Raw genomic sequence first — 144,179 nt, 5'->3', positions numbered from 1 at the left:
CCTCTGCTGTCAATGTTTACATCTCCTTTCAGACATTATGGAACGAAGTATGGGAAGGGAATAAATTTTCACTTTACTGTCGATAATTCAGTCTTCTACGTTTAAATCTGTATTTGTATTGTGTTTTATTTATTATTGATATTTAATTCGTACTGCAAACTACAAATAGACGCAAGTTGGTATTAACCTTAACTGTAAAACCATGACAACAGTATATTCCTGTTGTTTGCATTGTTTTTTTTTGTCCTTACGGTGACAGCATGATCTAGACCTTGAGTCGGGTTCGATCCTCGGTCAGGCCTCGAATTTTTTTTATTGAAAAAATCCGTAGTTACAGTTGCGGCCTAAAAGGCTGGGGACTTTGTAGAAGTTATCCAGTTTCCTCACGCCAAGCATCATCATTATGTCACATCTTCATCCCATTATTAAATAGCGTTTTCCGAGTCGCCAGTAGGGACGAGCTGGATTGATTGATCGAAATATGTAAACACAGAGAAGTGTAGCGTGGTAAGTGTGTATGGTTTGGGAATGCGCCTAGCTGAGGGTTAGCACATTATATAATCAATGGTGGCAGTGCCTGGACATTGTGATTCCCCAATCATGTAACATAATTATTAACATACTATGGTCTGTTCATTGAGGAGTAAATATGAGTTGACAACTGTGGGTTCCTGCTCCGCATAAAAATATAGTTCAGATGATCCCCTTGTGTTAAGAACTCAGCAGTTGTTCCACACACTCCTAAGCTCTGACTCCGAGATTGGAGTAGCGTGGATTCCTGGCCATGTCGGAATTCCTGGGAATGAGGCCGCAGATGCTGCAGCCAAAGATGGTGCTACGAATGGCATTCTGGTATATTGGCGCGAGAGGTGGCAAGACTTACAAAATTATTTGAAATATAGAATATGGTGGCAATGGGAAGGAGAATGGTCTGCACAAGAGGAAAACAAATTACGAAGAATAAAGAATACTGTTCGAGTTTGGGATTCGTCCACAAGAGCGTCACGACACGAAGAAGTTTTACTCACCCGATTGATTGGCCATTGTCATCTCTTGGAAATGATTTTAATTGTACAAATGCAGTTCTGAGATTTTTATCGAATACAGGACTTGACATGGTGATTTAGTTTTTTATTGACCCATTTTCTTGTCCTCCGGACCCTTTACATCCGGAGGTTACATTTGTTATTTAGTATATAAGCTTTTTAACAAACTTGACATTCGGACCTTTTACATCCGAGTATTTTAGAATTACGCCAGATAAATTATTTATGGTAGCATTTGTTTTATTATTTTATTGTGTCTTTTTAAATACTACTGAGATTTTGATAATGTTTTATACATCACCCTGTTGAAACTGCATTTGTGAACCTCGTTTTAATCGTGGCAACGTTTTTTAGTCCTTTTTAGCATTCTGATTATTGTATTATGTCTCTGTTCTGAAAAGAATTTTAGATAAGGGCGCAAATAGTCATAATCGCTGACGCGCCCTTTTTAAACCCCACTAACTAACTAACTAAAAATATAGGAGATGGAAAACTCTCTTGCTTTACACACAGTGTTTTTTCGAGCCGTGGCTGCTCATTTCCACTACACAGCAATCCTGGTTTGGGTTTGGTATGTAGGCCTAGTTTATTTTCTTGAACTAAAACTATTAAAATACATTATTATTATTATTATTATTATTATTATTATTATTATTATTATTAATAGTAATAGTGGTGGTGGCGGTGGTGGTGGTGGTGGCAGTATTGTGTTAGTATTACTGGCAGTGCAGTATTAGTATTAGTGGCAGTAATATAGTATTAGTAGCAGTGTAGTATTAGTATTAGTGGCAGAAGAGTAGCATTAGTGTTAGTTGTAGTATAGTAGCATTAGTAATAGTGGCAGTATAGTATCATTAGTGTTAGTGGCAGAATAGTAGCATTAGTGTTAGTGGCAGAATAGTAGCATTAGTGTTAGTGGCAGCATAGTAGCATTAGTGTTAGTGGCAGAAGAGTTGCATTAGTGTTAGTGGCAGAATAGTAGCATTAGTGTTAGTGGCAGTATAGTAGCATTAGTGTTAGTGGCAGTATAGTAGCATTAGTATTAGTGGCAGTACTAATGTAGTATTAATACTAGTATTACAATCAGTAGCATATTAATATTAGTGGCAGTATTAGTATTAGTGACAGTATTACAATCAGTAGCATATTAATATTAGTGGCAGTATTAGTATTAGTGACAGTAGCAGTATTGTTATTAGTGGCAATTAATATTAATAGCTCTGTTGGTACTAGTAATTTTAGTATTATTTTTAGTGGCTGTATGAGTATTATTACCAGTATTAGTATTACTGGTATTAGTATTATTATCAATATTAGTGTTAGTGTTGATATAGCCCGTGGTTGGTGATTTGGCAATATAACGTCACTGCATTCTTGTCTAAAAGTTTGAGATTATTCTTTAATTACCTAAGAGGAGGAATCTAGGACTTTCCAGTGGTCTCATCTCTTCAGGAGTTTCTTCAAATGCCATTTTAATTGTTCCTTCAAGATCTCTTAAAAATGTCCAGACTATCACCGTTTTCTTGATTTAAGGCATATCTGAGTAAAATAATCTAATTTGAGCAAAATTGAAATTTAGAATTGAATTTGTAACATGACTAGCAACAAACGAACAAACAACTGTAGTTTTGTGAAAATAGTACTTAAATTGGCAACTTGTATTACTGAAGAAAATACAAATAATGGAGCTGTTGTTAAACACATTGCATTTGCCGAAATTAGAACAAACACTTGATATGGCGCGCATTACGGATTAACCAATAGCGATATGCGACGGAAACAACTTTTGGTTTAGTTATATTTAGTTAACTGATAATCTTAAAACATACCAATCCCAAAATTTGAAGATCACAATACCTGAGAGTGTTAAAGAGGACGCGCTGTTATTAAATAATATTTTTAAAAGAAAGCCATACTTCAATATATTCATCCCTCTTTAGAAAAAACTGAAGGCATTAATTTTCATTACAACATACAAATTTTCTGCTTGCATTTAAGATGAAACAGTACCGTGACAACGGACATGAATGTTTCACCACAATTATAAACGAGTCGGTGATTTCGTCATCTGCACACCGTTGCGAAGTTCCTTATACATTTAGTGTATGCGAGACAAAAAGAAACGGAAGGGGAAGAGGGACATACCACATTCGTGAGGAAAGAGAAATTTAAAGACAACGTCCTTCTTCCACTACACACCCTTCCCCCACTCAGCTTTGTGTATATAAACTAATTCTGTACAGAGGATTACATTCAGTTGTCAACTGGCTTTTTTCTATAGCAACGAATAAAGTACAATTATTACACAACATGAAGATTCTGGTAAGTTCTGATGCATACAGTTACGTGTTTATGTTTACATACATTGATTAAAATTTCGTAAATAGATTAATAAGTGAAATATTTAGTTTTGAAATTAGGGTTTTGTTAACCCTTTAGTGCCAGCCATATTTAGAGTTTCTACCAAAAGTTCGACATCCTTTCAATAGTGATGTTTCATTTCTGTTCTTATACTTGTATTTATTCACACTGCAATGGGTATATACCCGGTGGCAGTGGTAACTAATTACATTCAATAATGACAATAATAAACTCATTAATTAAAAATACAATTAATAATAATACTAATAATTATTACTACTAATAATAATAATAACAACAGGGAATATCCTAAATTAAATGAAACGATCACCTAAAATAACATTTGAAATAAATCTAATTTGTATCTTAAACCTAAGATCGAACTAAAACCCACGAGTATGATATGTTCATATCTGAACAAGTACCTTTCAACATTACACTCATTTCGCTGTCAACTCACTCACTGCACTGGAACTACGATACATTTCACTGATTCTATCCTGATTTCACTAACACTTCAAAAACATTTCACTGTTCAAATACTTTGCACTGCCACTATAAACTATAAAGCTTCACTGACAGGAACACGTTTCACTTACACAGCACACTTCACTGACACGACATACTTCTTCACTGATACAACACACTTCATTGACACAACATAATTCTTCACTGATACAACACTTCAATAACAACATATCGTTTACACCCTTTAAATACTATGTATAATTACCGTCTATTAGTAAAGCCCTTAAGCCTATTTTTAAATACATTTTTGGTTGTTGGTAAAGCCTTTAGTAAGTCTGCAGGTAAAGCATTCCGGTCCCTGATAGTACGATTGGGAAAAGAAAACTTTCCAGTGTCCGTCCTCTGCCTTCTTTCCCTCAATTTATATGAGTGGTCGTTCCTTGAAGAGTAATTTGGCGGCTGCAACCTATTTTTTATTTCTCTCCAGGCAGGCTCACCTCTGTATGTAACTTATCATAACAGAAAAAAATTGTTACATAATGTACAGTTTGAAAGATAGAACAACTGGGTTTGCAGTAAGAAACTTCATTTTTCTCAGGCATTTGGTCTCTTTATCAGGGGATTTCACATAAGTATGACAGAAGTGAAATATATCTTTTGAAGGGATGTTCTTAAACTTCTGGTATAACCTGTATATAGAAACTTCTAGAATTGTCGTGCACAATTTCTAAAAATCTAGGCTAGGTCTTCTTTCACTCACTACAGTTCTGATCTACGTAAAGATTAATTTTTGGTCCTACAGAATTAATCTATGGTACCGTAACAAATAACAATTCTGATGCTAAAGCTGCGAAATTTGTTCGTGTTAAACTTATCCGTAGAAAAAAAATTCGTATACACTTTTTATATCTTCCACTTCACAATTATTCAAGAAGAAATTTCGTTTCAGATACCATTTTTTTTTTTTCAGAATTCGAATTTCACAAATTTTTAAATATTATTTTCTCCTTCAGCCGAAGTCATAAATTTTAATAACATATTTTATGTCATTCTAATGTACTACGTTCACGAAAATTTGATTTGAATTATAGTCTGTACAAAAGTTTATTTTATTTTGCTGAATACCTTTCCCGAAGAAGGAATGCATTTCCTCAAGTTCGAGGTTCTCAGAGACAAAATTAAATCGCCTTATTTTTTTCGTTGCATAAGTAACTTGTAGTTGTTCTTCAGTGTGATTCATCATCCACTTTGGGACGAGACAGACTTGTAATATTCGCAAATGTGTGCTGTGTAATATATTTTCTAGACTCAAGTTTAGCATATCGATGGTGTTGAACAGTAACTTCATAAATATGTAAAAAAAAAAAGAACAAATTGAGATATCACTTTATCCCTATAAAAAAAAGTCTTTCTTTCCGAATCCTCTGAAAACACATCGTTGCTCAAGGCATGGTTACAAACTTTAGAAGTAGATATTTAAATAACCTCTTGTCAGATATTTGTTCGTTATCAAGATATTAAAATGTTTTTTTTTGCTCCTGTAAAATTGAGTATTTTGATATACGAGGTTACTGTTCAACATCATCGATATGCAAAATAATGATTCTCTGTTCTGCAGTTTCATACACGATGCACATTAACAATGAGAAACTCACTAATTTATTAATATAATACAAGCACAACAGTATGAAAAACTCTGTACGTGCAGGTCTGTATCATTTATTGAACAATATTGTATCAAAATGTATTGGCAAAGTGCGTAACATTCTATAAAGTTTTAAAGATCAAAGTGTTTTTTCCCCTGGCAACCCGGAATATACAGAGAAGATAGATGATTATTTTGTAATGGGTAAAAAAAAACTCGTCCACTGTAGGTTATAGGCCTACGAGTAGAACAGATATAAACTACAAAGTTCAACTTAGTTATAGCGTCACAGAAGGGACTGAAGAAATTATATCGCAGTAAACGTCTATCACTAAAAGAACCAGAAGAAAAAGTACAATATATACAGTAAATACAATTATTAAAAGAGGAAATACATTCTAAATAGATAGTTACTGGTTTCTCCCTAAAAGAGTACTTACGGGTAAAGTATCTTAAAACATGAAATAAAGTATGGAATACGATATGTGAATATAAAAATTGATGATAACTACGATTTTATTCTCTCCACAGGTTTGTCTCTTCGTTTTCGTCATTGTCGTTTTCGCCGAAGAACAATCAGCAAAGAAGGACAAACGAGGATTGGTGGCGCATGGTTACCGATACGGTTCCGGAGGACTGAAACGCTTCGGGAGTGCACGGGGCGGAGGCAGTTCCGGAGGAATTGAATACTTCGGGGGCGCAAATGACGGAGGCAGCTCCGGTGGAATTGAATACTTTGGGGGCGCAAATGACGGAGGCAGTTCCGGAGGAATTGAATACTTTGGGGGCGCAAATGACGGAGGCAGTTCCGGAGGAATTGAATACTTTGGGGGCGCAAATGGCGGAGGCAGCTCCGGAGGAATTGAATACTTTGGGGGCGCAAATGACGGAGGCAGTTCCGGAGGAATTGAATACTTCGGTGGCGCAAATGACGGAGGCAGTTCCGGAGGAATTGAATACTTCGGGGGCGCAAATGACGGAGGCAGTTCCGGGGGAATTGAATACTTCGGGGGCGCAAATGACGGAGGCAGCTCCGGAGGAATTGAATACTTTGGGGGCGCAAATGACGGAGGCAGGTCCGGCGCACATAAGAAGCTTGCCGTGTCCTACGCAAAGGTAAGACTGCGACAGAAGCGAGCAATGTTGCGGTATCAACAGTATAGAGTCAGTTAAGTCCAGAAAAATATCTTTGGAGTAGGCCCTAAATGCGAAAACAAAATTGGACTTACTTGGTTTTTGCATCAAAAATTTAAAATCTGATATACCGTATATATTAACTAGCAAAACATCAATCAGGGCGAAATATCCAATCTAGATCTCTTGTTTACAACGCACAATTGTTTCCTATCTCTGTTAGATCAACCCTATATCTTGTTCATGCATCCATTTTACTAACAAGGAACAGATGTTACAATTCGTCGGCTTAGAGTGTAAACCTGCTAACCGCCAAAGAGAAAATTTTACAAGGGAAGCAAAAAAGTAAGTTTAAATTAACTCTGAATCTTTAGGATCAAATCCAAAGTACAGGTGGCATTTGTATCTGTACTTTGGATTTGGTCCTGAAGTTTCAGAGTTAATTTAAACTCAGTTTTTTGCTTCCCTTGTAAAATTTTCTTTTTGGCGGTTAGCAGGTTTACATTCTAAGTCAGTAGTGTCAGAGTTGTAAGCTCCAAAAGCAGTTGTGGAGCTAGAGTCGGAGCTTGAACTTGCTTATGTTGTGGAAGCACCGGAGCTCGGAACAGGCATAGTGGAGCGCTCCGCTCCGTTTAGGCTGTGTCTGACAACGCTGTTCTAAGCCGACGAATTGCCATCTAGTGGTGCAAGAACCAGGCAGGTCCAGGACTAGTCTGATTCTTGCTCCAAATACAACCAAGGTCTCTGTTGGCAACTAAGCATGTCTCATTCAGGTAAGTCCACACAACTTCGGTTCTTTTACCGAAAGATGGGCACTGTCGTATTGTACAGTGCGATCCAAAAGTCCCTCCGCAGCTCCGTTAGTTATAGTAATCCTGTAGACAGCTGGTACGTAATCTTGTAGAAAGTTGACACTTCCCCATTAATTCCGGTTTAACAACCTCACATCCCCAGTCAATCATATGCTTAGCGGCCAATGCTGCCACTTGAATTCTCTGCCTAGTGGATTCTCGGCTACAGAAGCACTGCGGAGAAACTTCTCGCTCGCACTGTATATTATGCATACTTTAACTCATTTTTCACCAAAAGTGGACTTATCCGGTTTTTTTCACTAAAACCATCAATTGATGTGTTAACATTTTCATTTCGTGACTGACTTTTCTAGAATATTTCTGTTTACTCTGTCAATATTCAATAATAATAATAATAATAATAATAATAATAATAATAATAATAATCATCATCATCATCATCATCACGTTAGTATAATGAAGATCCACTGTACGGGATTCTACGTGACGCTCTTGGAAATGATTTTAATTGTACAAATGCAGTTCTGAGATTTTTATAGAATACAGGACTTGACGGGGTGATTTAGTTTTTTTATGACCCGTTCTTACTTATCCTCCGGACCCTTTACATCCGGAGGTTACATTTGTTTAGTACATGTTTTTAACAAACTTGACATTCGGACCTTTTATATCCGAGCATTTTAGAAATGCGTCAGATAATTTATTTCTGGTAGCATTTGTTTTATTATTTTATTATTTATTTTTAAATACCAGCTAGGGTCTGAGAACTGCTTACTTTTATGATTTTTATGATCACCTTGTTGAAACTGCATTTGTGAACCTCGTTTTAATCGCGACAACGCTTTTTTTTTTTTAGTTATTTTAAGCATTCTGGTTATTGTATTGTGTTTCTGTTTTGTGAAGGATTTTAGATAAGGGCGCAAATAGCCATAGTAGCTGACACACTCTTTTTTAAAACCCCACTAACTAACTAACCTTACGGAATGCAACCAGGAAAAAATATTATTGAACATAATGTGGGTACAATTGCGGCGCATGTCGAAAGAGAACAGAATCCTATATCAAGTTCTGCGGAAGAAGAAACTGGTGATTCATGATGATATAATATCTTGTCTTTATTTAATTCTAAGAACTTCCTTCTGCATAATATTCAATGTATTTTTACAATAGTTGATAGTATATTTTGGTTGTAGGCCTATACGTCCTCAATTTATTTTTGAAAAAGGTTCAAAGATTTACGGATCTGACATGTTTTCCATCCCACACAGGTATCACTTGGCCATGGTTTGGGATACGGGCACGGTCACCACGGCTATGGACACGGCGTAGGTTACAAGACTGTTCACTACGCTCCCTCATATTCCTACTAAGGCGATGTGGACGGATACTACGGACTGGATACGGACATTATGGTTGCTACTGAGTCTAACGACAGCGAAGTTATTCAACCGCCATTACTGTGATAGAGCAATTAATGTTGATACGTTTCAGCTGTAGTATATTCCCTTACAAATTCAACACTAATCTGAGAAGTAAGAAAGTTTTACTATCTTGTAAAAGAATGATCGATCTCTCCCAGGTCCTTATGTTAATGTAGTAGCTCTTTATGTAGTGTAATCATGCTAATCATAAATGCCATTTGATATTGAGGTTCTATTATTGTTTTTGATTTAAACTTACTTTAAGACTGTGTTTTGGATAATTAAAATTTTTGCGATAGCGATGTAATGACAAATGTAAAAAAAAAAAAAACCGCTCTCAGACAGTACACTTTAAGCAAAAAAAAAAAAAAAAAAACAAAACAAAACAAAATAAAAAAAACGAAAAACAAAAAAGAAAAAAAAAAACACTGTCAGGCAATACACTCTAAGCAATTCGAAAAAAATCAGAAAGTAGGTTTCAGATTTCATAACTGGAGAAAACGCTATTGTAGCATTGACATTTTGTGAAAAGATTCATTGTGACCATGATGATGGATATCTGTAAATGTATCTAAAATGCAGTTGATGTAGTTATTTTACCGTTTGGGCTTCGTATATGTGACGTCACATATCTGCTTAGTGAAAGTGTAAAATAAATGTGTAATGATAATATTTATTAAACAAGAATGTATAAAACTTTTAACCATGTTTTATTTATTCTGAAGGCCTGGCTTGGAACCTTACAACATCGAAAAAAAACCCTCGCACCCGCTTTGTATATCACAAATTCCTTCATAACCCAAACGGGTATCAAACTAGCGTCGCCTGGGTGGAAGGTAGAGAGGCTAGCCACTCAGTCATGGGCGATATGAAATGGAGCAAAAGAAAGGAAATGTAATTCTACAGGCATTGTTTTACCGCAAACCTAAAATAAATTATAAATGGTTAAAATGAATTCTCTCTACAATACTACATTCGTCATGAAAAATCACTTCGATGTATGAGCTTATAATCGGAAATGCGGTATCCATTTGAATGTACAGAGTGTGTCCGAGGTGGTGTTACAAACTTTCAGGGATGATAGCGAAGGGCACATGTATCAATTTGAGATAAAAAAAAACCATGGTCCGGAAATGACTGAGTCGAAAGTTATAAACAAAAATAGTTTTGTGGAAATAGAATTGTAATTTGGCACCACGTGCCCATCTTCCCTTAACTTTTGGAACAGTCGTGGAAAGATGGTGTGGGCCGGATGTCTCCTACGTGGGTACTTGTCCCGATACAATCTGTGAGCTTGTCTATTGTTCCCATTGGCTCATCCGTATTCGAAAATCAGGTCTGCTTATTCTGCTCTCGTATACTCCTCCATTTCACTAGGACTGATCGACTGGACACTGCAACTTGTACACATACACTGCTGTCTACAGACGTGCATATCAGGACCGACCATGTCCGTTACATATTACGCTATCTGCATTGCTTTAGTGTAGTTTCTTGTCCCCATCCCTCAGACAGCGCACTGAATGGAATACTGTAAGTAGACAACGTAAACAACGTCAGATGAATACAGTATGTGTAAGATGTACAGATAAATACACATAAATAAGGTGTACAGAGGAATAAAATTATTTCATTTCCACACAACTATTTTTGCTTGTAACTTTCGACTCGGTCATTTCCGGACCAGGGTTCCTTATGATACATGTGCCCTTCGCCATCATCCCTGAAAGTTTGTAACACCACTCAGAAACACCCTGTATAATTTAATTGTATTTATTCTTTAAAGTTTATTCCATTTTCTTTTATGACCTTACGCGCATTCTTTACTGGGATAATTCGCATCGCTGGATTGGAAGGAGACGTCCCTTAACTTGGTCACGGCGATCTCCGGACCTGAACTCACTTGATTTCTCTGAGAGGCTTCTCCTGAGACTTTTGTATCGGACAACATTACATATTCAGGACTTTTTAGAGTGATATTACTTTGCACTTCAGATGAGAAGAATCCGGGGTTTCGTATTTAGGCAAAACTCAGTCTGTCGTTTCAGTGTTTATTGTGATTGTATCTGTATAATTAGGAGTCAAAAATAATAATAAATAGACAATCATATTCATGTTCTTCCATTCAAATATAAGGCGCAATGATCTGTTATGGCCTAAGTGTTGTATTTTCAGCTTGCCTCTTTTTGAACGGCTAAAGAATCTCTTCCCATGTAGACGTTTGTGTTGATGTGGATTCATATATGAAGGGTTCAGAGCCATAGTGGGCCAAGCGCCATATATATTAAATTCGGTGAAAACAAAGGTTAAAATTAAGTGATCATCATAATTTAATGATACACAGCAAGTAATATAAAGTATGCACATTAAAATTAAATGATATGTCAATCTTCATTAAACTATGGTATTCATTTAACTTTAACCCTTGCTTTCCCCGTTTTTAATAAATGGCGCTTGGCCCACTATGACTCTGAACCCTTCACGATTTTTACATTGGAACTGGTAATTATACACAAAACATATAACCAATTGTAACGGAACTTCCTGCATTACATGTTTGTTTCTTTTATGATCCCAGAGAGCACATCTCGCTGTTACCAAGTAAAGACAAAACAATTTTACAAATTAACGAAAATAGCAAAATTAAATAAAATCTCCGAACTGTCTATTTGAATGGGTGTACGTTGTAAGGTGGCGTGTCCGAGAATGGATTCTCGATATCAAATTAATTGTATTTATATCCTAAAGGATTTTGTATGGACTACTCATTTACGTCCTGTATGATCATCAATGTTGCATTTTTTCAATACAGAGTTTCATAAATGTGTCGTACAGTAGTCGTGAGAAGATTCTGATTTACTTTGGGGCTCCAAGTGCACAAACTATCTCGTCTTCGATCGTCCTATACTTTCTACCATCTTTGAATAATTATAATTATTAGAATTGTCTTGAACGTCGCTGTGAATGATTTTATAGATTTTTAACATTAATTACTGTTCATTATAAAGTGGAGATAGAATCGTCTTCTATCATATGCGACACAATAACATGATTGTAAAAATAAATATCTCTGAAATGTTTGATAATAAAAATTCAATTGTTTATTGTTAAGTCAGTAACTGGAATGTTTAAGAACAGAAATAAATTCAATCTGAAATTTTATAATAGTTGAATAAGAAAATAACAGACCTGTTTCAATGTTTGAGTTGTGCTTGTATTTCATACATTTCTTTTTGACAAAGTAGAGTACAGTGAAACCTCCGCTTACGGACACCCCTAAGATACGGACACTCCTCAAATACGGACAGATTTTTTATGTCCCAACTGAAATAATATATAAATAATGATAAATTTAACTCTCGATTACGGACACACTCAGACACGGACACGGACAGCTGTTTCACAGTCCTAAAGCTTGCTTTACCTCCTGATTGCGGACAGAACTTTGTTTTAAAGACCTAATGTGTTACAAAAATAGAAAATTTAGTTTTGTGAACTGTACAGAAATTCCTTAACATGAAAGAAGACAATAAGGGTCTTGTAGGCTACCACTAGCCCAGCCAGCAACCCCTTCTGGAAGCGGGTGGAAGAATTCTTCACCACAGATGCAGTGACCAACTATGACTGGAAGGGACCAAACTTCGAGCTCCGCAATCTAGTGACGAGACTAGCGGTACACGGCTTCCACAACAAGATCTGCACCAACAATCGATACTACGACCCCAGCGACAACTGTGTGTGTTCGTTATGTGCAAAAATGTGTGAACGATACCATATCCTTCGATGTGAGAAAAGGAAGAAGACTTTGACACAATATAGCAAAGACTAAATAACTAAATACCCATTGGGTGCTCTTTCTCTTTATTATTATTAAACAGAGTCATAAAATTTAACCTGTCTGAGGGTCCAACGCTTCCGCAATCGTGAAATTGTATTCGACACATGATAGGGTTAGTAGGATTATTCTCTTCACTTCAATCAGTTGTTCTGTTTCGAGAGACATGACACCTGAACGTAAAGGTTAAGTTGAAAACTGTAAATTACATTACTGCATAACTGTAGACCTAGAATAAAATTGCATGGCACAGTACTGTATTTTCCTTTTTCAGTCTTATCTACTGTAGTTCAAAATTGCAAAGAATTTACTGTAGTATACTGTATTTAGAATTAAACTACAGTAATATATTTCATTTAAAGCGTGAAGGGATACATAATGCATATTGTAAATTTACTGTTAGATTGGGGAGCCTCCCTCCCAATAAAGGACACCTCCCAGATGCGGACAGATTGTTACGTCCCTTCGATGTCCGTAAATGGGAGGTTTCACTGTATGTGTTTGTCTTTTTTTTTCGAGCTCTGTTTATCGGATATATTTTTACTTTCTTGTCAGATAAGACTAGACAAGTGTTGCTAGAGACATGTCTTAGTGCGACCAGGGATATTTTATTACATGGTTCATGTCCGGCGGCCCTACACTAGATTTTAGCAAAACACTGCACATGACATAATTTTAATATACATTTTATCAGCTGCCATAAACAGTGATTTCAATTCAAAACGGTGTCAAACTTAACAGCTTAATTTTTCTCTCTGTTACAATTCACCATCTATAAGATATTGATTTGTTCGGGTAAAGGGGGTTAAGTCATTTTTGTGCAAATGGAATTACGTTCCCCAGAGGAATACTTACTTACTTACAAATGGCTTTTAAGGAACCCGAAGGTTCATTGCCGCCCTCACATAAGCCCGCCATCGGTCCCTATCCTGTGCAAGATTAATCCAGTCTCTATCATCATACCCCACCTCCCTCAAATCCATTTTAATATTATCCTCCCATCTACGTCTCGGCCTCTCTAAAGGTCTTTTTCCCTCCGGTCTCCCAACTAACACTCTATATGCATTTCTGGATTCGCCCATACGTGCTACATGCCCTGCCCATCTCAAACGTCTGGATTTAATGTTCCTAATTATGTCAGGTGAAGAATACAATGCGTGCAGTTCTGCGTTGTGCAACTTTCTCCATCCTCCCGTAACTTCATCCCGCTTAGCCCCAAATATTTTCCTAAGCACCTTATTCTCAAACACCCTTAACCTATGTTCCTCTCTCAGAGTGAGAGTCCAAGTTTCACAACCATATAGAACAACCAGAGGAATACACAGTTAAATTCTACAAGTGGGTGTGCAAAAAACCAAAGAATGCTGTTATTTTATATGTTTTATTTGTGTAGAAAATTATTTTCCATAAGGGTCCGATGTTTAATTTTCATTTAACTCAAAACTCATTTTTATGACTTGTCTGATGGTGTATGAGACAGAGTATCTAGACACAATAAGCCACCGGCATACTGAGTAACTATTTTTTTCTTTTAAATTAGTTCCTTATAATTAATTGTATGACATATGCACATAGGTGGAACCTAATTGGATATTACTGATTTATGAGACATTCGATGCCTTTACAAGACATTGAGAGTTCTGTTATTTCCAATTATAATGTTGATTTTGTAAATGAATTGAATGTACCGTACAATACACTAGCGTTTATTAGAAATCCTTGTAAAGTTTTATCTTTTGATAGGGACTTCAGTAAGTAACCAAAAGGACGTATTGTGAACCCTGCTGTTGCCTTTTATATCATTAAAAATTCAGCATATTTCTGTAAGCTTTGTATAACATATTTGGCGAACCTCAGCCGGAGTGTGATATGTGCCGTGTTCCACTTACGGTGGAACATTTTTTATTGCATTGTAGAAAATATGACCGTGTCCGTCGGCAATATGGAATTCGGCCGACACTACGTGACGCTCTTGGAAATGATTTTAATTGTACAAATGCAGTTCTGAGATTTTTATCGAATACAGGTTTGGATAAAGTGATTTAGTTTTTTATTGACCCGTTTTACTTATCCTCCGGACCCTTTACATCCGGAGGTTACATTTGTTGTTTTATATTTGATTTTACATTGTTGACATTTCGGACTTTATACATCCGAATATTTTATAAAATTTTATTGTTTTTAAAATATGATACACAATTTATCTCTGGTGGCCTTAGTTTTATTGTTTTATTTGTTCGTTTTGAATACCACCTAGGGTCGTAGGATTGCTCACTTTTATGATTCTGTAGAAATCACCTTATGTATACTGCATTTATGTGCCTCGTTTTACCGTGACAACGCTTTTAAGTTCTTTTAGCACTCGGATTATTATATTATTTATGTCTTTGTTATATTAAGAATTTTAGATAAGGGCGCAAATAGTCATAGTAGCTGACGCGCCCTTTTTAAACCATACTACTACTAATACTACTACTGTATAACATATTAAATGATAGACTAAAGTCATTTTACAAAGTATTTTATTACATTTTAGTGAATATTTTTTATTTCGCTCATGCGATTATAATTTGTTAAATAAAAAATTGAAAGTGACGTTTCAGTGTTATTGTTGTTTTCTTGATTTTAGTTGACGTGTCTTCTTTTATTTGCATATTTTTTTATTCGACGCTACGACAATGATATTACAAATACATCTTAATTGTCACGAAATAATTTGTGCTTAAATGCGACAGGCTCATGTCAGTAGATTTACTAGAATGTAAAAGAACTGCGAGACAAAATTCCGGCACACCGGCGACGCTGATATAACCTCTGCAGTTGCTAGCTTCGTTAAATAAACCATAATTTAATTTTTCCACCAGATATGAGACATATGCCATACTGTACAATTAACTTTTGTATCCCTGTGTCGTAAAAGTCTGCCGTCTGAGACAGCGTGTGACAGCCGTCTGCACACCTCTGTTGATCCCACGGTATGACAAATGTCCCAATTCGGGTGGGGAATATTTTGAAAAATATCTCAATTTCTGCATCTGTTCCAATAAATCTTTCCACAAAATTGTGTTTTCTTTCTGTGTTTGACATTATTAATATAGTGGAATAAAAGAATGAACTTTATCTGTCCCCATGAGAATGTTTACTTGTAAGAGGAAAGCAGAAAATAGGAAAGATTGGAGAATACTGGGTTTACAGTGAAAGATCTGTCTTCGGGCAGAAAAGACAAGAAAATTCATAATAAATTTTAAATAGGAATGTAATAAAACACATGTAAGGTAATACATCAGAATTTATTAATTCATTTTGGCTACGCCATGTTTCCTGGAGTTCTCCGAAAAATATATAAAAATTTATTGGATTTTCTGATGAACATCAGTGTACTAATATCTGAACGTATTTGATCTCATCCATTGTACAAAATACATGGTAGCTGAGATAATTAATTGATGTCGGGAGACTTAGTAGTAACCGTAATGGCCGTATCCATGGCCGTAGTATCCGTTCAGACCTCCGTAGTAGGAGTATGTGGGAGCATAATGTACAGTCTTGTAACCTACGCCGTATCCCAGTCCATGTCCGTATCCAAGGCCGTAGGCCCCGTAGCCAAGACTGTGGTCGTAGCCATAGCCGTAGGGACCGTATCCATATCCCGAACCAGGACCAAGTGATACCTGTGTGAAAGAAACACATGTTTTATTCTTTAAGATGTTCTACGTATTTCGAAATGTATCCATAGAATCATAATATGTTATAAACTTTTGTAAACATCAACTGTTCATTTTTATGCATAAGGAATGAGAACTTAATAGGAATTTCCTGTTGATTGACACTCCAACACTGCTTGATACTATAACAGACTTACCTTTGCATATGACACGGCAGGCGCCTTAAGTACGGGCCCGAAGTATTCGAGACCTGAGCTGTAACCAAGCCCCAACAACCCTCGTTTGTCTTTCTTTGCTGATTGTTCTTCAGCGAAAACAACCACGACGACAAAGATGAGGACACAGGCCTGTAGACAGGTTAAATTAATCGTCTTCATCATCCACGAATGCTGCACCTTTATTACACATTTTATTATACCTGATCATAAGCATTCCTTGAATAAGGTAATAATTAACAAGCTGGACTGAGATTCATAGGTTAGCCACTTAAAAGAGTGACGAGGGATTCATAAAATTTCTACATTTGCGTGAAATGTTTATGCTGTTCCTGGTTGTTACTGTGAGGATGGTTGAAATTGTAAGGATGTTTGGGAATTCGAATAAAATTTTGACTTTATTTCACCCTTTATACTCCCTGCATTTAAAATGTAACAAGGCACAGTCTTCCCTTTAATTACTCCATAATTTTTCCTGGTTTATTGTTTATTGTTAGTAAAATAACATGTACAAAAATACAATCTTAATTCCTCCCTGAAGGAGTAAAAACTCGTGCTCAGGGAGTTATCTAAACACATACTTAACACATACAAAGACAATTATTTGACACAAAATGCGTCAAGAAAAAACATTATAAGAATAAATTAACTTTAAAAATAAAATTTCAATTTTAACAATTTAAATCATACAAATATATACACATATTAAATCAACATATATTTTTTAACAATTAAATTCCTAACGCTATTTTTGAAATTTCTGATACTAAAATTTTCCAAATTTGGGTATTTTTCAATTATTTTATTATATAACCTTGCACCAAAGTAGGTATCATGGCTAAGAGCTGTGCTTGTGAAACACTTTGGTTCCTCTAGTCGTATAAAATCTGATCTTTTAGTTCCATATTTATGATGGTACAATTTGAATTTATTAAGATTTTTATGTATGAAGTTTAATAAGGCAATATAATAACTCTGTTTAATTTTGAAAACATTAAAATCAGTGAACAAAAGGTCGGATGAGTAATCATTATATGAGAAAACAATGCAATTGATAGTCGAATCGATTCACACCATTGAGATGTTTAAAATTACTGTAATGAATAATATGCCACTATAATTGTATCCATTTGAAAATTAATACCACAGTTAGTTAATTGCTTTAGAATTAAACTATGGTAAATTAACTATCTCTGTGTTCACAATCCCCGCATTTTCATTTATCGCTAGAATGCATTTTCAGCAGTCTCAGAGGTCAAGTTTTAAATTAATAGAACGTCAACGGCAGTACAAGATGCACGTGTTCATGCGCGAACAAGACGTCAAGCCAATTTAGTCTATGAAAACTAACCTTATCTCCATACAATCTGGGACAGAGTGCGATCTCTAATAATGACATTAAGTCTTTAATAGTCTTCCACTTACAATGCAAATAATTTGATCCTAGGCTCGTGGGTTCAGACCCTGACGAGAGCGATAAAATCCTTATCATTGCTTCTTTCTAATGGTATGTAAAGCTAGATCGGTGTACGGCACCTAATTAGAATTCTTTTGCTGATAATATTTCTTTAGATCATTTTCCTTAGATATTGCTTTTCGATACTAAATAACCCCTGCACTTAAAATCAAACTGTCGTCAAGTAATTAGCCATTACGAGTACAATAAAGGGTTAGGAACAGCTTAAGAATTTCAGAAATCGATTTTTAAAAACACCTTTTTCTTTTTTACACAAAATATTTTGCGCGAGATCGTGCATATTTGCTTGTTTTCCGCACAGAACCAATACGCGGTAAGTGTGAAATACCACATTCAGTATTCCCAACGTAACACACATAACAATTTCCCTCTTCTTACCGCTTAAGCGCGACATTCATTTTACTGCTTTAGGCTTTTAACATATTATTTTTAGAGACGTTTAACATAGTAATAATTATAAATTGGAAACTTACCACTGCAATTTCACCTAAATTGCAATGTTAATTATTGCTTTTAAATATTTGCAAAAATTAAGTAAAGTCTACTACTCCACGAAACTTATTGCAGTCCTGATACAAGTAACATTAAGGAAGCCGTGAAAAAATCAACAAGATTCCAGATGCCGATGTTATTACTGCAATATGTTATATAAATAATATTGTTAAAATATTAAAATGAAAAATAAATCATTACATAACCTTACCGTTTGTTTTAAGTTCGCATTTATAGAGTGGGGGAAAAAAAAGACAGACGTATATCACGGCCTGCTGGAGTATAGTAAACACAGAAAACATTTTATAGCAACAATGTTGAAGATAGATATTTTGGTGTTCCGAAGTTGGCGTCATTAAACAGAAACCAACATGGAGATTTCATTGCAACTAATTAGAAATTCGTCTTTCAGGTATGTAATAAACGATCTTCGCAGAAAATAATGTACGATACACGAGCGGTATGTTTGTTTTCATGTTCTCGGAAATTAAAAAAGCTCAACTACGTTTCACTTTTTCAGTCTTTTCCTCGACCATGAAAACGTCAACATACCGCTCTTGTAACGTATATTATTATTATAATATTTTGCAGAAAATGTTTCATCAAAATCTGCAATAAGTAGTTATGAAGTAAGAATTAAAAAACAAGGCGTTCCAATTTTGGTTAAGCCTGGCAGTGGGAAGTTTATTGTTTATTTTCCCGCACAAATTAGACCGTAATATCTTGCAGAAAAATATTCGTCAATATCTTCAATGGTTTTGGAGTAATATTTAAAAGGCAAGACGTTGCAATCTTGGTTAAACCTGACAGTGAGAAGTTTATAGCTTATTTCCCGCAATCATACTTTAATTATCCGTTTTCCTGATAGCTAAAAAACTATCTAACATATGCTTATATTTTTTAGTGAGTTTGTGCATATCTTAGCTATAGTGTTGTGGAAAATCACTTCAGTCTCTTGAATACTTCTTCTGATAAAAAAAATAAAAACACTTAACAATTCTCTAAAAATAGATGTATTTTCTTAACCCAAAGTTAAAATATTATTTATTATGCAATGGATTTGAAAGGACGTGGTATTGTAAACATGAAATCCAGCAATAAAATAAGAAAAAGAGAACATACATAGTTTTAAAAAATAGCTGAATTATTAGGGAAAACCTACATACCTGCACGAAAAGAGCCTCAATTTTGAATGTTGGAAAAATATAAATAAATCATTTGATACTATAAAGCATTGTTTATTGGATAGAAGAAATACAGTGTTGTACATCTATAAATTTTAATTTTCCTTAACATTATAGTGAGAGAAGGAAAGTTGAATATTTCCAAAATTTTACTTCTGTTAGTCCCTTAAAGTTTCGCATATTATGTATCTTTTACTAGTTTTAAGAAGGAATCTTAATTATGAAGTTTTTAAATTCGTAATTTAGGCAGAAAATATGACTCATAGTAAATACATATAAGCGTGGTTATAATCTCATTACGGTAGGTTTCGTAACTTACCAGAGTCTTCATGTTGTTTTATTGTTCGTAGTTTGTTCTTTGCTAAACAATGAAAAGTGAGTTGACAACTGAACATTAGCCATGTGTTTATATACACAGAATTTCGACAGAGCTGGGCAGGGGGGAAGCATTTGGTAGGAGAGGAAGGAAGTTCCCTTTTTAAATTTCTCTTTCCTTGAGAATTTACTGTGTTCTTCTTCCTTTTTAGTCTGCTCGTTTTTGTGTAACGAAATAACTCCACTTAAAAATTTATACGATTTTACTAATGACGTTACTACAGCGGTGACCAAAACTCGAACTGCAGTGATTACATGCGACAGACAGCCTATGAAGTAAGGAGACGGAGGAAAAGTACTTGGCATGAAAACTTCAACCAGTGGTGGTTCCTGTACTAACATCTTGATCAATCCTGCGGATAAAAATCTCAAGATTTGCTGTATCAGTAATGTCACTGCTGTCATTAAGAGCCAGTGAATAACATACGATTTTTCTTGCTTCTTTTTTTTTTAACCTTCCTCTTGAATATGATCAGGAATTTTCTAAATTTTTCTCTCGATACTTTGTCGAGAAATTCGTAGTTTTTCAAAATTAAAAACTTCTTATGGACAAGTTAATAAGCTATTTTAATCATTACTCTTTTGAGAAATTCTGTTCTATTAAAAGGCTTTAGAGCACGAGATATTTCAAACCCCATTAGGTAGCTGACTTTCTTACATTTATTTATCTCATCTTTCTCTTCCTGGCTGTGATTTAAGACATGCCAATTCCTGGCGTTTAACAGTTCGTTGGCACATAATATTGAATCAGTTTTTCTATAATATTACTATTAAATGAATAACTAATATATAGTTACCCTCATCTAAAGATTAAGAAGATTAAAATTTAGATAAATCCTAATAATTTTATCCTTCTATGGAGAAGATCTAAAAATATCAATATTCATGCACATACAGAAGAATTATAGAAACACATACTTAGTAGGCAGTAATAATAATAATAATAATAATAATAATAATAATAATAATAATGATAATAATAATATAATAATAATAATAAATTATTCAGCGTGGCAATTAATGTTTCTATATACTCCTACTTGAACCATTGAGCAAAGTAAACATATTACATTTTGTCCGACAGAACAACAAAGAAGTTCTCCTTCTCAATCTTTACGAAACCTCCTCTTACTGCTTGTAGAGACAGAGTTTGTAGAGCGACATGATACCGTCACTGCTTGCCTTCAGTACGTGAATGAAACATACAGCAATGTACAGGAAACTCCTCGTACCCGTTTGAATGTCTGTGATTACACGATGTAATCACGATACCCGCTTTGGTCACCACTGCGTTACAAGAAGGTAACTTTGCTATGGTGTACAACAGCTATATACGGAGGAAATATTTATTTAACAGACCATTTAAAATATATACAATTTACAAAAATTCAAGATAAAAATTGAAAATATAATATGGTACGATTATAAAATAACATGCAAATTATATATAAAGATATTGGTTCCTGTTCAGAAAGAATTGAAATTAAAATTTAAAATCTGTTTTATAAACAATGTTTATCTTAATACTGCACAAAACACCATACCGACAACGTAATGAATGTGAATGGGTCAATGATTTCTTCATCTGCATCCTTTCTCTCAACATCTTAATTAGTGTAATCTATGTATTTAACTTGTCTTAACGGAAAGCAACAGACGAAAGAAAAAGGGACAAAGTGTAGTCTTGAGAGAAGAGAAACTTAAAGAAAAACTTTGCTTTTCTCCTCCACGCCCTTCCCTGCTTAGCCTTGTCCCTGTTGTTGGAAGCCAATGTCACCGTTATACGTACATTTTTTAACATTCTCATGGGTTATAGAAATATTTTTATGCTCGACCCTGCCGAAATGTAGTAATTATACACCTGGTAGCAGCCCTTTAATGGACCTCATTAAGGTACACCTATTCATTAAAGTTCAGGTGTTCCACCAATCAGAAAATACCATTGTAGCAATATGAAAGCGCAAGTATCGATTATTCTCGGATATGCAATCGAAAGACAACTAGCGCGAGATTAGACAATATTAAACTCAGTCGAAAAAAAAACACACAAATTAACATCAATTCACCGTCATCTTCCAGCCTTTCACAAAGCACATTCCCGCAAATTCATTTCACCAATTGCCGGAAAAAATCAATATGGTCGAGCATAAAAAGTCGTATGAAACTTGACTATAATGGTAATTAAGACGCTCGTATGAAAATTATGAAACTCGCTTGCGCTCGTTTCATAAACGTACTCGCGTCTTAATTACTACCATTATAGGCTCGTTGCATAATGTACTATTTCAGTCTCAAAATGTGATTAAAATTAATATTCAGTTCGAAATTTAAGTTTGAAAGATAGAGTTGTCCATCACTGAAACTAAGTCATGGAGTGTCCACACCTGTGGAGTAACGGTCAGCGCGTCTGACTGCGAAACCAGGTGGCCCAGGTTCGAATCCCGGTCGGGGCAAGTTACCTGGTTGAGGTTTTTTCCGGGGTTTTCCCTCAATCCAATACGAGCAAATGCTGGGTAACTTTCGGTGCTGGACCCCGGACTCATTTCACCGGCATTATCACCTTCATATCATTCAGACGCTAAAGTTGCTATTCATAGACATTTCGCTAGCCCGGGCTACGAGCGTGCTAAACAGAATTCATATCATATCATATCGCTGACACTGGTTTATGAATACGAAAAACCTTAGTTCGCTGATCATCCACCGAAAGCCCGCTCTAAGAATGTCTATGAATACGGCCCTAAGTAACCTAGATGTTGATACAGCGTCGTAAAATAACCCAATAAAATAAAAAAAGTCATGGAGTTGTCTGTTTTGGAAACCAGACGAAGCCATATTTAAAGTGAAATTGTCTACTTTTGAATCTAAGTCTCTTCTAACTCGGTTTCAAAGCGAATTTACGTAAAACAGTACTTATTAATCCACAAACCGATTAATATATAAACAATCAGCCATGTTGGATTCGCGATGCGTGGTGGAAAGAGGTGGTACGAATGTGGGCTTTTCATTGGCTACTGAAAGAATTGTCCTAATTTGAAACCAAGTCACAGTGGAGTTGTCTACTTTATGATTCTAAAGCGCACAATTAAGTGCTATTTTCGCTCTGTTATGTCCGTTTTTGAACGTAAACAGTTCCAGAATCGCATTCAGCACACAAAATTCTATGAGAAACAATCAATATCTCGAAATCGCAAAAAAAATGGAGTTATCTAACTTTGATACTGCTCCTCATATTCTCAGTACACAATTAAATTTCAGAACAAACACACTTTGACTCCACACTACCGAACACAAACGCACACACCATCAAAGCAACTTCGAAAAAAAAAACGTAAACAAGCAAGTACCTCACTAGTTCTGAAGATTCCTAACAGTGAAGCCGAAACTACATTAATTTTCATGCGACTTTTGCCGTTTTAGCCGCTCAGTAACAACACGAGCCATTCGCGCTTAAGCAGTGTTGCATAGATGTAATGTTAAAACTCAGTCGTTGTTAGTTATGGTAAGTTAAATATTACAAGCGCCCAGACAAAATATTGTAGCCACGAAGAAGAGGAGACGTATGAACTAAGTCGCTTGAAAAGCATTACAGTCAACTAAGATACATTTCCAATCTAGTTTCAATTTAATACAAGAAAGTTATTTCCTTACTAAATCTTAAGTATTAATATTAATTATTTTAACTGTTCAATTAATAGTAATTACTATACCATAACAGATACTACTAATGCTACTACTACCATTATCACAGTAAATTTATTTTAAACTCATATTTCATTTAAAAAAAATGAAATATAGGCCTAATTTTTTAAATCCCAATATGCTCAATCAGTTTAAGAGAGCACTGTATTATGGTAATAAATTACTGAAAGGATTTTAGTTTTTTCCTTTAAATGTCTAGGCAGTTGATCCTAACAAATGTAACATTTTAAAATTCTTTTGCAGAACGAAAAGTTACATTTGATCAAATTTCTGCACATTTATAGGACACAATTAAATTATTTTAATAATTTATTATCGTATTACTTTGCTCTCTTAAATTCACAGCATACTCGGAATTAAATCAATGGTTTTCCCAAAAAACGCCATGAAACGTTTCATATACTTATAACAATTTTTATTTCGAAATGGAAGCAAAAACGAGCAAAATTGTATTTAACTTCTTTGTTTGAAATATCTCATAGAATAATCCCCTGAAATTAATGACTCTACTTATGGTTCACCCTGTATATAGCTCCAGGAGCTGCCACCTATTTGCAGCGAAACGTCTGTGAGCTCAGCTCCAATTTCACTGTAACGTACTACCAAATGCTCGAAATCACTCCGTTCTTACACTAAAAGTTCGGCCATATTTTTTAACAAATGAAACAAGCAAATCATTAATTTGGAACGAGCCCTTCAATTAGTTTCAATATATTAGAAAGAATGTCCAATACAGGATCCCAAACAAAATAATTCCAAGCCAATATCCAGAGCACGCCCGAAGATGCGTTGGAAGGACCAAGCTATGCTTCCAAAGTGTTGCGAATTCAATGATTTTCCCGCTAGATCTGGAGTTTTTCTGTGTTAGTTTAGCGGGTATAATTTATGGAATTGGTATTTATGATATTTGGATTTAGCAGGTATTTTTAGCACTTACAGCGGGAAAATAATTGTATTTTACATTGATAGTATAGCGGGCATAATTTATGGAATTAGTATTTATGATATTTGGATTTAGCAGGTATTTTTAGCACTTACAGCGGGAAAATCATTTTATTTTACATTGACAGTATAGCGGGTATAATTTATGGAATTAGTATTTATGATATTTGGATTTAGCAGGTATTTTTAGTACTTAAGCGGGAAAATCATTTTATTTTACATTGACAGTATAGCGGGTATAATTTATGGAATTAGTATTTGTGATATTTGGATTTAGCAGGTATTTTTAGCACTTACAGCGGGAAAATCATTTTATTTTACATTGACAGTATAGCGGGTATAATTTATGGAATTAGTATTTATGATATTTGGATTTAGCAGGTATTTTTAGCACTTACAGCGGGAAAATAATTTTATTTCACATTGACAGTATAGCTATTTAGCAAGTTTTAAAGAATCGAGTTGGCAGCACTGGATTCCAACTACCGAAGACGGAACAGGCCAACTGATCTAATACGTAGACAAATTGATTAACGAAAATATTACAGTTCCGATCAGATTAAATTGAATTTCACATGCTACATAAATATTAACTTTGATTCGTACAAGCCAACTGATCTAATACGTAGACAAATTGATTAACGAAAATATCACAGTTCCGATCAGATTACATTGAATTTCATATGCTACATAAATATTAACTTTGATTCGTAATATCGTTCGTAGAAGACTACAGTTATCGGAATCATTTCACAAAGATTTCCTAAACGAACTGCATTCTGAGACAATCATGTCCGTAAAATAATTATTTTACAGCAAACAAACGTGTGCGAACATAATTCGCCCACAAGCTCTAAGTGGCATCATTTCACGTTATAAAACAAAAACAAAATATAATAAAACTCACATATTTTGACGTCTCTGGTTTTCGAATTGTCAAAGAGGAGAATTATTAATCTATCATTGTGAGGTTACAAGATGTGTTCAAACCGTCCACCATCCATTTCAAGACACTTGTCATTACGTCGCATTGATCTATCTTGAACGCTGAGTAAAATATTCGTATCAGTCATTGTTAAGAGTACTGTAGCTTGAAGATTTTCCACCAGATCTTCGATGGTATTACGTGATATCCCTCAGGCGTGCTCCTTGAAGTACATTTAGTCTATACCAGTCTATACACATTTCAGAACTTCACGTCGTAAATAATTTTAGATGTGCAGGGGACACGATTTTCAGAAAAAAAAAACACGTCGATTTAGCCATCATCATCATCATCATCATCATCATCATCATCATCATCATCATCATCATCATCATCATCATCATCGTCCTTGCAGGTATTAGGCCTAGTGGCCTGTTACGATCTCCGTCCATCTTTTCAGGGGGCGTCCAAAAGATCGTCTTCCATGTGGTATATAGCGGAGAATTTGTCTTGGGAGTCTGGAACAGTCCATCCTATTGACATGGTTAAGCCATTTTTGTCTATAGTGGTTGAGATGTTCATAAATAGGTGTTCCATCTATGACCCTACAATTCAATACTTTAGAGATTATTATCATATACAAGGACAGATTGAAGTATTTGGCCTATTGTTCGGAGCAAGGGGAACAATTCCAAAATTCTCCGTTGAATGTTTTAAGTCTTTTGGAATTCCTTTAAATATTTTGAAAATTATTGCTATAGACGTAATGAAATATTCTGTTCAGATTTTACGTAATCACCTGTACACCTACATTTCCTTATATTCTATTTGATTACTAATCATTATTGAATAAAAGTACTTTCCCAAGGGTAGCTTCCATTTGAAAATAAAAATCGTAAATAGTGATAACGCAAATGTTTATTTTTATTTTATTTGTTTAATATGCTGTGTCTTTTGGCAACCCTTACTGAAGGGCAGCTACCTTTGTGGGATTTATATATCAATTCTTTTGTAATTAGTTCATTCCTTTTGTGGCCAAGCAAGCTGTAGCCGGCAGTCCTCCTTAGAAATCTCATTTCTGCAGTTGTTAGGCGTTGAACATCTGAGTTTCGGGCAGTCCAGGCCTCACTACCATTCATGAGGACAGGTCTTGCTAGAACTTTATATGCTTTTAACCTGGTATGTTTTTGGGTTTTCGTGGTTATGAAAACCTGATTGATGGTTCTTAAGGCTCTATTAAAATGTTGAATATTTTCAGATATATCAGTAACAGGTAAATATGTCAAATTATAACCTAAATATTTAAATAAGTTTACCTGTTCTAACGTATGGGTTCCAATGCAATTTGACTCCTAACTGGCTGTTTACCTTGGAACGCCATAATGTTTGTTTTGTTTGGGGAAATTTTCATATTGAAATTTTGTGCTATTATATTCAAATGATATATTGAGTATTGCAGCTCGTCTTCATTTGTAGCAAAAAGAACCTGATCGTCTGCATATAATAATGTATCTAGAGTACAATTTCGGAAGAGCGGGATGTTTCCATGAATTGTTAGTCGCCAATGTCTGATGATGGAGTTGATGTATATATTGAATAAAAGTGGTGAGAGGGGGCATCCTTGACGAACTCCACAGTTTATCGTTTCCATTCGGTATGTTCTGATCCGATAGTAATTTTGATAATATTGTGGTTATATAATTCTTAAATTGTTCTTATAATTGCGTTCGGAACTGAATCATCTGTTAAAATTTGAAAGAGCTTATTTCTGTCAACACGGTCAAAAGCTTTTAGTTTAGTTTCTACCTTATTTCTTGATTTGATTATGAGGTGGGATGGGTGGAGAGTTGTTTATAAAATTTGTACGATTAACTTTGTCTTGCGGTCGACAGCTTCGATCAGTCTAAGAATCAGTGACAGCATAAACCAGTGATGTCAAAGCAAGCGCATTTTTCTGACCTTGACGTCGTGCGCGGGCATCAAGCGCTAGGTATGGAAAAAGGAAGGGTTGTGTGTATGAATAAGCAGCCTGTTGGATTAAGAAAACAGTGGTGCACAAACTTCAAACGGAACGTGAAATTTTGTATCGTTATTTTTAAATGGCTTCTTTCTGTTTGATATTACCTGTATTGTCTGTAAAACAAAAGTACTAATACCAATTTATTAATATTGCTGTTGTGTTTTAAACGTTAATAACATAACAAACAGTTAAGAAGGAATATTCACATCAATTCCATAGTAGTACAACTATACTGTACTAAATGGATGAAACACATCATTCATAAAGAAAGTGATATCCCAAAAAAAGGGATTGAGTGTGACATGATAAGTTGGAATTGATATTGCTTGTATTTTTACGGGCGTATTTTGCGGGCTACCGGGGCTACCGGCGGTAGCCCAAGGAAATTACAAAAGAAAAAGTTTATAATATAACATAATGTAATAATTTTGTATTATTAGTTTTACTATAGTAATTAAAATTAAAGTAATTGTTAGATATATTTTGTGTAATAATAGGGTCAGCGGTAGCCCAAACCCTTTAACTAGTATACGCCCCTAATTTTTAGCCTTATAAAAGTAATCAATAAATCAATCAAAACAATATTACAGTACAAAGAAAAGTTACCTAGGTGCTGTATATGTCTTAATGTAACTAATATTCCATAACAAAACTCTTATCGCATTATAATTTTAAGGTGATATTGGTGAGCAACTTCCTATCATCATAATATTTAAATTATTTTCTCGAAATGTGCTGAAGCTATAGATCTGACATTTTTACAACACATGGACACGTATCTTTTGCTTATGATGTAACAGTAGTTGCTTTGTTAATTCATTTCCTTACAAACAATTTCCATGCGAATATTTTCAAAATTTTCAATACACTATCTTCAGTAATACGTATTTACGTTATATTAGATTTACGAAAACATTCTTTAAGGCTACTAAATAAATAGGCCTATATCTGAAAATTTCACTTTTCTATAAAAAAAAGTTGAGAAAATATTTCTTTTGGATTAAAAAAATCAAACTTGTGAAAAATGAGCATTAAAATTAAAACTTACATTCTTATAATGCAGTTATACTTCTCAGACAAATCTAAAAATTAACATGGATACAGTTTTAATAAGTTTTCTTCCTTTTATCTATTGAATCAGTTCTGGCCATCCCTGAATATAGCTCGACCAAGCGGCATACACTACCTCTTTCATCTGTCTCTTTCCTTTCCGCTGTAAAGCGCTCAGGCTCTCCTGAGCTCTAAAGCGCGCGCTTGCTCCTATGGGCTTCAATTGACATGACTGGCATAAAGGAAACGCTCTGAAAGCGCAAGGCGTCTATCGAGATACTCTTATTGTTCACTACTTTAATCAGAAACTGAATTTACTAACCCTGCAGTGTGCTATTTGCCCATACTCTATTCACGAATAATTTGTGGGTCACTGACCAGACGCTGGGTTCTAGTCATCGGGCAATAAACTTACTGACATTGAACCTCCCGTGACACCAAATTAACAAGACGCCGGACCCTCACTTGCGACAACACAGAACATCACATTGACATCGGCCATGAAGGCTGTGTGAACAAGCCAACGATGTCGTCACCTCTACAACATTGCGCGATCTTTTCCTCTCATCGTCTTAATTAGAGTCCCTTAAACATTTCTTAAGTGAAACCGCACAGTTAGAAAGAGACAGATCGAAAACGAAGAAGGTCATAATAAAATGACGAGGGAAGAGAAATTAAAAGAAAACGTCTCTCCTAACCTACCTCACCCTTCCCCTTATTCACCTCATTCGGGATTCTGTGTATATAAACACATTCTGCCCGTAAGCTAGCATTCAATATTGTCAACTCACTTTTCATTGTTCATCGTCGGATAAACCGCAATACAAACAACATGAAAGTTTTGGTAAGTTATTATGGAGCCTGCAGCTATTGTAGTTATGATCGCCTTGTTTTGAGGTTTTTTGTGAATCAAATTTTGTACATGAGCCGTTCAGAGCAGAAGTGGTGTAAGTCAAAATTGGGTAATGAGGTTTAAAGTAAAAATTCTGTAAAATACAGCGCAAAGTAGCAATTAATATGGCCTTCTTGCTAGCCACTGAATACTAATAGTTTAAACAAATTGAATATTAATTGCTATTTTGCGCTGTATTTTACAGAATGTTTACTTTAACCCTCATTACCCATTTTTGACTTACACCACTTCTGCTCTCAGGGTTCGATTCTTGATAAAAGAGTAAACGTTTATCCCTTTTTCTCTTAATTAGGTGTTTGCCTGTTGTATTGTGTTTATTCTGGGACAAACTTCTGTTTTTACTATCCAAAAACGAAAGTCTACGCACCCAAAATTCAATGAGCAGCAACCCGCGCAATTTAAGTGTATCACAAGAAAGAGGAAATGAATTCGGTACAGTATTTACTTAAAATTCTGTTAGTGAAACTGGGGCAGATTAAAACTTATATGTTAAAAATTGAGTCACAATAATTTTCTGTCATCCATATAAGAAGCGAAGATCTTCGATAAAAACGCTTGTTTCTTATTTTATCTAGGCCTCCTAGGTTCATTCGGAATGTTACCAAAATCTAAATTTGTCTGAAAACTCAATAACTAGAAAAGTTCCGTTCAGTCGGCTAAGGCTCTTACCTGCCGATCTGGAGTTGCGCTCGGGAGTGGGTTCGATTCCCGCTTGGGCTGATTACCTGGTTGGTTTTTTTTTTCTAGGTTTTCCCCAACCATAAGGCGAATATCAGGTAATCTATAGCGAATTCTCGGCCTCGTCTTGCCAAATAGCATCTCGCTATCACCAATTCCATCGACGCTAAAATAATATCTTGTTTTATGTTGATTTTATCAATAAAACTGCTGCCATAATACAGGGACTAACAAAAGTATTGTTAATAAGGAAATTGTTACCATAGAAAATATAATAATAGTGCTTCCGTACAAAACAATGAATTATTACGTAAAAAATATGTTCTTTCAGATGATATTAAAAATCTATAGAATGCCTTTTAAAAATGTCCTCGATGACATCATAACTCGTATGTTAGTTAATTAGTTAGGATGGAATTAATTATGATACTTAATCACTCATTTAAAGTTTGTGTGACTGCAACCTGTATATTTTTGTGTGACTTTACTTTGTTTATAGTGTTTTTTCTCTCTCTTTATTTCTTGTGTAGCTTTACTTTGTATATTATAGTGTATTTTTTTTCTGTTTATTTCTATTATTGTATTTGTATTCCTGGTGTTGTGGAAGAGAAGGCCTGATGGCCTTAACTTACTTACTTACTTACAAATGGCTTTCAAGGAACCCGAAGGTTCATTGCCGCCCTCACATAAGCTCGCCAGCGGTCCCTATCCTGTGCAAGATTAATCCAGTCTCTATCATCATACCCCACCTCCCTCAAATCCATTTTAATATTATCCTCCCATCTACGTCTCGGCCTCCCTAAAGGTCTTTTCCCTCCGGTCTCACCCATCACCGTAAAAAACAGCTTGTTACGTATCCCTATAATAAGGCCTTAACTACACCAGAATAAATAAATAAATAAATAAATAAACAAGAGTCTTAGAAATATTTTGTTTCCATAAAAATATTCCTTTCTAAATATAAGGTTTAACGTATGTGATATTCTTGCCCAAAGTCTCGTCATTCAAGTTTAGTTTCAATTATGTATTATATTTTAAGCACCGTGTACGTAATAATACGAGAATACAGCGTTAATCGTATTTAGTTTGTTTTAGATTTTGTTGCCTTTGTATTCTTTTATAAACATACATACTAGACATTCTCGTTTTTCTATACATATTTATATTTTTACGGCATTTGGGCCATAACTTGTATTTGAAGCAATTATTTTTGTGCTTCTCTGCACCTTCTTAAGGTGACTAAAGCTCATTTTTAGCGTCTCAAAATGCCGTGTGTGATGGTAAAGAAACATCAGAACATAACGCTTGTCAAATTCTTCTATCCCCAACCCCAGGCTTGCGTCCTCATCTTCGTTGTGGTCGTCTTTGCTGAAGAGCAAGCAGCGAAGAAAGACAAACGAGGATTGTTGGGGCTTGGGTACGGCTACGGCCACGGCCTGGAATACGTCCCAACCGTAGTTAGCAGTCCAGCCGTGTCCTATGCTAAGGTAAGCTAGCTGTGCGTTGAGACAATTTATTTATCCTCCATCAGGAGATAAGTGTGATCTAAGGGTAATTTATTTTATTGAAGCCACCGGCTTAGCTCAGACGGTAGTTCTTTTGCATGCTGATCCGGAGTTGCTTTCGGGCATGGGTTCTATTCCTGCTTGGGCTGATTACCTGGTTGGAATTTTTCCTAGGTGAGGCGAATGTCAGGTAATATACGGCCAATCCTCTGCCTCAATTCTCCATATAGGCTACCATCTTATGTTTTAAAATGCACTTAAATCACGTGGTAATTGATGCATATAGAAAATTAGAATTTATAATCAGAAATACAAAAGAATTAAAAAATATAAATACTATTGATACAGTAAGCTAGAGTATGCGTCTGTAATATGGTCACCTCAGTTCCAGTTCCATCAGATGCAAATAGAAGGGATACAGAAAAGATTTTTACGTTATTTATATTTTAAAAAACATCACGTGTCGTCTTATGACAAGCAAATTTCATATAATCAGTTACTTTTTGAATTTAATTATAAAACTTTAAAATCTCGAAGATTAATAAATATTCAAATTTTACTCTATAAGACTGTTAACGGTATATTGAATAACTGTGATTTTCTTAAATTCCTTCAGTTCACGTAAAAAAAGCAGAATTACGTCATAGGCAACCTTTTGTTATTCCTATTCCTAGAACTGTTTTCTTCAAGAACTCTCCATTGTTTGTTATGTGTAATACTTACAACTCTCTGTCTTTAAACTGTGATTCTCAATTAGATTTCAGTTTAACAGTTGAAAAATTTCATACAATATTAAAAAGAATTGTATTTCCTTACATATTTAAATTATGAAGAACTGTATTATAATGTTTTTACTCTAGTTTTAAAATAATTTTGCATCATTATATTGACATTTGGCACTATATTAACTGCAATATTATATTCTAGCATCTATTACCGTTATGTATTTTTTTTCGTTTGTGTTATTTGTTTTTATTTTTTCTTATTATGTATTTTGTGTATGTATCTGTGTAAGCCACCTGTAATTGGAAGCCTGCTTCTGTTGGTGGTGGATTAAATAAATAAATTAAATCTCGCCATCACTAATTTTATCGACGCTAAATAATTCAGTAGTTGATACAGCGTCGCTAAATAACCAAGTAAAAAAGTATTCTGTTGAGTTATTAATTTTTCACTTTTATCCTGCATTTATTTTATTTTTCACTAAACTGGAACGTGAGGTATGATTGTTTTTTCATCATACTCGCTTTTTCTTCTATAAAATGCCTATTGTTAATGTAAGTAATTTCATTATTGTTTCCTTCCTAAGTTGAATTGGAACAATTCCCTTTAATATTTAAGAACCAAACATGTTTCACTTCACACAGGTATCACTTAGTCCTGGTTTGGGGTACGGCCACGGTCTCTACGGCTATGGCTATGACCACAGTCTCGGTTACGGATCTTACGGCCTTGGATACGGACATGGACTGGGATACGGCGTTGGTTACAAGACTGTACACTACGCTCCCACATACTCCTACTACGGCGGTCTGAACGGATACTACGGCCATGGATACGGCCATTATGGTTACTACTAAATCTATTGAAAGCACGTCAATATCTTATAACTCAGTTACGATGTTCTGTGTGTAAAGGCAAGTGCGTTTCCTTAGCAGTAAATTCTTTCATAAATTTATCAATAATGTGAGAGCGCCTTTAAGTCGGAATGTAGTGAGAATGTTTTGGATGTTTCATAATACCTTATTAAACAGTTAGTTCTCCTTACGTGTTCATAACACATTTGAATATTTACAAGAAAGCTTATTTTATACGAAGATTATATTTACTATTTAAGTGTTCCTTAAGTAATTATAGTAAATCTGATTTTATATGTAGAATTTAATTTCTACTTCAACGATATACTGTGATATGAAACATAAGCTCTCTCATTACAGTAGTTTTGACTTGGAGAGTTTTTTTTTTTCCATTTTTACATTGAGGTCATTTTAACGATGCAAATGCAATCATCTGCACTATAGAATATGGTCTAAACTCTAAGGGAACTTCAACATCAAAAAAATAACTTGCAGAAGCAGAACAAAAATAAAATTTGTGATATTTAATCACATTTAAGAATATCTGTATCTAAAATTAGTTTCCAAACTTTCATCAATTTAATTGAATTTAATATGGAAGAATTTTACGTATCATTGGTGCGCTTTCAATAAATTGTCAACACCAAGTTAAGTATTACAGCTAAACAGTTGTAACTAATGTAATTTGAAAGTTTTTACTTAATATAAAGACACTTAATGTGAGCTTCTTTCGTGACACGACGAACTGACGTCTTATCTGTTATCCAGTTCATCCCACATTCTTTCTAACATGTTCCTGAGAATTGTCTCGATAACTGCGGTAGTTCTTAACTTATATTCACAAAATTCAGTGATAGAGTTGGCAGAAGGACTTTGTTCTTCACATAACCCCATGAAAAGAAATCACATGTGATGAAATCGGAGGAGTAATCAACATCTTTCAGTCCCGAAAGAAATAATTCTGTAAGTGGCTGAGTCTGGCGATAAAGGTAGATAATATACAGATATACAGCCAATTTTTAAATCTCAAAGCGATTGACTTTCTGCCGCTACCGGTTATTTCTGAATATGCTTTATGATTCCTCTCGTGTTTTATCCCCGAATGTGTATCAATCATTTACGGACAAAGTGTATTACCAGTATGGGACACATACTGGTACTTCGAAAGCTAGAGATAGATGTAGTTACAATTATATCGAGATATATTTTGTGGTTTTAAATAATAGATAACAAAAATTACTGAAAGGTAGGTACAGACAGGCCCATCTGAAAATATTCAAGCAAGAGACGTGAAACTTCAGTAACGGGATAATTCTTCACACGGTGACATTCTAGTCAGCATGTAAAAGATATTTACATGCATACACTTCAGATTTTCAAAGTATTCGTTCAATTTTTTTTCTTTTATTACTTTTTACTCTGTTATTCAATAAAATGTCTTAACATTAACTTACGTGGAATGCCCCCTGAGCACGAGTATGTAACTTACTCTTTCTGGGAGTGCTAGAGAGTTCTTATATTAAAAAAATCAATATGTATCTTTGTTCTGGCAATAAAGTATTATTATTATTATTATTATTATTATTATTATTATTATTATTATTATTATTATTATTGTTATTATTATTATATTCAGTTTGTGATATTGGTAATATCAATTATCCATTGTGGAAAATTTCAACCAATATCTTTAATACTTTCTGAGGAAATTTTACCTACTGTATTGAAAAAAAATGTAGGCACAAGGGAGAGTATTTCAAGATCACTGTAATTCACATTACTCTGTGACAAGTAGAAGGAAGAGCACTTTGTAAAATAGTGAAAAAAAAATATATATATATAGAGAGAGAGAGACAGAGAGAGAGAGAGAGAGAGAGAGTGCAAGGAAACGTATTATATTAATTCACAAAATTATAGATTAGGAGCTTGCTGTTAAATAACGGTTTTGATACGAATAATAATCTACACTTAAGTTTTGTTTTATTTTATATATATTATTTTAATGTACCGAAGTACGTATGATATTTCCATGCAGATATTCTGCGTCATCATACGATGAAAGAGTAATGGAACGGAGAGGGAACCCAAGAGTTGGAACTTAAACTGAGACGATTCTGTCCGACGCCGGGGTGGGTATCCGGTGTGGCTTAGTGGATAAAGCATCAGCACGTAGAGCTGAAAACCCGGGTTCAAATCCCGGCGCCGGAGAGAATTTTTCTCCGTTCCTTTACTCTTTCATCGTATGATGACGCAGAATATCTGCATGGAAATATCATATGTATTTCGGTACATTAAAATAATATATATATGATATGCGTAAATCACTTCGTGATTTAAGACGGCGCATATTCCGTCGGATCCCGGCCAACTAGTCACTCATAACGAGTGCACCTCAGCACATGTGTGGACTTCAGTCCTACGTTCATAGACATCTATGACGTAGTGCAGCGGGCGGCCACTAGAGGGAACCCAAGAGTTGGAACTTAAACTGAGATGATTCTGTCTGATGCCGGGGTGGGTATCCGGTGTGACTTAGTGGATAAAGCATCAGAACGTAGAGCTGAAAACCCGGGTTCAAATCCCGACGCCGGAGAGAATTTTTCTTCGTTCCATTACTCTTTCATCGTTTGTTTTGTTTTGTTTTGTTTTTTTTTTTCGAGAAAATTAAATACAATATCCGACAACGCTACAGCAAATAAATAGAAATATACAAACTCCTTTCTTTATTGACTTGCGGAGGTACCTAGGCTACAGCGTTGCCAGCTTCCCACAGGCAAGCTATTACAGTTGGCGGGTGAAATCAGCAATTCCTTCTTAAGAAATTAACGGAAACCTATACGTACTTTTATGGCTATATTTCTAGTTATACACTGATATCTAAATAGCTTAATTTACACTACCATACAAAAGCTACTTAAATTTTTTCATAGAATCTGCAACCAAAATGTTAAGATGAAACATATATATTTTTTCTAAAACTGTCTAAAATGAAAAAAAAAAGTTATTAGCCTATGCATTTTTGTTCGTCATACTTCTACGAATCATGTGTGAGAAGAAATGCATTATGTTGCCTTTCAATCTGTATATATTAACTGGTCCTGAATCTAATAATTATTATAGGTCCTTGAAAAAAAAACAGTAATATAACGTTCTTATACCCTTAATGTACTCACTAACTGTATATAGCCTTGTTGTTCAATTTTATTCCTGAGATTTATTCATAAATGCTGAAACAAATTTGGAGTAGGAAAACTCAGTAAAATTAAATTTACCAATTGTCGCATAAATACATTAAAATCTTGGAGATAAGTTCTTGAGATTCCATAACCAGCGAGAACAGTGGAAATATACATAGAACATAATATCGATGGTGTTTAGGTAAAAGAAATTAACCTTCATTTTTTTAAATCTGACTATTTTGCTGTAATTAATGTAATTAGTTGAAATTTATTTACAAAAATGAAGATACATTTTTGACAATATTATGTTTACATTCCTTCATAACTATCATAGTAAGAATGTGTTAAAATTTAATTATAGCTGTTTCTGAAAAATTCTTCTTCTGTGGGATAAGACTGAGTAACATCGACATGTATAACGTCGTTCATCCATATTAGACAAGTGAGGCGTCTAGAATCAAAACCCGCCAAGTCCATCGAAGAAAAAAATGAGATAAAGTTATTTTTCTGTGTATCTTCGCATGGCCAATCCGATGCTGGCATTATTTTTCTGCAATATCTGCTGGATTCCTCTGAAAATGCTGGACAAAAGTTAGGGCTAGTTTCAATATCCGCTAGATCCAACTGAATTTCGGCCATTGTTAGTTTCAAAAATCTCCAAGTCCCTTTCTGCCAATCAGGTTGTGGGACTGCTTTACCCAGCATTCCTCAGCTGTGCGATGTTGATTTATTATTTGTGTGGTTAAGCTCTTGTTAAACCTTATTAAGTTTAATTTCTACTCTAATAATATTCAGAGAAATGGTGGATAGAATGAGCAGTGAGTTACAAAAATGTTCTTACCAATTAATAATTAATTACATAATTTTGTCGGTACTCCTCTTGTGCCCTCCTGCTATACCAGCTTGTAATCATGCTGTTGGCAGTAAATGGAAATCCAATAGTTTAATTTTGTTGGACATAAAGAAGTTCCATTCCGTTTTCTACTCTTCATCAGATAATCAGCAATAAGACGATTTTATTACTGCACAAAATAAAAATACAACAATGATTGGAATGTGGTCTAAATGGCCACTCACTGAAGCACCTCTAACTATTAAAAAAGTGTAAATTACATTTCCTGTGGTTGGGCATTCATTTCTCCCTCCCGATCGCATATTTGGAGTAGTCAAAAAAGAAATAAGGAAGTGATTGTAGATCCCCAAGAATATAAAGAAATTATTGGCAAACATGGAACAGTCTTTAATCTTGAAAATGAAGATGTAGGCCTACCTCTTCAAGACTGGAAGAAAGAGGCAGACATAATTTTAAGATCTCCTGCTATTTTAAGTTCAGTGCCTGTAAAAGATTCATTTTAAGACGATCTGCATTGAAAGAACAGGTAACAGTGCAAGATGAGTTTAACTATAGAACTGACACCGTTGTTGCAAAGGAAGTAACAAGAAAAAACAATAGAATTGAACGTGAAGAATAAGAAGACGAAGAAGAAACTGTTAATCTGGAGGAAGAGGAATGTGACAATATTGTGTAAAATTTGTATGAACTTAAAAAGTGTAACATATATTCAAATTTATACACTTTTCAGTTTCAAAATCAGTTAGGTGCTAATTTAACCTCACGAATTTGTTAGTTTCAATGAAGGGGCAATCCTGTAATTTATTTGAACGTATCTAATGATAATAAAATATTTGATAAAAGCATTGTTTATATCCCAAGAATGTTTATTTATATGGAAACAGTTTTTTCCATTTTCCCACAAATTTTGTTTTATGGACTTGGAGGGTTTTGATTCTAGACGCCTCAAGTGTAAGCTGCAAACTTTAAGAAGATATGGTTGGTGCTCAGCGAATGCAATATTCAATTTTATTTTCTTTATTCTGAGATGAAGAGTGTAATTTGGTTCTGAATACATGAATTGCCAAAGCACTCAATGCAATTATTAATGTAAATATATAATATGAAGAGTAACAATAGTGCATAATTGATCAATTGTTTAAAATTATCAAAGCTCTAACGCTTTATAAAAGCATTCACTTTGACGATGATGGATGTTTGTAAATATGTATGAAGTACAATTAAAAACGCTACAAACAAAATTGTTTTCATTCTACTGATGGGCGCTTATCTCAGTGACGTCACGTACCTGTCAGGTGGAAACAATGACGTTGATTAATGAACGGATTCAAGTGAGATGAAATGAAAGAAAGGAGCTGCAAGCTTGCTTGGCTCATTTAGTACAGGAAAACCTCCCAGGAGATGGACGGTGCTCGGATTTGTAACTTGTAAGTCGAAAATATGAAACACTAAATCATTACAATGAGTGTCACCGATAAAAAAGAATACAAAAAATCACTTTTGCATCATTACAGTTACTAAGGTTCAGAAATAGGGTGATCGCACTGAAAATTTCTGCAAATTGATATGGAGCAATAAACTAGATTGTCTTTTGTTCGTAATATAATGCAATCAGTTTCCAAGACAACTGCTGTTTACAAAACCCAAAACCTTTTTCCTTGTTTAGCTGCTAGATATTTTTAAAGTTAAGGAGAGACTCCAATGAAAATCGTGAAAATTTTTCAAACAATTTTTAATGGCTTCTTCAGAATGTATATTTTCATACCCCAAATGGATTTAGTTCAATTCTGATTACATATATGTTTAATTTTTTTATTAAGGCTGTAAGAGGGCGTGACATTTAAGGAGTTGACAAAATTATTTTTTCATCAAAGAATTCTTTTTTACAAATTTTTTAATAGAAATCTAGTAACTTTTTGTTTCTTAAGTTGGTTCCCTGAAGGTACTAGATGAATGTAGAGGAGGAGAATTTTAATAGATATGTGTTACATTAATAGGCTATTCATTTTACTTTCAGATCCATTTTTCCGTAAGTTTATTTTTCTTGATTCAACACTAACTTTTTTACGCCAAATGTTAATCAATCTGGGTGACATTTTTACTGCAAGCATTTATGAGGTAGCTGCATGTTTATATGCATTGATTTTGTAAAAAAAAATATTGCTAGATTATGCTATTAATATTGTTTCATGAATTATGGAAACAATAACATTTTCAAAATTTCAAAAAATAAATAAATAAATAAATAAATAAATAAATAAATAAATAAATAAATAAATAAATAAATAAATAAATAAATAAATAAATAAATAAATAAATAAATAAATAAAAACAAATAAAAGTTAATAAATGAGATATTGCATAAAATAAATGCATAGAAATGTTTCTCCATGTCTTGTGAATGTTACGAAAAGAAATGAAGCTTAAAAATTGTAATCTTCTGCTAAAAACTTGGGTTTGAAAATATTTCTAAAAAAAAATAAAAAAAAAATGAATATCAAAAGCCAGAAACATTCGGGAGTTCAAAATTTGGATTTTGTTAGTCCTTTACATAGTAAACATGATCTAAAAATTTGGTCGAAAAGAAGTGATTAGGAAAGAAGTTGTCATTTTTAGTGACGTCCCCTTAAAACTCTTTTAAATTAATGGGTTTAAGTTGATACGACTTTAGGGCTATGATTTTTTTATGATTTTAAATCGTCATTGACGTCAAAAGAATGCATCCGACGCCTTCGAAACGTTTTTGGAGATGAATCACCATCAGCAGGGATTGGTTTTCGGAATTGAAACCTGGATATATTTAATATCAGCGACGATTTCCGCGAAGGTCGATCTGCTACAGGGACAAGTGGCAGAAATATCAAATGTTGTTTTATTTAACGACGCTCGCAACTGCAGAGGTTATATCAGCGTCGCCGGATGTGCCGGAATTTTGTCCCGCAGGAGTTCTTTTACATGCCAGTAAATCTACTGACATGAGCCTGTCGCATTTAAGCACACATAAATGCCATCGACCTGGCCCGGGATCGAACCCGCAACCTTGGGCATAGAAGGCCAGCGCTATACCAACTTGCCAACCAGGTCGATTCAGAAATATCAAACTCTTCGCGTAAAATGGTTAAAGATGATAATCGAATCACCTACGAGTTGATTCGGCCAACGTTGTGGATAGGTAGGAATACAATACAAAAGATCCTCCACAATCATCTTGTGACGAAACTGTGAGATCACTGAGCTGCAGCCCCCCCCCCCACATTTTGGAGTAATGTTGCCGGAATTATGTAGATGTCTAATATGGGGGAAAACGGGAGAACCCCGAGAAAAACTCAACTGCGACCTTGTTTTCCACAAGTGTCACTATGGATTATCCCAGACCTGACCGGGACTCGAACTCGGGCCGCCCGCGGGACAAGCTGGATGTCTGACCACTCAACCACCGCAGGATACTATAAACTTGCTAAGTTTTGGCGAAAATGTTCAGCAGTGGTTGTTAATCTGATGTCATTAGAATGAAGTACCATTAAAGACACGTTTAATCAGCCATTTTTATTCTACATTGTGTTCTTAAATAAAATACTGCCACAAATGAACGTTGAAATTTCTGTGCATCGATTTTTTTCACGATTTGTGCGAGGTGCAGCATTTATCCCATTGTATTGGTTTGGGCAATGTATTCTCGTTCACTGTAAACAGACCTGTATTGTTTTCACATGTTATCTCGCGATGTTCTCTGTTCACATTTTAAGCCTGTATTTGTTGTTCTCTGTTTATCGTGACAAGTTTACATCTACTGTTGTCAGCTGCCAGAAACATCCTCTTCCACATGCACAAAGGGCATGTATAACATACGGCTTAGTAGATTATCGCATATTTGGACTTATTATTTTGTATGCAGTTATGTAAATCTTGTCGCGTGTAATATCCTACGCACAGTGACATTTGAAATAATCAGAATTTTTCTCGTAACTAGGCCTATTCTTGTAATCACTGAGCAGAAATCTATAGAAATATAACGATATGAATTGGCGTTGGATAATTCCTAATGTAGATGAATCAGTTATTGGAAGATAGTTCCAGACTGCAGATGTATATTATTCAGTTTTCCATCTGAATAATCTAAAGCAGCGTTTACGAAACTGTGGTTCGCGACCCCTAGGGGGGGTCATGTAAGAGGTCGCAAGATGATTTACAAAAGAAGTAAAAAAGTTTCTTATTAGCATTTATATTGTACCTAGAAACATAAACAATATTGAACATAAGAATAAAAAATGTTTCAGTAATTATAAAGTAAAAATAATTAATGCGATTAATATGCTGTTTTTCAGAAAGTAGCTTCTCAAATCTGGACTCAGCATTCCATATACACAGTGATATCATGACATCATTTTAAAGTTCCAGGAAATTTCTCACTTTTGTTTTGATGGTTAACATAGGCGAGGAACTCATTTTGCATAAATAAAAGGTTGCAAATATTAAACAATTTAAGAATTACGTATTTTTGCAAGCTCGAGGTATTCATGGATTCTTTTGATCCAAAAATGATCTACGCTCTGCGAAAAAAGTATAATTTAAACATTCCATTTTTATGTAGCTACATATTTAAATGAGATTTTCCTTCATAGTTTCTGGAATTTCAACCAGTTGAATGCAACTGCCTACAAACGGATTCATCATCTTTGTGATAGTCGTAATTGTTTTGAGTTTATTTCGGAATGTACTCAAAAGTGATTGATTAAAATTATGGAAACTTGGTTGCATGTCTGCAAAAACACAGTATTTGCCTATCATATGTACCGAAATTTTCCATGAGCTCTTTAATACACTGGAATGAATCAAATATATTTTTGTCAAATGATATTGACTAGAAATCAGGTTTCTTTGTAAACTCGTTTATTTTATCTCTGTCTGTTGTAAGGTTAACATCTTGACCTTGCAAACTATTATTCAAAACTCTTTCAGCCCATTTTTGTGAAATGACTTGACTTATAGTTTTTTTATCCACCGATCTACGGACTGAGCTTGTTTTCAAGTGATATACACAATAACACAATCTTTTAAACAAGGATTGGTGCTGTTTTGGTAGAGAAGAAGCGTAAGATACAATGATAGAAATCTACAAAAAATCATATATAATATATGTACAAATAATAAAAATGGCTAAATAGACTGAGTGAGTTTTGGGATCACATTCTTCAATTGGAAAATAGATTTGCATATAGGGCCTACTCCGATTTCTCGTCTTGTACGTACAGGTATATTAAAAGTTCTGTTCTTAACCTGTTAAAACTCTTTTCAACACGTTATCGCATGAAAGTCATCTTCCGTGTGATAAAGAGTATTTTCATATAATGAACCTACACCTTCACAAATTTTACCGAAAATACGAGTTTGGAAGGAACGTCCTTCCTTTGATGGGATTTACCACTTTGTATTGAACTATTAGTCTACTGCAGCGCCATAGTGGTAATGGTTTGAAGTACTAGAAATGATGTTTACCTAATATTTCGTGTAATTGTTGTACGAAATATAATTCAATTTGGTCATTCTTTGGGTGGTATCCACTAGTTTTGAGTAAAATTATCATAATTTTCGATTTTACAAGGATTTATATTTTTCGAATGAGGTTTAGAACCGGCACGGCGGGGGGGGGGGGTCACAGAAGAAAGTTTCGCCCAAAAGTGAATCGCGCCTTCAGAAAGTTTGGGAACCACTGATCTAAAGTAAAGTATTGGAAGTGAATCAGGCGTAGAGAAAGAATAAGTTTTTGACCTAACATTGTGTACTATACGACAAACCACGGACTCTGCGACAAACGAACAATGCACGCCATCTAGTACCGCAAAGCCGAACAACTTCAAACCTTCCTATCGCGTGACTGAAAATTGAATTCATGCGTCGTGGTTATAAAATTATGTAAGTAATGAAGCTGTTAACTACGTATTATATTAGGATATTAAATGCTATAGAGGTCAGGATCTTTGACATTCGAGATGTAGATCATCATGCTGAACAACGAAAGGAAAGGGGAGATTGAAATCCCGTTTATACAACATAAGAAGAAGACGAATTCTGTAAGTACACCTAATAATACATTTTGCAGAGTCCATTAGTTTTAGGTTAGGTTAGATTGAAGCTACTGCTTGGCGGCATTCCGACTAATATTGTTCGAGTTTGAGTAAGGAGACGGCTTCTCTCATGCTGCATACGGAAAGTACACATTTTATTTAGCTATGTCTTTATTTGTTTGTTTATTTGTTTATCTCGATAAATACCACAAGGGTCACGATAAGGATCATAATTAGTATCATGATGCTTGTCGTGGTCCACATCGTGATTCTTGTCGTGGTCATTATCGTGGTTCTTGTCACGGTCCTTGTTGTGGTCCTTGTCGTTGACCTTATCGCAGCCCTTGACGCGGTTTTTGTCGTGGTTCTCGTCTTTGTTATCGTCCTTATCGTGGACCTTGTTGTCTTTGCCATAGCATTTTTTTTTACTTCCAGAGGAAGGCCCGTAGATAAATACTGCAGCCTTAGACTTATTGCGCATCCTCGTATTGGGATGAGCTTGAAGTTCTTAGGACCGCTCTTCAAGCACGTGGTTCCATATTATCTATTCGGCTATGCCATCCAATTCTGACGAAGTATGCAAAATCCCATCCATCTCCCTGTTAATATGCCGCCTCCTCAGATCGATGGCGTCTGCTCGCAATTCACGTGCTTGCGTTCTGCTGCGTCCTTTGACCCGAAGATCGCGGTACCACAGATTCCGCGACTCACCAAGGCACCATCTACCCAAGGAGCTACACTTCCCAGTCTGCCGTAGTTTATTGTAGAAGCCTCTACAGCTCCCTAGGATTTGTGCAGCTCCTCCAGACAGATGACACCTGTAGGCGGATCCCGGAACCACGTTTGTTACGATCTCTTGGTCGACCTGAAAATATTAAGATGAGACATGAATTGAAATGAGTTCGAGGTTAAATACCGAAAGTTATCCAGAAATTCTGCTTCAAGTTGTTGAGGAAAAATCTCGAAAAAATCCCAACCAGGCAACATGCCCCAACCAGGATTTGAACCAAGGTCCGCTCGTTTTACGGTCAGAAAAGCTAAACGTTACTCCACAGAAGTGGACAGCAATAGTCCTTAGCGTGGTCGTTGTCGTTGCCCGTGTCGTCTTTGTTGTGGTTCTTTTCTTCATCATGCTCCTTATCCTGCTTCTTATTGTCGTTGTCCTTATTGTGATTATTGTCTTTGTTGTGACCCTTATTATGGTCCTTTTTGTTCTTATCATGGCCCTTATAGTGGTCCTCTTGTTTTCTTGTCATGGCCCTTATCGTGGTCGTGGTTCTTATCGTGGGCCTATTGGTCCTTTATTTCTGTCGTTTCGAAATAGTTCTCTTCTCCCATTTGGCAAGTGACTTTTGTATCACACGGTATTTTATGTCCTAAAATTAATAGTCTTGTACCTGGCTTTTACTTGTGAACCTCTGATTTAATGACACGTACGGTAACCACTAGATCACAAAGAAAAATTCACCGTCTCCAAGACATAGGTCGTTCATTTACCTAGGCAACGTCGCATTAATATCAGTGTCTGATTTTACTATAGAATCTTGTCCAATATTTATTTTATAGTTTTGTGTTTTCATTATACTAGGTGTTCAGTTCAAAATGTGTCTTGGCTCGCTGTATGCCGTCATGTGGCTAGCTGATGAGCCTAGAAAATTCAATCTTCCTACACTTCCGCAGCTCAGGTGTATAATCTAAGAGGCAGAGAAGTTGGCTAGCAAGTACGGCGTTCATTCTGAAGAGTACGTGCCGATACGTACGTTAACGCCGGTAGTGGCAGGAATGTGAACTGTTTGGAAATACGTACTGTCGGGATATGGGGAGAGGGTTAAGACGATTACTTACGTATTTGTTGACATTAACTTCGACGGTCAACATGGACACGGAGCATTTGATTTGTGTTGTGGAATGTTACCGTACGCAACCGATGATAACAAATACCCTGCGTACGACTTGCCGGCGCAAAACACAGTTCGAAAGAGGTTATGGTAGCACACAGACCGTACAGACCGCCATCTGTTGCTACGACGTTCAAGTTATACCGTACACGTTCTCAAGTTCAGATTGAAGAACGCCTTAAATAATAGGCAACTTCTCTAACATATAAGCTGAAACTCGCTTCAAATCGGTGACCCAACAACAGTGACGTCATGACACACTTTAAATTGAACACCCAGTAGTCATTGTGTATTAGCCTATGCGAACAGCTGGGACTATCGTTTTCGTAGCATTAGACTATCTGTACGTCGTAACGCCTAAGAATATAAAGATGATATCATAAATATTTGGGTCAAATAAGGTACAAGTGAAATTGTTAAAAAGTAGTCTCTCGTTTCTTAAGAACAATAATTGCACTGTCAAGACTTGATCGTGAATGATTGGTGACATCATTCCTTTGACTATGAAGCATCAGAATAGAGGTTATGCTCTACTTCGTCTAGTTAAGTATGAACTTGTTTCTTGTGATTGGTAAGTTCGCGATCTGTCATGACTTTCATTATATTCTCGCCTACGTCACTTCTGTACTATAAGAAACTTAATCATATGTAACTGACGTATGCAAGAGAACTGTTTGTTTTTGCAGAAAACGTCAGGAGAGGAAAGCAAGGTTTAGAGGAAAAAGAGAACGTTAACGACTTCAAGGACATCCGAGTTAAAATATTTCACACTTCTACATAATTAGATTCAGGTGTCTAGCAGTGAGTTAAAGTTGATTGACTCAAACTAGGGTTGGGTGACTGTTATTAGTGAAAGGTAATGATGACACATAACAGTTCTAGTACAAAACTCACTATGGGAAGACATGTCCACAATTTGTTTGGAGAAGTGAATATTTTAATATTTAAAATATCATTATAACTTTAAAAATGATGAGCGAAAAGACCGCTAGTGTACATCTGGATGAGATTTCAAGATAACTTGAAAAAGACATTACTTAAGTACTTACTTAAAAACGGATTTTAAGAAACCCGGAGGTTCATTGCCGCCCTCACATAACCCCGCCATCGATCCCTATCCTAAGAGAGAGTAATCAAGTCCCTACCAGGGTCTCGCTCAGATACAAAAAATTACAGACCGGTCAGCCTTACCTCTGTGGTTTGCAAAACAGATGGAACACTTGATTTCAGCTTATCTAAGGCAGCATTGGGATGACTCAAATTGGTTACATAACTGTTAGCATGGATTTCGGGGGGGGCTATTCATGTGAGAGGCAATTAGTAACGGTATGTCAGGATTTAGAAGACGGAATAGATTCCAATAGCCAAGTAGATGCAGTGATTATTGACTTTTCACGCGCGCATTCGATGTAGTCCCACACGATATATTGTTGGTTAAACTACAGTCAATGGGGATTGACTTCAGAGTGCTCCAGTGGATCAAGGAATTTTTAACTTGTCGCACTCAGAGAGTACGGGTAGGGGAGGAATTATCGAACCCAATTGAAATTACTTCCGGGGTCCCGCAGGGGAGTGTCTTGGGGCCTCTTCTATTCTTGGCTTTTGTAAATAATCTGCCAGTTAATATCTTGTCTAGGGTTCGCTTATTCGCGGATGATTGTATGGTATACAGGAAAATAAAAAGCCATGAAGATACTACTCTTTTCCAGAATGACCTCAATAGAATAAACGATTGGGCAATAGCCAACAAAATGAAAATAAATTCTCCAAAGAGCAAAGCCATCAGCTTTACAAGGAAAAGAAATAAAATAGTCGCATCGTATACATTAGGGGGTGAAACCATTCCGGAAGTTAACAAATGTAAATACCTCGGAATAACATTTAGCAGCGATCTCGGCTGGGGGGAACACGTTACAGACACAGCGGGAAAAGCATGGAGAGCGTTACACTTTGTGATGAGGGTACTAAGAAAAGATTCTGATAAATCCAAAGAGATTGCATATAAATCACTAGTACGTCCAGTAATGGAATATGGTGCTGCATGTTGGGATCCTTACAGATTAGAACATATTAAGACACTGGAAAAGATTAAAAAACGGGCTCTTAAGTGTTGTCGGAAAAATTCACCATTAAAATGGGACACACTCACGGACAGGGGAACGCGAATTCGATTATGCGCACTGTTCAAAACATACAGAGGTGAGTCTGCCTGGAGAGAAATAAAAAGTAGGTTGCAGCCGCCAAATTACTCTTCAAGGAACGACCACTCATATAAATTGAGGGAAAGAAGGCAGAGGACGGACACTGGAAAATTTTCTTTTCTCAATCGTACTATCAGGGACTGGAATGCTTTACCTGCAGACTTACTAAAGGCTTTACCAACAACCAAAAATGTATTCAAAAATAGGCTTAAGGACCTTACTAATAGACGGTAATTATACACAGTATTTAAAGGGTGTAATTGATATGTTGTTATTAAAGTGTTGTATCAGTGAAGAATTATGTTGTGTCAGTGAAGTGTGTTGTATCAGTGAAGAAGTATGTCGTGTCAGTGAAGTGTGCTGTGTAAGTGAAACGTGTTCCTGTCAGTGAAGCTTTATAGTTTATAGTGGCAGTGCATAGTATTTGAACAGTGAAATGTTTTTGAAGTGTTAGTGAAATCAGGATAGAATCAGTGAAGTGTGTCGTAGTTCCAGTGCAGTGAGTGAGTTGACAGCGAAATGAGTGTAATTTGAAAGGTACTTGTGCAGATATGAACATATCATACTCGTGGGTTTTAGTTCGATCTTAGTTTTAAGATACAAATTAGATTTATTTCAAATGTTATTTTAAGTGATCGTTTCATTTAATTTAGTATATTCCCTGTTGTTGTTGTTATTATTATTATTATTAATTATTGTTAGTATTAATTATTAGTTTTATTATTAATTGTATTTTTAGTTAATAAGTTTATTATTGTCATTATTGAGTGTAATTAGTTACTACTGCCCCCGGGTATATACCCACTGCAGTGAGAATAAATACATACATACATGCATACATACATACATATCCTACCTCCCTCAAATACAGTTTAATATTATCCTCCCATATACGTCTCAGCCTTCCCAAAGGTGTTTTCCCTCCGGCCTCCCAACTAACATTCTATATGCATTTCTGGATTCACCCATACGTGCAACATGTCCTGCCCATCTCAAACGTCTCGATTTAATGTTCCTAATTATGTTAGATGAAGAATACAATGCGTGCAGTTCTACGTTGTGTAACTTTCTCCATTTTTTTGTAACTTCATCCCTTTTAGAACCAAATGTTTTCCTAAGTACCTTATTCTCGAATATCCTTAACGTCTGTTCCACTCTCAAAGTGAGAGTCCAAGTTTCACAACCATACAGAACAACCGATAATATAACTGTTTTATAAATTTTGAAGTTCAACTTTTTCGAGAGCAGACTGGATGATAAGCTTCTGAACCGATTAATAACAGACATTTCCCATATTTATTCTGCGTTTAATTTCATCTCGAGTGTCATTTATATTTGTTGCTGTTGCTCCAAAATACTTGAATTTTTCCACCATTTCAAAGGATAAGTTTGAAATTTTTGTATTTTCATTTCGTACTATGTTCTCGTTACGAGACATGATCATAGACTTTGTTTTTTCGGGGTTCACTTCCAAACCTATCTCCTTACTCGCTTCAAGTAAAATTCCCGTGTTTCTCCTAATCGTTTGTGGATTTTCTCCTACATATTCACGTCATCCGCATAAACAAGCAGTTGATGTAATCCATTCAATTCCAAACCCTCTTTGTTTTCCTGGACTTTACTTACTTACTTACTGGCTTTTAAGGAACCCGGAGGTTCATTGCCGCTCTCACATAAGCCCGCCATTGGTCCCTATCCTGAGCAAGATTAATCCAGTCTCTTCCATCATATCCTATCTCCCTCAAATCCATTTTAATATTATCTTCCCATCTACGTCTCGGTCTCCCCAAAGGTCTTTTGCCCTCCGGCCTCCCAACTAACGCTCTATATGCATTTCTGGATTCGCCCATACGTGCTACACGTCCTGGCCATATCAAACGTCTGGATTTTATGGTCCTAATTATGTCAGGCGAAGTATACAATGCGTGCAGCTCTGTGTTGTGTAACTTTCTCCATTCTCCATTCTTTATCTTCTCGAAAGGATATTCGACAAAATTTTGTACGACGTCAACAAAAGTGATATTCCTCGAAAATTACTACAGTTAGTCTTGTCCTCCTTCTTAAAAATAGATACGATTACGGACTCCTTCCATTGTTCTGGTACAATTTCCTTTTCCCAAATTGCAAGTACAAGTTTATAAATTTCGCTAGATACTGCCCTTCCACCCTCTTGTATTAATTCTGCAGGAATTTGATCAATACCTGGAGACTTGTACTTTTTCAGATTTTCTATCGCAATTTCGACTTCAGAAAGTGTGGGTTCCGGTATAAATGGCTCAGCAGTTTGTATTTGAATTTCGTCCCGGTCATTTCTATTTGGCCTATGTATATTTAGTAGTTGCCCAAAATAGTTTTTCCATCTGTTCAGGATTGAATGAGAGTATGGTTTTCCTGGACTTTACAGTTTTAAATTTAAGCAATTGAAAAAATGTGTCTATTGACATAGTTAGTTGCCATGATATTGAACAGAGCGCGGCAAACAAAAGTTGACCCTGGCTATGTTGCTCACTAGCTCTCTCGCTCATTGCCGGGAATTCATAAGCAAGGAGGCATAGTGATGTCAGTTCCTGGGACAGGGACCATAAAATAAGCCCATTTGAAATTAAGTCTGCCAGGACATCGCTGTCATTCTGAGTTAGCTGCCTTAATTCATCTGCGGTCGCAGAGGGTGCATACAACCAGTTCTTGCAAGACGTTGAGGAGGACCCATATTAATATAATTACATCACACGGACATTTCAGGAGATGGTCCTGTCTTTGTAAAGACTTCACCAGTGTAGCTTAGTTCTAGAGTTTTTCTTAAAAAACCTGTCGTGTGTTTACAATGTGCCGTACAACAAAAAATTGTGTAAACTTAGAAACGATAAATCACATGAAATTAAAAATTGTACAAAAAAAAACTTTAGCCAGGATCGAATCCCAATCTCCTGCATAAGACACGAGAATTCTAATACTAGACCACAGACGCCGTTGAAAAAAATCATTCGAGTTGCGAACATAGCTACTTTGCCTTCAATGTTCGATAATCGATTAGAAGGCCACATAGCTCGTCTTCTATTGAAACGACAATGAGTGAATCACAAGTTAAAACTTTGATTCTGACCGAAACAATGTCGGGCTATTTCTTCTTGGGGCGTCCACCGCTGTGGGGTAACGGTTAGCACGCCTGACCGTGAAACGAGTGGGCCTAAGTTCAAATCCTGGTTGGGAAAAGTTATCTGGTTGAGGTTTTTCCTCGGGTTTTCCATCAGCCCAATAAGAGCAAATGCTGGGTAACTTTCGGCGCTGAACCCTAGACTCATTTTGCTGGTATTATCATTTTCATCTCATTCAGACGCTATATAACCATAGCAGTTGAAAATCGTCGTAAAATAACGAATTAAAAAACCTTCTTAGGCCGACTGTACAGAAGAAATTACATAGGCCTATTAATATTCATTTATCTATTGTAATAAAATAAGAGACTTGTAAATTCTAGTATTTATGATGTTAATTAAGTTATTTTACTCGTAATCTTTGGAAATAAAATTAGTGTTAGGCCTAATGTCCAGGTCGCAACAATAGGCAACACAGACCACGGCCTCCATGAATATTAATATGATTAGGACGAATGGAAATCGCAAAAGTATATTTAATGACACCCTGTGTACACAAAAATCCAGTGGTCTGCATTTACTATTTTGTTCCAGCATGGATATTGGAATAATTTGCAAAATTTCCGTGTAACAGTTATTTATGCAACAAGTGGATAATCTTGATGATTATGGCATGAGTGAATGTTTGTCGCACGAACGATAGTGAGTGCAACAATTTTCACGAGTGTCATAATAAGATTATCCACGAGTTGGATACAACACTTTATGGCATCTTAGCATTATAAATTGTAGGAAAACTATGAAAGAAACTCGGGATCCATAACTGACAATTTGTGTTCATAAGTTCGTGTAGATTAGTTGCGCCTGGAAATTGACATTGAGTAAAGAGAAATGAATGAGCTTGCAGGTTATGTTATAAAATGTTTCTTTATTTTGTTAATATAGTTTTTCTGAACCACAAAACTGTTTTATGTGATATTACAAAAGTGATACAAAATTTGTTAAAGATTGGAAATAAATTATACGTTACCTTTTGTCCTGAATTTCATTTCTTGTTACACAGCGCGTAGGGATGCATGCATCCCGATCCAAGCGTTCCGGTATTACGTCATAAGTGAATACGCCATTGTTTTTATCGGCACCCGTGCCATAATAAGCCAATTATGAACGATACTCGAAGTAGTAACAGGCTGTTTATAATGCTAGGATGGCATAAAATAAATAATTCATTAAATATTAGGCCGGTATTAGAATATAAAAACAACGCAATTCATAAGGCTTTTCTTCACTTTTAAATAAATAAATAAATAAATAAATAAATAAATGTATATATAAATATTTATTTAAATTATTTCTTCTGTACATGGATACTGTATTTTTTTCCGTACGTGTCCCTGCAAAACAATCCGACATCCCATGTATATTTTCAACTAGCCGTACCCGTGCGCTCCGCTGCACCTGTTAGAAATAAATATAAAGTAATTACATAATTAAAATAGGACGTTTGATCCAGGGAACAACTTTTACAACAGCGCAAGATAATCTGCTTCGCTCATTACCCAATTTTTTTTGCATTGCATTTATTGCATAGGTTATATATTTTATGTATTTTAACACGATTCAATTGAGCATAGTTAAAATTTGAATTATAAAATAATGGATTGCTAAGCTAACGTATTATTACTGCATACTAAATCAATACACTCTCGTTGTTCGTTAATTCTCTGAGATTAAAATGAGTGTACATAAATATTATTTTAAGAAATACAGGAAACGAATGTACAAAATAGCCTATCAAATTTTCTGTGCATAAGAAGCTATTTTAATATTACCTGTCCTCGATTTACTCAGACGTTACTGCAATAACATTATAGTATTATGTCCATCTAGAGAAATTACACTTTCCAATGGTGAAATAATAATTAATTATACAAATCGGTTAATTTAGCTTCTGATATTACTTCATACAAACACAGAAACATTCTCTGTAGGCTATGTTTAATAGCTTTCGATTGTTGATGTCCAAGGCCCCTGTTTCGATTGTTGTTGTCCAAGACCCCTTATAGACGAAGTCATTTGTTCTTAATTCATTGCACCGACTTAGATGGCGTTATTTTAATTTTAAAACTCATTTATCTAATTAAATATCAGTCCTATCAAAATTTTGTAAAGAATAAAACTTATCGGAAATCATTTTTGAAGAAACTTTTGTTATGTAACATTTTTCACAAAAATCAATAATAAGCGAGATATTTCGATTTATTTAATTCAGGCCCCCTTATAACCCCCCTTTTAAATAAAGTATTTTGAATGCCATATAGCCTAAAATCTAAGTTACAACTAACTTAATTTATATTCCAATTTTCATATAAATCGGTTCAGCCATTATCGCGTGAAAAGGTAACAAACATACAGACAGACATACAAACAAAAATTTCAAAAATGCGATTTTCGGTTTCAGGGTGGTTAATTATATATGTTAGGACCAATTATTTTTGGAAAATCGAAAATTACCAGAAAAATTTCGGCTACAGATTTATTATTAGTATAGATGACGCTTTGCGTACAAAATGTAAAAAAGAAAAATACTAGAAAGAAGTAGCCTAAGTATGCAAAATGGATGAACCAAATTTAACGGACAAGTTGGATCCGTGAAACAGGTTGTGATGGTGATAATGATTGTGATGATGATGACGATGATGTCAGTAGTAGTGAAATGTAACTTACGTTTCTAGGCCTCACCATACCCATTGCTGCATATTGTCTTCCGGCACACTTCCTTTTGTTCAGAGGAAGGCCACATAAATCGAACGCAAGACAAAAGACGCGTGCCAATGGAATACTTTCGTGTTAATAAATCTTCACGCCAGCACCGTGTCGGCACTTAATCACTAGGTGGAACACAAATTACCACTCGCAACAATAGCACATCTATTTTTAAACTTTTGTTTTTTTCTTTAATTGAGTTCATTAATCATGACGACACCTCTACATATTTAATTTACTAATTAATCTATTTTAGAAGTGCAAAGGTCGAAGACAATCTGTCAAATGAACGTTGTTCAAATTAAAATAGAACATTTCGTAGTTTATATGTCGAAAAGTTATTGTAAATCGTATTTGAAGGCAATGTCTTATTTCCGTCGTTATGACTTGCAGCCAAAGTATAAGATTGCTATTGAAGCGATCCCGAGTTCAATCCCCGGCTGTGGCTGATGTGGAATCTTGTGGTATACGAAGTCAAATATATGTTTTTTTTTTTTTTTTCGGGGTTCTCCCGCTTCCCTCTCTTCGTTCCACGAACACTCTCCATAGTCTCCCTCGTCACTATTATTTTCTATCAGAAAATACGGCACCCTTCTTATTGTATTGTCCTGTCTTTGTTCGTAAGCCTTCCATGACATGCATGTTCTCATGGTCTAGTATATACAGTCACGAAGTTTGAGTTGTGAGGTTGCCAGGAACAAAAGACTGTGCCGATACTATTTCGCATTGTCTGTAATGAGGCGATATTAGCGATCCTAGTGGTTAGCAACTATCTATGGATGCATATTAATAAAAAAAATGGTTTGACATAAATTATCTTTCTATCAACGAAAATAAAATCATAATTATTCCATTCTCATTATCTGAAAAATGTAACAAACCTCCTACATCTATATTAAGTACTAGCCGTACCCGTGCGCTCCGCTGCACCCGTTAGAAATAAATTTAAAGTAATTACATAATTAAAATAGGACATTTGATCCAGGGAACATTCTTGTATGATAGAAGGATAAATCGTTTAATATGTTACTTAATTTAAATTGTATTTAAAATATTAAAATGCGATCATTTTGATCCAGAGACACTCATTTGGTGCAATGACAATTCCTTTAACATGTTTCTTAATTCTTATTACCAATTATTTTTGGAAAAGCGAAAATTAACGGAAACATTTTGGCTACAGATTTATTATTATGTTCATATTATATTATATTATGAAAAAGTGTGTTGATAACGGATGTACTCGAATTAAAAAGTTTTTAATTTGTTGTGGGAGCTCTTGAATCTCAGGAGGAACAACTTTTACAACAGCGCAACATAATCTGCTTGGCTCATTACCCAATTTTTTTGCATTGCATTTATTGCATATGTATTTTATGTATTTTAACACGATTCAATTGAACATAGTTAAAATTTGAATTATAAAATAATGGATTGCTAAGCTAACGTACTATTACTGCATACTAAATCAATACACTCTCGTTGTTCGTTAATTCTCTGAGATAAAAATGAATATATTCATAAATATTATTATAAGAAATACAGGAAATGAATACACAGAATAACCTATCAAGTTTTCTGTGCATAAGAAGCTATTATAATCTTACCTGTCCTCAATTCACTCACAAGTTAATGTAATAACATTATAGCATTATGTCCATCCAGAGAAACTACACTTTCCAATGATGAAATAATAATTATTTATACAAATCGGTTAATTTAGCTTCATACAAACACAGAAACATTGTCTGCAGGCTATGTTTCATAGTTTTCGATTGTTGTGTCCAAGGCCCCTTATAGACGAAGTCATTTATTTTTTATTTCAATACACCGCCTTAGATGGCAGTTATTTTAATTTTAAAACTCATTTATCTCATTAAATATCAGTCCTATCAAACTTTTTCAGAGAATAAAACTTATCAGAAATCATTTTTAAAGAAACGTTTGTTATGTAACATTTTTCACAAAAATCAATAATAAGCGAGATATTTCGATTTATTTAATTCAGGCCCCCTTATAACCCTCCTTTTAAATAATGTATTTTGAATGCCATATAGCCTATAATCTAAGTTACAACGAACTTAATTTATATTCCAATTTTCATCGAAATCGGTTCAGCCATTATCGCATGAAAAGGTAACAAACATACAGACAGACAGACATACAAACAAAAATTTCAAAAAAGCGATTTTCGGTTTCAGGGTGGTTAATTATATATGTCAGGAGCAATTATTTTTGGAAAATCGAAAATTACCAGAAAAATTTCGGCTACAGATTTATTATTAGTATAGATTAAATTACATAATTCTGATTGTTGTCTTATACAGTGTAAATGTCCGATTATTAAAGAGTCCTCTGAAGTTAAGTATTTAGGCATAATTTTCGATAATTTTAAATGGAACCAACACATTAATTACCTTTGTAATAAATTACGTAAAATAGTATATTATTTTGTTTTATTGAGGAATTACTTGTCAATAAGTTTATTACGTAAAATATATTTAACTTTATTTCAATCGGTAATTATGTATGGAATTATAGGATGGGGTAGCTCATTTAAATCCAATTTTAATCACTTTATTTATTACAGAAGAAAATAATTAAAATATGTCTTCATAAACCTACTGATTTTCCATCTCAAAATTTGTTTCTAGACTTTAATGTACCAAGACAAATTTATTATATTGTATTAATAAAATTCATACATAAAAATCGAAATAATTTTGAATTGTATTCTCATAGTTATGAAACAAAAGGTATGAATTCTTTAAGATTGTTTGAACCAAAATGCAACACTGTTACAGTATTTAATCATAGTAGTAATTTAGGCCCAAGAATATATAACAAATTGATATTTAAATATCCTAATCTTGTCAATTCGAATAGTTCTAGTATTAAATTTAAAAAGTTATGTATGGATTTTATAATAATTGAAAAATTGTAAATTTAAATTTATATACTATAATTGCAAATTGTATTGTATAATTATTAATTATAATTGTATTGTATAATTATTAATTTCAATTCAGGAATCCGCCCCTGAGCACGAGTTCTACTCTTTCAGGGGCGAGCTAAAGTTTCTCTGTATTTTTTTTATATTTTATGTTACAATTATTAGCAATAAATAAATAAATAAATAAATAAATAAATAAATAAATAAATAAATAAATAAATAAATAAATAAATAAATAAATAAATAAATAAATAAATAAATAAATAAATAAATATTTACTACATATTGAGCTTCGTGACTGTTTATACTAGACTGTGGTATAGCCTAGCATTGGTATGTGGCAGTGTGACGGTTATCCGATTCAGAGTTCTGTGGTACGGAATTGATAATTTTACAAAAAAGTATGAAAGCAGTTATTTAACCATTGTACGCTAGCCGGAGAAGAGTGAATAAGAAAGCTAATCTGTTTTACAATTTCGAAGTAAGAGACCGAAGGAATATAAACCGATAGCATGAGTTATTTACTTATCCATAACTCCAGATGGCACGCTGGGCTGGAAGGAACAAAAACAGGATCGGTCATCCTTCAAGAGTAGCTTGCTGTTCCGAAGATACAAACCTATTCGTTGTTTGGTAATCTGAAAGTGCAGGGCAAACAGGATCAATTTTTTTCTGTATTACGAAGTACAATAACATTATTTCAATTTTAGCATATCAGAAGAAATTTTATTTCGTTATTATTCAAATATGATAAATATTTACAATTCTCAAGTGGTCAGTTATAATTTAATTTCTTTTAGACAGTACAGAAACTCTAGACTCGGTTAAGAGAGAAGTTTTATATAATATTCTTATTGAATTTGGTATTCCCAAGAAACTAGTTCGGTTAATTAAAATATTGTGTCTTAGTGAAACTTACAGCAGAGTCCGTATAGGCCATTTTCTATCTGATGCTTTTCCAATTCACTACGGGCTAAAGCAGGGAGATGCACTATCACCTTTACTTTTTAACTTCGCTCTAGAATATTCCATTATGAAAGTTCAGGATAATAGACAGGGTTTGGAGTTGAATGGGTTACATCAGCTTCTTGTCTATGCGGATGACGTGAATATGTTAGGAGAAAATCCACAAACGATTAGGGAAAACGCGGAAATTCTAGTTGAAGCAAGTAAAGCGATAGGGTTGGAAGTAAATCCCGAAAAGACTACGTATATGATTATGTCTCGTGACCAGAATATTGCACGAAATGGAACTATAAAAATTGGAGATTTATCTTTCTAAGCGGTGGAAAAATTCAAATATCTTGGAGCAACAGTAACAAATATAAATGACACTCGGGAGGAAATTAAACGCAGAATAAATATGGGAAATGCGTGTTATTATTCGGTTGAGAAGCTTTTGTCATCTAGTCTTCCGTCAAAAAATCTGAAAGTTAGAATTTATAAAACAGTTATATTACCGGTTGTTCTGTATGGTTGTGAAACTTGGACTCTCACTTTGAGAGAGGAACAGAGATTAAGGGTGTTTGAGAATAAGGTTCTGAGGAAAATATTTGGGGCTAAGAGGGATGGAGTTACAGAAGAATGGAGAAAGTTACACAACGCAGAGCTGCACGCATTGTGTTCTTCACCTGACAAAATTAGGAACATAAAATCTAGACGTTTGAGATGGGCAGGACATATAGAACGTATGGGCGAATCCAGAAATGCATATAGAGTGTTAGTTGGGAGGCCGGAGGGAAAAAGACCTTTGGGGAAGCCGAGGCGTAGGTGGGAAGATAATATTAAAATGGATTTGAGGGAGGTGGGATATGACGGTAGAAACTGGATTAATGTTGCTCAGGATAGGGACCAATGGCGGGCTTATGTGAGGGCGGCAATGAACCTCCGGGTTCCTTAAAAGCCAGTAGGTAAGTACCGGTAAGTACAGAAACTCTAGATAGTTATAGCCTGTACATTTCTTCCGACACAAAAGAATGATGGCTGCATACATAATCACATATCTGATCAGAAAACAGACCCGGCTTGGTGGATCATCGTCTTCAATAAGCGTTACCCCAGTACTGGTTCAATGATCGTCCAATTCTTGTGAGATTTTGGACGCGAGGACAGCAGTGGTCTGGTTGGCCTTGGCCCTCCATGGGTTGTCGCGGAAAGGTTTTTTTAATAGTGAAGCTGAAAAACATGTTTCCCCAAATAGCTTATTAATTTAAATTTGTATTTACATATTCATGAAGTATGGAAAGTATTCAAATTTAAGCCTTCATTTAATTAAGCAATTCGTTTAAAATTCAGCATTTTTATAGTTTTATATTTTTCCTCGCAAAATACATTTTATTAAAGTTCGCTATTCTTTGTTACAAAAAGTTTTCGTAACACAAGTTGAGCACCACTTAGTGCTCACCTAATGTAAATATGATGCTCCGTTCAAAATTCAGCTTTGGTAGACTATACGTTTTTTTACCTCTCTTGAAGTCATTGTACTTGATTCACAACTTGAATACCGCAATCGTTCATGTGTATGTATAACACTCAATCTCTGCCTGGTCCGTTCTTGCAGGGAGAGGATACATTAAGCACGCAACCAGCCTGAAGTACTAGTCGTACACATTAACATATACATGTCTGAAGTAGTAAGTGGTGTACACATATTCATCACAGTGAGACAAAAGTTAGACTAATTAATCCTGAGAATGGCTCTTTTTAAAAATTTATAGTTAAATAAGACAATTTGGACCATAGGAATGATTAACATAATGAAGAAAAATTGTTACATTAAAATAATAATAAAAAAATTCTCTGCAAAAGTAAGATCATTTTCTACAGACGAAAAGCAGAATTTCTGACATTCGACTTTCAAAGTAGTCAATATTTGAAAGCCCCTTTACACTGTGTACACTAGAAAATGATATTTTTTACAGTTTATATTATCATATACAGTGTAGGCTTACATTGATCAAGCATATTTACAATATTCTACACTATTTACAAAATAGTAATGCAGTTCTGAGATTTTTATCGAATTCAGGACTTGACAAGATGATGTAGTTTTTTAATGGCCCGTTTTACTTATCCTCCGGACTCTTTACATCCGGAGGTTATCATTTTTAGTATATGATTTTAACAAATTTTACATTCGGACCTTTTACATCCGTGCATTTTATAAATGCGCCAGACAATTTATTTCTGGTGGCGTTTATTTTATTGTTTTGTTGTTTCTTTTTAAATACTACTTAGGGTCTGAGAACTTCTCACTTTTATGGTTTTTATGCTTCACCTTGTTGAAACTGCATTTGTTCGCCTCGTTTTAACCATGACAACGCTTTTTAGTTCTTTTAAGCCTTCTGGTTATTGTATTGTGTTCGTGTTTAGTGAATGATTTTAGATAAGGGCGCAAATAGCCATAGTCGCTGACGCGCCCTTTTTAAACTCCACTAACTAACTAACTGCAGTAGAACCCCGATTATCCGTCACCCTATTAACCGATCGACGGATTATTCGACTGTCTTTCTATCACTTTGTTCTTTCTTTCTTTTTTTACTGCCGAAAGAAACATGTAAGAAACTTAGTACTATACCTCATATTAGTACCTATTTTCTCTAGTGTTTTTTTATTACAAGACTTTACCCTTACATAGTACTGTTGCCAGCAATACCAACAGTTACTTGAAGGTGTTTTTCCCAACTTGTAAAATAGTCACTGCCTGCTTTCAAAGAAATAGTCCCAAGAACTTCCGCACAATATATACCAAACCTGTGCAGCTTTCAGTCTTTGTCCTACTGTTTGAGTGCCCGTAGTGTACTTTATAACTTCTATGCAAGATATCTTCCACGGGTGTTAAAAGTGTTTACTAAGTATCGAAATAAAAATGCAAATAATTGAGAGGTTTGGAAAAAGAGAAACCACGGCCGATTTCGCATCAGAATACGTGATTGGCGTTGCAATTGTGCGCGATTTAATGAAAAATAAGGCTAAAGTGTATAACGTAACTTATGTAGATCTACAACAGGAGACCTTTACCTATCCTTCCGCAAACAACCACCACAAGGAATTTCCTTGGTCCTTATAAACCCGTCGTTGACAACCAGAATTAGATTAGTGAACTTCTGGTCCACTATCTAGCATGTTAAACGCAGCACCACGGAGGAAATTATGAGACTCTAGTAAGCACTTTTCAAAATATTTTATGATACGGGTTATCCGATTTCTTCGATTAACCGTCCCGTCCACCCCCTTCATTACTACGGATAATAGAGGTTCTACTGTAACTACAAAATAGTTAGGCTATAGTATTATGCAATAAAATACCCTGCATTGCAGTACTGTACATAATGGTGTAAATAATGTTTGATCAATGTAGGCCTGCATTCTTTATGATAGTGAAGATAGCGTATCCTAGTGTTCATAGATAAATAATTTAAATTGCAATTATTACTGCAATTGTTAAAGTAACCCATGTTTTTTTCTGCCCATCTTGATCAAACAGGAGTCGCACAAGCAATCAGTCATCAAGTATCTCTCTTGCTAGAGGCACGCGCTTCGTCGACTTAAAAACTCCTGTAATAATCTTGTAGCCTCGTGGGACAAAGTACGATCCCTAGTCATTACTTTACGAAGTACAGAGATGAGTTGCTGGCACACGAACAAGTGTTGAATAAGATTTAATAAAAATAATGAATATCAGTAAACTTGATACAATAACTCCGTTCATAATGTAACAGATATATCAATAATAACATAAAGATATATGTATATACCCCACATGTTGAATAATTCAGTACTTTCATCATTAAGGTAAATCCGTTATAAATGTATGTCAGTACGTATGGAATGTACCTCCGACTATGAACAAGGAAATCGATTGCCTAAGTGGGCTAGTAGATGTAACAAAGACGATGCAGCACTAAGATTAGTATATCAAGGACTTGCCGTTGCAAAACAAGCTTTGGAGACACAAGAAGTTCAGTATCGCTCATCAGGTTACTAAAGAAAGTACAGCAGAAGAGCATCTTGAGCAATACTACCAGTAAGCGAAAATTAATGAGCGAAACCTACCGGATCGTCGCATTCAATCGACTGAATTCCTGTGCGGCTGCAACGTTCCATCGTTGAATTGTGTAGTCCTTCTTTCCTTCCTTCGTTTCCATGCACCACATTCCTCGACTGCACACTTAACTGCCCCTCGGTCTTAAGGGGATGCAATGGTCCATCGTTGAATGGTGTAGCTCCGCCATGGTTGCCATGCAGCATGTCCATCGACTAAAAAGTATGAAAGCAGTTATTTAACCATTGTATGCTAGCCGGAGAAGAGTGAATGAGAAAGCGAGTCTCTTTGCAATTTCGAAGTAAGAGACCGAAGGAAAGAATGAGGTATTTACTTATCCATAACTCCAGGTGGCACGCTGGGCAGGAAGGAACAAAATACAGGATCGGTCAATAGCCAGACAGCCAATCAAGCCAGACAACCAGCCAATAGCCAGACAGCCAGTCAAGCCAGACAGCCAGTCAAGCCAGACAGCCAGTCAATAGCCAGACAGCCAGTCAAGCCAGACAGCCAGTCAATAGCCAGACAGCCAGTCAAGCCAGACAGCCAGTCAATAGCCAGACAGCCAGTCAATAGCCAGACAGCCAGTCAATAGCCAGACAGCCAGTCAAGCCAGACAGCCAGTCAATAGCCAGACAGCCAGTCAAGCCAGACAGCCAGTCAAGCCAGACAGCCAGTCAATAGCTAGACAGCCAGTCAAGCCAGACACCCAGTCAAGCCAGACAGCCAGTCAAGCCAGACAGCCAGTCAATAGCCAGACAGCCAGTCAAGCCAGACAGCCAGTCAAGCCAGACAGCCAGTCAAGCCAGACTGCCAGTCAATAGCCAGACAGCCAGTCAAGCCAGACAGCCAGTCAAGCCAGACAGCGAGTCAAGCCAGACAGCCAGTCAAGCCAGACAGCCAGTCAAGCCAGACAGCCAGTCAATAGCCAGACAGCCAGTCAATAGCCAGACAGCCAGTCAAGCCAGACAGCCAGTCAATAGCCAGACAGCCAGTCAAGCCAGACAGCCAGTCAATAGCCAGACAGCCAGTCAATAGCCAGACAGCCAGTCAATAGCCAGACAGCCAGTCAAGCCAGACAGCCAGTCAATAGCCAGACAGCCAGTCAAGCCAGACAGCCAGTCAAGCCAGACAGCCAGTCAAGCCAGACAGCCAGTCAATAGCCAGACAGCCAGTCAATAGCCAGACAGCCAGTCAAGCCAGACAGCCAGTCAAGCCAGACAGCCAGTCAAGCCAGACAGCCAGTCAAGCCAGACAGCCAGTCAATAGCCAGACAGCCAGTCAAGCCAGACAGCCAGTCAATAGCCAGACAGCCAGTCAATAGCTAGACAGCCAGTCAAGCCAGACAGCCAGTCAAGCCAGACAGCCAGTCAATAGCCAGACATAGTCACGCAGGTACCACTGCTTCGTCAGGTCTGAAAAGAAGGAAAAGTGGAAATTAGTTTGAAATGTTTAGAATTCGCAAAACTTTGTTTCCGTAATAACATTTTGATTTTTCAGTTTAGCACAATATTAGAGCATGATGTGAATTATGAAAGTAAACATATATCAGGTTGATTATTGTTGCTATTACACTCCTGTTGTTAATAGTTCTACCTGAAGAGCGATACTGAACGCGCTATGTCGAGAGGTTGGCTTACTTCATCTACTTCTGAATCAGCATTATTACCCACTATTCCTAAAATTTCTAGAACATCAATGTTGATAACCCCAACCTGTCGGATGTCATTTTTATTACTATGGGTGTCTTTATTTGAATTGGTGTTATGTCTATTCACTTCCCACATTGAGTGGAAGAGAAGACCTTAAAATGTTAATTCTGCCAGGCAAAATAAAGATACCTCGATTACTACTACTAATACATTTATTTTTCGACATTTTCAGTATATCGTACGTGTTCTACCACTGTTCTAAATATCAGCCTTCATATTTTCTTTGCTTTGTTTGTTTGAGCCGACATCAGTCATGCGATATTTTTTCGTTCCACTCATGACTTCATATTATTATGAAGAAATAACCTTATTAGAATTCAGCTCGCGATAAAATGAGGATATTATTCAGAGGTATTTATTATCAGCAGCTCACATGATTTCGTCTGTGCAACAGGCGTATTTATGCTAGATCTAATAAAACGTGGAGACGACTTCACTTATTTCTATTTTGTTCACCTCCGTTCCCCAAGCGATTCATCTGAAGGTATATCAGTTCTGAATGCTACATGCATTTTCTCTCACATCACAGTATTTTCTAGATGTATTGAATGAATCGAAGCATTTATTAGCCTATGTCGCGATTTCAGCACTTTGGTAAATTTATTGGGAGGAACTTGCCTCTGCACCACTTTCAGCACATTTCAGCGATCATTTCACAGTGATATCCTACGACGAGGGGCGGCCCGTCCTTATGTGCTACAGTACAATGATAATTTTTGCTCAAATAATGTATTTGCAATATCACCATAGTATCTGATCTGCCATTTGACAATTTTCCGTGGTTATGTTCATGACGCGTTATAGAGTGTTTAGTCTTCGCTCTTAGCTCTTTGGTGCCTCAGGGGTTACAATGTGTTACTCAAAACTCTACATGAGAATGTAGACAATTAATGCGCATGTGCGAAGCTGAAATCACTGCCCTGATTGGCTATTTTTACGCGGGGAAGTGCTGTAGTCAGCTTCAGCACAACACAGCTTGGAGATTGCAAAAGTAAAGCGTAACGAGAGAATGCTTGTTTGTGGAAGAACTCGGAACTATTTACAATGTAGGCCTATTTGGTAATTCAAGTGTCCGACTGCTGCTGCCGTCTACCTGGTTTTTGAGGTTCCTCCTGAATCAGTCAGCAAGCGACGGAGAATGGAATCCCAGACAACTGAAGCCAAGGAAGTATGTGACCGTATAATTCAGAAAACTACTCACCGTTTCCAGTCTTTAAGCTATCTAGATGCAACAAAATTGTTAAACAGCTAATTTTCTGGCAATTTTTGGATAGCCTAATTTTCCTGAACGCGAACTTGAAGTTGCTGTCAACAGCTATACTGCACTGAACAAAAGTTTGTTAAAGACACAACTTTGAGTTCTATACGGAACACCTGCCTTCCGGAATATAGATGGAGCTGTTCAATTGTTACGATATATAGCCTCCAACAATTCACAGGATCCATTCTGTGAAGTAACACTGTCAATAGAAAAGAGTATGATATCCAAGTTGAAGGGTTTAACACCAGGGTAATTGACAGGTTCTGCAGTAGGAAGGAAAGTCGTATGGATTTCATATTTCGTCACTAGGCGAGTCTCAAATTAAGATAAATACATATAAGTGTATACAGTAGGCCAATATAGAAATTGTAGCACACTCATTATTTTGACCACCAGCCGCTACTGCCTACGACCTCTTTTTATACTAAACAGCAGCCCAGATGTGCTAACAAAACTATTGTAATCGGTAGAATAGACAATTCCAAGTTATGTGCTATCCTTTGCAGATCGCGTCGTAAGTCCCAGTGTATCTTGTAACATTGACACAGTTCATTTTGTCAATATATATATTTATTACGCACGTATCGCATTGTAGTAAAAATTCACAGAGTTTGTGTTAGTCTGGATGTTAGTATTTGTTAATTTATAAGGATTTGAATATTGTAATTAGTTTTCTGTTCGTACTATCATCTCTTTTTCTGATCAAATCGCGTAGAATATTACAAATATAGTGCACGTGAGAAATGCATTTAAAATCTATAAATATGAATATGCAAGGAAATGGCAGACGTGTAGCAGAAATAGGACTGGAATAATAACAAAACAAAAGCTTATAATTAATATAATTATAGGATGGGGTAGCTCATTTAAATCCAATTTTAATCCACTTTATTTATTACAGAAGAAAATAATCAAAATATGTCTTCATAAACCTATTGATTTTCCATCTCAAAATTTGTTTCTAGACTTTAATGTACTTAACGTAAGACAAATTTATTATATTGTATTAATAAAATTCATACATAAAAATCGAAATAATTTTGAATTGTATTCTCATAGTTATGAAACAAAAGGTATGAATTCTTTTAAGATTGTTTGAACCAAAATGCAACACTGTTACAGTATTTAATCATAGTAGTAATTTAGGCCCAAGAATATATAACAAATTTATATTTATATGTCAATTCGAATAGTTCTGGTATTAAATATAAAAAGTTATGTATGGATTTTATAAAAATTGAAAAATTGTGAATTTAAATTTATATACTATAATTGAAAATTGTATTGTATAATTATTAATTACAATTGTATTGTAAAGGTAAAGGTAAAGGTATCCCCGTAACATGCCATGAAGGCACTTGGGGGGCATGGAGGTAGAGCCCCATGCTTTCCATGACCTCGGCACTAGAATGAGGTGGTGTGGTCGGCACTACGCTCTGACCGCCTTTAACCCCCGGGAAAGACCCGGTACTCAATTTTATAGGAGGCTGAGTGAACCTCGGGGCCGTTCTGAAAGTTTGGCAACGAGAAAAAATTCTGTCACCACCTGGGATCGAACCCTGGACCTTCCAGTCCGTAGCCAGCTGCTCTACCAACTGAGCCACCCGGCCGATAATTATTAATTTCAATTCAGGAATCCGCCCCTGAACATGAGTTCTACTCTTTCAGGGGCGAGCTAAAGTTTCTCTGTATATTTTATAATTTATGTTACAGTTATTAGCAAAATAATAAATAAATAAATAAATTACAAATATCTTTAAACTATACAATTTTGCTGGTATAATAGGCCTAATTTTTTAGATAAAATAAATACCCTCAGAATAACGATTTTACTACAGTAAAATGTAATAAATAATATCAGTAACTAATTGTACAAATCATTGTAATGTAATCGTTATCTTGTGAGATAATTTGTCATATATTTGAAGTTATATCTATAGCAGCATAGAGAAGTTTGACACTTCTTAAAAATAGAATAAAAGTGGATTAGAGAAGAACAGATCACTGGAAAAACACGAGAGAGAAGAAGGATACAACCTGTTACATTTGTACCTAGAAAATAACTCCCAGGAATGGATTCTTTTTGCGGAACAATCATTGGCATATATTTCTAAATATACATTAAGAAGATTACTTTTAAAAATTGATTCAAATCTTACAAAATCCATCGAAATGTCTTCATTAGTAGATATGGAAACGACACAGTTACACACAGGTCTGAATATTGTAGCGGAAACAAATGAATTCCGAGTGAGAAGCAGGGATAAATGTTGCACGTCCGAATTTTTTTTTTATAACTTATTGATCGATCAGCGCATTTAGCGCTATACAGATCATTTCTAAATAAAATATAAATACAATATATGACACTGAATTGAGGGCAGCCTAGATTGGGCTCCTCATTGAACAAAAATAATTGTTAATAAATAATTATTTACATAGGTTGGTGTGATGATACATTTTGATTATAATATGAGGTCTATTGGAAGTCGGCTCTTGATTCTGGTGGGAAATGTGGACTTACTTCCGAGAGAGTAGTGGATGGCGCCTGGAACATTTTCTAGGTTGTTATAGAACTTCTTAGCTTGTGAATGAATAAACTGTTTGATTGTGTCAATACCAGTTTCTCTGTGTAGTTGGCTGTTACGGACAAACCAAGGAGAATTGAGTGGAATTCGTAGGACTTTATTTTGAAATGACTGGATGTGTTTAATTTCACTTATTGCAGCTCCTCCCCAGACAGGACAGGCATAAAGCAGTAGAGGTCGTAATAGAGATGTGTAAAGTAGCATGCAATTTTGTAGCTTTAGAGATGATTTCTTGTTGAGGAGCGGATATAATTTAGTGAATTATAGATATTATATCACTTGAATAAATACCGGGACCGGGATTTGAATAGAGCGTCAGCACGTAGAGCTGAAAACCCGGGTTCAAATCCCGGTGCCGGAGAGAATTTTTCTCCGTTCCACTCATCTTTCATCACAACATTATTAAAGTTTGTTTACACAAAATCTAACAGTGGATATTTAATCTGACATTTTGGTACAATCTTCACTCTGTAAGGGTAACGGCCTGAAGTTTATAAACACTTTATTGTCCTGAATATTTTCCGTGGTGTGCCAAGTAATAGTACATTATGCAACGAGCCTATAATGGTAGTAATTAAGACGCAAGTATGATTGTTTATGAAACGAGCGCAAGCGAGTTTCATAATTTTCATACGAGCGTCTTAATTACCATTATAGGCAAGTTTCATACGACTTTTTATGCTCGACCATATTTCTAACTTAAAATTATTCAGACGTATTCATTTTATTTGTATCTGACTCAAGATCGGAAGTGACCTTGTGCATAGCTCGTGTGAGATGTGCGCAGACGCGAAAGTATTGATTTTTTCCGAGGCCGAATTTCATTGACTTTGACACAGAATAAGATGAACATTACTCTGATATAACCTGAAAATTGATTTAGAATTGAAAAACGAGATGACAAATTGAATTTATTTGAATATTATTTACAATTAACTCTAATTATTATAGTAACAGAACATAACCTTCTGCGACAGTATTGGATTTCCAGCCTCCGTGACGTTTCGCTAATTCTCTTTCGATTGCATATCCGATAATAATCGATACTTGCGGTTTTATAACGATAAGAAGCTGACTTGTCATTGGCTGATCACCTGTAAGCTGACTTGTCATTGGCTGAACACCTGTACTTTAATGAATAGGTGTACTTTAATGACATGCATTAAAGGACTGCTACCAGGTGTATAATTACTACATTTCGCTATGGTCGAGCATAAAGATTATTATAATTACTGCAAGAGTGCTGAAATCACAGCAGCAGAGACGAGTGTCCCAAAGTAGTATACCCAAAATAACACTTACCTCAAGCTCCGTCGTGATGTCCTCAATTTCCGCTTAAATCCTCCAGAATCTGGACGTGGATCTCCAGCTTGGAAAATCGATGACTTACCTATTCGGATATTGGTGCGCCAACAATTTCCACATAATAAAATAATGTAAGCTGCTGAAATTAAAGACTATGCAAATCTGGATAAAATTACAAATAAGGAAGCAAGTAATCTTAATGCTTTCAAATAAAGCAACGGCAACCTACTTTGCAATTGGATTAGTATACGATTTAAAGAACTGATAAGGTCGTTGATTTTGGGACATCGAAACAAACAAATTGAGTTCTTAAAGATTTTATAAAGCGAAGTCAAATTCTCTCGTTTGCTACAAAAGTTCATTTTATAAATAAATGAAAAGATGAAACACAAACACGGTCGCTAATAGACACTTTTTAACACTTGATAAAATATATCTTAATTACAAAAATATATATACTGGAATATAATAGCTATATATTTCGATTATGGAATCTCACTGTGTAGCGATTTTCGGTCAATTTTGTTTGTTAATTGAACTTTAACAATAATTCGTGCTGTAGTACACGCGGCTGTAATAAAATAAGAATCCTGAACTTGTAAACTAGAATTTATTGAGAGAAAAACTTTAATCGTTGTAGAAAAGTTAACAAAATAATAAAATAATTCTACCAACTATGACAGAAATAAATTTAAAATGATGAAAAATAATAACAAAAATAACTAAATAAAATTCAAAATTCTCATAAAAAAATTTATACTCCTCGTACAGAATTGTTACAGTTATGTTTGAATAATAAAGAACAATCACTGAAAAACAAGAAGCAGCACAGATGAAGTTAAAAATAATTGTATTATGGCTCAGAATTTAGCCATAAATCTTCGTACAGGAGAAACATTAAAGTATTTAAAAAGAATCTATACTAATAATAAATCTGTAGCCAAAATTTTTCTGATAATTTTCGATTTTCCAAAACTAATTGGTGTTAACATGTATAATTAACCATCCTGAAACCGCAAATCGCTTTTTTGAAATTTTTGTTTGTATGTCTGTCTGTCTGTATGTTTGTTACCTTTTCACGCGATAATGACTGAACGGATTTCGATGAAAATTGAAATATAAATTAAGTTCGTTGTAACTTAGATTTTAGGCTATATGGCATTCAAAATACATTATTTAAAAGGGGGTTATAAGGGGGGCCTGAATTAAATAACTCGAAATATCTCGGTTATTATTGATTATCATGAAAAATATTACATAACAAAAGTTTCTTCAAAAATAATTTCCAAAAAATTTTATTCCATACAAAATTTTGATAGGACTGATATTTAATGAGATAAATGAGTTTTAAAATTACAATAACAACGCCATCTAAGGCGCTGTACTGAAATAAAAACAAATGACTTCGTCTATAAGGGGCCTTGGACAACAATAATCGAAAGCTATTAAACATAGCCTAAGAGAATGTTTCTGTGTTTGTATGAAGTAATATCGGAAGCTAATTAATTGTTTAATTATTATTTCACCATTGGGAAGTGTAGTTTCTCTAGATGGACATAATTCTACAATGTTATTACAGTAACTTCTGAAACATATTGCAAGTAATATAAAATATACATATTAAAACTAAATGATATGTCAATCTTCATTAAACTATGGTTGCACGTAATAACAAATAAGAAAAATGTTAAAGGAATTGTCATTGCACCAAATAATTGCTCTCTGGACCAAAATGACCGCATTTTAATTATTTAAATAAATTTATTCTTCTATCAAACACGAATGTTTCCTGGATCAAACGTCCTATTTTAATTATGTAATTACTTTACATTTATTTCTAACAGGTGTAGCGGAGCGCACGGGTACGGTTAGTCTTAAAATAATTTGACAAAACTCTCGCCAACAATGGAAATACATTAATTTCCAATCTCGTTAATTTATCTTGGATAGCTTAGATTCTGATGGTGTGACTAACATCTACTATGAGAAACATAATTATCTTAAGAACTAGAACCACTCCATTTTTAATTATTTTGTGATCATTGATGTTGATGATAATGATGACTGCAAGATAAGTTAAATATGAAAAAACATTTTTCAATACATACTTTCTTACATTCTTTAAAGCGTCCTGTTCTTTAATCGCTGCTCTTCTTTCTACAGAATATGCATCTTGTAACTCTCGGAATGTCTTACCGCTTCATCTCTGTGTCAGGTAGCATTAACAGTCATGGACGAAGAACTCTCCTTCATGCTTCGGTGAGAAATTAATTTGTGTCATTCTTCATGTTAATTTATAATTTTGATGAATCCATTGAAACGCAAACTCACAAAACAATCAAAACCATGGTATCGTATCTCAGCTCCAACAATGTGATTATTCTTACAATATATGCATTCTAGAGCTTAATAATTGAATCGGTATTTTTTAAAAGGGCATAAGTCAAGGAAAGCTAATTTGTGGGAAACTGAAAAAAATAAACATTTTAAAGGAAAACCCTATGGGTAAACGTAATTCTGATAATGTGTGCTGATAGTCTAGGTTAGGTTTGATAGTGTTTAAGGAAACTACGGTTTACATGGACACTTAAATAATTATAGAGATTTGAAAATGAGAAAATACGCCTTTTCAAAGAAAATCTCTTTTAGGACACAGGTAAACAAAATGTAACATGGATATTAAATGACATTATTAAAGCACATACAACGCAAAAATCATTCATAATTTCATAATTAAAAGAAAAATAGAAGATATTGGAAATGGAAAGAGAAAACAGTTTTTTTTTTCAATCACTGTTACATTAAATTTAGAAAAATTTAATGGATCTATATATTCATATACGGATGATACAGTAGTTATTTTCAGTGGTTTTTCTTGGCAGGAAGCATATAGAAATGCTAATATAGGTGCTAACATTGTTAAAAAAAATGGCTTAATTCCAACTTCCTTTCTTTAAATATATCTAAATCAACTTTAGTTCCTTTTTCGTTAACAGCTGCCAGTGTTCAAAATTTAAAATTTAGCGATGAATATAGACTAATAATACACAGTGAAAATTGTTTAGATCCCAAAAGTTGTAAATGTCCACCATTGAAATAAGCCACGTATGTCAAATATCTGGGTATCATTATTGATCAGAATTTAAGAAGGCCTCATCACATTACTTATCTTTGTAAGAGGCTTCGTAAAACAATTTATAAATTCGTTAATCTTCGATGCTACTTACCCATTAGAGTTCTACTAAATTATTCGGTCTATCATTCAATATGGTATAACTGTTTGGGGTGGAAGTACAAAAATTAATCTTAGTCCGTTAAATTTACTACAAAAATGAATAATTAAAATTTGTTTGAAGAAAATTTTCGATTATCCAACTAAATTAATTTATTCTGAATTTAATGTATTTAATATTGAACAAATTTATAAGTATACGCTATTAAAATTTTATCATAAAAATCGTAATAAGTTTGTATTACAGACACACAATTATGACACAAGACGAAATATTAATTCAACATTAGTAGAACCTAAATGTCTCACATCTGCTGGTCTAAAGCATAGCATTAATTTTGGCCCTCGGTTGTACAATGCTTTAACTAAATTACACCCAGAACTTCTAACATGTAACCCACTAACATATAACAAGAAAATTAGAAACGTGTTAATATCTTCAATTTGATTAAATAAATGTATAGCCTATGTGTATGAATTAATCAACCTATATTATATTTGTATTCTATAATTTTGAAATATATATTAGTCCTACTTTTCACGTGCGATATTATTCTTCTCTAGTGTTAATATTATATTATATAATTCCATTGCCGCTGTAATTATATTTTAGTTCCTATTTTATTTTACTTATTTATTTTTATTATTATTATTCTTTTTATTTTAATATTATATCTGAACTGCGACCGAGCACGAGCGCTGCTCATTCGGTCTCAAATTTTGTTAATACTACTGTATCTTCTTTTTATATTGCTTGTATTATTTTATTTCTATTTCTCTTGTTTGTTTTGTAATTATATTCTTTATTCTGTAGATTTAAATTTAAATAAATAAATAAATAAAATTCCTATTTGCAGGCCAGCTGAAAAGTTCTTCATGAAATGACATGTATTCACTTGGGATGTAACGTTCATCTTGACCAAGTTTTGCATCTTTGTCTGTATTATTGGGACATTTCTTGTTGATGGAGAGACAGGTCCTCATTGAATCGCCATGAAAAATGTGTGGCATTGGAACGCGTTCATGTAATTGAACCCTTTGACGTAGCCGACTCTGCCGTGGAAGTACACTAAGTCTACTGGAAAGGCTACTAATTGCAAAATTAATTTTTTCATTCCTTGGTTTGGTTTTAGTTTCTTCAAAACTGCCATCTTCTTGTAATACTGATTCCACCAGTTTCTAAATTTCAGGATATCACATGCTACACCTTCTTTAACGAAGAATTTTCTGTCTTTAATACTGTAGTACAGACGTCTCCAAAAGCGTACTCGCGAGTAAGCCCCTGAACGGAACTGAAGCCAGTACATAATGAGCGCGCTCCGCCTCACCCATCTCCACCTGTACTGTACTCAATGTTTATGCGCAAACGAAGAGCAGTGGCGGACTGCCATTATCATTGTGTTGGTCGGCGTGTTCCACCGTTTCACAATGTCTTCTAATCATGGACGTAGTACATTCAAGGATGAAAGGGAAGAGAAATTTATTTTCGTGTTAGTGGGAAGAATATAAAATGTTTAATTTGTTCGAAAAATCTTCAGTGTGTGTTAAAATTCAACATGTGAAAATAATTTATTTTGGGACGTCTACATAACTGTTGATTATACATAATAATAAGTATATTACGATACGTTTACACTCAGTTTCGCAAGATATACTTACAGTTTTCGTTTCATTTTAGGTGAAATACATACAAATATTTTGATTAATTTGAAACAAGAAAATGCAAACACAAATCACACATGTATCCTCACTCTTAAACAAAAAAGCTTCTTGCTGGCTATGTTCTAACTTGGAATATTGGAAAATCAATGAAGCACTTTACAGAATGAGCATTTGTAAAATCGTGCATACAGAATGTCTTCTAGATGTAATGCGAGATGAATTATTCCATTATTGAATATTCCCCATTCAAAAGTAGAAGCTTCCTAGTATGTCAAAATAATATACAAGCGTATGCTATTTCTTATCCTTTCGATATTATTTGTAAACATAAGGGAGATCGTTGCCGCAATCCCTCACTGATCGCTCCCATCTGTTGAGGTACGAGTCTCTCCCCACTTCTACAGCCTTACAGCACACTGTGTTCGGCGGGCAGCATCGGGATCACGAATGACTATACGCGTTTTGGAGACCTCTGCTGTAGTATTTTCTATTGTGTGACAAAGTCCCACTCAAACAGCATTGCCAACTGTATTTTTTAAAACGGCGCATGGCACTGACTTCCGCCTGTTTAAAACAAATTGATACAATCAAATGATACATTACTTGACGCCCTTTTACAATCAAACGATACGTCTGCTCTCACAGGTTCTAAAACGCTTGAAACATGAAAATGGTAAAAAAAGAAAGTGACTTAGTCTACGCATTAAAAAAAAATACCGATTCAATTATATATTTTAAAGCAGTGTTTCTCAACCGCCAGGTCCTGACATCAATTATACTAGACCGCGAGATATTCTCCTGGAATTTGCCATTATAATTTTCTAAGCATTTTTCACGAATAAATATTTTATAGTAGAAATATTCTTAGGAGAATAATTTTCCTAGTTGCTTAGAAAAGCGCAGATCCAGATCGTCTCTATTCAAATTTACATGAAGTAGCAATCAGATATCTTCTTTGTTTTTCCTCTACATATTTATATAAAACTGCATTTTCTGCCATGACTGTGCTTAAAACGAAACAGAGGAACCATCTGCAATTATCTCTCTCCGTTTGGCTATCACTTCAGTTAATCCCAGAATTAACAAGCTAACGGAGAGAAGACAGTAACAAAAGAGTTACTTGCCTCTCTCAATTCTTAAAAATTCTCAGGTGTAATAAAAAATAAAATAAATTAAACACTAAGGTTAACTCTTTCAATAACTTATCATTATTGCTATGGTAATGCACTGCTTTTTTAAATGCATAGTATTAATTAGTATTGGGACTAGTGTTTAGAATTGGGATATTCATACACTTTATACAAAGAATTACATACAATATAAAACATTATCTGTCGTATGTGCGTGTGATGAGTGTTTTGCCGACATATTGACATCCTTCTTCTGCTCCCCCTGCTACTCTGACTTCTGTGGTGAATTACAGTGCATAATCATTTTTTCCATTACGTTTTTTTTTAAATCACCATAATACAATGATAAATGTTATCAATTTTCTAAGTTTTTGGTTATCAGAAAGAGATAACATTACATGAAAATTAGCATAAATTTAATTGATGATGTTACATTGAATAGACTATAACATGCAACAATTTTCATTAATCAAGTGATTGATAATTAATTACGTAAAATATTTGTCAACATGTCACGCCGTTTTCATAGTGAACCAAGACTTAAGTCTTCAGATTATCCCATACTTAATTATTAATATTTATTTGTTAAATGTGTGAACTTTAAAGTGTAACAAAATAATTAACTCATTCTTATTATCCTTGTCTCCACCTTATTTTTCTTATATTCCCTTTGTTCTCGTCATATTCCCGTGTTCTCCTTTTCCCCTTGTTCTTCTTCTATTTCAATTGTTATCTTTTGTTCTAATTTTTGTTCTTTTTGTTCTTCTCCTTGTTGTACTAGTGTTCCCCTTATTTTCCTTGTTCCCTTTTCTTTCCTCATATTGTCCTTTATTCCTTGTATTCGCATTTTTCTTCAAGTATTCTACTCATTCAAGTGGTATTTCCGTTTGTGTAACCTCACTAGTTATGACCAAGCTTAGGAACCGCGACAACTTAAGAATGAAGTGAAGTTAACAGTGCAAAGGAGTAATGGAGTGAGGTGGTGCGTTGAGTTTTGTTTACCTGTGCGTTAGAGTACAATCGGGTTAAGGTACAGTATTCTTCCGTCTCTCTCTACGAGACGAACTCAGGCCATCACAGTGCATTTTCAGTTCATAGTGAACAGTTTTTTCGAACTAGTTGCAAGTATGTACCACATGGTTGTTCATTGTAACGCTAACGACTTCAATATCGCCGAAGGACATGAAAACTTGTGAGGTATGTATCCTACTTCATTTTCCACCGTCACTAGATTGTGCTATTAATAGTAGAATATAACGAAGCACTTTGACGTCGTTGTTTACATTCACAGTATGTCTGTTTACTATGTTCAAGGTACTCTATAGTCAAGTTGTGCGTACATTGGTTGCTAAAGTATCCCGGATCCTAAGACTGGTTATGACTATGAGAGACAACTTGGGAATTGACTATCACATAAAAATGTTATCCTTGTATTCCCCTTGTTCTCTTGTATTTCATTTATTCTCCTTGTTTTCCCCTTGTTCTCTTGTATTTCTCTTGTTATTTTTTATTCCACTTGTTCTCCTTCTACTTCACTTGTTCTACTTATGTTCCCCTTGTTTTCCTTGTTTCCCCCTTGATCTTCGTGTCATCCCCTTGTACTTTTTCTATTCCCGTGACTCTCATTGCCTTCCTCCCGTTAGCCTTGAATTCCCCTTGATCTCCTTGTCTTCGCTTTATTCTCATTTTTTCCCTTGTTCTTGTCTTCCCCTAAAACTCATTGTTTCCTTTGTTATTGTTGTATTCTTCTTGATTTCCTTGGACACATTTTGTTCCCTTTGCATTCTTTCTTCTTGTTTTCTTCCACTATTTCTTTTTGTATTCCTCTTGTTATTCTGGCAGTCTCCTTGTACTTCTTGTCTTTCCTTTTTTTCTTTGCATCCTCCATTTTACTTTGTTCTCCTTGTAGTTCCCTTTTTCTTTGTGTTCCCCTTGTTCTCCTTGTAAGCTCCTATTCTATTTCTATTCCTCTTTTTCTCCTTGGTTTCCCTTTGTACTCCTTGAATAAATTCGCCTTCTACTCTTTGAAATCCCCCTGTTCTCTTCATATTCCCCATGTTCTCCTCATATTCCCCTTACACTCCTTCAATTAATATTTTGCTCCTTGAATTGAATTCCCCTTGTTCCCTTTGCATTCCCCTCGTTCTCGTTCTATTCCCTTTGTACTCCTTGTATTTTCCTTGTTCTCCCTCTATTCGTCTTGTTGTCCTCGTTCCACACTCTATTCGTTAAGATAATATCACAATCTAGTACATACAGTCACGAAGCTCAATACGAGGGAATATGCATCCAATGACAGATGTTGAACTTTAGTTGCTAGCCATTAGCATCGCTACTATAGCACAGTCTATTGTTCGTAGTATTCTCAGTTGCTAACCTCTTGGAGCGCTGTATCGCGAGGAATGCAAAAAATCATCTCAAGCTTCGTGACTGTATGACATTAGACTCTGATGATAATATGCAGTAAAGTGAATCTATGCACCTGTCGACAGATGACCCCGCCCACACTTAGTTCTATCACAGTCTACTATATACAGTCGCGAAACTTGAGATGATTTTTTGCAAATCTCGTGATAAAGCGCTCAAAGCGGTTAGCAACTAGAAACAATAGACTGTCCACGGTCGACTTTGGACTATGGCGTATTTCCATCGAGTGCTAGCTCGTTGCGTATTTCACATTGATGTTTGTGAAATGTTCGTTATTGGTTGTAATGAAAATGTTAATGGCTAAAATATAATAATTGGAATAATAATATTTTACTAGAGACGTAGAAAAATTAAGTTTGTTTTAATGAAATTTATTGATCACGTTTATTTTCAATTCTGGTGGGATTATTATTGCTTAGGCCTACTTTTTTTCTCAGAGGATATCTTTTTAATTATAGCTGTTAATTTTGTCGTTATTTTTATTTGTTACTTTACTAGAGACGTAGAAAAAGTCTGTTACAGTGAAATTTATTGATCACGTATTATTTCCAATTCTGGTGTGATTATTATTGCTTAACCTCATCCCACTTTGTTAATTACGTAAGCCTACACTACAAGTACCGGTACACGTAAGTTACTCCATTAATTCATATTTCCATTATTATTGTTATAAAGGGAAATGAAAATTAATATTTATGGTTTCACAGTTAATTATCGCTATAATCTTGAATGAGTGAAGCGATTATAGTCAATTTCAGTTCGTTTTGCACAAACAAAAATAATATTAACCTATTTCTTGCAGATATCTTCGAGTTTATGGTGAAATTTAATATACTTCATTAAAATAATGAATTAACTTTATGCATTTAATATTTCAATAATGGAAGGAAGGTGTTAATTTTTCCAAAAGAACACGACAACGAAAGTGTAACATATTTTGTCGTCTACTAGGAGAGAGATCTGCGATGATGAGGCGATAGTAGCGATCCTAGTGGTAGGCAACTACCCATGTTTGCATTTTTACTACATATTGAGCTTCGCGACTGTATATAGTAGACTGTGGTTCTATGTAAAGATATAGCTATCTCAGGACAGAAATAAAAATTAGTAAAGAATTTACTTACAAAAATGTTTATAAAACAAAATTACTTTTCTTTCGTTATAAACAACTTTATGCAAAAAAAGGAATAAAACCAGAGAAGAAGAAATATGAATTGTCCCATGCTCGCCTGCTAATATACCATTCTTAACACTTTATAACATATATTTTAACTATAAAAATTGGTATATAATAGAAAATAATGAGAACACGTCCATTATGAAACCTTTCTATGTACTGACACCTGCTGACGAATACGTTAGTTGAAGTAATGTACGCCTATTACTCAAAGATCAAGATTGGATAGCCACGGCTTTATCCTCAAATAGTCGGCATTATAAATGAACCAACTAACAATGTTTTCAGGATGATAAAATATAAAACATATATAATTTTTTAATAATCATCCTGAATTTTTAGAAATTAGATAAAAATACTGTTTTTTTAAACAAACAGCGTAAGATATTTCGAAACTACATAGAAAAGGTATTGAAATAAGAAATGTCGAATCATATCAACTAGCACTATAATAAACTGAAAATAAAGCAGAAATAGTCAGATAATATTCTAGTATATCATAACAAAATTATTATTATAATTTCAATTTTTGTTTTCCACCTGTGCTTATCTTAATATTTGGATTTATATTAACGTTTTCGACACTCGGTGTGTGTCATCTTCAGATATGGGGTCTATGTCATTGTGTGTTGTGAAGACCTAGCTTCATAATTATGTTGTGGGTTGTTCACTTGTGTATGACCTTTCATGATTTCTTAATTTAGCTAAAATTACTATAAGCAGTGTGTGGTTGGTTGTTATGATTCTGTTAAATTCTATCTTTTGAAAACCCATGTGAACAACCCACAACATAATTAAGAAGCTAGGTCTTCACAACACACAATGACATAGACCCCATACCTGAAGATGACACACACCGAGTGTCGAAAACGTTAATATAAATCCAAATATTAAGGTAAGCACAGGTGGAAAACAAAAATTGAAATTATAATACAGTGAGCTTATCGGCATCTCCAAAATGAAACTAAAATTATTATTGTTGATATCAAATTATGGCGCGAAGTTAGGATCTGATACAAATGAATAATTAGGCCTACTTAAAAACACAATGTAACAGAAATGAAGTTCGAAAAATCTCTCATTACTCAGAACTGGTCGAACAAATAATTTAATTTACAAGAAAATTAAAAGTATCTCAAAACACAATATTTCTAAGCTAATTTGATACAACATTCACAAAGACTGGCAATGAATTTATTGCAAGGAAATTGTTTAATACCGAAAGTCCAGACTCAAATAGTGTGAGAGGTTTTAACGTGTAGAACTTACTTCATTTGTAATGTTGTGGTGATGAGGGTGATAGTGATAATGATGATAATGATGTCGACGACTACGACGATGGCAATATAATATTATAACATATGTTAGTAACTTTTTAATACATACTGTTTTAGTCTCTTCAAAGTATGCCGCGCTTTGCAACCACTAACCTTCCTACTGCCTAATTTCCATCTTACGTACGTCACACGGATCGTCTGTCACCTCATCTCCTTGTTATGGAACACAATCATTCAAAAAGAAACTTTCTTCAAATATCGGTAGGAAAATAATTTGTTTCGTCCTTCCTGCTTACTATCAATTTAGAAGAATCCATGGAAACGCGACATAACAAATGCGCCAATAATAAATCATAGCACCGATTCTTAGCTCCAGCAACATGATTATTCAAATATATTATACAAGTATGGTTTCAGAAAAATTATAAAATACAATTTACAAGCCCATTTAAATGTACACAAATTGATTTGTGCGAGATAGTGCGTATTTGCTTGCTTTCCGCACAGAACCAATACGCGGTAAGTGTGAAATACCACATTCAATATTCCCAACGTAAAACACGTAACAATTTCCCTCTTCTTACCGCTTAAGCGCGACATTCATTTTACTGCTTTAGGCTTTTAACATATTATTTTTAGAGACGTTTAACATAGTAATAATTATAAATTGGAAACTTACCATTGCAATTTCACCTAAATTGCAATGTTAATTATTGTTTTTAAATATTTGCAAAAATTAAGTAAAGTCTACTACTCCACGAAACTTATTGCATTCCTGATACAAGTAACATTAAGGAAGCCGTGAAAAAATCAACAAGATTCCAGATGCGGATGTTATTACTGCAATATGTTATATAAATAATATTGTTAAAATACTAAAATGAAAAATAAATCATTACATAACCTTACTGTTTGTTTTAAGTTCGCATTTATAGACCGGGGGAAAAAAAGACAGACGTATATCACGGCATTTTATAGCAACAATGTTGAAGAAAGATATTTTGGTTTTCCGAAGTTGCCGTCTTTAAACAGAAATCAACATGGAGATTTCATTGCAACTAATTAGAAATTCGTCTTTCAGGTATGTAATAAACGATCTTCGCACAAAATAATGTACGATACACGAGCGGTATGTTTGTTTTCATGTTCTCGGAAATTAAAAAAGCTCAACTACGTTTCGCTTTTTCAATATTTTCCTAGACCATGAAAACGTCAACATACCGCTCTTGTAACGTATATTACTATTGTACATGCAGTTTCCGAATTGCAACTCTATTGCGGAGATCTCTTGTAAATGTATTCCTTTATTTTGAAGAGTTAACTTCAAATGCCTCAACAATAATTATTGATCTGTAACTTCCATCTGTTTAGTTCGTCTTTTTTTAAATGAATACCCGTCTGCCTTTACAAAACCCGTAATCGGCTTTCGATAAATTTGCACACACCTCTGTTCGTATTTTCGTTTTCAGACACGATGTGACCTTGCTCAAATCTTGTTTTTCATCTATGCATATGCACAGGTCACAAATTGGAACAGAGTGTAAGCATACTTACTTACTGGCTTTTAAGGAACCCGGAGGTTCATTGCCGCCCTCACATAAGCCCGCCATTGGTCCCTATCCTGAGCAACATTAATCCAGTTTCTACCATCATATCCTACCTTCCTCAAATCCATTTTAATATTATCTTCCCATCTACGTCTCGGCATCCCCAAAGGTCCATTTTTCCTCCAGCCTCCCAACTAACACTCTATATGCATTTCTGGATTCGCCCATACGTGCTACATGTCCTGCCCATCTCAAACGTCTGGATTTTGTGTTCCTAATTATGTCAAGTGAAGTATACAATGCGTGCAGCTCTGCGTTGTGTAACTTTCTCCATTCTCCTGTAACTTCATCCCTTTTAGCCCCAAATATTTTCCTAAGAACCTTATTCTCAAACACCCTTAATCTCTGTTCCTCTCTCAAAGTGAGAGTCCAAGTTTCACTACCATACAGAACAACCGGTAATATAACTGTTTTATAAATTCTAACTTTCAGACTTTTTGACACAAGACTAGATGACAAAAGCTTCTCAACCGAATAATAACAGGCATTTCCCATATTTATTCTGCGTTTAATTTCCTCCCGAGTGTCATTTAGATTTGTTACTGTTGCTCCAAGATATTTGAATTTTTCCACCTCTTCGAAGGATAAATCTCCAATTTTTATAGTTCCATTTCGTACAGTATTCTGGTCACGAGACATAATCATATACTTAGTCTTTTCGGGATTTACTTCCAACCCTATCGCTTTACTTGCTTCAACTAGAATTTCCGCGTTTTCCCTAATCGTTTGTGGATTTTCTCCTAACATATTCACGTCATCCGCATAGATAAGAAGCTGATGTAACCCGTTCAATTCCAAACCCTCTGTGTTAGAGTGTAAGCATAGTTTTACAAAATTAACATACCCCATTTATAAAAATTAAGGTAAAAGGAGAGGAAAGATCAAATTTAAAGGACCTAGTTCGATTCTCATATTTTTTTTTCGAGTTGTTTGGTGCTGTCTGTAAGCCATACCGACCACATGGCGAACGAATCCTACTCTTTACCAATAAAGTTAAACTACTTGCATAACGGTGCAAGCCAGAAGGTCATGTTTTCGATATCCTATGCGGTCATGGATTTGTCCATTGATCTAATCCTTTCTGTCGCACTATGGCCCTGGAGTCTACTCAATCTCTAACGGATGTGTAGCGCCTAGTTTAAGCAGTAACATGAGCTGCTGCCAGGAAGTGAAAAGAACGGTAACAATGGAAAAGAAAACTTTAAATAGGAAAAGGAGCATCTTCTACGGACTTCTGGAAAAAGAAAGAAACTAGAGAAGTGCTTTGTGTGGAGTGTGACATTGCATGAGGGAGAAACATGGACATTACGATGAAATGGTCCACACCTGTGGAGAAAAGGCTAGCGCAGTGGCCGGCAGATGCTGCAGTTATGACGTAAGAGCCAGTCAGGCCTCAAGAGCTTGGAAGAGCGAGCAGTTGAGTCGTATTACTCTTAACACGCACCAGCGCAGTGGCGTCAGTGCAGCAATGATACGACAGTTCTTGGAGATCAATTGATGGAATCACATTCCTGTATTTTGCTAGGGAATAACTACTCTGCGGTCATGATGGCAACATTCTTGGCAAATTCCCCGTCATTAAAAGAACGCATGTTCTTTGCAATGGCTAGTGAAATCCTATATCTTAAGCCTTAAGCTTACCATTGATTCACTGACAGTGTGTTCCCTAGCTTCACTTAACAATTTATCTTTCAATTGCTGCACTAGTACTTGTCGATATTCTCCCCCATATTTGTCATAATAATTTGTGTGGCATACAGAATAATGGCATTGTATATTGAATTTCTTTACATGCAGAAACAGCTTGCCACAAATCAAATACTTCGCCGTTCCACCATACTCCATAACACAGTTTGATCTCGACAAAGCATTTAGCTTGGGCACGATAGTAACACAAAGTGATGGTGTGTTTCAAAAGTTGAAATATGCTTTGCATACTACTCACCAAGTTAGGGCCTATATAGTTCAATTTGTATATTGTGTAGGAAAATGTCTGTTAAAAGCACTTGAACTGTTTTCAAGTTTCCGAGTAGACAAAGTGTTGTAGTACTGCTTAAATTATTTATTTCTATATTTGTATATTTATAGCAGTTTCGAAGCCTCATTTACATAATGTGAACGCTTCTGCAGCTGGCTGTATTATGAATTTCATATTATTATAAGTATATTAACTTTGATTACAAACCAAAATATTTTGTTACATTGATTTATCACGGATGTACAGTTTTGTTTTCGTAAAAATGTATTGTAATTGTTCTGTTCCCATACTACCTCAGACGAATGGATCGCGCTCTGTCAGTGCATAGGCGCCGTACCACCACTGTTCAGTTGAACCTTCTCTCCTCGCTGTGCTCAGTATGCAGAGATTGCCGAGCAAAGAGCGTGGCGGCTCCGTGGTATGACGTCACAGAGCACGGAACATGTCGGTCACTGGGCTAGCGCGTCTGGCTGCGAAACCAGGTGGCCCAGGTTCGAATCCCGACCACGGCAAGTTACCTGGTTGAGGTTTTTTCCGGGGTTATCCCTCAACCCAATATGAGCAAATGCTGGGTAACTTTCGGTGTTGGACCCCGGACTCATTTCATCGGCATTATCACCTTCATCTCATTCAGACGCTAAATAACTTGAGATGTTAATAAAGAGTAGTAAGAATAACCTACTAAAAAAACGAAGTGAAGAGAAACGACTATAAGCATTTGAAATGTGGATATGTAGACGATTGGAGCGTTTGAAATGGACCTACACAATAATAAATGAAGCAGTGCTATAAAGAGTGGATGAAGAAAGAATAATGTTGCATCTGATCATAAATAGAAAAAAAAAATTGGATGGGCCACTCTAACTTGAAACTTATAGTATATATTTATAAAATATCATTAATAGAATTTGGAGTAATTTCAACGATCCTTTGATTTTTTTCAAAACAAGATAAAGCTGTAAAAGGCAAATTTTTCAAAACTTTAAATTTTGAGCTGTTTCCCTTTTGGATTGGGCCTCGATATATTATAATATATAATTAAGCGCATAAATATGCACAACACACATAAGGATATTCACACATACGCATACAAGCGTGCACATAACGTTTTGTGCACACAATAATGCCGTAATATGTTGCATAGTGTTAATTTTTCCTCCCGCGAATTTATGGTTTTTAATTTTAATTATGCTTTTCTTTATTTATAAATAAGGGAAAAGAAATGTTGGGATGTTAATAAAATATTAAACGTAATTCCCCTTTTCATAAGGAGGACGAGAATCGCATGGCGAATAACTTGTGCACGAATTTAGGTTCATTCTGTATAATTAAATAGTATTGGTTGGCTTAGTCCAACGCTGCGGAGTAACGGTTAGCGCGTCTCTCCTTGAAACGAGAGGGCCCGGGTTCAAATCCTGGTTGGGACAAGTTACCTGGTTGGGCTTTTTTCCGGATATTTCCCTCAACCAATTGAAGCAGAATTGCTGTGTAACTTTCGGCGTTGGACCTCGGACTCATTTCGCCATCATTAATTCAGATATTAGGCCTATCATCATCCATACAAAAGCACGGATTAAGTTTACCGTGCTGTACTTGTACAGGGACATCATTTTATTTTTACTAATATTTTTAATACTAACCTGGCTATACCTTTGGATTAACGGTTTAAAACAGAAAACACCGTTTCTACCCCTTCCACGAACGGAGTTCGATGATAGGCCTACTGGCGTAAAATACAAACAAATCACTCTACTAGGTATAGGAGGGAAGAAAAGTAGTTCATCCATTTACGTAAACTAGGAAATATCGCAATTTTGAGTTTGATAATTTTCATTAGGTTTTGTTTAATCAAGATACAATACAGTATTAACAATAAGTGTTTTTACTCACGAACTGAATTATCCATGCGAACGTATTCATTATGCAGTGTATATTATACTGTCTACAGCACATTAGCGTACAATATAGAGAATGAAGTTAAAATGAAAAATAATCATAATATGGATATTAAACACATTTTTTAAAGTGGTGGCCGTTGATTTCGATACAGGCTTCAGTTCTTTTGTGCATATTATCGCACTATAGACTATTGCATTTAATTCCAATTACCAGTTTCGTCCTTCATACTTAGTAACTCATGTTGAAATAATTCTGTATACTCTATAAAAGAGTACCTTACGTACTGTAAATTCAATCTTCACTTCTGCCCGACCCGCACAGATAAAAATTACTCAGACATGCTATCTACTGTCCGTCCAAGTGGTTTTGTCGCAGGATCGTAGAAAGGGGGGAAATCATGTGACAGTTAATTACTTAACGAGGCCCTTTTATTTAAGTTATTTTAAACAGTTGTATAATATTACGCAGACAGAAATTAATGTTTTCAGAAAAGAGCTAAGACAGCCCAGCTACTAGTCTTTACAGTGGAGCGAGCAGAAGCAGGTGGGGAAAATCGGGATGCGACGTAGGTAAACGGACGACAGTGCCTGTGCGAAAATATGATTCAATATTGCAAGTTTTCGTCACTGGAAAACGCGAACATATTTCTGGAACGTACTATACTCACTAACTCAGTACTGCTTACTATATGCAGCCTTGGTTCTGTGTGGAAGACAATTGGAACTTTTTTCTCTATGGTTGGAACTTCAGTAGAAGGGGTGGGAGTGAAGTACATTAAAAAACTCAGTACAATAAAAATTGAAGTAAAAATAAAATGATGTCCCTGTATAAGAGCGCTGCCATTCGGCTACCCAATCATTCACAGAATAGAAATGGTAAGCATAATAAGCTTCAGGCTGCAGTGTAAGCCTTTGAGTCCCTCCTTCGTGCAAGAGAAAAAAAATTAGCTGATTTATAACTTATATCTCTGATAAAGAGTACTGTTATTTGCGAAGTAATATTAAGGTAGTAGTGGGAGTAGAAATAGGAATATGGCGAAATTGTTGCACAAAACCATACTTTACAGATCAGAAATTCAATTTATTTTACAAAGATCCTCTGCAGTATGTGTTGCGAAGCTTCTATGTTTGCTGAAAATGAAACTTCATAATCTATGAAACTGTTTTTTACTTTAAAGTAATTCTAAAAGCACTCACTATTAAACGAGCACATATTTCTGAATGCTTTGAAGTAGTAACTCAATCTCGTAATTCATGTAAATGTCTTACCATAACAAGCAAGCAATAACAAAGTTTATTTCTACGATAATAATTAATATTTAGACCACCAGTCATTCTGTTGCTTAGAGTCCTGCGGTCCACTGGCGTCAAGTTGAGCTTCAAAATTAATTTCTGGCGAGAATGAATAATAATAAGACAATTGTTTTTGGCTTCCTTATCATGCATATATTACAGGTAACGATATTTTCTTAACCTACTATATTCCAGTGTTCTCTTTACGATCTAAGTTTGTATCATTAGCGAAAGGTATAGGGAGGCTATAACATGTTTCTCGGATTGATGGTGAGTCTCTACTGTCACGTGGCCAATTATCTAGTTGTTGCGTAACTAAAAACTGAAAATAGGAGCACTTTAACTAGCCCCGCTTACAACGGATTCGTTCGTAATGTGGTGCATCTCATATAGTATGTGTGGAATTTAGAAGAAGAGCCACCAGCGTAGCTCTGTCGGCTAAGGCGCTTGCCTGCCGATTCGGAGTTGCGTTCGGGCGCGGGTTCGATTCCCGCTTGGGCTGGTTACATGGTTGGGTTTTTCCGAGGTTTTCCCCAACCGTAGGGCAAATGTCAGGTAATCTATGGCGAATCCTTGGCCTCTTCTCGCCAAATACCATCTCGCTATCACCAATCTCATCGACGCTAAATAACCTCGTAGTTGATACAGCGTCGTTAAATAACCAAGTAAAAAAATTATAATAATGAAAAAAAAATATTGTCGTTTAGTTTCATTTCAAAATGTTAGTTATTTTCTGTATTAAAATAATTAAAATAAAGTATTTATGTATTAAAATCATTTATTTTATTTTAATACGTTAGTTACTACTATGTATATATTTGTTTCAGATGTTTCTGCAATGCTATGGACAGATAAGTAAGTAAGTTAGTACATATGTTTTGATTTACTAACGGATCTATAAAATATTTCTGAACGTGGTCTCTGGTTGTTTGTCCCAAGTGGGTATTAGTCTGAAAAAATGAACTGCAAATATACTGAAGTGCATTCGAATTGGCGTGATGATCCTAAGTTTAATATATTATAGCAAAATCGTGATGAGTCTAAGGTGGGAGTAAAATATTCAATCTTTCTTCAGCTGGTTCGTTGGATGGAGGAGTGACTTTATGAGGCAAAAAAATACATGTAACAAAAGCAATGAAAAGAAGGTTGGGGGATGGAAAGTGATGAATTGTTTAAGTAGAGAACTTATTTTAAAGAGAAAGGAATTTGAATTCATGATGTCTTTAAATCAGGTATAAAAATGATTTCAGCCATTTACTTAGAGGTGGGATTTTTGTAAACAAAGTCTTACCATTTTTGGACGGAGTGGCAATTCTTATGATTTGAATAGCCAATCATTATCTTTGGATCTTCAATTTCAACAGCATTAAAAAAACCCGTTCACGAACAAACACAGGGCATTAAAAAAATGTCTTCGTCGAAGATGTTAGGAAAGTGGTTGAATGCACTATTTTGTACAGCTTGCGCGCCAGTTAGTATTCACGCTTCTTCGACACTCAGATAAACCCCCCTCCCCCGTTTTGGTTTCCACCTGAGAAAAAAACACTCCCCTGTTTTTGCTTAAGTTCCCTTCTGTAAAAGTCCAAGCATAATGTCATTTCGAACAATCAAACTTCTGCTTTCTCTCATGGTTTAGTATTTTATTGGTAGGAAGCCATTTTGATGTAAGCTTGGGTGCTATGCATAGACATTTCGCTAGCCCGCGCTACGAGCGTGCTAAACTAGCCCCGGCTGTTGATTGATTACTTGTAGCCTACAGAATTCATATCATCACATCGCTAACGCTGGTTTATGAATACGAAAAACGTTAGTTCGCTGATCATCCACCTGAAGCCCGCGCTAAGAATGTCTATGAATATGGCCCTTGTCTATATTCGAGCTATATGAATTAAAAGAAAAAGAATTTGCTGGAACGGAAATTACATTGACGTTGCCATGGAAATGCTGACGTCATGTTCGACAAAGTTAACAATGTGAACGAGTCCATTCTTATACACAAAGAGAGTGTATATTTATATTCGTTTTTCATTCACGGTGAAAATATAGCATAAAAGCATAACAGTGACAACCTCTATTCGCAGACATTCCAATAATTCGGATTTTGATTAAAATGTTGACCTATTAATCAAGGCTATAGTTACAATCAGAATGCAATAACGTGGTGTAATAGGAAAGTAGGATTCTGTTGAATATTATATGTTAAAGCATTATTTTCACAGAGTGGATTGGAATAAACTGATGGGAATCCTGGAGAAATTAGTTGTGGATTGGAAAAACAGTAACCTTTATATGAAACGAGTCAAAGTCAGGATAGGAAAAGAAGCGTCTGAAGGAAGTGAAATAGGGAGAGGAGTAAGACAAGGATGCCCTTTATCACTTATTCTGTTCAAAATCTACTTGGAGGACTTAATGAAGAACTGTTTTCAGAATATGGTAAGGGTAAAAATAGGAGGAAGAAGAATAAATTGCACATTGTACTGTAATTATATATTTCAGCTATGCTTCGGAATATTCTCTTTTAATAGTACTATTACGTAGATATTTTGTTAAAGTTTTACACTGTGATGCCGTAATGTCTAACTATGGTTCTTATTGTAATTCAGAATGTTGAAAGTCTTTCTACATCAAATTCGGTCATCTAACTTACAGCGTACATAATTGTGAACTGTACTGTACTTCTGCAAATCGTCTGCTGAGCTCCATTGTAAGCTATGTCGTAAGCGTAGCAGTATTTACTTCATTTCGGACGCACTGTAGCAAACACTCACTATCTCTTCAGCTACGCACTCTAATCAATGGCTCCTGAGAAAGTTATATCCTAGATCCAATCAAGATTAAGTGTCCTCAGTTGTCACCAGAAGAGACTGTCTGTTTTCATCTTTACAACAACAGCATCACTCATTCAAGGCCCAAGTACTTAGGCATAGTCACGACTGGTTTGTTTTGTTTCTCCATTGGTCAAAAGCAAGAAGCTACCAATGCAAATAATGCTCTGGATAAAGACTGTGATTCACATTAAATATCAGGGATGATATAGAATTTTGTATTTACTAGGGTTGATTGTATAAACCATTTAATCTTAGATCAGAGGTTAAATTGATCCTTGTTCTAGCTGAACTTGGAATTTTGTGTTGTATAAAGTCTAATCTGAGATTAATTTGTCTCAAATTAAAGTCAACTTTGACTGAAGAAATTTCTCCGATTAAGTTAGATGATCCAAGTTCAGTTATTTCTTTTCTGTTTGAAATATACGAGTGACAGATTGTGCAAATAAAATATCCATTATTATTATTATTATTATTATTATTATTAATATTAATAGATATGGTAGGTACATTTATATATATATATATATATATATATATATATATATATATATATATATTTTCAATTTCTTGCCTTAATACACAAACGTTCTTGTATTTTATAAGGCTCTATCGTGTTCAGCAGTATGAAAGAACATAACCTATAATTATATTATGTTTATAACAACCATTAATTATTAATGGATATGATAGGTACATTCATAAATTTTCAATTAACTGTATTACTAAACGAAAATTGTCGTTTTATAAAGCTTTATTATGTTTAGCAGTATCAAACACCATAACATGATAACAGTTTGGAGAACGGTCAATCTTCTTATTGTCCGCCATTATTTACAATGCACAAAATAAACCAATGTCTCCAACAGAATGTACGCAAAGTTGGAAAGTAGCTAGATTTCTCATTATTAAAAAAGAAAGATTAAATTTTGTCACTATGGGGTGCTAAAAAGGTCGCTAAATCCCTATTTAAGCAATATAAAAGTTAAAAGAAATTGTCGTTGAAAAAAGAGTTAAAGTCGCTATATTGGCAACACTGAACAAACCTGTACAACATGGTCCGCGCATCACATACTTCAACTGTTTATGCGATGTGCCAAATCCTTTTCACGTGAACTTAGATTGCATTTGAACCAAGGTAATTTGATCGCAGAAAAGTTTTATACAATAGAAGAAGTGTCTGAACTCGGTTCACTTTCCGATCTTCGATCAAAGTTGATCTTTAGTCAGGGAGTTTTATACAATTGGGCCTTAGTGTTTCATTAATATTCTTTGTGGCTAAATTAGCTAAGATGAACCGGGGTAAGTGTAAAAGTGTAAATGATTTTCTCCATGTTCAGTTTTACAGCATTTTACAACACTAATTTTAACACAAAGTTCATTTAGAATTGAGATATTTTCATCATTCTTGCACCGAAAATGAAGCTGATTAACGTAGCTAAATGCAAAACTACAAACAGTGTCCTCTGCTTAGGAAAGTTAATTTAAAACTCCAAGACCTTAAATTTTTATTTTATGTTTGAAATTAAAAAAAAAATAAAATGACATTTTTCCTTAATGGCATAAGATAGGGGAAAACTGTTTTCACAGCTTATTGTGTTCTTTTAGGAGTAAGACAGTGAAATAAATTTTGTTCTAACATAAAAACTGTGCACCAAGACCTAGAACAAATTTCAGTTTTCGCTTTAAAAATTACCCCCCCCCCCCCGTGCCTTCCCAAAAATATTTGAGGGGTTTGTTTTCCTAAATTATGTGTGAAGTAATCAGGGGAAAAAAAAAAAGATTTTAAAATTAGTATAAAAACTGCAAATTTTTTTTCAAGGGTAGATAAGTAGGCCTACTGTCCGTTAAGGTCCATTCACAATGAAAACGCAAACGTTACCGCAACGTTAGCGCAAGACATAAAGACGTGATACCATTCACAATGAAAACGTAAGCGTTAACGCTAGAACTTAGCACGGCCTCCTAGAATTAACGTGGAAAGGTTATGTGTAGACACTGCCTACTGGATTATCTGATGAAAAGTCGTCTATATATTACGAAACTATATAAATTGCAACAAATTACATAAGTGACCATTCATCTGTACAATTTATGTTCATGCAATTTGCATTGCCTTTGTAATACGTCTCTTATAAAGACAACGCTGTTCTTGATACAAAGTAATTAATATTTCATCAAATCATTCCGTAGCAAAAGAAAATTATTTATTTGGAACGTTCTGAAGCAGGATTTGATGAAAAATGCGGTTTGTAGAAACAGCCAACAGATGGTGTTAGTAAAAAGAGAGCTCTGCGATCGTGTTTTGTTTCAAAATAACATAAATGCAAGCGCAAATGTTTGGAGTTTGCAAACTTTTCTTGCGTTTATGTTAGCGTTTGTGCTTACGTATTTCATTGTGAATGCTTTCATTAAATAACATGGGTCCAAGGTCTTGCGTTTATGTTGCGCTTGTGTTTAATTTTCATTGTGAATGGGCCTTTACTCAGGAGAACACGAGGGGCAAGAATGTGACCTTCTTGACTATCGCTGTTGATTATTATAAACATCGCTCAGATAAGCATCCCAGTAGCCAGGTTATTACTCGTGCAGGAAACATGAGTGACAATGCGTACAGAAATTAAAGCTAAGTTGAACAGAAGGAGACCTAATGTTTCCGCTTACTACATTACAAATATTGACGTGTTGTCGTACGTTATCTCTTCACATCCCTTCCTCTTCAGTCCGCTCTCGTCTTCTCCTGAGTCACCGACAGTACCTTAATAAGAGTGGCAAAAGAATGACTGCCACTGACTATGACTTTTTTCAGCTACAGACCGACTGCGCGACGATATGTGGGACGGCCCAGAAGACGATAGTCTGATATGTGAAGCCAGAACAGGCAATATAACCGATCCCTCGAAATAAATAATGATAATGATCTTTAGAATATATTTTTGTTATCCATAGTTGTTTAGTATTAGATAAAAGGGAAATAAAATGTTTCTTGGTGATCTTGTCAGAGCTGTTTTCGCATAAAATATACAATTAAGCAGACCACTCTTCGTACACATCGTATAACTATAACACATCTGAGATATTGCATCATATCACTGCCATCGTGATCTAGACCAGGCCGTATTGCAGGTTGTGTGACGTCACTCGATGAGTCGGGCTTTTCTATTTGCCTATACGGAGCTGAGTGAAATATATTACTTTATAGCGTGTCGGCGCTCAATTTTATTTAGTGTAATGTGTGTATAAGACCCCTTCACACTTCTTATTGCATAATATGTTGCTGAAATAATTACAAAACTGTGTTATTTTAATGTGAACGGAGTTTTACATGTTAACATAACCTGGTTGCATCAACATTTTAAGTTTGGAATGGAAGTTATTTTTAGATTTAATAAAGAAGAATTATTTATATTCTGATTTTAATTTAGCACATCTACCTGCCTTACTTGTAGGTACAAAGTTTACCACAGTCCCTCCTATGAAATTAGTGTATGTACAGTTGTGTGTTAATCTGGTAGGTTAGATAAATACAATTCATTACAACCCAGTATAGTAGGGAACAAATAAATAATACAATTAAATTTTTATTCAATGTAATATGTGCATAAGTTCCATTTATGTGTTGCATAATGTGGCAGGAATAATAAATAAAACTGTGTTATTTTTATGTGAAGAGAATTTACCATGTTAACATAACCTATCTGCGTCAACATTTTATGCTTAAGTTGAGAACGAAAACTGTTTTGAGATTTACTAAAGAAGAATATAGTTTTAGGATAAACTTCAGAACACGGTTACCGTCCTTACTTATAGGTAGAAAATTCACCAGTCCCCCCTATGAAATGTACATACGTTATATTACTTAGTAGAGCTGAGGTATAGTTCCGGTAATTTCTGAAATGAAAACAGTTGAATTTATTTTTTGTGGAGATGCATTTGATCCTATAAGCAAGACATATTAAAATCCTGAACGAACCGAACTAATTTGTAAATGCAAGATGTATGAATACGAAGGGAACTACCTCAGCGCTAGTTTAGACCTAGTAACATATTAAACTAATCAGACTTCAGACTGGAGTACCGTCTGAAACGAATAAATACAATTGAAGTGTAGACAAATTGCATTTATAAGTTATACGTAGCGTTATGCTTAATTATAATGCATAATTGCGAATATGGAAATAAGGCAAGTACTGATAGAATAAACATAACCTATAACTTCAACACATTAAAATATGCGTGCGATGCAACTGAAAATTGTTGAAACGTGCATAAATGAATGTGCAAGAATTTCGTAATGAAGCATGAATGCTTTATTTCAACCAATTACAATTCTAGATACTGTAACAGTAATGAAAACTATAGGGTATAATTTTTCGTAATATACTATATGTATCTCGTTTTTAGTTCAAATTGTGTATATTATCAAACGTCGTATTATTTACTCGTATAATGTAGGTTATTCACAAAATAAAAAGGGCGCAATAATTTAAATTTAATAAGACAAATACGGTAAACTAACAATAATGGATTAGACAAGAGTAACATCGGTAACGCTGCACTTAGGCCTAATCACAACTTACTTTACATGCCAGTCAATGTTTCACTTTCACGTATATATTATTACACATATTTAGCCTACTGTTTATAAGACCAAAATTTCACTTAACCACATAAGGGCGCAATATTTAATCGAAATAAAGGCAGGTATTACACATATGAACTTTGCCTGCAACAACGTAATTTTCACACCAAAAATAATATTATACCTTAAATTGCAAGTAAATTGTGTCTCAAGTGTCTCACAATCACTGTTTAAAATTTTACTGACGCAATTACACTGCATTTCAGAGAAATATATGTTATTCTTCATGCACTGCAACTAATTCATATGGTTGAAAGACCGCCTTTCGCGATCAGCTGTTAAGCGAGTCACGTGGTCTGCCTTACGGCCTGTATTAGATCACGATGGCAGTGATCATATGCGTCATACCTAGCAACCTATATATTAGCTGATATTCTTATTATACGCAATACAGCAGGATAGAAATAGTGTGGACGTCTGTAAATGGAGAAGTTGCTGTTGCAGGACCGGAGTGCATGGATCTCGGCTGCTGCAGTAAGGCCGGAAGTGAAGTCTTTCATTGTCAAATCCTGAGGTGCACATGTGTGGGTGCGAGAAGGGCTCAGAAGCTGTACTTTCTGAGGAACCGTCTAGCTATATCTTGATTGACCTGAATAAAAGAATGGAGAAAGTGTCTTAAATATGTGATGCTAGAAATAAAAATGTAATTGTGTGAAATATGTTTGTAAAATTATTTTTCCGCTTCTCAAAATTTTTGTTTTCACTTAATTTTATTTTTAAAGTCTGTATTTTTTCTCTAGATATTTTATACAATATATATCCTTCTAATACGTAGAGTTAGACCTATAGTTGGAAACTTAGAAAAAGTATTAGTAATTTATTGTGAAGCTAATTATATGATCATTAACGGGCAAGGCTAGGTAAAATTGATTATATTTGACTTGTTTGTGCACTGAATTTATGTCTAAAACTTATTTTCCACATTTTTTTTTCTTATACAAAATAAACTTAAATCTTTATCTTTTTCCGGTTCAAGGATGGTTAAAAAAATTCCTGTTTCGAGGATAACAGAGTCTTTCCATCTAGTTCTGGACCAGCCAAAATCTCTTCGTCCTTCAGGATGGTAGTGGAAAGCTTGACTTGGATAACGTTGTGGAGGCATCCTTTCTACATATAATGTAATTGTAGATCTTATTTTTCAGAATTAGGCTAAAGAAAATCTTATGACATTTGTATTATTAATCTTGTATTGTACAGAGAGAGGCAGCGAAAAGTTACCGCACTATGCACGGGACGTCGGGGAACGGATTGCCCGCAATCTATTGCTGGACTCACCGGTCAGCTGTAGCAGCGCTGGCGGGCGATCAGGTTCATTACGGTAGGCCTAAAATTTCCAAGTGGTGGGGATGGAGTGCGCGGACAGCGGGAAGCGTACGGAGTGTCCAGTTGTCGAGTAGAATCACAAATAACACAAATAATGTTCAATAACAAGTGTAGAAAGTCTACCTCCGTGGTCTGTTGGTCAGCATGCTTGCTTCCAGATCAGGATGTCCCGGGTTCGATTCCCGGGCTCGGCTTTCGGTGAATTTTTCTTGAAGAAGAGGAATTCCCTGGGTGTCTAGAGTCTGGAAATTTCTATGAATGTGAGTGTGCCGGGTTAATATTAATTAACTAATCATCACAAATTTAAAAATACATCAGGACTGTCGCTGTTCAGTAACCTGAACACACGTTTCGACGTCACATTGTTGACAAGTAACTCCATATGTTAGCACAATAGCATCTATAGATGCTATAGAGTTACCAACAACGAAAAAAAATATATATATGTAGAAATGCAACACTACGTAATAACATGCGCTCAACAAACACGTCCCCTACATAGTGCTGTAACTTTTCGCTGCTTATTTCTGTATATTTTCATTTATTCCCTGCAACTCTGTCGTCAGTGAATAAAGATTGAGACGTTTTTATTCCCTAATTTTGGAGGTAAGATAATAAACTTAAAATATAAATGCTATTTAATTTACAAATAGTTTCATGCTTTGCCTCGTTTTGAAAAGTGAGCAATTTTAAAATATTATTTGTTAATTTACACATTATCTTCAAGATGAAGGATTAAATTTATAAAATATTATTATTCACATAACACATTTTCAGTTTAGTACAGATGCTTAAATCCAATAGTATTCTAGTCTATTACTTCCCCTTTAGTGGTGAGGCATGGGCTGAGGACAGCTGCTTGGGTGGTTCCAATGTACACTAGCGTTCAAAGATGCCTGACTCCTACTAATCGATAGTGATCGATATTCGTTCATGTGAGTGTGGCTTCTTTAGTTATTACTTCTATGAATATATGGCGACTACAACAATCAGTGTCACCAATAGTACATAAATTTACCTCCCATTATAAAATTCAACATTTCATCGCCCTCTAATGACTGTAAAAAAACACTGGATTTAGCGGGAAACCGCTGATACTGTCAATTATGAGAGTAATTTATGCTTAATCTACATAATTAATTTCCCAAATACTTTTCTACACGTCCCAACAGTAGGGTTGCCTTTTGAGAACTAGCGAAACCATTTCAAAGTTTGTCAATTTGTTATTTCTTTGGTTCTAGCTTATACCGTGGTTTGAAAGTTCGCTCACACGATCAGAAAATTGGAGGTCAAATATCTTTCATTGCCAGTGTACAGTACTACCCGGAATGGACTAAGGCCTCCGCGTTACAGATTCCCCTCCGCGCCGCCTCCGAACTCTACTACAGACTTTGCTATTAGTGGTCAGTAATAATAATAATAATAATAATAATAATAATAATAATAATAATAATAATAATAATAATAATAGTAATAATTACTTACTTACAAATGGCTTTTAAGGAACCCGAAGGTTCATTGCCGCCCTCACATAAGCCCGCCATCGGTCCCTATCCTGTGCAAGATTAATCCAGTCTCTATCATCATACCCCACCTTCCTCAAATCCATTTTAATATTATTCTCCCATCTACGTCTCGGCCTCCCCAAAGGTCTTTTTCCCTCCGGTCTCCCAACTAACACTTTATATGCATTTCTGGATTCACCCATCTCAAACGTCTGGATTTAATGTTCCTAATTATGTCAGGTGAAAAATACAATGCGTGAAGTTCTGTGTTGTGTAACTTTCTCCATTCTCCTGTAACTTCATCCCGCTTAGCTCCAAATATTTTCCTAAGCACCTTATTCTCAACCACCCTTAACCTATGTTCCTCTCTCAGAGTGAGAGTCCAAGTTTCACAACCATACAGAAGAACCGGTAATACAACTATTTTATAAATTCGAACTTTCAGATTTTTTGACAGCAGACTGGATGATAAGAGCTTCTCAACCGAATAATAACACGCATTTCCCATATTTATTCTGCGTTTAATTTCCTCCCGAGTGTCATTTATATTTGTTACAGTTGCTCCAAGATATTTGAATTTTTCCACCCCTTCGAAGGATAAATCTCCAATTTTTATATTTCCATTTCGTACAATATTCTGGTCACGAGACATAATCATATACTTTGTCTTTTCGGGATTTACTTCCAAACCGATCGCTTTACTTGCTTGAAGTAAAAATAATAATAATAATAATAATAATAATAATAATAATAATAATAATAATAATAATAATAATAATAATAATAATAATAATGCATTATTCAGCGTAGCAATTAATGTTTCTATATACTTCTAATTGAACCGTTGAGCAAAGTAAACATAATACATTTTGTCCGACAGAACAACAAAAAAGTTCTCCTCATTCTTTATGAAATCATCTCTTACTGCTTGTAGAGACAGACGTGAATGAAACACACAGCAATGTACAGGAAACTCCTCGTACCCGTTTGAATATCTATTCTGTGATTACACGATGTAATCACGACACCCGCTTTGGTCACCGCTGCTGTACAGAGTTCCTAGGCCAGTTCTTTAACAATATATCCAAAACTTCTCATGCAATGTTTATCAGTAGAGCGACGTATACCAGTATTGCTCTAAAGAGCCTCGCAGTTCGCATAGGTCTCGCTTCCGGGCCCAAGGGAAGATTCGATCCAGGTTCTTTGCTTTATATAAGTATAAGAAGGGCAAAATACGGCCGGCATCAACCGACATTGCACAACGACGTTATGCAAGCAACCGAAGTGTCTCTGAGCGGATACACGTTGCTGGACGGTCGAAGATGTGCTTACCGGACCGAGAAAATTAACTTGCTTCAGGCGACCAGCGCAATTAAATGGGTAATGGCTGCACTTCTCAAAGGTAAAGCGATTGGAACGTGACATATGTTGCAACAATCAGGAGGGGCGTATTCGTCTATACTTCATGCCTGTCGTTTAGAGCACCGAGTGAAATATTTCGTCCTATTCGAACGCATAGTAAACAAAACACAAATACGTATGAACTGTATGCATTCACGAAATACCCTGGTTAGGTTAACTGGTGGGGCAACGGGCTAGACTGCCTAGAGGGAAGTGGGTTCGTTTATGGGTTGAACCGGCAGTCTTCAACCGTACTATTACAACTGTTATTACAACCATTACGGTGGCTCAGAATTGTATTTAACTTTTTTGTTTAAAGTATCTCAAAGAATAACCCCTAAAATGAATTACATTACTTACGATTCATCCTGTGTGTAGTACCAATTATATTATTCTAAACTAGCCGTACCCGTGCGCTCCGCTGCACCCATTAGAAATAAATATAAAGTAATTACCAGGGAAAGGATTTATATGTAAATACATATTTACTTATAAAGCTAATATAATTTATATTTTGCATTATCTTTATGTTTCACAATGTGTAGGGTTGAAAAATCCTACTTTTATTTTCCATATTTTTCCATATTTTAGAGTTTAGTACATATTTTCGTTAATTTCCATATATTTTCCATATTTCATATAAAACAGTCCATATTATATTAGGTTTAACAATAAAACAAAACAAAATTCCATTAACTTTTAAAAATACATTTCAACAATAGAGATTTAAACACATGTTCAGTAATCCCTTTAACATCAGAGTTATTTGAAAATTAGCAGTCCTATCAACAATGGGAAAGTAAGTTACAAAACTGTATTAATTTAATTTAAAATTTTTAACAGACTTCAGTTGTGCAGCTCAACAGTTAAATGCCAGTCAGAGTACACATAGGTTCAGTTTTGTAAATCATACTATAAAGACGGTAAATATGCCAAAAGTACGTCATTCAGTCAATTTAAAATCAAAACTAACAAGTTACATTTCAGAATTTAAAGAAGATGGTTTATCAACTGACAATAAAATATTATTTTGTAATTTGTGTCAGTGTGCAGTATCATCTACACAAAAGTTCCTGGTGCAACAACACATTACAACTAGTAAACATCAGGCCAACAAACAACTAAATTCCAAGCAGAGACAATTGTTTTTAACACAACCAACAACATCGAATGTAAGATCTGAGTTTAACATCGACCTGTGCCGTTCTCTCATCTCTGCTGATATTCCTCTCTACAAACTAAAGAATAAGGTCTTCAGGGAATTCCTTGAAAAATATACTCAACATACAATCCCGGATGAGTCAACACTTAGGAAGACGTATGCTCCATCCATCTACGATGAGACAATACAGAAGATAAGAGATGAAATTAAAGATAGTTCAATTTGGGTTTCCATTGATGAGACTCCCGACAAAGAAGGTAGACTTGTTGGTAATGTAGTTATCGGTTTGTTAAGTGAACAATATTCTGAACGAATTCTTTTACATTGTGATGTTCTAGAAAAGTGCAATAACAAAACTATAGTTAAACTGTTCAACGAAGCTATGGGTATCCTGTGGCCAAAGGGTATTATGTACGATAATGTGTTATTCTTTATTAGCGATGCTGCCCCTTATATGGTCAAAGCTGGACAAGCATTATCTGTTGTATATCCTAAATTGACTCATTTTACTTGTGTGGCGCATGCATTTCATCGTGTGGCAGAAGTGGTCAGAGACAATTTCCCTAAAGTAGATTTGTTGATTTCATCAGTGAAAAAAGTATTTCTCAAAGCTCCCAGTAGAGTTAACGTGTTGAAAGAAATGTACCCTGAAATTCCATTGCCACCAAAGCCAATTTTAACTAGATGGGGTACATGGCTAGAAGCAGTTGAATATTATGCCGAACATATAGACTCTATTAACAATGTTCTCCTTGCATTGGACTCTGAAGATGCAGTCTCAATTGATACTGCGAAAACAGTTACCTGTGACATAAGTGTGAAGAATGACTTAGCTCACATTCAGCATACATTTTCATGCATCATAAAAACGCTCAAAAGTCTCCAAAATAGGCACCTTTCACTATCTGAAAGTTTTGAAATTATAAATAGTACTGTGGAACAACTGAATCGTGGTAGAGGTAAAGTTGCAGATGCAGTAAGAGCTAAGGTGGACACTGTACTTTCAAAAAACCCTGGATATGAAGAACTACAAAAGGTTGTTGCTGTGATGAGTGGTGAATCAACAGTGAAGATTAACTTGGACTTATCCCCAGCAGACATTGTGAAATTGAATTATGTACCAGTTACTTCTTGTGACGTCGAACGCTCTTTTAGTCAGTATAAATCTATCCTCAGAGACAATAGAAGAAGATTCACTTTTCAGCACTTGAAAGAAATGTTTGTAACCTATTGTTATGGTAACAGACAATAAAAATTGTGTTTTGTTGAAACTACATTGGAAGATAAGGTACGTCCATTATATTTTTTGTTTAGTTTGATTAAAATGTACCAATATTTAACGTACATAGTCATTTTTTTATAATTTTAAGTCCATATTTAATTCCATATTTTGGTAAAAATCCATATTTAATTCCATATTTTGGTAAAAATAACTACATATATATTTACATATTTCATATATTTTTAGTCCATATAAATCCGTTCCCTGGTAATTACATAATTAAAATAGGACACTTGATCCAGGGAACATTCGTGTTTGATAGAAGGATAAATCGTTTAATATGTTACCTAATTTAAATTGCATCCAAATAATTAAAATGCGATCATTTTGATCCAGTCATAAAAACTATTTTAGGAAATACAGGAAACGAATGCCTATCAAGTTTTCTGTGCATAAGAAGCTATTTTAATCTTACCTGTCCTCGATTCACTCAGAAGTTACTGTAATAACATTATAGCATTATATCCATCTACAGAAACTACACTTTCCAATGGCGAATTAATAATTAATTATCAAATCGGTTAATTTAGCTTCCGATATTACTTCATACAAACACAGAAACATTCTCTGTAGGCTATCTTTCATAGCTTTCGATTGTTGTTGTCCAAGGCCCCTTATAGACGAAGTCATTTGTTTTATGTTTCATTACACCGCCTTAGATGGCGTTGTTATTGTAATTTTGAAACTCATTTATCTCATTAAACATCAGTCCTACCAAATTTTCCATGGAATAAAATTTATTGGAAATTATTTTCAAAGAAACTTTTGCTATGTAATATGTTTCACAAAAATCAATAATAAGCGAGATATTTCGATTTACTTAATTCAGGCTCCTTATAACCCCCCTTTTAAATAACGTATTTTGAATGCCATATAGCCTAAAATCTAAGTTACAACGAACTTAATTTATATTCTAATTTTCATCGAAATCCGTTCAGCCATTATCGCGTGAAAAGGTAACAAACATACAAACAGACAGACAGACAGACAGACATACAAACAAAAATTTCAAAAAAGCGATTTTCGGTTTCAGGGTGGTTAATTATATATGTTAGGACCAATTATTTTTGGAAAATCGAACATTACCAGAAAAATTTCGGCTACAGATTTATTATTAGTATAGATGTATGAAAACATTATTACAGTATTCATGTTTTGTGTGACAACTGTGATATTAGCGCCTATTAACTCTGCTAAAGCAAATATGATTAATTGTTTAGCATAAAAACTACGGTTGGCCTGGGTAGCGCAGTCGGTATAGCGCTGGTCTTCTTTGCTCGAGGTTGCGGGTTCGATCCCGACCCAGGTCGATGTCATTTAAGTGTGCTTAAATGCGACAGGCTCATGTCAGTAGATTTACTGACATGTAAAAGAACTCCTGCGGGACAAAATTCCGGCACACCGGGGACGCTGATATAACCTCAGCAGTTGCTAGCGTCGTTAAATAAACCATCATTTAATTGTTTTAAAAACTAGGAACGCCATGACGAACATGTAATTCCCTCCAATATTAAATCAGAAACAATGGCTGAATTAAAGAAAAAAGTTTATTTACACAACACAGTTTAGCCAACAACAGACATATATATTTCATATATTTAATTTTATCCATCAAAAAGAAATCTGGAATACTACAGAACACACATGATCAGTATTTGGTTGTTATATGCTAATAACAATAAAATTAATTATTACTTGTCAAAATCCAGAGAAGAAAATTGAAATTTTAGTGGTTATGTCAAAGTTTACATAGAATTACCGATATATAGCTTCGAAACGATAATCAATTATAGTGTAAAAAACAAAAAATCTTACACCAGAACAGCACCTGTATATTAAAGGTTTGGATTCTGATATCTTTAGATACTACGTCATACTACTTTTGACCAATAAAACGGTACGAATGGACGTGTTTCAACCAATCATGGCTGTTTATCGCTACAATTTTGTCATTTCCCTAGCATTTGTTTGTTTTTATGACTTCCTTAGCATTTGTTTCTTTGTTGAAAGATGAGTGGAACAGAGAAAAATTCTCTCCGGCACCGGGATTTGAACCCGGGTTTGCAGCTCTACGTGCTGACGCTCTATCCACTAAGCCACACCGGATTCCCATCCCGATGTCTGATTGAATCCTCTCAGTTTGTTCCACCGCTTGGGTTCCGTCTAGTGGCCTACCCTCATGCACTGCGTCATAAATGTATGACAGTGGCACAATGTTCATACATGTGCAGAGGCGCACTCGTTATGAGTGACTAAGTGGCCGGGATCCGACGGAGTAAGCGCTGTCTTTTAAATCACAAAGTAATCATTTTTCGCATATCATATATTATTATGATGAACCGAAGTACATCCGGTGTGGCTTAGTGGATAGAGCGTCAGCACGTAGAAGTGAAAACCAGGGTTCAAATCCCGGTGCCGGAGAGAATTTTTTTCTGTTTCACTCATCCTTCATCATATGATTACGCAGAATCTCTGCACGAAAATATCATATGTACCTCGGTACATCATAATAATATATTTGTTTCTTTGTTTGCCAACATTTCAACTGCAAATTCTTTACGGTACTATAAAACATGCTTTGCGATCGTCATTTGTTTACCGCATACATAGTCAAATGAAAATAGCGGCTCAGTTCAAACGTTTTGGTGAAGCTAACATTAGTGAAATAAAAATTTTAGTAAGTGAATTAATATTTTATTTTATTAGAGTACTTTATTTTCTTTTAATCTTTGTATATTTTCTTGTAATCGTGTAATAGTCAATTAAATCCCACTCGAGTTTTGATTTTCTCGAGATAAATCAAAACATGTAGTGAGGTTACTGTTGATAAATTATTTTGTGCGAGATTGTGCGTATTTGCTTGGTTTCCGCACAAAACCAATCCGCGGAAAGTCTAAAATTCCACATCCAGTATTCCCAACCTAACACACATAACAATTTCCCTCTTCTTACCGCTTAAGTGACATATTGATTTTACTGCTTTAGGCTTTTCACATATTATTTTTAGAGACGTTCAATAAAGTAATAATTATAAATTGGAAACTTACCACTGCAATTTCACCTAAATTGCATTGTTAATTATTGTTTTTAAATATTTGCAAAAATTAAGTAAACTCTACAACTCCACTAAAGTTACTGCATTCGTGATGCAAGTAACATTAAGGAAGCCGTGAAAAAATCAACAAGATTCCAGACTCATCATAGACTGGGGAAAAAAAAAGGCAGACGTATATCACGGCCTGTTGGAGTATAGTAAACACAGAAAACATTTTAAAGCAACAATGTTGAAGATAGATATTTTTGTTTTGCAAATTTGCCGTCACTGAACAGAAACCAGGATGGAGATTTCATTGCAACTAATTAGAAATTCCTCTTTCAGGTACCATGTAATAAACGATCTTCGCAAAAAAATAATGTACGATACACGAGCGGTATGTTTTCTTTAAATTCTCGGAAATTAAAAAAAAGCTGAACTAAGTTTCGCTTTTTGAAACTTTTCCTCGAACATGAAAACTTCAACATACCGCTCTTGTAACGCATATTACTATTATAGTTATGAGGCCTTGCGAAGCCACGAAATTTTGGTTGCAGATATACGTCCCCGCCACGTCAGCACTGCTGGTGAATGACACACAATGCGAGTGGCACGTGCAGCCTTCACGATCGCAAGTGAACGCTCTGTTTAGGAAAAACCAATCTGACATTACGAGTCGTGTTCAAGGCTCGATTACTCGTATAGAAAGCAATAATAATAACAGGGGAGGGGACATTTGCAGAACGCCGCATTACGTACTGATCAGCATGTTTCATTACCACACAGCTAAAAAAGTATGGCCTCCAGATTCAAGATAAAGGCGCTACGGTTTACCAGTCGGAAGCCGGGGTCCCAAACAATGCAGTGTTCTAGTGAAATGCTTTAACGGTCAACAACCGTATTCGAGCAGGTGTTTGAAGCGTTGTTCTCTTTCCTTTGCCACCTAAAGTCTTATATGAAGGGGCTTGTTCTAATTTTTGGTCAAATTAATGTTTTGCTTGTTTCATATGTCAAAAATATGCCCGACCTTTTAGAGCAATAATGGTGTGATTCCGAGAATTGAATCGGTCACAGAATGTTTCGAGAAAAATAGGAAAATTACCTGTAGTTAATGGATTTTCTATTAGGTCTGTGAAATTTTTACAGGAGGACCATACATTAGTATGTCTGATTACAAAAGCATTGTATCTTAATTATCTCATTTCATATAATCTTAAAATATTTTTTAAATTTCTTGGACTCTTGTTGTTTTAATAAGTACCAATAAGAACAACTCCAGTATCCTGACAAAATATGGAGTGTATTGTTTGGTGTAGTGCGAAATACATTATTATACAGTTTTCAATCAATGTATATTGTTATTTTTTATTTCATATTCAAAATTATTCATATCATTCATAAATTAAATTCAAAATATCATAGCCGACTTAAAAAAGTTATTCGCGAGTGTTTTTTTGTTGTGTTGTGTTTTGTGTTGTTTTCTGTTCTGTGTTTTTTTATGTTGTTTTATGTATGTTGTATTGCATGTTGTGTTGTGTTGTGTTGTATGTTGCGTTGTTTTTTCGTGTTTTGTGTTGTGTTGTGTTGTGTGTGTTGCTTTTGTGTTGTGTTGTGTTGTGTTTTGTGTTATGTTCAGTTCTGTTATATTTTGTATTGTGTTTTATATTGTGTTGTATTTTTTGTTGGCTGTGACTTGTGTTGTGTTTTGTGCTGTGCCTTATGTTATGTTTTGTTAAGTGTTGTACTTTGTGTTATATTGTCTGTAGTGTGTTTTGTTGTCTGTTGCGTATTGTGCTATACGACGTGTTTTATGTCATGTCAATTCATAATTTTTTGAATTTGTGGAAGATGGCTGCACTACGTACGAAAATAAAATTATTTAAAAATTTATGATTTTAGACTTGCACTATAGTACTGGGCCATCTATGCCCCCCCCCCAGTTAAATTCCATTCCATCCCATTCCATTCCATGTCCAGAATAATAATTTCGGATGTTTAATCCTGAATTTAAACTTGATACTTCGTACTTTTCGGAATTTCTTACAGTTTCCGACATAATAACCATGCTACCGAAGACCAGGACGCTAACCACTATACCACGTCGGTGGCTCACCGTTTTTTAAGCCATGAGTTGCATCATGTTCACCACATGACCATGAAATCATTTTACTTTGAAATTTTATTGCTGGGTCATAATTCGTACGAAAATGTTGACGAAACGGATCAAAGGGTGTTTTACTTTTGAAGGTTGATGATGAAACAAGTATAATCTCTTGTAGATTTTCCTTGAGTGTTGTACTATAGCCCTTTGACAGCTCGAGGCACGACCTTATACTAATTTAAAGTTCACAGTCATTCATTATGGCTCTGAAATAAAATTCATTCGAACACGTTTGCTACAGAGTCAGTTGCGCCGAAATAAAATTGAACTTTCAGCTGTTTCACCTACAAAGTGATCACATGGATGAAATAATTACATAGTGTGTAACAAGACAATAACACACGTTGTAACTCAACACAACATGGCTTTAATTTCAGCCCAATAGGAATCAGATTTATTCTTAGCGGCTTGGATTTCTACATAGTCATATTGTCTATAATTTCGCTTTCACGATACGGACGTTTCTTTTCGTAATGTTAAAGGTTACAAGGTTCACGGTGAAAATGATTTACAAGGCTATTGCATTATACAGTTCACCACTTACGGTTCCAAATCGCCGAGTAACATAGCTATAGGGACTTTAAATAACAATTTCGATCACGTCTGTAACATTATTTTTCTGGGTAACTGGTAAAATGTCTGTTATAAGAATGAAGGATTGGTAGCAACTGATTCAATTAACTTCTATGTAATGAAGTACCAATTAAGATTCAATCCTGCAAACTGGAGATTGAATTAGAAACTTTGTCACACTTTTTTTTTAACTTAGTGCATTAAGTTTAAGGGAACGTGTTGAAAAATAAAGTTTAGCTGTTGACCTCGGCTACCATGTTCGGTCAGCGGAAACTACACACCATACTGTACCTTCATTTCCTTTATCTACGCCAAGTGAAGGGAGGTGAAACGGATGGGAGGTATTTTACTAGATGAGTAAAATGTATGGAATACAGCTTTTCTATTTTTAATAATTTTAAGAAGAAATTCTATGTGCAACAGTTATAGGGGATGAAGAAAGGAATATTTTGAATGTGTTTTCAAAAACTTTTTTTTTTAATACCATTAATGCACAACACAATGTCAATACGGCGGTTGCTGTCGTCTGCGATACAACGAACTTTTCTGTTGATTTTCGAGTTTGGCATTTTTTCCGGTTATTATATGCTTATTTAAGTTGTGTTAACTCTCGCTAGTGGTTTTATATTTTATTTTATCCGTCTTAGTATTTATTTTATTATTGTAAATATTTTTGTTTTATCACTATTATTATTATTATTATTATTATTATTATTATTATTATTATTATTATTATTATTATTGTTATTAATGAATTATTTTGTATTACAATCTTTGTATCATTTGTCACGATTATTCTATTATTATTATTATTATTATTATTATTATTATTATTATTATCATTATTATCATTATTATTATTATTATTATTATTATTATTATTATTATTATTATTGTTACTATTATTTTATATCATCAGCATTATTATTTGAACCCTGTAAAATTTATGTAGACTACTGGACTGTACCCGAGCACGAGCATATGCTCATTTCGGGTATCTATCCAAATGTAAATTCAAATGTAAATTGTAAATAAATTTGAATTTGAATTTGAATTTGAATTCATAAGGGGTATGCTAAGAAATCTTTTTTTAATGCCAAAATGTACTTTATTTACTTCTGGATTATTTAGATCTCAAAGATTTCCAATGACTTTTTTCTTATTAAGCATTAATGTATAACATATGTGTAGGAGGTAAAAATAAATGTAAATTCAATTTTAAAAAGTAATTAAATCTGAAAGTTAGAACTTATAAAATAGTTATATTACCGGTTGTTCTGTATGGTTGTGAAACTTGGACTCTCACTTTGAGAGAGAAACAGAGACTACGGGTGTTTGAGAATAAGATTCTTAGGAAAATATTTGTGGCTAAGAGGGATGAAGTTACAGGAGAATGGAGAAAGTTACACAACACAGAACTGCACGCATTGTATTCTTCACCTGACATAATTAGGAACATTAAATCCAGACGTTTGAGATGGACAGGGCATGTAGCACGTATGGGCGAATCCAGAAATGCATTTAGAGTGTTAGTTGGGAGGCCGGAGGGAAAAAGACCTTTAGGGAGGCCGAGACGTAGATGGGAAGATAATATTAAAATGGATTTGAGGGAGGTGGGATATGATGATAGAGAATGGATTAATTTTACTCAGGATAGGGACCAATGGCGGGCTTATGTGAGGGCGGCAATGAACTTCCGGGTTTCTTAAAAGCCAGTAAGTAAGTAAGTACGTAAGTAAGTAAGTAAGTAATTAAGTAATGTAATATATGAATTTAGTGAAATCAAAGGAAGGTGTCAAGGAAAATATGTGGACCATTTCAAGGTAATATTGACCTAGACAGGAAAACCAGCAAAAATTAAGAAATTTACAATTTTTATAAGAATCCTTGTGTAATAAAAAATTAAAGTAAGACAATTTAAATTGATAGGTCATGTAATGAAAGCTTCATCCGGAAGGAAAATTAGGAAAGCTATAAAATAAAAAACGCCGGGAAGAAGACCACTGATAGAACCGCGTATGAGATATTTGGACTGTACAGGGAGATATACAGAATGTTTCCGAGGTGGTGTTACAAACTTTCAGGGATGATGGGGAAGGGCACATGTATCAATTTGAGATAAGGAACCCTGGTCCGGAAATGACTGAGTCGAAACTTATAAGCAAAAATAGTTGTGTGGAAATGAAATAATTTCATTCCTCTGTAAACCTTATTTATGTGTATTTATCTGTACATCTTACACATACTGTATTCATCTGACGTTGTTTACGTTGTCTACTTACAGTATTTCATTCAGTGCGCTGTCTGAGGGGTGGGGACCCGAAACTACACTAAAGCAATGCAGATAGCATAATGTGTAACGGATATGGTCGGTCCTGATATGCACGGCTGTAGACAGCAGTGTATGTGTACAAGTTGCAGTGTCCAGTCGATCAGTCCTAGTGAAATGGAGGAGTACACGAGAGCGGAATAAGCAGACCTGATTTTCGAATACGGATGAGCCAATGGCAACAGTGAACAAGCTCACAGATTGTATCGGGCCGAATACCCACGTAGGAGACATCCGGCCCATACCATCTTTCCACGACTGATCCAAAGGTTAAGGGAAGGAGGGCACGTGGTGCGAAATTACAATTCCATTTCCACACAACTATTTTTGCTTATAACTTTCGACTCAGTCATTTCCGGACCAGGGTTCCTTATCTCAAATTAATACATGTGCCCTTCGCCATCATCCCTGAAAGTTTGTAACACCACCTCGGAAACACCCTGTATAAAAACAATAAGCATAATGGATAGAGTAATCTGCTACAATATTATTTGTTCTGCAGCGAGAAGCCTTCAGAGCTGGTAAAATTAAGAATAATAATAATAATAATAATAATAATAATAATAATAATAATAATAATAATAATAATAATAATAATAATAATTGGTTCTTCTCTGTTGCGCTCATTTTTTTTAAAATGAACAATTCAACAATTCAGTTTGCCTGGAAATTGTAGTGTATTTGCATGTGATACTAATCTAATTTACTGTTGTTAACAGAATGTTCTCGGCAAGCAAAGAATCTTTATCAAACATCGTAATTCCTAACAGGTCATTCCTGTGTTTTTCCGGAAGTCCCACATTCCTCCTCCCCTTTGGTACATAATTAAGCAGTTTATTTTGCTCAGGCATGCGGACATCCTATACTTATGTTGCTCTCCAGTTATTTTGTAGTTTTAACTACTTTACCTCTTTGTCATTAGTGCCCTTACATTCTAGACTACATTGTAATTTTGTAGTGAGTCGTCTTTTGTCCTTTTTGTACCAGTGGTCGACGTCGGGTACTTTTTAATTCGTTGGAGAGCGAGAGTTTATAAATTTACTTGACGTGGGCAATAAACCCGTACTCAAGTTGTACAGTATTGGGCTGCCTGCAGTAACACTGTTTTTTTCGATTCTGTATTTTGCATCCCCTCCAAAATAAATGGGTCACAGAACGACGTTTACATTTCATAAGTCACCGGCGTGGCTCAGTCGGTTAAGGCACGTGCCTGCCGGTCTGAAGTTGCGTTCGGGCGCGGGTTCGATCCCCGCTTGGGCTGATTACCTGGTTGGGTTTTTTCCGAGGTTTTCCCCAACCGTAATGTGAATGCAAGGTAATCTATGGCGAATCCTCGGCCTCATCTCGCCAAATACCATCTCGCTATCACCAATCTCATCGACGCTAAATAACCTAGTAGTTGATACAGCGTCGTTAAATAACCAACTAAAATAAATACATTTCATATTTTTAAAATTCATTCATTTCTGTGGCCCATGTTGCCTTTTTACGTGATGAACTCTGTATTCATTAAGAATAGTGTTTCGACGTCTGACTCTCTGAGGAGAATTTACAAATAGCAGTCAATGAATTGTCCAAAGTAATTGAAAACTATAATTTAAACATTTCTGGAATCTAATTTAAGATGGTGGCTTTTGAAGCGAAATACCACTGTAGAGCTAAGACAGTGTTAACTTTTAATTCTTTGGTTATTTAGCTTATTTAGCGTCTGAATGAGATGAAGGTGATAATGCCGGTGAAAATGAGTCCAGAGTCCAGCACCGGAAGTTACCCAGCATTTGCTCATATTGGGTTGAGGGAAAACCCCGGAAAAACCCCGGAAAAACCCTCAACCAGGTAACTTGCCCCGACCGAGAATCGAACCCGGGTTACCTGGTTTCGTGGCTAGAAGTGCTAACCGTTACTCCACAGGTGTGGACAATAGGTAATGAAGACTGGGCACTACGAAGAAGAGACAAACGAAGAATGAAGTACTATGTCTATCGTCGTGCCCAACACAAGATAAGGATGTTAATGCATAACACTCAGAGATCAATAATTGAGAATACAGTAATTGTTCTCGTGTATTTTACAGTAAGAATGAAATATTTGTACGATCTGGTTTTGTTCTCAACAACAGCATTTGTTGTTAAATTACAAGAAAATAAGATACGATTGATTCTGAGCATAATTTAGAGAAGTCTAGAGACTTTTTCTCGAGTTTATTTGGTGACTTTACATACACGTATTGGCTACCCTGGCGCAGACAGCTGACTGTCTCCAAGTTTTAAATCTGTTGCTATGCGTGCTTGTGCATCGGTCGTGTATTGTGTGATTTCTTGTATACCGTTAAAAGGTAGAAGCTGGTATGTTTTAACAATTTATCAGGTCGACAAGTCATTTTACTTGGTGTAGATCGTATTTTATGACTAGCAAGATTTGTGCTTTACTTTGTGCAAGTTTGGAAGCACAGACTCGTTTAGTTTTCTGTAATAGAACAGTCTACAAATTACGCCATATTCCCAGGTAAGACATAGATTTATTCTTTTCTTATTTTGCTAGTGTAGTTCTAATCTTTGCGAAGGCTACTGACGATATTTCTGCAGTACTGCAGTCGACCATAATAGCGTTACAAACGAATCCTTTGTTCTCCCTATAGCAATAGAATTTTACAAAAACACTAACCCATACTGTGTAAATAAGCCTAACAACTATGACGTCTTTCATTGGATCATATAGCATACGTTCGTTTAGGTTTATCTTGCTTTAGATCAGGCTCGGGCAGGTTTCGCCTACTAGGACAGCGGATATGTTCCCCCTTGCTTTTCAGACGAGCTTCAGACTGGCCAGGAGAGTCGAGAAGGAGAAGGAGAAGGGGGTTTCGTAAGCGCTTTGTGGCGTCTTAAAATCTACGAATGCCAGTGTATAATAGTCTGAATTTTAAGATTGTCTACTTGGGTGACTTATTTCAGGAAGTGACAGATGCATTAACAAATAAGCATAGATGAGTATTCTATTTATTTGATCAATTTTTAGTAGGTTATTTTACGACGCTTTATCAACAGCTTAGATTATTTAGCGTCTGAATGAGATAAAGGTGATAATGCCGGTGAAATGAGTCCGGGGTCCAGCACCGAAAGTTACCCAGCATTTGCTCATATTAGGTTGAGGGAAAACCCCGGAAAAACCTGAACCAGGTAACTTGACCGACCGGGAATCGAACCCGGGCCACCTGGTTTCGCGGCCAGACGCGCTGACCGTTACTCCACAGGTGTGGACTATTTGATCAATGTTGTAGTAGAAGCAGAACCTGAAGCATGAATTAACAAATACAGTTCCTTAACTAACGAATGCAATGCAATGCTGTAATATTTGTTCTAGTTTTTCTCGAGTGCTACGTAAAGGCTCCATATACATTTCACCATTTAAAATTTGTATGTTTATTCCTCCATATCCTTAAACCCTATTTTCATGAAATTGTATATGTTTAATGTCTGAAAATTACTCTTCAATAAAAAAAAAAAAAGAAAACATTTTTGTCAACATAAAGAATTTTTGGAATTGTGAATTTTAAAAATTTTCATTTTGAGATTTGTACCAAACTGCTCTTTAAAAATAACTCCCCAAGAACTTCAATACTATGTTCTTTTTTTTTTTGCCTTCATATCGACAAGCGTAGCTCATTTGGCGGAGGCCTGCCGATTCGGAGTTACGCTTGGGCGTGGTTTCGATTCCCGCTTGGATTGATTACCTGGTTGAGTTTTTTTTTCAAGATTTTCTCCAACCGTAAGGTGAATGTCACGTAATCTATGGCGAATCCTCAGGCTCATTTCGCCAAATATCATCGCACTATCACCAATCCCAATGACGATAAATAAGCTAGTAGTTGATACTTACAAATGGCTTTTAAGGAATTGTCGCCCTCACATAAACTCGCCATCGATCCCTATTCTAAGCAAGAATAATTCAGTCTCTATCGTCATATCCCACCGCACTCAAACAATTTTAATATTATCCTCTCATCTACGCCTTGACCTCCCCAAAAATATTTTTCCCTCAGGCCTTCCAACTAACACTCCATATGCATTTCTAGATTCACCTATACGTCCACACCTATGGAGTAACGGTCAGCGCGTCTGACCGCGAAACCAGGTGGCTCGGGTTCGAATCCCGGTCGGGACAAGTTACCTGGTTGAGGTTTTTTCCGGGGTTTTCCCTCAACCCAATACGAGCAAATGCTGGATAACTTTCGGTGCTGGACTCGTTTCACTGGCATTATCACCTTCATTTCATTCAGACGCTAAATAACCTAGATGTTGATACAGCGTCATAAAATAACCCAATAAAATTAAATTCACCTATCCGTGCTACGTGTCCTGCCCATCTCAAAAGTCTGGATTTAATGCTCCTAATTATGTCAGGTAAAGAATACAACGCATGCAGTTCTGTGTTGTGTAACTTTCTCCATTCTCCTGTAACTCCATCTCTTTTATTGTTGCCCCAAATATTGCCCTAAGCACCTTAATCTCGAACACCCTTAATCTCAGATCCTTTCTCAAAGTGAGATACACAATGATACAGAATAACCGGTAATATAACTGTTTGTAAATTCTAACTTTCAGAGCAGACTGGATGATGAAAGCTTCTTAACGGTATAATAACAGGCATTTCCCATATTTAAACTGCGTTGAATTTCCTCTCGAGTGTCATTTATATTTTGTTACTCTTTCTTCAAAGTACTTGAATTTTTTCACTTTTTCAAAGGATAAATTTCCAATTTTTATGTTTCCATTTCGTACTATGTTCCGGTCACGAAGCATAATCATATAGACCTACTTTGTTTTTTTTTTTTGTTTTGTTTTTGTTTTTTTTCGGGGTTTACTTGCAAACCTACCTCCTTACTTCCTTCAAGTAAAATTTCCGTGTTCCCTCTAATAGTCTGTCGATTTTCTCCTAACATATTCATGTCATCCGCTATTCGCAGCTACCCTTCATAGCTGGAGGCCGCGACCTGGTGATAGGGACCCACAATACACGGAGTAGTTGATACAGTGTCGCTAAATGAGTCGGTTAGAGTCATAACTCACATGCTTCAAAAAATGAAAGATTGAGATACTGTTATATTCCCATGCGATTATTTGTGTAGAACATGATTCAGAGGTTAAATTGTCACATTTCTTAATGATGCTTGTGTAAACAGGCGACAAACTTCCCGGTTCCTGTCAAAATTCTCATGATCCATTGGATTTTGTGAGTTCTGTTGTATAGCTCTTCTCGACCAATCACCGATCAGTATTTCCCTCCCGCTTCCCCACTTTTTGTTGTGTAGAATAGGGTTGTAGATGAGTATCTTGCATGTGTCTTGTTATTTTTATAAATATCAGTGAATTTAGCGGCTATAATTGAGCATTTAGTAAACGTAATATTATGGAAGAGAACGTATCACCGGTTGGAGAGAGAGGACGACCACGGCTCCTACCGATATATTGATAAATTAAGCAGGGCCGAGTGTTTATCACAATTACAAATATATTGAAGTCCCTTTTTTATATATATTATTGGGTTATTTTACGACGCTGTATCAACATCTAGGTTATTTAGCGTCTGGATGAAATGAAGGTGATAATGCCGGTGAAACGAGTCCGGAATCCAGCACCGAAAGTTACCCAGAATTTGCTCGTATTGGGTTGAGGGAAAACCCCGGAAAAAACCTCAACCAGGTAACTTGCCCCGACCGGGATTCGAACCCGGGCCACCTGGTTTCGCGGCCAGACGAGCTGACCGTTACTCCACAGGTGTGGACTATTGAAGTCCTACATTGATGGTGCTGTGAATAATAATCAATTGAACAATACTGAACATATGTGCGCATTGAGGAAGCAGATGTTAATCTTGTGATATTAAGGGACGCAGTAAGGAAAATTTGAATTTCGATAACATTTATAATCAGTGTTTCTTTTGTAGGTTTTAAATTGAAGGGACGCTTTCCTTTATATATATATATATTCGTCTCTAGAATGTTGTGTCATAATGCAATAATTCTGGCAATAGCTTATCCCACTGGAATTTAAATTTCCACCAGAAATTCGTAAACTGTTCTCAGAATAATTAATTTCTCTATTCCAAGATTTGTGACTGATTCTTCTCTCTGATTGGACCTCTCAAATTCATATTGTATTTTGTTATTTTGTAAAAAGTACTCATCTGAAGAATTTAATAATTGGACACCTATTTTATTACATTGAATTTAAAAAATATGCTTGAAAAAAAGTTCTTGTGTAATATTTTAATTTGTTACTGTGAAATCCCACATGATCCTAACTGGTGACTTTCTAAACTCACATTTTCCAAACTGAGCACTCTCAGAACACTCATGATCCAAAGGTCATTGTCAAAACTCGTATGATTCATAATTTAAAACTAAATAACTTTCACTCCTGTGTAAATAAATACGGTTACAAATTTGAATAGTAGTTTTTAATCTTTGTTCTTTCATTTATTAACCTTCATTGTGAAGAAAATGGAATCCAAGTATTACAAATATTTTTTCCCTCATTTATGAAAATTTTCATTTTTGGAACAAGTGGGTTATGATTCTAAACGACTCAAATAACCAAGTAAAAAAACCGAGCCCTAGCTAAATGGTAAGAATATCTGCATTGAAAGAATAAGAAAGAAATGTCTTGGTATATGAATTTTTAAGAAATTGAAGAGTCCACTGCAAGAATGATGGATGTCATTTGAAATACATTTCTCAGGAGAAGCAATTGAAAGTTTGAAATGCTTAGCGCTCAAAGCTTAACTGTGATTTTCCGATCATTACTGGACAATGACTATCAGTGTTAATGCCATATAACTCTATATGTACATTCTATATGTCTTAAGCTATGCATTGACAGTCTCGGTTCATTTTCGACAAGAAAGTGACATCCATCATTCTTGCAGTGGACTCTTCAATTATTAATTGACTTCTTTGTTTCTACATTTCTGTTAAAGATAGATTTAAGGTTGAGCTACAGTTTTCTGACCTTACTAAGGAAAATGGATGAGCAAAATTTCATGCAATTATCTCTGAAAAAATAAAGAAAATAAATGATAAACTTACAGATTGCTGTCTGGTATTGTGTTTGCACGGAATAACCTTTTAATACATAACTTTGTTAATTTTAATGGATATCTTAAAATTTCTTTCATTGTTATAAATCTGAAAGTTCACATTAAATTAATATAAGAACAAATTAAAAATCATTTTTATTTTTTTCTCTGGAAAGTAGCTATATATACATCCTTAAAACGCATTTCTGAAATATTTCTCTTGATACAAACAAAATGATTGCAGCAACAATATTTACTAGTATCTTTGGGAACTCTTACTCCAAGGCGATTTGAAGGTAATACAAAATAGTCATTAGTCTGCAACAACGAGATATTTATTCTGTTTGTCATAAAGTCGTTCCGGTGAATGAATTACAGACGACCTTCACTTGTTCGATTCGACAACCTTGTCTGTTAATCCAGGATACTTGTTTTTGTTCTTGACTTCCTCGCCTTTCTATTCTGAGAAGTTCTGTGACGAATCAAAGAATAGGATGCTGGAAACGGATTTAATAAAAAAATCGTACACACTCATTTCAGAAGTGGAATGCATGTCAGCTAACGAAGCAATTTCTTGTAAAGTCTGATTAATTGGTTTTCTTCTTAAGGGTATTACGTTCATAATTAACTTAATTTAGTTCTTGTTAGTTTCACTTAGCCTGTTTGACAAAAGAAAAGCAGAGATGATGAAATGCTAAGTTCATGTGAAGAAGGTGCTTCGCAATTAATGGTGCTCGTTGTTTCGGAATATTAGGAAACCTCTGGGAGTGAAAAGAACTGTTAACACGGTTGTTGGCAACACCAACGTAACTGACACATTTTATGATAAGTTGATCACTGAGAATTTTCTGTTTGTTGTAACGAAGTTTTAACAGCTGCATTGCTGAAAGTTTCTTTGCATTCTAATTCGCTACGGGTTGGTAATAGATAATAAAATTTATGACCAATTTCACCAGGTGGCGCATGGGAGATGATATTTGTGTAGAGAATATACTAGGCAACCGGCATCCCAACCCATCTAACACACCCGACCCAAAACAAAACATGTTCCAAACCAACTAACCCAACCTAAGTTAACCAATATATCAATCCCTCCAAATAAATCAATGCTAGACAGCCAAATCCAAATACTTAAATCTTGTAAAACCTTGACTTATATTGAATAATTTCGAGGGGAAAATTGTTGCAGGGCCGGGTTGGGAGAGCGTTGGTACGTTTAACCAAAGGTCCCGGGTTCGATACCCGGCCCCGGAACAATTTTTCCCTCGAAATTATTCAAATCAACTTTACAGGGAGTTATACCTGAAATCTTGATTTGCATAATACACGTCACTGTTCGTTAGCAGAAAACCACAATTTAAGTCACACAGAGTTAGTGTGCACTCAGTGTTGGTTGCTTGACGGTTGTCAGCCCACTTTGAGGTCTGTGGATATAGAGGGAAAAATTGTATCGGTGTCTGGTAGAGTTCCCGGGTAGCTCAGTTAGGAGAGCGTTGGTACGCTTAACCAAAGGTCCCGGATTCGATACCCGGCCCCGGAACAATTTTTCCCTCGAAATTATTCAAATCAACTTTACAGGGAGTTACACCTGAAATCTTGATTTGCATAATGCACGTCACTGTTCGTTAACAGAAAACCACAATTTAAGTCACACAGAGTTAGTGTGCACTCAAATGTTGGTTGCTTGGCGGTTGTCAGCGCACTTTGAGGTCTGTGGATATAGAGGGAAAAATTGGATCGGTGTCTGGTAGAGTTCCCGGGCAGCTCAGTTGGGAGAGCGTTGGTACGTTTAACCAAAGGTCCCGGGTTCGATACCCGGCCCCGGAACAATTTTTCCCTCGAAATTATTCAAATCAACTTTACAGGGAGTCTTACTTGACTTATATTCTTATCAATGGAATATTATAAACCATGACTTTATATATATATATAGAGTCATCACGTATACCATTAATGGGAAAAAAATCGTTCCAGCACTAGGAAACGAACCCAGTACCCTCAGCTTGCCGCGCTGAGTGCTCTTACCATGAGCTATGACAAGACCCGTTCCACGGCGAGACGAAGAAGGGGAATTCGGCCGGCGCCGTGGCACGAGTCCTGGTATAGCTCAGATGGTAAGAGCACTCAGCACGCCAAGCTGAGGGTCCTGAGTTCGATTCCCGGTGCCGGAACGAATTTTTCTCCATTAATGGAAAACATCGACTTGTTCCACATCTTAAAGCTTCAATGCTAATATAAGGTCTATGGCAGTGTTCCCAAAGTGGGAGTCATGTTGGTAAAGCGTTTTTTTCGTAAATCACCCCACGATCTTTCTCAGTTCATTACATGACACTCGAAATAGTACGAATTTCAATAACTGCTTTAGTGATATCTTGTTGTATCTGTGTTTAAGTCTCTGCGCATGCGCAGTGTCTTGTATCTGGGACGTAGAATTTTCAAGCTGCCCATTGCTTTTTTATTATTTTTTTTTGGTACTGTGCTAATCCATCCAGACCATGCAACTCGGTCAACTGAAACAAATCACCCAACTCAACCAAAGATTGTTATTAGAACGAGATAATTATTTTGTCAAAAGCCTGTCATTGAGAAAACATGATAATTATACGTTTGGATATCTTCTTTCCTTTCCTGTTTCTTTACACATTGGTTAATAATAATGATGATGATGATGATGGTGATGATGATAATAATAATAATAATAATAATAATAATAATAATCGTAATCCACAAACGATTAGGGAAAACACGGAAATTTTACTTGAAGCAAGTAAAGCGAAGTAAATCCCGAAAAGACAAAGTGTATGATTGTCTCGTGACCAGAATATTGTACGAAATGGAAATATAAAAATTGGAGATTTATCCTTCGAAGAGGTGGAAAAATTCAAATATCTTGGAGCAACGGTAACAAATATAAATGACACTCGGGAGGAAATTAAACGCAGAACAAATATGGGAAATGCCTGTTATTATTCGGTTGAGAAACTTTTGTCATCTAGCCTGATGTCAAAGAATATGAAAGTTAGAATTTATAAAACAGTTATATTACCTGTTGTTCTGTATGGTTGTAAAACTTGAACTCTCACTTTGAGGAACAGAGATTAAGGGTGTTTGAGAGTAAGGTTCTTAGGAAAATATTTGAGGCTAAGAGGGATGAAGGTACAGGAGAATGGAGAAAGTTACACAACGCAGAACTGCACGCATTGTATTCTTCACCTGATATAATTAGGAACATTAAATCCAGACGCTTGAGATGGGCAGGGCATGTAGCACGTATGTGCGAATCCAGAAATGCATGTAGAGTGTTAGTTGGGAGACCGGAGGGAAAAAGACCTTTGGGGAGGCCGAGACGTAGATGGGAAGATAATATTAAAATGGATTTGAGGGAGGTGGGATATGATGATACAGACTGGATTAATCTTGCACAGGATAGGGACCGATGGCGGGCTTATGTGAGGGCGGCAATGAACCTGCGAGTTTCTTAAAAGCCATTTGTAAGTAAGTAATAATAGTAGTAGTGGTACTTCTGATAGAATTACCTAGTAGTAATAGTAAAAGTAATAATTCCAATAGTATTAACTCAAAACGATGCGATGTGATGTAGTATGGTGACTGGCGTATAGATTGTATCAGTCCGAGAAGTACTACTCTCTCGTGGCGTGAAAGAGTACTCTAGCAGGATATCATCAAACCTTGAGCTTACATGACTAAACCGGCAGATGGCATCACTTGATGACTACAAAGAAATCGGCCGTTCGGGCTGAAGAATTATTCATTAACAGAAGTTTTAAGACTCAATAATCACTTGGAGGCTGCGGTGCTTACCTTCGGGCCCCTGCTCGTACAAAAAAAAGTTCATAAGTCAAGGAGACAATAAAGAGCTTAAGCAATTAAAATTCATACAGGAAACCCGTAAAATTTCATGGTCGACTTCTTCGAAATTTGCTAATGTCATTATCCGAACTTAGGTACTGTTTAAGAGCATTTTACGGACTACAAAAGATCAGAGTCCACACACTGGAATGTGAATTGTTGCGTGTAAAGTTATTTCCGTGTGAAGGCAGTCATGTGCTATTATGGAGCCGACATGCAAGATCCATTAAAATTATCATTGTTTTTATGACAAGGTCAATTTGAATTTCTGCACCGCTAGCACCTTCGAAGAGAAGTGAAAGCACTTGCCCTAAGCACCGTGCAGAGAACAGGACACTGTAGTTTATAGTTTTAGCTCAAGTCCACTGTGCTTTTCCTTGTAGAGAAATTCCAAAAATATTGTGTGATTTTAGGCGTAATAGAACAACTACTGACCAGATATTTTGTATTCGACAGATAATGGAGAAAAAATGGGAGTATAAGGTTACAGTGCATCAGTTATTCATAGATTTCAAAAAGGCATATGACTCGGTTAAGAGAGAAGTTTTATATGATATTCTTATTGAATTTGGTATTCCCAAGAAACTAGTTCGATTAATTAAAATGTGTCTCAGTGAAACGTACAGCAGAGTTCGTATAGGTCAGTTTCTGTCAGATGCGTTTTCAATTCACTGTGGGCTAAAGCAAGGAGAATGCACTATCACCTTTACTTTTTAACTTTACTCTAGAGTATGCCATGAGGAAAGTCCAGGATAACAGAGAGGGTTTGGAATTGAACGGATTACATCAGCTGCTTGTCTATGCGGATGTCGTGAATATGTTAGGAGAAAATCCACAAACGATTAGGGAAAAACACAGGAATTTTACTGGAAGCCAGTAAAGAGATAGATTTGGAAGTAAAGTCCGAGAAGACAAAGTATATGATTATGATTCGTGACGGGAGTATTGTACGAAATGGAAATATAAAAATTGGAAATTTATCTTTTGAAGAGATGGAGAAGTTCAAATCTCTTGGAGCAACAGTAACAAATATAAATGATACTCGGGAGGAAATTAGACACAGAATAAATATGGGAAATGCCTGTTATTATTCGGTTGAGAAGCTTTTATCATCCAGTCTGCTGTCAAAAAATCTGAAAGTTAGAATTTATAAAACAGTTATATTACCGGTTGTTCTTTGTGGTTGTGAAACTTGGACTCTCACTTTGAGAGAGGAACAGAGGGTGTTTGAGAATAAGGTTCTTAGGAAAATATTTGGGGCTAAGAGGGATGAAGTTACAGGAGAATGGAGAAAGTTACACAACACAGAACTGCATGCATTGTATTCTTCACTTGACATAATTAGGAACATTAAATCCAGACGTTTGAGGTGGGCGGGGCATGTAGTACGTATGGGCGAATCCAGAAATGCATATAGATTGTTAGTTGGAAGGCCGGAGGGATGAAGACCTTTAGGGAGGCCGAGACGTACATGGGAAGATAATATTAACATGGATTTAAGGGAGGTGGGATGTGATGATAGAGACTGGATTAATCTTGCTGAGAATAGAGATCAATGGCGGGCTTATGTGAGGGCGGCAATGAATCTCCGGGTTCCTTAAAAGCCAGTAAGTAAGTAAGTAAGTAAGTAAGTAAGTAAGTAAGTAAGTAAGTTAGTTTTGAGGGTTAAGTTAGTCACTTGAAAATAGATTTTACTGCAAGACAAAACATGAAAAATTGTCGAATTTTCAGTTATTGCATTCAATTGTTACTTCTACTATACTTGAAATTGTAGGTTTTTGATATTTTATTTGTACTCGTATTTGTTTTCATTTACACATAAAATTAATTTATTATTATTGTTATTATTATTATTGTTATTATTATTAATATTATTAAGTTGTTTAAAAAGTCGTTACATACATTTAAAAAATGTTGAATTAAAAAGTCGTTAGATACATTAAAAATTTTGAAATTTCGTTTCTGAAGAATTTGTAAACCATTCATTCATTCATTCATTCATTCATTCATTCATTCATTCATTCATTCATTCATTCATTCATTCATTCATTCATTCATTCATTCATTCATTCTTTCTTTCTTTCTTTCTTTTCTGCCCAAGTACAGGGCTTTGACTGCAAACTCAGTATTCTCCAACCTTCTCACTAACCACTATTCTCTTTGTCTCCGTATGCGATCTATATACAGTATCTTAATGTTAGCTGTCATCTGATATCTTATTCTACCCCGAACTTTTCTCCCGTTCACCATTCCTTCTAGCGCATTCTTCAATAGGCGGTTTCTTCTTAGCCAGTGACCCAGTCTATTTCTTTATCTCTTCCATGTCAATTTGAGCCTTGTTCTTTCTTCACCGATTCTTATAGCACAGCTTCATTCTTATTTTGTCAGTCTATTTAATACCCTCCATTTTTCTCCATAGCCACATTTCAAATGCTTCCAGTAGTATCCCTTCACTTCGACGTGTTGTTCATGTTTCTGCCACCTTACAATGCTACACTCCACACAAAGCATTTCAAAGTCCATTCTTTAGTTCTTTTTTTTCCAGAGATCCGCAGAAGATGCTCCTTTTTATATATAAAAGCTCGTCTGCAATTGCTATCCACTTGATATACTGCCTCACTTCGAATTCGTACGTTTACCTTCTTTATTTTTCTTCCTATAACCATGGTCTTCGTCTTGTTTGCATTTATCTTCATACCATACTGCTCAGTGCAGTCATTTGGCTCCAGCAACATATCCTTTAGTATCATCTCTTCTTCTGTTAGGAACGCCATATCGTCAGCCAATTTTATGCACTTTATTCTTCTTCCTCCTACTATCACCCCTCCACTAAATATTTGAACGGAATAGGTGATAAAAGGCATCTTTGTCGTACTCCTGTTCCCACTTGATTTCCCTCTGACATTTCTTCTCCTATCGTGACTTTGTCTCGTTGCATGAAGTATTAAATCGATGTTTACTGTCGCTTGAATATGCTTTTCTGTCGCTGTAAGGGCTGGTTCACAATAAACCGGGAATGGAAACGAGAACGAGAATGGAAATATTGTTAAAATAAATGTATTCAAATATGAGCATTCACAATGAACTATTGTGAATGCTCACATTTAAATACATTTACTTTAACATTATTTACGTTCTCGTTCTCGTTGTCGTTTCCATTCCCGGTTTATTGTGAACCAGCCTTGACACGTGTTTATTTTTTGTTATAATTAAAGGACAGTGTTTCGTCACAGAGTTGGCTCAGACTATAGCGTTTGAGATTCGGATTCAGGATGTCCCGGGTTCAAATCCCGTGACCGATCAATCTGACTGGGGTTTTTACATGGTCGGGTTGGAAATTTACATACTAGATTCATCACGGAACCAGTGATCAATATCTTTAACATGAATTAAAATCTATATGAACACAAGCTATCTATAACACACGACAATAGAAAATATGAATTCAACATTTGTTAAAATGGCCTACTGGTTACTTACAGATCCTAAAACACGCGATATGATCATAGATCCGAAAGCGTGTATAAATAAACTTAACCAAAAAAATGCAGCATAAGAATTTGATAGTGGATAACTTTTTGATGATGATGATGATGATGATGATGATAATAATAATAATAATAATAATAATAATAATAATAATAATAATCACAGATGAGTGACCTGATAAGCAGGTGAGATCAGAATAGGGAATCCGTACTATGTTTACTATTGCAGATGATAGGTGAAATGATAGGGTGGAGAGTGTTGGTGGAATGGTGGAAGGAAACGGGAGTACCCCTAGAAAAACCCTCTGCAATTTCTCTTTTGTCTACCACAAAAATCATGACAGGCTGGCCGAGGATCGAACACCTGGATGGGAAACTAACATGCTAGTGTTAACCCACAGAAGCGGCAGCGCGTCGCTTTGAACAGCAACAGTTCTTCAGTTTATAGCTGACTGGAAAGTAAAACACCAGATGGCAGGTACACATACAATCAGTGACATATCGAAGGAGAGAGATCTGTTTGTAGCCAATCACAGCGCATAGTATATTTCGATCACCATGAGGTTCCTCCTTCGAAGAACAAGAATCTAAGAATATTGATAAGGTCACTTGACTAGTAGGTCTACCTAGTGTACGAACATGTAGGTGAGAATATGAATCATTAGTACAGAGACTTTAGTTTTCGCAAACCACTGATTCGCGAAATACCGTTTTTCAGCTGATAAAAGCAACACTTGTATGATTTAAGCCCTTCCAGATCAAAATATAGTAAGTTGAAATTCGCAAATAACGCGATACACGCGAATTTTTTATGCACGAATTTATTCGAAATTGTTGTTTTTCAAGACACATTTTTATATATATTTTTTTTACGAAATTTTACTTTAAAGTACTCGAAATATATATTTATTGGAAATAGGCCTAATATAAATATATGCGTGAAGTTGTAGCTTTGAAGAAGCGAAGTCCCTGTCTGTTGTGCTGTTGTCAGGTATGGCAGTAATTGGAGTCAGCCGGATTTAAGATTTTGTTTTAATTACTTAGTGGAATTCTCTTAAAAATTATGATTAAAATATAATTTGTTTTGCATTAATATTTGTGTACAAAATTTTGAATTTAATATTCAGGCCCTATTTCTATGGAGAATTTTGAATCTAGTATTCAAACTGTACTTCAAGTGACTTTATTTTTAGATATAAAGTAGAAATAACTTGAATGTTTTACGGTGTGTATCATTCATACAAATTATATGGATTGTTACATTAATTTCTGTACACAGGTAAGAGCTTGTAGAAAATTGCAAGTATTGGCAAAATATACAAAGGTCCTTAAAGTTCTCTTGAAGATACAGACCTCTAGTCTTTGTAGGAATATTGAGTAAGCCTAATGTACTGTATTTTACACGACGAAAATCTAAATTGCATATTTTTTAATTCGAAATAACAACGAATTTATATGTTTTTTATACGAAATTACACCGAGATTAAGGGGTTAGATACAGCCCTAGGATCGCCACCAGTCCGCCGTAAACGGACACGAGATGGCAGTACAGTCGCTAATGCAATTCAAATGGGAATTATGACGTGACTCCTTATGTAACAACTAGATGGCAGCGTAGTAAACCTGACAAAAGTTGTTAACCTGAAAGCCTATAAGGCCGACCTATCTGGGTATATATGATCTAGGGTACAGCTTAAAGGAGTAAAATTTTGAAAATATTGAACTTTTTTTCCTCCATTACTGTATCTTGTACAATAATGAAAATTAGTATGTGTAAAACACTGTCCTTCTGGTATATGATAAACATGGTTTTACGATTTAAAAAAACATATTTATATATTTTTTTCAAAATTCAAAGCTCACTGTGCAGTGATGAGGCGATTCCCTCATAACTCAAAAAGTATCCAGCATTTTTTGTTGAATTTTTTTTGCGTGTATTTATGCAGTCATATCTACAATATGATGCAAAATCACTTTTCTACCTTTGATAGATTGTCTGATAAAAAATCAATTCATTTAAAAAAAGTGGTCAAATGTCTAACACAAAATAAAACAAAAGATATTGTTTATTGAGGAATGCAGTTGAAAAAGCATGATATTGTAAACATGAGTTTCAGCAATAAAATAAAAGAGAGAGAACATGAAAAAGTTAACAAGTTTATGAGTTATGAGAGAAACGCTTCATCACTGCACAGTGAACTTTGAATTTCATATAGCAGAATGATAGTGTGTTACACATATCAATTTCATAATTGTACAAGATACAGTAATGGAGGATAAAATGTAGAATATTAAAAAAAAATTTACTGTTGTAAGCTATACCTAACCCCTTAACCGAGTCTTTATACCGAAATTTACGATTTTTATTTGCTGTAAAATAGCATTCCTAATTATTTTAATAATTCAATTTATAGGCCTATTATACGGGATGAGGCAAGCACACATATACATAAAAATTAAGGTCTGTACTTCTAATTAAGTAAAATCATATTACTTCATTTGTACAAGAATTTCTTACAGTCATCACATCTGTTGTGGTAATTATAAATTTATTATATTTATGTCATGATTAGCCTACTAAGAAATAATATTATTTAAGAAACCTGAAGCAAGGACTACTTAAATATTTCCACATACGTTCTAAAAATTTTAATTAGTGCCAATCCATCAACAGTGACAACGTTATTTCTGGTAATTGATCCTGCTTGCTGAGTTTTATATCCGAATTATTTCTAAACCAACATAATTAAATATTAAGGTATTATTGACCTTCAAACAGTCATTTATAGTGTTACGTTATAAGTTATGTTAGGCAGAAAGTTCAGGAATTCTTATAATTTATGTTATGTGTTCGGCAAGCTGAAAAGAAACTAATTGAACCTAGAAGTCAGGGTGGTTTAGTGGCCCACCGGATTCATATCAAGGTCTCTAGCAGCGCGTTAATAAAGTTTATTACTGGAATTTTCCATCGTTATTCTCATTTCAGTTTATTAGGTACAAGCAACCTTTTTTTACCTTAAGGGTATAAGATTTCACATTTCAACAAAGGAAACGCATAAACGATTCCAATCTAATATGACTTTTTCTGTCATAAAATACTGTATACAATGTAACTATAATTTAGAACATACCTGGAGGCAGGTTAGGCTTGTTCCGATCACATTAGTTGAAATGATTTCGTTATGCCTACTTCTTTGAGTATTAAAGCAAAAAAAAAGTTGTCTAAACGGTCCCAAAATCTCACTGGTTTCGGAATATTACTCTTACATTAATAAAATTAAATTTTATGATTTTTCTTTGTCCTAGATTTATGATTGCAAACAATTCTGTCTTCTAACTAACGCTTACTGGATCACAGAGTACAGTATATACCATCCCTGACGTAGAATACGCATTTTCCTGCGCTGGACACCCCTTCCGGGATCCATGGTGAAATAAAAATTACAGAATTTCAAATGCTTACTTAACAGGACTATGAGCCACAGTCGAATGTTTATTTTATTTTTAATGGGTTATTTTACGATGCTTTATCAACATCTTAGGTTATCTAGCATCTGAATGATATGAAGGTAATAATGCCGGTGAAATGAGTCCGGGATCCAGCACCGAAAGTTACCCAGCATTTGCTCATATTGGGTTGAGGTGTATCATAATGTAGTTGTGATCATTACTACTGACTGGGCATATCCGTTTTACAGCACTGGAGTTCATAGGATGAGAAATTTCGATATAGGAGTACACAAAATCACAATTTGTATTTAAATATAGGTCTCTCTGTTACACGATTTTGGGAATATCTTCAACAAACGAGCATGTCTCATTCATGAACAATTTCCAAAGAGACTTCTTAACTACATCGTCTGATTGGTTATGAGGTGCGGCAGCTTGAAAACTGGAAAATGGTTATGAACTCTGTGCGACATGTGGCCAGGCATTACCGTCAAGAAACAAAGTGCCTTGTGTAAACAAACCTGGACCTGACGTTTGATGTCTACAGCTTTGTGAAAGTTCCTGAAATATCTCGGTCTTTTCGTCACTATTTGTATTTAAACATGCGTCCAATTGTTTTGCAGATGTGGATATATTTTCCTTATAGGAACAAGTTTGTTGAGCCACCGGCATAGCTCAGTCGGTTAAGACGCTTACCTGCCGGTCTGAAGTTGCGCTCGTGCGCGGGTTCGATCCCCACTTGGGCTGATTACCTAGTTGGGTTTTTTCCGAGATTTTTCCCAACCGTAAGGTGAATGCCAGGTAATCTATGGCGAATCCTCGGCCTCATCTCGCCAAATATCATCTCGCTATCACCAATCTCATCGACGCTAAATAATCTCGTAGTTGATACAGCGTCGTTATGTAACCAAATAAAAAAAAAAACAAGTTTGATGAATGAACCATCCCTGAAGAGACTCCTTCATATTGTTTGATGCCACACCCGTTGAACAATATTTTTTCTGTGGCTCAAATTTGTGGAAGTTACAAGCTATCGCCGGATTTATGGGAGGGGCGGAAAAGGATTTTCCATCTGGTGCGATGCAATGTCATTGTGCGTAGATAGTTACTGCGACATTTGACCAGACATTGTCTTGGAGAAGGTCAACGTTTCGTGTGAATATACCCGGACCTAGCTCTTCAAAGTTTTGTGAAGGTTGTGTACTGCGTCACTATAATATATCGAGGCATTAACGGTTCCACCCTGTGGTATTAATTCAATGAGCAATGGACTTTCCTGATGAAGCAAAAACAGAGCATGACCTTGCCGGCACCGGTTGAGCGGCGGGCCTTCTTTGGATGCAGTGAAGAATGATTCTATTTCATGCTCATTTGATTTATCAGAGCACAGTCAATTACAACGTGCACCTAGTGAATCTTCCACTTTTCTGTGTTAAGCATTATTTTCCTATTCACATTTTTGATCCTATTGGAGCTACATATCATGCCGCAGAAGGCTGAATGACTTTTTATGGAATACCGCATGTAAACACGATGAAAGAGATTATGAATATTAATTTGGCATTGAAAACTGGGAAAGTGATTTTAATTGTAGTGAAAATTAATGAGCAATTGCGGAAGGGGAACCGCGTACATTCAAGGACATTTGGGGATGTGAAGAAGAATCTATGTGAGTTCCAAGCCTGTGGGCCACTTATCTCACCCCGTTAATCCCCATTCGTTTAAAGGAAGTAAACCAAAAATGAAAGTAGTAGTACAGAATAAAATAAACTGCTTATAGTGAAGTAAAAGGTTCTCTGCTGAAGTTATTGGACGTAAATCAAAAGCAGGAGTATACTTAACAATCTTCGCACATTGCATACAAATGCTATCCAAAAATAGAACACATACATCTTGATTAAACAACTTTGAACACTATGTCACTTAGGAATAGAATATGTATATATTACTTTCACAATTCAAATGTCTTGGAGCGACAGTAACAAATATAAATTATACTCGGGGGGAAATCAAATCCAGAACAAACGTGGGAAATAACTGTTATTATTCGGGTGACAAACTTTTGTTATCCAGTCTTCTCTCAAAAAAGTTCAATGTTAGAATTTACAAAACAGTTATATTGCCAGTTCTTCTGTATGGATGTGAAACTTGGACTCTCACTTTGAGAGAGGAACAGAGGTTAAGGGTGTTCGAGAATAAGGTGCTTAGGAAAATATTTGGGGCTAACAAGCAAACATTCTGAAGGGGGCAGATAATAAAAGACAATTTTTTTTTCTTCCACCATGATAATAATGTCAAAAAGAAGTGGTTATACAAATTTTGGCCACTCGACCGCAATTACGAGGCCGTCCAGAAAGTGATTTTCCCTGGGAATGTTTACAGAAAAAAGCAGAATTGCATGGAAAGATTTATTGAAACAGATATAGCAATTGTTGCGCTATTTGTCAACATATCTCCGACTGAATTGAGACATTTGTCATACCATGGGATCAATTGTTGTGTCGTAGAAGTCAGCCGCCTGGAATCGGTACCAGCGTTTGACAGCCGTCTGCATCTCTCTGTAGATCCCATGATATGAGAAATGTCTCAATTCCGGTGGGGAATATGTTGAAAAATAGTTCAACAATTATTGCTGTGTCTGTTCCAATAAATTTTTCGAAAGAAATCGTGTTTTCTTTTTGTTAACTGTCCCTGGCGAACTTATTTTTTACGACCCTAGTAATTGCGGTCGAGTGACCAAAATTTGTATAAGCACTTCTTTTGACATTATTAACATGGTGAAAGAAAAAGAAATTAACATTTCTATCTGCCCCCATCAGAATGTTTGCTTGTGAGAGGGATTAAATTACAGGAGAATGGAAAAAGTTACACAATGCAGTACTGCACACATTGTATTCTTCACCTGACATAATTAGGAATATTAAATTCAGATGTTTGAGATGGGCAGGGCATGTAGCACGTATGAACGAATCTAGAAATGCATATAGAGTGTTAGTTGGGAGGCCGGAGGAAAGAGACCTTTGGGGAGGCCGAGACGTAGATGGGAGGATAATATTAAAATGGATTTGAGGGAAGTGGGATATGATGGTAGAGGCTGGAATAATTTTGCCCAGGGTAGGGACCGATGGCCCTCGTAGTTGCGCTGGAGTGACCAAAATTTGTGTAAGCATTTGTTTTGACATTATTAAGATGATAGAAGAGAAAAAAATTAACTTTTTATCTGCCCCCATGAGAATGTTTGTTTGTCAGTACTTTGAAGTAAGATCGTTATAAATAACACAAAAGCCCTAATTTATAAGTAATTTGTATAAAATGTTACGTTATACGGGTGGCTCAGAATCTTGGACATTAGGCAGAATACACGAAAACAAATTATTGGCTACTGAAAGGAACTTTTGGCGGAGAGCAGCGAGAAAATCAAGAAGGGAAAGAAATTAGAAATCAAAGAATTAGATATTACGAAGGCATAAAGGAAGGTTTTTTAAGTAACTGAATATAGAAGATAGGCGTGGCTCAGTCGGTTAAGGTGCTTGCTTGCTGGTCTGAAGTTGCGTTCGGGCGCGGGTTCGATCCCCGCTTGGGCTGATTACCTGGTTTGGGTTTTTTTCCAAGGTTTTCCCCAACTGTACTGTGAATGCAAGGTAATCTAGGCCTATGGCGAATCCTTGACCTTATCTCGCCAAATATCATCTCGCTATCACCAATCTCATCGACGCTAAATAACGTAGTAGTTGATACAGCAGCGTTAAATAACCAACTAAAATAAAATAAAAAAATATAGAAGATTAAAAGGGTTAGGACATGTAAAGAGGATGAAAAATGGAAGATGATGCCGGCTTGGACTGCGGAGGAACGGGATAAAGAGGAAAACCAAGAGAACAATGGATGGATGGCTTCAGAATGGAGCCGACAACCTGATCGCCTCACTAGCAGTGAATGGAGACAAGCTCTTAAAATTACAGCTAATGTTTGTCCGCTGCGTGCTATACCAGGAAGGTTCCGAGACGGAAACCACTGTTATCGTTGCGTCAGTGAGATTGAAACTCTTGGCCACGTTTTGGGTGCCTGTCCTTTCAGCGAGACACTGGAGAACTCTAGACATCACAGAATCAGGTCCATGATTGCCGAAACCTTGAGGTAGAAAGGTCTCACTGTTCACGAAGAAGTCCATGGCATCTCTCAAGAGGGATCCTGTCGGCGAATTGACATGCTTGCCATTCCACCAGGCTCAACATCAGCATACATTATCGACCCGACAGTCAGGTTCGAGGCACAGGAACAACAGCCCGCTGAAGTCCACTCAGAAAAATGTAGAATTTATGAGCCCACAGTTCCATTCTATTTGGAGAAATATCACCTCACCTCCATTGAAGTAGTTGGGCTAATGGTTGGCGCTAGGGGCACAATACCTCGCCTCTTTTTTCAGTTTCTGCAAGAAGTTCCAGCTGAACAACGACTTCATTCGTGATGTTTCCCTTGCCGCTATCAGAGGATCACTTGCCATTTTAAAATACCATCTGTACTTTGTTTCCTAAAAAGGAAGAATTTTGCTCGAATGTCTAGTCTGTTTGTTTACTATGTTTAGGCCTGTTATATGCATGCTATTATCTTTCCTGTACTTAATTTTCCCTTTTGTTCGTTCCCCTCCTTTCTCTTTTGTGGTCTATTTTTGTTTTCACTCAATATGTTCATTATGCTTTGTCCAATGAGGCAGTCCCTTTATTGGGAAAGCTGAAAGAGTGTCTTTCAATGTGAATAGAATGTTTTATTTTCGCTGGCAGAGTTAAAGCCATAAGGCCTTCTCTTCCACCCAACCAGCCTTAATCAATACAATACATATTTAAATTACGAATATTTACACTACACTTAAAATATTCTCCAGTAACATTTTTCAATTAAATTTTAACGTCTAGTACATATTTAAATTTAGATAAACCTAGAAGATAAAGTAGTAACTTAATTTATGAGCTAATTTAATTCAATCAATTATAATTAATTTGAGATAGCTAGTAAAATGATGTGAATTAATTTAATATAAGTTTTCTAGAGCTATGTTACGGGGAGAAAAAATATAAATCTAAAATATATTCCTATAATGAGAATATTAATTAATAATAATAATAATAATAATAATAATAATAATAATAATAATAATAATAATAATAATAATAATAATAATATTCTCATATTAATGTAATGAAATTTTGCCATACCGAGCGGGCTAGCGGAGTGGTAGAGGGCTGGCCTTGCATTCGGGAGGTCCGGGGTTCGATCCCAGGGGCCGGCAATCCTAACTGAAGTTTTTCATGGTTTCCTCAGTTATTTCCAGGCAAATACCGGGACTGTACCTCTTGAAAGTCCGGCCATGGACGACGATCCTTCCCTTAATCCTTTCATATGTGTGAGTGAATGCTGTGTAATGTCTTAAATGTTTGTGTTGTATCGGAGGTGGCCCTGGCATTGAGCTGATCCCTCATCCTGGGAGGCCCTCCATGTCCTTGTGTGGTCAAAAAAGTATGTATGTGATCCATAGATTAATTCCTCTCCCGACAGGTCGCGGCCCTGTAAGGCCCGTGTGGCGTGAGTCGTGTAAATGAACCTAAAAGGGAGAGGTTAAACTAAGGGAAAGAAAGAAGAAAGACATTTTTGCATTAGAGGTTATGTAATCCTAAGCACCTTATTCTCAAACACCCTTAACCTATGTTCCTCTCTCAGAGTGAGAGTCCAAGTTTCACAACCATACAGAAGAACCGGTAATATAACTGTTTTATAAATTCTAACTTTCAGGTTTTTGGACAGCAGGCTGGATGATAAGAGCTTCTCAACCGAATAATAACACGCATTTCCCATATTTATTCTGCGTTTAATTTCCTCCCGAGTGTCATTTATATTTGTTACTGTTGCTCCAAGGTATTTGATTTTTTCCACCTCTTCGAAGGATAAATCTCCAATTTTTATATTTCCATTTCGTACAATATTCTGGTCACGAGACATAATCATATACTTTGTCTTTTCTGGATTTACTTCCAAACCGATCGCTTTACTTGCTTCAAGTAAAATTTCCGTATGTATTTATATATTTAGAAAAATTAATGATAATAATAAGAATGGACAGATGTTAGTTTCAGTGTAAGGAACAAATATTAATCAATAATTAATCTGTGAAGCAGAAATTCATGTAATTTTGATCTAAATGAAGTTATTGTCCAGCAACCCCTTATCACTCGGAAGCGAAGGAATATGACTGGAAGATATTTTATTGAAGAAGATGCTGTGGATAGAGATTTGTGGACGAGCAAAATTTGGGTGAAGGACAACTACTGTTTTGTAAAAAAAATTGTAATAAAAATTATTTACGTATTTGTAGACCAAAATGACAGTTTGAAATATGTGCGTGAGTTGCAGCGTTGTTCCAATGAAATCGTAATTTATTTAAGTTGTTAATTAGAGTTTGACGTATGTTTAGAACTAGATTCGCGATTGTTTGGAATAAATCTCCAGGCCCATTTAATTACGGCTGTGCGCTGTGCTAGTACAACATCCACTTGTCCAGCACCTGGGGTCTGTGTCGATAATTACATGATCTTGCGAAACACAAGTGGGCGGGCCCGCTCATTGTGAATTCAAGAAGCTGGGGCCAGTAACCTAGCAACTCACTGCAATGGAGCGGAACGCGGAGTGGCGAGGTGTGGCTTCGGAAGGGACATGCGACCGACAGACCGACGTGCGCGGATGGGAAAGTTCGTTTGATCCAACGGAAGCTTTAATTTCACATATGCTGTGATTACCACTTGTGCAATAATTGCACATAACTGTGGCTTGCGGCTAAAATCAACGATGTAACATCTTGAGGAAATTTCGTTCTTCCCACGAAATCGTATATTTCTTTCTTCGTTTTTTGTGGAGAAAAGAGCCGAAGTCTTAAACATATGCAGGGCGATTTATTTCCCTTTCTCCTGATTCGTTCAGCAAAAGTCCTGATTTTGATGATGACGCTAGTGGAATACAATTAATGTAAAGAGGTTCCTTTTTGGATTGATTACGAAGTGAGGATATTGTGTGTTTTTGGCGAAACGCGATTAAAATAAATCTGAAACATGCAAAACATTGTCTTTGTTCACTAAAAAAAAAATGCAACTTGCACGCTGTGAGTATAAAACTAAACATTTTAAATTATGGTTTATTTAACGACGCTCGTAACTGCCGAGGTTATTTCAGGTCGCTGGTGTGCCGGAATTTTGTCCCGCAGGAGTTCTTTTGCATGCCAGTAAATCTTCTGACATGAGCACACTTAAATGCCATCTACCTAGGCCGGGATCGAACCCGCAACCTCGAGCACAGAAGGCCAGTGCTATACCGACTACGCTACCCAGGCCGACTATAAAACTAAATATTACTGGTAAACCTACCATAAATTTCTCACGAAAGTACGGTACCTATTTACTATCGACGGTTTTTTTGTAACGAAATTGAAGTTACCTGTTATTGAAAAATGTATTAGGCCTAAGTAAAACAAGGGAGTTAACAAAATAAAGCACACTATTGTCTTTAAACAGTCTTTATTCATGTGAGGAAATTTCGTTCTTCCCACGAAATCATGTATTTCTTTCAACGTCTTTTGTGGAAAAAAGAGCCGAAGTCTTAAACATGTGCAGGGTGCTTTATTTCCCTTTCTCCCGATTCGTTCAGCAGAAGTCATGATTTTAGTGATGACGCTAGTGAAATATGATTGAATGTAAGAGAGGCTCCTTTTTAGATTGATTACGAAGTGAGGATATTGTGTTTTTGGTGAAACGCGATTAAAATAAATCTGAAACATGCAAAACATTGTCTTTGTTCACTAAAAAAAATGCAACTTGCACGCTGTGAGTATAAAACTAAAAATTTTAAATTATGGTTTATTTAACGACGCTCGTAACTGCCGAGGTTATTTCAGGTCGCTGGTGTGCCGGAATTTTGTCCCGCAGGAGTTCTTTTGCATGCCAGTAAATGTACTGACATGAGTACACTTAAATGCCATCTACCTAGGCCGGGATCGAACCCGCAACCTCGAGCACAGAAGGCCAGTGCTATACCGACTACGCTACCCAGGCCGACTATAAAACTAAATATTACTGTTAATATTCGAGTAGAAAAATCCGCTCCGGCGCCGGGGATCGAACCCGGGTCCTTGGTTCTACGTACCAAGCGCTCTGACCACTGAGCTACGCCGAATTCAATCCACAGCACCGGACCGAACCCTCCTCCCCGAATGTTTTTCTTTTGGCCTGACTCCAAGTTAGGCATATACAGTATGTTGACGTATATGTCCAATGTCAACTGCCATTGGATTGGATTCGGCGTAGCTCAGTGGTCAGAGCGCTTGGTACGTAGAACCAAGGACCCGGGTTCGATCCCCGACACCGGAGCGGATTTTTCTCCTCGAATATTAATTGTCAATATTACAGATATTATTCTGTAGGACAAATTAATAAAATATCTTTAATAAATATTACTGGTAAACCTACCAAAATTTCTCACGAAAGTACGGGACCTATTTACTATCGACGGTTTTTTGTAACGAAATTGAAGTTACCTGTTATTGAAAAATATACTAGGCTTAAGTAAAACAAAGAAGTTAACAAAATAAAGAACACTATTGCCTTTAAAACAGTCTTTATTCAGTCAATTTATTTACTTCATGTGACAATGCTTTGCATTTATCTTATTTCAGTTTAATTTTTATTTTAATTAATATACTATATTCCATAGGTCTTACATTGGAATTGAAGCTTTAAGATGTGTAACAAGTGAAGACTGTTAAGAGTTACACAATTTGTTGGTGAAATGTGATGTCTAACAGTACCGATACCTACCCTTCATACTAAATTTATTAATGTTCGCTGATTTTAAAATAAAATATTTTCGAACTTTATTTTATACAAACATAAACAATACTTATCTTGGAATGTGGGCTGAAAACAATACTTATTTACAAATGACTTTTAGAGAAGCCGGAGGTTCATTGCCGTCTCACATAAACCCGTCATCGGTCCCTATCATATGCAAGATTAATTCAGTCCCTACCATCATATCCCACCTCCCTCAAATCCATTTTAATATTATCCTCTCATCTACGTTTCGACCTCCCCAAAGGCCTTTTCCCTCTGGCCTCCCAACTAACACTATATGCATTTCTGGATTCCCCCATACGTGCTACATGCCTTGCCCATCTCAAACGTCAGGCTTAATGTGTGACTTTCTCCATTCTCCTATAATTTCATACCTGTTAGCCCCAAATACTTTCCTAAGCACCTTATTCTCGAACATTCATAACCTCTGCTCCTCTCTCAAAGTGAGAGTCCAAATTTCACAACCATACAGAACAACCGGTAATAAAACTGTTTTATAAATTCTAACTTTCAGATTACTTTTGTTAAGCTATATAAAATTGTACAATTCATATCAAGTGCATTAATTCAATTTATAAGTATAAATAATTAGCTATACAAACTACTATTCAAATGACAGCATTTACAACTCATCATTTGAGCTCTACAAAAATATTCAATACATAGTAAACAGATTAATTCAGTTTTCACTGACAGGTAACCATTTTTGCCCTCCGTAATGATATAACTACTACAATTATTATACACGTAATATAAATAAAATTACTTAGTTTTAGATTGATACTGAGTGTTCTTTCTTGTGAAATTAAATGTTTTAATTTGTCTAAAAGAATTTATATTTTCAGTAATTTATTTAGTGTGCATTATTTACAGCGAGATCGTTTCTCTTCTTAGACTTGACATTTATCTGCTCGTATAAAAACATATGGAACAATGAATCATTAATCATGCCTTAAGTTGGTCTTAATTACTCTACAATAAAAGTATTTATTTTTATTAATTTTGTTTCACAATTGATTACGCATCTACTGAGCAACTTATTCTTTAGTGTGTATCTTTTGTTGCAGGTAAGTGCAGTGATTTACAGTCTCTATTGTGTATTTGTCTCGCGGAGGTGCTGGTGTCGACATCCGTGAGTAGCTCCAACTTATAACAGAATCAGCCTGAGTAACCACAGTGGATCCAACTTCCTTCACACGCTGCAAATGAACCTTCCAATTGTTCTCGAATATATACGCTATTTTAATACTGTTGTTAGTACAAACAAGAAACATTAAAATCTATTTAAGTCTTAGTACCGGTGGTACCGAAGTGCAAGGGTCCCGGGTCCGACCCTCGAAAAGTGAAGACAATGAACAAGGTGACCCTTACTGATTATCTGTGAAGGTGGAACATGTATGCATTTCCGATAGGGCCCTGAATTTAATAATTTCGCTCTAGCGTGAAAAAGCGATAATGTAGTTGGCCATTAGACCGGTAGATTCTGCCAGCTTACGAAGCTTTATTGCTCGCTGGTAAACGTAGAGCAAGTGATGCTCGAAACGAGGGAAACACATTCATGACAGTTGTCTCAGTATAGACTTACATCGATGGGAAATTGGAATTTATGGCATGGGGGCACTATGGCCCAACACTGTGGCCTGTTACGATCTATTGCGCTAACCCTCAAGCTAGGAACATTCTCAAACCCATACCGGCTGACTACACTAAGGTTCGCTGCGTACCCAGGTTTCGAACAAGTCACCCCACTCGTTCCTATGCCAGCCCCTTCCGTGCGTCGCCAGCCGGCGATCGGGGAATGCTACGGAATGATGACGAAATGGAGAGAAAACCCCCAACTGGGACCTTGTCGGCTACAAATGTCACTATGGATTTTTCATATGGATTTTTCCTGACCGGGACTCGAATCCGAGCCGCCTGCGTGACAGGCCGGATATCTGACCACTCAGCCACCACAGGGGACAAAATGGATGGGGAACTAGACTGGTTGTGGAAAATAAACTTTTAAGCCACGAATACAAATTAAGCAAGTCATTAAGCCTCGAAAGTGAGATGTGAGAAAAAAAATTGAATTCCAAAGAAAACGAACATAAATCATTACTTAATTTCGTTGAAATTTTATGTTCGAACCAAAAAAAATTTAATGTGAAATTTAGCCTTGTATTATTTCAATTTTTTATTCAAAGATATAATTTAATATGGAAATTATGTAAATTTCATATTGGGTATTGGATTAAAAAGGACAATTTTTATTTGAAATATGAGAAAAAAATGAAATTGAGCATAAAATAAAGTAAATAGAATGGCACGTCAAAATGAACATACTAGGATATTCGATAAGTAATGGCAGCAATGCTGTAAATCGATGCTCCTAGCGGTGACCATTGAAGTCTTGTACTACGTAATAGAGCAGCGATTGTTTCATAAATTTGAAATATTGAAAGTCTCGAAGTAGCCATATTTTGTAAATAGAGTGACTGTTTCTGATTTGTAGTAAGCAATACAGTTCTAAAGGTACGAACAAAGTTTCTTCATAAAAATCCAAGTTGCAAGAGAAAAGTAACTCGGTGCTTTAGGGCATTACAAGAAGCCTGTGGGAGAGAAGTCCTACCATACTGAATTATTGCAATTTGGGTGGAAGCGAGGCATTCGTTTTCAATTGAGAGTTGATATTCGAAGAGCTTTAGATTGATCAGTGAGAGAGATATCCAGAAATGCTGCTGCAGATGGCGTCCGCCGTCTTCCAAGAATTTGACAACGTATTGTTGACATGACAGGAGACTGTATTTGAAGTACGGTATGTAATGCCAAAAGCAACCTAAATAAATTTAGTATGAAACAGTAACTATTTTGCCGTTACTTTTCGAATGCCCTAGTAGATATTATTCCATTATTTTATCCTTCATTATCCTGCAGAACATATCTAAGTCATTAGGTCATAGTAAAGACTACTGTAGGCTGTGTGTGCTTGCGAGTAAAAATGTAAACGACTTCGGGTTGCTTCCTACGAATCTCTTTCCACGCGAGCATATTTCGCTCGTCTGCATGGTTTAGGGAAACATTTGTATTACAGTGCACTAAATTCTCCCAAACATTAGAGATATAGGGGAGAGTCGGGTAGTATCGGACATCGGGTAATATCGGACAGTACTTTTCTTTCATCTACCACAATATGGTAGTACCTGAATGACATGGTTACGTTTCTCTATGCGACATCACAGAAACGTAACCATGTCATTCAGGTACTATCATCGTGTAGTAGATGAAAGAAACTCACTGTCCGATATTACCCGATGTCCGATACTACCCGACTCTCCCCTAACATTTCCAGCATGTGTCGGGACAATTAAATATTTATTTCAGAACACAGCGTGAACGCCTAAAATATTATATTAAGTAGCTCCATTTTTTGTTATTTTCATCATGTACTTTCATGGAATGGCGACTTTCTCTTTTCCATCCTAATTATTGAGAGGAATTTTAACATGAGGGAGACATTCGCAAGAGAAGGAAATCTTTGGCCATGTGCTTAACATGACGTAAGGCCAGTGCACAGAACCAACACAAGGACACACATGTTAACACGCCTTCAAAGGAGGTAATACACAATTACTTCCAGCGACTGATCTCTATTCTGTTGGCTTTGTAATGACAAACTCCACAATTGAAACTCCCGATGCCGAAAGAAGGTTAATTTCAATCAAAATACCAAAATGTAACATTCCAATGTTCTATATGCCCTCCTAATGTTTAAATTCTCCTTGAGGGATATCTTTGTCGCCCTTTCTATGTAGTAACAACCATCTACCCTTGACAGTTGAATCATCACTTGCCGGTCACCTTTAGATGTATTTCGAATAACACTAACCATTTTAACAGAAGTCTGATATTTACGCACATTCTGTGTATAGAACTAAACTGTTCTCAATATTGCTCTACAAGGGACGACTAGCACGCCGCCAACCACGTGATTTGTTAAAGAACAGCGGACCACGTGAGGCGACGGAAACAAGTTTCATTTTGTCGTGCTTAGTGTAATAACAGTAATAATAATAATAATAATAATAATAATAATAATAATAATAATAATAATAATAAGAGGACTGACAAAATATATTTGGGTGTTCTGAAGTGTTAGTTATAGAAAGAAAGGCCACGTATTTTTTTGAAAAAATATGTAATTTTTCGTAAAAAAAAATTATTAAAATATAGTGCTTATGGTGAAAAATTTTGCAATCATTTCGTGAAAATTTTGTAATTTTTTTGACCATGTCATGTCATACACATGCACAATCTTAATTATAAATAGGCTAATTGTATTTGCAACATTCATGCCGAAATGAAATTAATAATAATAATAATAATAATAATAATAATAATAATAATAATAATAGCAATATAACAATAAAAATAATAAAAAGATAATACTAATACTAATAACAATAATAATAAAAGCACTGAGAAAATAATATATTTGGGTGTTCTGAAAGGGCCAGATATTTTTTAATAAAAAAAATTAGAATATCGTGCTTATGGTGAAAAAGTCGTCAGAATTTCGTGGTTATTTCGTATTTGTCATGCACAATCTTAATTATAGCAATAATTATATTTGAAACATTCATGGAGAAATTAAGTTAATACGAGTATAATAGTAGGTAATACGACAATAATAATAGTAATAATAATAATAATAATAATAATAATAATAATAATAGTAGTAATAATAGACTAATAGACTAATAATTGTACCCTTTGTAAATCAGCTTCATTGTTTTATACAAAACTCAGTCATCAATGGTCTTCTAGGCCATTAAAAAGAATAATAGAATTCCCAAATAATTTGCTCACTAATTTGCAGCTAGTCCCCCGCCGTGGCGTCGTGGTCTAAGGCATCGTGCCTAGGACTCGCGTTACGGAATGCGCGCTGGTTCGAGTCCTCATGGAGGAAGAAATTTTCTCATGAAATTTCGGCCAGTGTATGGGACCGGTGCCCACCCAGCATCGTAATGCACTTGGAGAGCTACGATAGGTAGCGAAATCCGGTTCCGAATGCCAGCTATAACGGCTGGGGGGATCATCGTGCTAACCACACGACACCTCCATTCTGGTTGGATGATTGTCCACCTCTGCTTCGGCATGTGGGCGTGAGGCCAGCAGCCGGCTGGTCAGTCTAGGTCCTTCACGGGCTGTAGCACCACGGATTATTAATTTGCAGCTAACATCTTCAAAACTGATGTACTGTATTTCTTTAAAACTGGTTTTAAAATTTATAGGAAGAAGGGAATTCAATCTGGAAACCATTTCGCCTAAATGGTTATGTGAATATAGTGGATTGAAAGATCGAAGTTTTATTGGGATTATTCTGGCACTGTGTTAAATGTCTCTTAGTTAGACATTGTACATTCATACTCCAATTTTCTGCAGTTCTTTTCTTTACGAAGCGACATTAAGTACTGGAGGAGCGTGACGGCAATGTCCTCCTACTGCTTAAAGTTCAAGATAATTACGAGCTAGAATTACATCACGCATACAGGGATATAATCAAAACAGCTACCATCAACTACAAGTCTGTTCCTGAAATTCAGCAATACTCTTTCCTGCGCAGAAGAACATCATACTTGATGGCAAGAACACAGTAAAATAACAGTTGCAAGAACAGCAATCTTGATCCTTTGGAATAATGATGAAGACAAACTAATAACTGAATGTAAGAGGGTTCGGTAAGTCTTACCTCCACAATAATAATTCTTAAGGAACGTATTCTCAGAAACTATGACGAAGATTACAAACATGAAATTGTGCATTTTTTGAGTTCATTATTTCAATGTATGCCAGCTGGAAAAGTAGAACGAGTCGTTCAAGAGAATGGATGTGCAAATAGGTGATAAGTTAATGCACTCTTTGCCATTTAAACGTTGATTGAACAAAAGGTAGAACATATAATTTATCTAATAGGCTAAATAGTTTTTCTTTTTCAACTAGAAGTAGTGGAACTTAAATTTAATCGGCGGAAAATTGATTATGTAAAAGTGGAAAGATAGAACCGAGATGTGAACTTAGAAAAGATAGTCATGTAAAGAAAAATTAAGCCGTTGTCTCACAAAAGGAAAATTTGATAATGAGATGGAAAGCGAGTCTCTTAACTTTTCATGAAATATTCTGAAGGTGTCCTATTCCCTTAGGCCTATATGTCAAATGTACAAGTTACGGTTTTAAGTTCATGCTTAAATTATACCCAGATAATATTATCTCTATGTTAATACACTCATAGCCCCCTCCTACGTGGCGAGCCTCAGCCGGAGTGTGATAGCCTATATGCCGTATTTCACTTACGGTGGAACATTTTTTATTACACTGTAGAAAATATGACCGTGTCCGTCGGAAATATGGAATTCGGCCGACTCTACGTGACGCACTTGGAAATGATTGTAATTGTACAAATGCAGTTCTGAGATTTTTGTCGAATACAGGACTTCACAGGGTGATTTAGTTTTTTTAATGATCCGTTCTTACTTATCCTCCGGACCCTTTACATCCGGAGGTTACATTTGTTTAGTATGTTTTTAACAAACTTGACATTCGGAAGTTTTACATCCGAGTATTTTAGAAATGCTCCAGATAATTTATTTCTGGTGGCACCTGTTTTATTATTGTATTGTTTCTTTTTAAATACTAGCTAGGGTCTGAGAACTGCTCACTTTTATGATTTTTATGCATCACCTTGTTGAAACTCCATTTGTGTACCTTACGTTAACCGTGACAACGCTTTCTAGTTCTATTAAGCATTCTGATTATTGTATTGTGTTTCTGTTTTGTGAAGGATTTTTAGATAAGGGCGGAAATAGCCTTAATAGCTTACCTGCCCTTTTTTAAACTCCACTAACTCATAGCCTACACTTACAATACATATATAGAGGGTGATTCACGAGGATTTACCGCCAATTACGGAGCTTATTTCCAAAGATATTCTGAGCAAAAAGTGTCGTGTAAACATGTGTTCTAATATCAATATTTTCGGAGATACAATAATTTGAAATTGTTTGTAAAATACCATTATTATTTAATTTTAAGGATAAAAGAATATTACAGATGAAGAATGAACTATTCAGGAGTAGGCTATCATTATTTATTTAGTTAGTTATTTATTTACTGTTATTTATTTATTTATTTAATATTATTTATTTAATTTTTAGTTATTCTTTTATTTATTTACTTATTTATTTTTTATTTATTTACTCACTTATTTGCTTGTTTATTTATTTATTTACTTATTTACTTCTTCTTTTTCTTTCTTTATTTATTTATTTGTCTGTCTATTTATTTATTTATGTATTTATTTATGTATATATTTATTTATGCATTTATTTATTTATTTAGTTATGTTAGTTATTTTATTTATATATTTGTTTATTTGTTTGTTTGTTTGCTTACTTGTTTGTTTGTTTATTTGTTCATTTATTTATTTATTTTAGTTATTCTATTTATTTAATTTAATTAATTAATTAATTTAGTTATTTATTTTGTTTGTTTGTTCCTTTGTTCGTTCGTTCGTTTATTTATTTATTCAACATGTAAAGCCCAATTACAATGTTCAAGACTGACAAAGTAATTTATAAAACATAAACCAGGAAAAGGAAACACACCTTAGAGATAGTCGCAAGTGCTGCTTTGAATTAGGCGTTGTCAGCACATCATTATGTCAAATTTGTGTTCATAGTTATTCAAGATGATAGGCGTAACAAATAAAGAACAAGCTACGGCACAATGAAGTGTGTAAATAAAGTCTTGACGTATATTACACCTTCATAAGACTTGGCAGTTAACGCGTAGAAACCTACTCGATAGACTACTATTGTGTTCGACGCCCATGAATGACAGGCTCAGTTTCAGCAAGTGTAAATTCCAACCTCACAACCAACATAATACCTCTGATTGAGGCTTCTGGCTGATATGTACATCAGGCAGTGCATCTCACTTGACGATGTGTGTCAGAGGAAGAACAATTGAAGGTTTTTTTTTCTTTGTTGGAAAAACAACCATAGTCCAAAAACATAAATTTTCAGGAGAAACAAAAAACTATCTGACATCTGCCATGAGTGTTGTTGACACTTCAAGTATGAAATTCATCATACCATTTCTTAAGTTGTTGTAGAAACCTGGGAAAACTGAAGTACATGTATAACTTCAATTGCCTCATAGAAATACATGTGTAAATATAAGTAACTGTGGACAATGGTTGTTTTAAGAAAAAATACTCAGTTCTGGCTGAAGTTTGCCTCTCTTTTAATCTTCTTTTTCTTTATTATATCCTGTTTTTTCTCCTTTCGTTGCTTACGTTTCTTCCATGGGGTTACTCCTGCACCTAAAGATGACTCCATAACTAATACAACAATTCACGCGCTAAAGTATTTTTCTCTGAAGTGGTTTTTGCCGCGTATATAAGAAGCAGTACTGCCAATCTACTACAGTTTAACATTGTATGAATAAATGTTTCAAGGTGATATGAATAGAATATTATTTGTAAATGCTACCATCTTCCTGGTTTGACAATGACTGTTTTCACAAAAAAAAAAAAAGTCTTTGGGTCATGGTTGTTTTATGAAAACCACTGAAAATTTCCTCTCCTATAACATAGTGCGGGCTAAAGCAGGGAGATGCACTATCACCTTTACTTTTTAACTTCGCTTTAGAATATGCCATTAGGAAAGTTCAGGATAACAGGCAGGGTTTGGAATTGAACGGGTTACATCAGCTTCTTGTCTATGCGGATGACGTGAATATGTTAGGAGAAAATACACAAACGATTAGGGAAAACACGGAAATCTTACTTGAAGGAAGTAAAGCGATCGGTTTGGAAGTAAATCCCGAAAAGACAAAGTATATGATTATGTCTCGTGACCAGAATATTGTACGAAATGGAAATATAAAAATTGGAGATTTATCCTTCGAAGAGGTGGAAAAATTCAAATATCTTGGAGCAACAGTAACAAATATAAATGACACTCGGGAGGAAATTAAACGCAGAATAAATATGGGAAATGCGTGTTATTATTCGGTTGAGAAGTTCTTATCATCCAGTCTGCTGTCCAAAAATCTGAAAGTTAGAATTTATAAAACAGTTATATT

The 144,179-nt window shown here is 35.4% G+C and overlaps 4 protein-coding genes across 5 annotated transcripts; 3 read left to right on the top strand and 1 right to left on the bottom strand.

The window, feature by feature from the left end:
* The first annotated feature begins 3,260 nt into the window (after nt 1-3,260).
* LOC138691093 (uncharacterized) lies at nt 3,261-9,266 on the top strand. The gene is made up of 3 exons (XM_069812799.1): nt 3,261-3,368; nt 6,052-6,636; nt 8,735-9,266. The coding sequence occupies exons 1-3, from the start codon at nt 3,357-3,359 to the stop codon at nt 8,834-8,836; spliced, it is 699 nt and encodes a 232-aa protein (XP_069668900.1). The 5' UTR covers nt 3,261-3,356; the 3' UTR covers nt 8,837-9,266.
* A 6,727-nt stretch (nt 9,267-15,993) lies between these two features.
* Nucleotides 15,994-20,138, bottom strand: LOC138716393 (glycine-rich protein-like). The gene is made up of 3 exons (XM_069849429.1): nt 20,075-20,138; nt 16,585-16,734; nt 15,994-16,393 (listed from the first exon to the last, which is right to left on the bottom strand). Exons 1-3 carry the CDS (start codon nt 20,084-20,086, stop codon nt 16,181-16,183), a joined length of 375 nt encoding a protein of 124 aa, XP_069705530.1. The 5' UTR covers nt 20,087-20,138; the 3' UTR covers nt 15,994-16,180.
* A 9,417-nt stretch (nt 20,139-29,555) lies between these two features.
* LOC138716335 (glycine-rich protein-like) lies at nt 29,556-34,992 on the top strand. The gene is made up of 3 exons (XM_069849304.1): nt 29,556-29,613; nt 31,695-31,847; nt 33,233-34,992. Exons 1-3 carry the CDS (start codon nt 29,602-29,604, stop codon nt 33,443-33,445), a joined length of 378 nt encoding a protein of 125 aa, XP_069705405.1. The 5' UTR covers nt 29,556-29,601; the 3' UTR covers nt 33,446-34,992.
* An 8,365-nt stretch (nt 34,993-43,357) lies between these two features.
* Nucleotides 43,358-94,167, top strand: LOC138716334 (uncharacterized). Of its 2 annotated transcripts, XM_069849303.1 has the most exons (4): nt 43,358-43,545; nt 70,526-70,621; nt 86,871-86,898; nt 93,955-94,167. In XM_069849303.1, the coding sequence occupies exons 1-4, from the start codon at nt 43,477-43,479 to the stop codon at nt 94,092-94,094; spliced, it is 333 nt and encodes a 110-aa protein (XP_069705404.1). In that variant the 5' UTR covers nt 43,358-43,476; the 3' UTR covers nt 94,095-94,167. The 2 variants fall into 2 exon arrangements, 1 of the variants encoding a protein (XP_069705404.1); XR_011336646.1 differs by lacking the exon at nt 70,526-70,621.
* Nucleotides 94,168-144,179: the final 50,012 nt, after the last annotated feature.

This window comes from Periplaneta americana, chromosome 16 (assembly GCF_040183065.1).
Source record: "Periplaneta americana isolate PAMFEO1 chromosome 16, P.americana_PAMFEO1_priV1, whole genome shotgun sequence".
Taxonomy (NCBI): Eukaryota; Metazoa; Arthropoda; class Insecta; order Blattodea; family Blattidae; genus Periplaneta; species Periplaneta americana.
The sequence above is the reverse complement of the archived record's forward strand: the minus strand, read 5'-3'. Positions and strand labels throughout refer to the sequence as shown.

What these genes read in the sequence shown, in the direction of transcription:
- LOC138716393 (XM_069849429.1), bottom strand. An exon ending in CTGCCGTGTCATATGCAAAG is followed by an intron (nt 16,394 to 16,584) that starts GTAAGTCTGTTA and finishes TCTTTCACACAG; the next exon opens with GTATCACTTGGTCCTGGTTC.
- LOC138716335 (XM_069849304.1), top strand. An exon ending in CAGCCGTGTCCTATGCTAAG is followed by an intron (nt 31,848 to 33,232) that starts GTAAGCTAGCTG and finishes CACTTCACACAG; the next exon opens with GTATCACTTAGTCCTGGTTT.
- LOC138691093 (XM_069812799.1), top strand. An exon ending in TTGCCGTGTCCTACGCAAAG is followed by an intron (nt 6,637 to 8,734) that starts GTAAGACTGCGA and finishes CATCCCACACAG; the next exon opens with GTATCACTTGGCCATGGTTT.
- LOC138716334 (XM_069849303.1), top strand. Translation starts at nt 43,477, where the DNA reads ATGCTGAACAACGAAAGGAAAGGGGAGATTGAAATCCCGTTTATACAA. An exon ending in ATAAGAAGAAGACGAATTCT is followed by an intron (nt 43,546 to 70,525) that starts GTAAGTACACCT and finishes TTCTTTCTACAG; the next exon opens with AATATGCATCTTGTAACTCT. An exon ending in GCAATGCTATGGACAGATAA is followed by an intron (nt 86,899 to 93,954) that starts GTAAGTAAGTTA and finishes TTGCTGTTGCAG; the next exon opens with GACCGGAGTGCATGGATCTC.